The following is a 136826-nucleotide window of genomic DNA, read 5'->3' on the forward strand; positions in this document are numbered from 1 at the left end:
TGTAAAAGGAAATAACTTTGCTTCTGTCTCTTCTTAAGTATATGAACCAAGGCTGCCTAAACAACTACCAGTCTTAAGCAATGCTCTCTTCAAATGGCTTTTTATTTGATCTCTTTATTTGCATCAGTTTCTTTTACTCCGCTAGTGTAGTGGTCCTAATTGGACAAGACAGGCTAAATGCAAATATATTCAGTAACACTATTTGTGCTAAAATGCTGTAGGAGAGGCAACAATTTGAATAGCATTATCTATAAGGATACTGTGTATAAAGGTTGTAATCCACATGTAAAGAATGATTGACGTTGGGGGACATGTGGTATATTTTGAGAATTTTCAAGGCAGAACCATGCAGCCAATGGTGACTGTTATTAAAGCCTGCGGTCATTCATTTGAATTGTGTCCCTGGATCAATTCTACAAAGTTTATCTTGTTATGAAAATTGTGCTGCTCTGTCTTTGGGAGCATAATCATATTGGAGTGAACTGCATCCACCATACATAATCCTACTGGAGTAAATTAAACCTGCCACTTCCAATCCAACTAGAGTTGGTAAAATCTATTGATAGGATACATAAACATTAAAACTAATGTAGAATACATTGAAAATATAGTCAAGCCATTCAAATTACAAGTTTCTTCTACATAACCACAACATTAAGTCATGGAAATATGCCACTCGTGAATGTCACCAAGATGGAATTTGTGGTTAATGCTGAGGAAGATTATGACGAAATACAAGTCATTAACTTGTAGAATGTGTGTATAAATTTTAGTTGAATTTCAATGTAGCTAAGTATTTTGTCTATTTTGTTTGGAATATGGAGGCCACATTTATTGGAAAATAACGTCTAAATAAGGTAGAGATCTAAGGTAGGGATCTAAGGTATGGATGCACAAATTGCTAAAAGTAGCAACTCATTAACAGTTTAAAAATGTAAACAAATGTTAGGTTCAATTCTTCGAAAGATATAATTGATAAAAGCTTTGTTGAACTTAAATCTTTGAGTAAACAACACTCAACAGTTTCAGTTGCCATATTTTAAAAAAAATGAGCCAATGGATTTTGCTTGATACCTTTTTTCTGTGGTAATGAGAGGGCTGAGGAGGGCTGCTCTGAAAGACGTCTTTCATATTATGACACGATTTGAGAGGGTAGACATGAAATGTCACTGGCTAATATAGGAATATTAAAGGGAAACTGGGTGGCACACTGGTGGAAACAGGATTGGGAGCAGGAAGTGGGTCTTTCAGGTAAGAACTCAAAATGAGTGAAGGTAAGGATCTAGAGAAAGATGAGAATTTATGGTTAGTATAAGACAAGGTGAGAGATGCAGCAGAAATAGTTGAATGGATGATCTTTAAAAATAGTGTCTACGTTTATACTTGTTGGAGGTGGAGGGTAGAAGGAATGAGTCGCCATGAAATCACTAGTAATGGGGACAAGGAAACTGGGAATTACCTCTACATTCCAGAATTATCCTAAAATGAGGAGTATGTCTGACAGAATATTGAATCTGAATGTGGTTTTTTTTTAAGAAATGCAGAGGTGCCAGTGTTGAATTGGGGTGGACAAAGTCAGAAGGCACATAACAACACTAGGTTATAGTCCAACAAGTTTACTTGAAATCACCACCTTTTAGAGCGCTGCGCCTTTGTCAGGTGCAGAATACTTCACCTGACAAAGGAGCAATGCTCTAAAAGGTTGTGATTTCAAAAAAACCTGTTGGGCTATCCTGGTATTGTGATGCCGGGTTTTTAGAAAAACAGTACTTCCTTGGTCTAGTCAAACTGGAAATCAATGCCTAAACCAGCCATATGCAATAAATAGCTATGTCTGCACCAGTTAGCATTAAGGGAGCTGAGCACATCTTGAAAGGAAGCTGAATGGCCAGTAATTTGCTGTAAAAGGCTTGAAATCAGGAGGTGGGTATTATGCATGAGCTAAGCTCAGAATGAGCGGAGGTGAGAGAATCTAGAGAACGACGAGTATTTATGGTTAGCACAAAGTGAAAGGGAAGTCTTTATTCAAAGTTTGTGCGAAGATTTGTAGCTCGGGTGCTCGTTGTTGTGGTTCTGTTCGCCGAGCTGGAGGTTTTTGTTGCAAACGTTGCATCCCCTGGCTAGGCGACATCATCAGTGCTTTGGAGCCTCCTGCAAAGCGCTTCTTTGATGTTTCTTCCGGTATTTATAGTGGTCTGTCCTTGCCGCTTCCGGGTGTCAGTTTCAGCTGTCCGCTGTAATGGTTGGTACATTGGGTCCAGGTTGATGTGTTTGTTGATGGAGTTTGTGGATGAATGCCATGCCTCTAGGAATTCCCTGGCTGTTCTCTGTCTGGCTTGCCCTATGATAGTAGTGTTTTCCCAGTCGAATTCATGTTGTTTGTTGTCTGCGTGTGTGGCTACTAGGGATAGCTGATCGTGTCGTTTCGTGGCTAGTTGATGTTCATGTATGCGGGTTGTTAGTTGTCTTCCTTTTTGTCCTATATAGTGTTTTGTGCAGTCCTTGCATGGTATTTTGTATACTACATTCGTTTTGCTCATGTTGGGTAATGTAGTATAGGGACAACACTACTATCATAGGGCAAGCCAGACAGAAAACAGCCAGGGAATTCCTAGAGGCATGGCATTCATCCACAAACTCCATCAACAAACACATCGACCTGGACCCAATATACCAACCACTACAGCGGACAGCTGAAACTGACACCCGGAAGCGGCAAGGACAGACCACTATAACTACCGGAAGAAACATCAAAGAAGCGCGTCGCAGGAGGCTCCAAAGCACTGATGATGTCGCCTAGCCAGGGGACGAAACGTTTGCAACAAAAACCTCCAGCTCGGCGAACAGAACCACAACAGATAGTCTTTATTTTGGTAAAGGAAAGTAACCAGGATAAAAGTAACCATTAGGGCATTATAAGCAGAGACTGGAGTTTGAGCATATTTGGAGCAGTAGGCATAACAAATCTTACCCAGATAGTTGGCTATTGAAATAATTGTAATTTATTTTATGGAGTGATTTCAAGGACATTTATAGAGCAATTTGGATTGGAAGTTAGAAGCGAGTAGAGTTTCAAGTAAATAATTGGAGGAGGCCTTATCTTTGATAGCAATGAGGAAGGTATAGGAAAGGGTCAAGAGGTTAGCAGTGAATATGGTTCAGAAAGTTTATATGGAAAAAAAGATTGAGAGACCAGTGAACTCAGAGGAGAGTACAATATAAATGATTGCAGGAGTGGGCCACTCAGCTTCACAAGGTGAATTGTGATGGTATTAGAAGTCACCTCTGTGCAAGGATAGTTTCAAAATATCTTGATGAAATGTTTGTCATAGAATGTAGGTTGGCAGATGTGTGTGGAGGGTGTGCTGTCAAAAGAGAAAATGGAAGAATACACTAATGGCTTGGGTGGAACATGTGGAGAGGCTTCAGTAAGAACTAAATTTCATCCATGATCATGAGATGATTCCTTCTGAACTATGATATCTAATCATATCTAGCAAAACATTTGTAATTTTTTTTTACATTTTCCTTGTGTCCACAGATGGTACAGTTGCTTATAGTTTCCTCTAGGATCTATACTTGAACTTCTGAGCAGCTGCATTCTGCCCCTTGGTGACATCATCCAAATACACGCCTGTTGCCACATGTGAGTTATAGATACTCAACTTTACCTCACCATGCTCTCTCTGCTGTCGTTAAATTGTCAGCCTGCTTGTCTGACATCCAGTATTAGATGAATGGCAATTTCCTCCACTTTATTATTGCAAAGATTGAATCATTAAATTTGGTCTCTTGCACACACTTCATCCCTCTGCTTAGCAACTAGCTGAAGTTGACCTAGACTGTTAACATCATGTTGTGTCATATATGACATTGAGACAAGCTATTGACCATTCATGGTCATTAAAAATGCTAATATCCACTGCCCTAACATGTATGACTCTACCACTGCCTCAGCTCATTTGCTGCTGAACCTTTATTTATCCCTTCAGAAGGAAGGTGCAGGGAGGGGATCTAAGTGAAACCTACAGAATATTGAATGGCCTGCAAAGGGTAGTTGTTGGGAAAACGTTTCCATTGATTGGAGAGACTAAGACCTGAGGGCATATCCTTTTGAGTAAGGGGAAGACTTTTACAATGGAGATATGAAGAAACTTCAGCCAGAGAGTGGTGAACCTATGGAATTCTTTGCCACAGAAGGCTGTGGAGGCCAGGTCATTGAGTGTATTTAAGATTGCGATAGGTTCTTGAGTATCAAGGGTTACGTGGAGAAAACAGGAGAATGGGGTTGAGAAACTTATCAGAGTCGAGTATGTGTTGCTGGAAAAGCACAGCAGGTCAGGCAGCATCCAAAGAGCAGGAGAAAAGACATTTTGGCCCTTCCTGGACCTCTACATCTCTGTCACCAGTGACCGGCTCAACACAGATATCTACTTCAAACCTGCCAACTCCCACAGCTACCTGGACTACACCTTCTGCCAAGCACCCATTAAAACGCTATTCCTTACTCCCAATCTCTCCGCCACGGCCATATCTGCTCCCAGGAGGAGCAATTCCACTCCAGCACATCCCAAATGGCCTCCTATTTCAAGGACTGCAATTTCCTCTCCCACATGGTCAACAATGCCCTCCAATACGCCGCCTCCACTTCCCACACCTCCACCCTTGAACCGAAGATACAACCCTCCTGTTCCTCACCTTCTACACCACTAATCTCTGGATACAGCGCATTATCCTATGCCAATTCCACAACCAAAAAAGAGACCCCACCAACAGGGATATAATTCCCTCACCACCTCTAACAGCAGTCTACCTCTGCGAATCCCTTGTTAGGTCCACACCCTTCACCAACCCCCCCCCCCCCCCCCCCCCCCCACACTCCTGGAACCTTCCCTTGCCACTGCAAGAGGTGTAAAACCTGTACCCACACCGTCCCTCTCATGTCCATCTAAAGCCCCAAAGAATCCTTCCACCTCCAGCAGAGATTTTCCTGCATCTCCAAGCACCTCATCTACTGTGTCCGTTGCTCTCGATGTGGTCTCCTCTACACTGAGGAGACCGGACACCATCTCTGGAACACATACTTCATACAATCCCACTGCGCTGTGGCCAATCATTTCAACTCCCCCTCCCACTCCACCAAGTACATGCAAGTCCTGGGCCTCCTCCACTGCCAAATCCAAGCCACCCAACACTTGGAGGAAGAATGCCTCATCTTCTGCCTTGGGACCTTCCAACCACATGGCATCAAAGTTGATTTCACCAATTCCTCATCTCCTCTTCCCCCCACCGCATCCCAGATCCAATCTCCCAACTTGACACTGCTCTCCTGAACTGTCCTACCTGTCCAACTTCCTTCCTACCTATCTGCTCCATCCTCCCCTCCAACTTATCACCATCACTCCCCAACTGCACCTACGTATCGACTTCCCAGCTACCTTCCTCCAGCCCCACCCCTCAGATGCTGCCTGACCTGCTGTGGTTTTCCAGTGCCACACTTTTCGACTCTAATCGCCAACATTTGCAGTCCTCACTACCTCCAATACAGTATTCTGTACATTTCAATTAGATCTGCCCTCATCTTTCTAAACTCAATTGAGTATAAACCTAGATTCCTCATATCATATGCTTTTCATTCCTGGGACCATTCTCATGAACCTCCTCTGAACAGTTCCAGGACCAACACATCCTACCTCAGATATGGGACCCAAAACTGCAAACTGTATTCCAAATGTGGTCTGACCAGTGCCTTAGAGAACCTCAAAGTACATCCTTGCTTTTATATTCAAGTTCTCTCAAAATAGGATAAATAGACAAAGTATTTTTCCTGGGGTGGGGAATCCAGAACTAGAGGGCATAGGTTTAGGGTGAGCGGGGAAAGACATAAAAGGGACCTAAGGGGTAATGTTTTTCATACAGAGGGCGGTGTGTGCATGCTGCCAGAGGAAGTGTTGGAGGCTGGTAGAGTTGCAACATTTAAAAGGCATCTGGATGGATATATGAATAAGAAGGGTTTAGAGGGATATGGGTTGAGAGTATATTGCTGGAAAAGCACAGCAAATCAGGCAGCATCTAAGGAGCAGGAAAATTGATGTTTCAGGCCAGAGCCCTTCTTCAGGAATGAGGCTGGGAGCCTCGGGAGTGGAGAGATAAATAGGAGGGGGTGGGGCTGGGGAGAAGTTGCTGAGAGTGCAATAGGTGGATGGAGGTGAGGTAAAGGTGATAGATCAGAGAGGTGAGTGGAGCGGATAGGTGGGAAAGAAGGTTGACAGGTCGGACAGGTCATGAGGACGGTGCTGAGCTGGAACTGGGGTAAGGTGGGGCGGAGGGGAAATGAGGAAACTGGTGAAGTCCACATTGATGCCATGGGGTTGAAGGGTTCCACCTTCTGCAGACCTCATTGTCTCCTTAGATGTATATGGGCCATATGCTGGCATATGGGACTAGATTAGGTAAAGATATCTGATCAGCATGGATAAGTTGGACCAACGGGTCTGTTTCCAAGCTATATAACTCTATGACACTAAATGCCATCATTGTATTTGCCTTCCTAACTACTGACTCAACCTGCAAGCTCACTTTGGGAGAATCCTAGACAAGAACCCCCAAGTCTCTTTGCATTTCAGACTTCTGAATTTTCTCCCCATTTAGAAAATAATTCACTTTAGTTCTTCCTACCAAAGTGCATGACCTCACACTTTCCCACTTTCCGTCTGCCACTTCTTTGCCCACTCTACTCACCTGTCCAAATCCTTCTGCAGCATCCCTACATCCTCAATGCTACCTGTCCCTCTCCCTATCTTTGTATCATCTGCAAACTTAGCCAGAATGCTTTCATCTAGATTGTTAATATATAAAGTGAAAAGTTGTGGTCTCAACACTGAGACTTGCAGAATACCATTTGTTACCGGCTGCCATCCTGAGAAGGATCCTTTTATCCCTACTCTCTGCTTTCTGTCAGGCAGCCAAGCTTCTATCCATGCTAGCACCTTACTTTCGACACCATGGGCCCTTATTTTACTCAGTAACCTCCTGTGTGGCACCTTGTCGAAGGCCTTCTTGAATTCCAGGCAGATAACCTTTTCCAGCACCACTCTAATCTAGATAGCATTCATTGGCTGTCCTTGATCCAACCTGCTCTTTACTTCCTCAAAGAGTTTGAGCAGATTTGTCAGGCATGACCTCCCCTTGATGAAACCATGCTGACCTTGCCCTATTTTACCACACACCTCCATCCTTCACAATGGATTCCAGAATCTTACCCATGACCAAGGTTAGGAAATCGGTTTGTAATTTTCTGTCTTTTGCCTTACTTCCATTTTAAGCAGGGGTGTCATGTGAGTGATTTTCCAGTCCTCTGGGACTTTTCCTGATTGTAGTGATTCCTGAAAGATCACCACTAACGCCTTCACTATGTCTTCAGCTATCTCCTTCTGAACTCTGGGGTGTAGTCCATCTCGTCCAGGTTATTTACCCACCTTCAGGCCATTCAGTTTTTCTAGCACCTTCCCCTCGGTGATGGACACCATACTCAGCTCTGCCCCCTCGCTCTCATGAATTTTTGGGATATCACTAGTGTCTTTCACAGTGAAGACCAACACAAAGTAATTATTCAGTTCCTCAGCCTTGTTCCCCACTACTATCTCTGGGCCGTTGGAAAATGATGCCTCTCTTTTGTCCTTTATATATCGAAAGAATCTCTCACAGTCTTCCTTTATATTACTGGCTAGCTTACCCTTCTATTCAATCTTCACCCTCCTTATTTCTTTTGTTGTTGCCCTCTGTTAGTCTTTGTCAGCTTCCCAATCCTGTTTTCCCACTGCCCTTTGTCACATTATATGCTTTCTCTTTTGCTTTTTATGCTATGGCTGACTTCCCCAGTACCATGCTTCTTTTTCGGGATGAAACTCTGTTGTGTTTCTTGAATTACTCCCAGAAATTCCTGCCATTGCTGTTCCGCTGTCTTTCCCACTCTGCTCCTCTCCCAGACAATTCTACCCAGCTCCTTCCTCGTGTCTCTGTAGTTGACTTTTTTTTTCAGCTGTAATACCTGATTCTATCTTCTCCCTCTTAATGTAAGCGAAGGTTCGAATCTGAATCGCACTATTCGGCAGCTTCAGTTGTAAGTTTCCAAAGGGAGTTGGATAAGCACTTAAGCAGAAAAAGAAACACTCTCGGAAATGAAAAGCAGGAGAATGGATATTTAAAAAAAAGTTGGTGGAGAGCGGACTCTGACTTAAAAACCTGGTAAAATACCTCCCCAACCATATAGTGTAATTTCATGTTTAAATTGAAAGCTGCCATGACATAGAAACATTCTGACAGAAAACAAAATCGAGAAGGCTTAAATAATTACATTCGTCAGTCAGGTTTGTAATTGGAAAAAAGTGTCACCTTTGTTATTTAGCAAACAATTCCCAGAATTGTGACTTTGTCAGGAATGGAATACCATTGACACCAACCTATTATTGACATGCTAATTATATAATACAATATTGAGGAGCATTGCCACGGTAGTGTTGCAAGTTTTGCCGTTATGATTTTTGAAAGATACACATTAAGATAAATTGCTGGCATGCGTGCTCATTTCTGGTTAAACCAGCTAACACCCGTACCTGAAACCTTCGCTATCATGGGAACAGCTTAGGAAAGCCGATTAGAGAGACAGCGTTGTCACTGAAATCGCGTCCAGCAGCAAAAGCAGCTCACTTCAACACCAAATCTCCTGGGAGCTTTCTTCCACTTCCATTAAAATCATGAACACACATTGAGAAGGTGAGCTACAAATATGGATGGGATATTTAACAAGGTTGTCTCAGATCCTCACTGCTAACGAGCAAGGTGCTATCAATGAAGCTTTTGTAGAATTTACACATATCTCGTTACCAGCCTGTGTTGCATTTCTTTCATTGTCTCTTGATTCCTTTAACTTGTAGTGAGGCTGAAAAATGTTTGGTTCTTGGTGGAGAGTGACCCTGTTAGTCGTTTTATCTAATTTACTGGCGCATTCAGGTAAGAGATTTTCAGCTCATTTCAACTGAAAAGAACATATAATGTATCATCATAAAATAGTTTATATCTAAATTTGACATTGTTGATGCAGCCAAGAAATTGTATTGTTTTAACAGACATGCATTGAGATCAGTACAAAGCCCCACTGCAAGAATTGAGCACTTTGCCTGGGAGGGTGGTGGAGGCAGAAACCTTCATAACATTGAAGAAGTATTTAGATGTACACGTGATGCCATGGCGTACAAGGCAACAAGCTGCAAAATGGGATTAGAACAGTCAGAGTGATGTCTTTGCTTGTGCACACAGGATGGGCCAAAGGGCCTTTCTCTGTGCTGTAAATCTCTCTGCTTCTATGACACAAGTCATTGAAAGTTGGCACTCTGGTGCAGTGCTGATGCAGTATTGCACAGTCAGAGCTGCTGCCTTTTGGGCCAGACCTTAAAGTGAGGCTTTGTCTGCTCTTTCAGGTGGAATGGAAAGATTCCATTAATCTATTATCAAGAAGAACGGGAGAATTATTCCGAGTGCTCCAGCCAAAGTTTATTCCTCAATCAACACCACACAGAAAAAAAATGTCTCTGGCTTATGTCAGACTGCTGTTTGTGGGAGCACCTTGACAGTTATGGCTGGGCTTCAAAAGTGCCTCAGTGTTTGTAAAGCACTTTGGGAAATCCTGTGCCTGTGAAAAACACATACAGTAAAAGTCTTCAATTTGAGCATCCAAATTGTGCCGAAGTAAATGCAATTTTATTTTTTAAATGCCTCCTTTTTAGTTCTCGGAACAGATTTTCTTTTGTCCCTCGCCTCTCCTGTATCTGGCACAAACTGACTATGAATCATGTCTGAACCTTGACAGTAAGTGTTCTCAGCATATTACTCTGTGGGTTATACCACAACCAAGCCATGTGTTGTCTCCACCCTGAGTCCATTTACCTGGTTTTCTGGCTGGTGATGATCGTGAATGGAAAACCTGGCCGTTTTCCTACTTTTATAGACAGGAAGATCGAGGCTAGCTAACATCACAGTTACCGCCCTGTCTGAAAGCAGGCAGCTCAGTACAGACCCAGGAGAATGAACATGGGACCTTTATATCCTGTATGTCTCTATTATTCACCAAAAAACCTGCTAAAGAAATTCATTTCAGTCAGTTCAAAATGGAAACAGAAGAAAGTGCACTTTCTATTGTACAGATTTAGAGCAGACTTTATAGCAGTTGACTAATATTTATCAGGTTAGAGCATTTAAAAAAAACTATAGTGAAATAAATTCAGGTTGTTTGGTAATCAGTCGACCCTTCATAGGCTGGAGTTCTGATTAAAAGATTCAAAACAATCTCACAAGTTATGTTCTGGTGTTATCTAAAATGCTGCTCATTTATAAGTTCTGCTTATTTTCATTCTAATGATTTTGATAATCATTATAATTACAAATGTTAACAATTTGATGCCATAAATAAATGAACATTTTAAATTAGGCAATTTTGAGTTATTTTGATTACAGGACCTGAGAATTATCAAAATTCTGTGAGTACACTTTAAAATTTAATTTGTCTTTAAAATGTGCTGGAAAATCCCAGCTGGTCTGGCAGCATTCAGAAGAAGAGTCATCTTGAACTTGCAAGATTAGCTCTGCTTCATTCTGCACAGATGTTACCAGATCTGCAGGGTATTTCCAGCACTATTTTTATTTCTAATTAACAGCATCTGCAATATATTTTCCTGCCTAATATAAATTAGTTTAACTGTATTAGCATTTCGGAGTTGTTGAATAAGTTGAGAAATCCAATATGAATGTTTTGTTGTTAGTGATTTGATGCACTTTTTTTCAAAATGTGGCTAGTACTGTGACAATGAGGTATTCTTGATTAACATACACAATTAGACACAAAATATTGAAGAATAGTGTTCTCCAGTGACACCTCAAGCCATACTGTCCTTTTAATCACATAGGATTTTGCAACTTCTACAAATTCTTTGAAGGAGATTGCATTTTCTTACTCTATCAATTCAAAAATCAAATTCTATCTTTATTTAATGCAGCTGTTAATTCTTAATATTTTTTCTGGTGCGGTTGGGGAGTTCCTCATATTTTCTGATTTCATTTGTTATTTTTTAACTCTGTGAATAGCCTTGGTGGTTAAAAATTCAGGCGCTGTAAACTAAATATTCAGAGTGGAAATGCTGCTGTTTACAGTACAATGCGTTAACAACTAGATCAACAGAATGACCATTTAAATTTGTCTGTTTCAGTTGTGTTAAAGACAATATCAAATGAGAGTAGACAACACAAAGGCTCCAGAAGTCTTTCTCGTGGCAACATTCAATCTTCTGTGACTGTGAGCGATGTGCAAATGAAGTATTTGGTTTACAGACAAAAACGATCCTTTTTATTTCCGAATGGTGTTAAACTATGTCCAGAGGAAACAATTTCACAAGCCATTGGCAACTATCTCAAATATTATAAGCTGAGAGGTAAGAAAATTCCCGTTGCCTTTTTAATTTTTCCAAGTCCTCATCAATGACATCTCACTATTGTGTAATACTTTTGCCCATTTCTGAGTCCCTGTCATATTTTGAAAGTTTTAAAAGTTTATTTATTCACAGAAATTATTTAAGAATGATTTGTGCTTTAGTCTTGCAGTTTTTTAAAAATACGTTTTACAGATTAAAAGAACTCTGCTGACACTAACAGCATATATTAGAGCCAGTTGAGTTAGATTGTGAAATGTTGCAAATAGTCTCTTGCAGACTGATTTGATCAGGGTCAAATGAGACTCCATTAAACCAAGATGTCATTTATTCATTCTGTTAACAGCAAGAGATGCTTTGGATAGCAGTAGGAATAGGCCATGCTACACTTCAAGCCTGCTCAATCATTCAATAACATCATGGCTAATCTAAAATAGAAACAGAAAATGCTGGGGAAGATCAGCAAGTCTGTCAGCCCCTGTGGAGAGAGTAATAAAGTGAATGGTTCGAATTCAATGTGATTCTTCTTTGGATCTGAAGTGGACCGGAAGATGATCATTTTAATGCAATTGGCAAATAGGAGGGAGGACCAACTGAAATAGATAGTGAGAGTATCCGGAGCAAAAGACAAAAAGAGTGATAATGGTATTAGAGGAAAGATATAGATGCAGAATGGGTGTTAATAGTATGCTACTGACCTAAATGACCTCTACTTTCATGCCCAACTCTTATATCTCGTGATCTAACTTCATACCCAAATGATTTATGTATTGAATAAACTCATTGACGTGAGATGCCATAGCTCCTGGAATAGAGGATTCCAAAATTCACCACCCTCTTCATCACAGTCCTGAATATTGAACCACTTACCTTCCATTGCCTAGCCAAAGGAAACAGTCTCTCAGTATCTATCCCGTCAGAAGTCTTCATCAGTATGAAGAGCAAATGCTCGAAACATTGACTCTCCTGCTCCTCGAATGATGCCTGACTCACTGTGCTTTTCCAGCACCACACTTTTTGATTCTGATCTCCAACATCTGCAGTCTCCTATGCATCCTGTCAAGCCTGCCAGAATTTTACATATTGCAAGGAGACAGCATTTTAGTTTTCTAAATTCCAATGATAATGGGTTATTAATTTCTCCTCATAGGACATCCCTCCCAACATTGTTTAAGTTCGCACTTTGAATAAGCCAGCTACTACCTCCTTTTTTAATGTTTCTAATGATGAGTCACTGATTCTGAAGTAGTCAGAAGTTATCCCTCTCACTGAGTTAGGTATATAGAGAGAGATATATAGAGGCACCTAGCCTGTGTACATGGCTGTGCAGCAGCTTAGAAGTCACTGTGGTTGGACAAAATATTTTAATGGAGTTCTACATTGACAAAGCTGGTCATGAACTGTAAACCTCCAGGCACAGATAAATGGCCAATTAACCCACCAGCTGACTGATGATGAAGAATTATACCAAGCTCAATATATTAACTCAGTTTATCTCTGCACAGATGCTGCCAGACCAATTCAGTTCCTTTAACATTCTCTTTTGTTTGTTTGAGACTGATGAGGAAGCTTTGCTCAGTGGAGCATATCTCAAAAACAAAGTCAGACAGAATCAGAAGTCTAACTAGGAAAAAGTTAATAAATCTAATTTGTAGAGATAATGCGATGTACTTTTCAATATCCCTGTTGCTAAGGAGGCTTCTGTGATTAGTAAAGTTAAAGTGAGATTTAATTACCTCTGTTATTCTGCATGATCAGTCGTGTAAACAAATGAAACAAAACCACAAAATTCAGGAAAAGCTCAGCAGGTCTGGCAGCAGCTGTAAAGAGAAATCAGAGTTAGCGTTTTCAGGTCCAGGACTATGGACCCAAAACATTCACTCTGCTTTCTCTGCACAGATGCTGCCAGACCTGCTGAGCTTTTCTAGAAATTTCTGTTTTTGTTTCTGATTTACAGCATCTGCAGTTCTTCTGGTTTTTATATAAAATAAAATGAAATGGCTTAACAGTTTATACCTGGCCTGGCCTACTAATTGCTTATGTCCATCTTCAGAGTAATTGAAGAAGGGCATATATGAAAGCTATACCATCATAGGTTTGGTTCATAGGGAGATTTGATGTCATTTCACTCAGGTTGTTCTGTAGTATCAGGTAAAACTATAGTATAATTATATTATTATCATTACGTTGAGTAGGCACAGTCCTGAATGTAAGCTGCTCAGATTGCTTACAGAGGGGCTTACTATTACTGTATGTGAAAGAACCTTCCATGCAGTTGCAAATTATTATTTTTATTTATTTATTCATAGTATATAGTTAGCCTGTGGCAATGTTTGTAGAGGAATAAGACAGGGCTATTTTCTGGATCTACAGATTGGAAGAAGCAAAAATGGCCCTTAGTAGAGTGATATGCTCTTGTCGGATGTGGGAGTTTGGGGAAGTTTACGTGTCACTGAGGATTATATCTGCAATAAATGCCATTGGTTGTGAATCCTATCAGATTGAATGGAACGGTTGGAGTGACAGTTAGAGGCAATGAGCAATTTACAAGAGCAAGGGGGTGTGATGGATGGAAGTTATAGGAAAGGAGAAATGTCACAGCTACAGTCAACAAAGACTTTGGAGTGCAGGTTCATAGTTCCTTGAACGTGGAGTCGCAGGTAGAGAGGATAGTGAAGAAGGTGTTTGGTATGCTTTTCTTTATTTGTCAGAGTATTGAGTACAGGAGTTGGGAGATCATGTTGTGGCTGCACAGGACATCGGTTCGGCCACTTTTGGAATATTGTGTGCAATTCTGGTCTCCTTCCCATCGGAAAGATGTTGTGAAACTTGAAAGGATTCAGAAAAGATTTACAAGGATGTTGCCAGGGTTGGAGGATTTGAGCTATAGGGAGAGGTTGAATAGGCTAGGGCTGTTTTCCCTGGAGCATTGGAGGCTGAGGGTGTTTTGGAGAAAATGTAGAGAATCACCAGGATTCACAGAGAGTTCTTCAAGAAGTAGGTCTTTTATTTGCAAACAAAAAACCGTGACACTGAGAAAGCAGATTCTCGAATGCCCACAAATCTCAAGATCCGTGGATGTTTATTTTTTTTTAAATCATGTTTCTGTTAGCTTATCAGCATGTCCAACTATATTAATCAAAGTACCTCACTCCAGCTACACAATAAACCAGTGATATTAGTTCCCATTATCTCTAAATTTGTACATTCTAATTAATGTTATTCTAATGTCATGGTTAGATATTTAGTGTCAACGTTTTGCAACAGTGGTCTTTCATTCCAGACCCTATTTAACATTTTCCTAATGTCATGATTAGATATTTATTATCACCTCTGCTACAGTGATCTTCTATTCCAGACTAACCTGTCATGATTAGATGTTTAGCTATTCCATCAATTACAATAGTGTCCTGTCTCAAGCCAACTCTACTAACTATTAATTAGATATTTAATGTCATGTCCCAAATATTTATGGTCCCAATCTTGTCATAATGATACTTAACAGGGAAACTTACTTTACTAATTGTGTTATCTCATCTCACCATAGGGACCCTTTCAGCCTCAACCTTACTCTGCTAATTGGTGTTAGAGCATTCCACTATTCTTATCCCATCCTGCCTTCCACAGACTCCTTGCAACAGATTGCCAGTGGTCTTCATGCTTTAACTCTTCCCATACTTTCATGCTCTTTATTTTCCATAAGGGACGACCTTATAGAGGTTTATAAAATCATGAGGGTCATGAATAGGGTTAATAGAGAAGGTGCTTTCTCTGGGATGAGGGAGTCCAGAACTAGAGGGCATAGGTTTAGAGTGAGGGGAAAGATATAAAAGAGACCTAAAGGGCAAATCTTTCACGCAAAGGGTGGCGTGTGTGTGGGATGGGCTACCAGAGGAAGTTGTGGAGACTGGTACAATTGCAACATTTAAAAGGCACCTGGATGGGTATATGAATAGGAAGGGTTTACAGGGATATGGGCCAGTTGCTGGCAAGTGGGACTACATTGGGTTGGGATAGCTGATCAGCATGGATGAGTCTGTTTCCATGCTGTACATCTCTATGACTATGACTCTATTTGTGGGATGTGGGTGTTGCTGACTGGCCAGCATTTATTGCCCGTCCCTTAGTTGCCCTTGTGAAGATGCTGGTGAGCTGCCTTCTTGAACTGCTGTGGGTTGACCACGAATGCCATGAGGGAAGAATTCCAGGATTTTGACCCAGTGACGGTAAAGGAATGGTGATATATTTCCAAGTCAGGATGTTGAGTGGCTTGAAGGAGAACTTGAAGGTGGTGGTTGCCCTTGTCCCTCCAGACGGAAGTGGTCATGGGTTTGGAAGGTGCAGTTTGAGGATCTTTGGTGAAGCGTTGGTGGTGGAGGGAGTGGATGTTTGTGGATGTGGTGCCATTCAAGTGGCTGCTTTATCCTGGACGGTGTCAAGCTGCTTGAGTGTACTTGGGACTGCGCTCCTCCAGGCAAGTGGGGAGTAATCCATCCCACTCCTGACTTGTACGTTGTAGATAGTGAGCAGGCTTTGGGGAGTCAGGAGGTGTGTTCTTAGTCTCTGACCTGCTCTTGTAGCCACTGTGTTTATATGGTGAGTCCAGTTGAGTTTCTGATCAATGAGAACCCTCATAATGTTGAGGTGGGGGTGGGGGGGTGAAATCATAATGAAACCAAATAACTGTTTGTCTTTACTCATTACATTTGGCGAAGATTTAGACTTTATAACAATATGAATTGAACATGCATTGTTGTAAATTCCAGTGAAATTCATTAATTTTCATATGATAATGGTGTACAGGGGCAAATTCTGTGTGTTCTAATCGAATTTATATTTATTCCCTAAAAGCCTTCTACTTGATTTCCATCTTGTATATAAAATAAAACAACAAAGCCAGTATGAGAGATTATGCAAGATCCTGCTAAATACACAAGATACACAGACATTGTAACAGTATCACAGCCTATGAACTTGTTCAGAACTTGAGTACAGACAGTAGCATGCTGATGCAAAATTACCCTATCCCCATTGATTCTGATGTCGGCAACATGTAAATCTCATGCTGCCTCCTAAAGTAGATCGTTGTAGTTTGCTGTCAGTTATCGGCTTATTCTTGATTGGTTGTGTGTCTGAACAAGAAACACAAAGTCATGGGTTCAAGCTGCGATGGATTAAAGGTAGCTCATTCTGCTCAGTGCCATCTGGCACTTCTTAAAGGAGGTGCATTGCAGCTAAAGGAAGTTCTGGAAGTCTTTTCAAAGGGAAGTCTTTATCACAGTGAATGCTCAAAATTGGCTGGCAATGGGCTCCAAGACCTTCCAACTGGCCTTGGTGCTGAAGCTGGTGAGGAAGAAAGCTGTCATCTATCCACAGGTGGCCTGGAGTTCCTCCAGACTAACGTTGTGAAGTTTGTAGGTCCAGGCAATACCAATAGTCTAGCCCCAAGGACCTGGATGCAGTGCTGCAATAGGCTCAATTACCTTACACCAGTCATGTAGGTCATGTAACTTCAAGCATCACCTGCCACTTCACTTCTAACTTCCCACGACTGTAAAATGCATCACATCACCATCATTCACCTATCAATGACTTCTATCAATCACAATTTATAGCTCACATTCATGGCTCTGCTTACCCTCACATTCTCAACACTGCTGCAAGCCTCACACCTTACAGTTTATACAGACTGCCAGCTATTCAACCATGTCAGCCAGAACATATAAACACATTGCATCTCATTCATTGATGCAATTCCCTCTCTGTTGCATGACAAAGGAATTCATTACCTGAAGCAGTGGCCTGTATTCTGGGAGGGCAATATGACTGCTTGTCCTCACCTCAGTGGAGGAGATAGAAGCTGTTATCATTAGAAAAGCCAAGGCTATGGCCTTGGCAAGTTGTGAGGCTGACAATCTGAAAGCTGACAGTATTGTCATACCTAATACTGCTTTACACATTTCATTTCTCAGTTAATGTAAGCATTCATTTCTTGCTTCTTCCCTCCCCCCAATCCTATCTGTGTGCTGCTGCCTCCTGTTGGATATCCAATTGTAACCTGGTCTGTCAATGGTGAAAAAACAAGAGGTGGGCTGCAAGATGATGCAGAAGAAATACTGTCACATGTTCATAGTCACCAGCCCAGATGCTCTAAATTTGTTAGAGAATGGCTTAAAAGTGGAACCTGCATGTGGGAAGACATTGGGCACAAGTGGTCGACAGCCAGATAACAATGGTCATGTCACCAGAGGCTGTGGGCATACATGATCAGTTTGGCTGCAGAGGGTTCAAATGAAGGCTTGAATGTAGCAGGCAGCAGAACAAGGCTGATGAGTCTGGAAGTTGAGATTATGGTGCTGGAAAAGCACAACAGGTCAGGCAGCATCTGAGGAGCAGGAGAGTCGATATTTTGGGCATAATGCTTTCATCAGGAATGACCTGATGAAAAGCTTATGCCTGAAATGTTGGTTCTCCTGCTCCTTGGATGCTGCCTGACTTGCTGTGCTTTTCCAGCAACACACTCTCGGCTCTGATCTCCAGCATCTGCTGTCCTCACTTTCTACTACCTCATGAATCTGAAAGTCCACAAGGAAGCCCATAATTAATATCTCAGAGTATGGAGGAGTCTAGCTCCAACTTGGCACACAACTTTGTGTTGAGCTTCCTGCTCATCCTCACCAACATTGCAGATAAACTTGAGAATTTAATCAGAGTATAGCATCAGGCTCATAGAATCATAGAATCCTGACAGTGTGTGTTTCCAATGCAGTACAAGCAGAAGTGATAAAATCCATTCAATCTAATTAATTGTTAGTAGGCATAGTGACTCTGTGAACTTTAAAGAACATGTCATTTTGTTAATGAACCTGAACAAGGGCCAAGCAGTTAGTGATAAGGGAGGTGGTATATGGGTCTACAACATTAAATTGACTGGCGCTTTATTAGCTCTTCTGCACAAGTCCTTTAATGATACCGAGATTCAAATCATATTGCTAATGAGGACACCTGGAACTTTTGTTCAAGGGCTGCTGGAGGGCATCGTTAATTGTTGATTTCAAGATCATAGAACAGAGGTCTGTTGTCTAAACTGAGTGGGACTAAAGGAACCTGACATTTTCTATTGAACTGCATTCTCCATATTCAACACCTCTTGTAGGCAGTCCCTCAGGATTGGGGGTGACTTGCTTTCCCTCCAGTTTGATGGGCTCTGAGAAGTTCAGTATGTGCTCTGCAGACTCTGCTGCAGGTCAGGCAGGTGGTGTTGGAGAGGTTTGGTAGGTTTGTTGATTGGTAGTTTGTGTGATCCCTCCAAAGCCTCGTCTACCCCTCTGTACTTTCCTGATGAAGTCCGTCGATAAATTCAGTGCATTGCTGAAAGGATCTCCTCCATTTTGATTGGTCAAAAGCTGGGATTTCCCTTGCGTCGGCGAGTATGTTTGACCTTGTCCTTAGAACATTTCAGCTGACGTCCTGGAAGTCTCCTGCTGCAAGTCAATTCCAAATAGAACAGTTTCTCTGGGCACCTTGTGTTAGTCCTACAAAGGAACATGACCCATCCCCAATCAGCAGAGCTGACTTTGATTGATTAGTGCCTTAATAATCAACACCACCAACTGATTAAGATGCTGCTCAATAGATGCATGTCTATTATGTGGTTAGACTGATGATAGTTACAGACTGAAGCCTTTCAGAGTTTGAATGTTACTTCCATGAAGGAGGACTTGGTATCTGCTCTTCATCTGGTAGGGATTCAAATTTGCCTTTATCAGATGTCTAATGGGTATTTATTAGTGGATTTTTTGGGGGGAGGCTGTGGGGTCTCTTTGTGATCAGGGTTGTTCCCAGATGCTACATTTGCAAACAGAAGGTTGGATCGAAGAAACCGTCCAGAGCAGAAATAATAATCTGAGCTGTACATTGCATCATCCAGGCACTGGGGGACCTTAACTTTGCTTTAGATGGTTACATTCATGTAATACTAAGTGCACATTTAAAGTTTGTTTACCAATTGTTGTTGCCAAGTTGCCCTTCTGAGTTTTGGGAGAGTCTGTATACTTGCTGGTGAGCAAATCTTTTTAAATTCTCCGTGTGTCTGTTTGCAGCCTATTAAGCATGCTGAGAGATTTCTACAACTGTTAGATATCAAGCCAATCTTAAAAAGACAAACACACACACTCCAATCTCCAATGCATGTCACTATTAAAATTGAATTTACATCTCCTATAGCTTCTCAAGTTTGAGCATTTTTTGTTGTGAATTTATGAAAATGTTTGAGAGTCACCAGATGTCCTCCTTGCTGTTTACGTTTCTTAGTGTGCCAGGAGGCAGTATGGGAAGCATTCAAAACGTTCTGGGACAGACTACCTGCACGCCATGAACATGAAGCCTGGATGAATGTGTGTGATCAAGGAATCATAAATATTTTTGACATTGGTGTAAACTTTAGCCAATCAGACGAATACCAAGCCTTGATGAAGGAGGTAATTCTCGTATTGTAATTGACATGTAACATCCTTCTATAATTAATTGGATTATTCTTCTGTCAGATAACTCTTGTTTTCTCTCCCTCACAATTTCTCCTTCGCGTTTTCCACCAGCACATTTCCTGCTTAATTTTTCCTTTACATTTTCTCCATCCCAATTGTATAAAGACAGTGACTCATGCTAACATGTAGGTCCACTGGCAGCAGTCACCCACCAGTTCTTTGTCCAATTGGTTATTCCTCAAGTGTGGACCTGGCGAGTGATTGGGGTGGTGGTGGTGGTGGGGTGTGTCCTGTTATTTGGCTGTGTTCTCCTTTGACATTTACACACACTTGCTTCCAGCAGGGGACACTGGAAGACAATCAGTGGTAGGCAGTTTGCCTGCTTTTGTCTTCTCCAGCTAAAAGTCATAGATGTAAATTATAATACCCTTAGCACCACCCCATCACAGATCATGTCATTCGACATAGACAGGGATCCAGATTAATATTTTCCTGGTCTGCAGAACTCTCAGTTGTATTCACCTTTTAATCTACAGCATGTATTGTAAATGTGGGAGAACACAATTCTACACAACATTGTCTTAAATTGGTATGAAAACTTGCTTATATGCTTCTCAGGAGAGTCTGAATTTTATAGGAACGTTTGACTCATTTTCTGAAAGAGGCCAGCTGGCGTGGTATACCTATAGTCCATTCTCTTAAGATGGCTGCATTTTTATGCATATTCAGAGCACTAGCAAATAAACTACATGTAAAGTGGCACAAATGGGATGTCAGGTTAGGTGGCATTTATCATTGATCCCTATGAACATGGAAATAGACTTGGAATTAAACACGTGTTTACATGATTCTGTTTCTTTCTCTCTCTCTGCACCTGCTCTGATTATGACTAACACTGCCAAAACAAAATTTTTGTTCACTAAATGCAGGAACTGGCCAGATCAGGACAGTTTTGCAATTAGGTTCCTCGTCCAAACCAACTACAGGAGAGTGATAAGAATTTATAAGTGTATAATATAAGCAGCTACGACTGTACAATTGTTACTCTCCCATTAAACATCATCAAAATGACTTATTTCACTGCCAATATTCTTAAATATGCTTCATACAACAGATGTTTTTATAATTCTGCTAAAAAGAAATTACACCATCCTTATGGTATGCTTTGTGGAGTTTTGGATGTCAAGAGCATTCTATTTCTAAACAGGCACACAGTGAGTTTGGAAACATAATGAAGTATTTCCCTTGTATGGAGTCACTGAGATGGTTATTCATAGTAACCTAATGACTCATATAAGTAGAGCTTTCTTTGCCCTGAATTACCCCTGAATTTAATGCTACCACACTAATAGCTATTTTGAAAAGGGTTAGCCATTTGCAAAGACAAGTATTCAGTATTTCATTTCTTTTGTTCTTCGAGTTGTAGACGTCACCAAGCCCTCATTACTTATGCATACTTAATCTCCTTTATCAGAATGGCTTAGTAGGCCATTTCAGAGTCACCAGATTACTACGGGTCTGAGGTCACTTATACGCGCACATATGGCTGGAAGATTTGTTTCCCTCAAAGGCAGTAGTGAACAAGATTTTTCTTTAAAAAAACCAACATCAAAGATAGTTTCATGGACTGGAATCTTATAGGAGCCTGCATGGTGCAGGCTATGGTGAAAGATGTGACAGAATCATGTGAGAAGTCCCATTTCCACATCACAAGGAACTTTAATTTCTGGATGTTGAGGAGAGATTCTCCCTTGGCAGTGGTGGGTTGCCTATTAAGGGGATTATTTCTTGTTCACCTCTTGATTAACTGTGAATCTCATCTCCATAATATGCAGCTTCTTATCTCACCATCTGCTACAAGTAAACTAGATACTTGACTTGGTAGTTGGAACAGGTACCTGGCAAGTTCTGCTTATTGCTGGCTGCAGAGAGCTTCCATGTTGGTTCCCAGCCAACAGCGTGTCAGGGACAATGGGTACCAGCCACATGCACTCCATATCCGTGGACATTGGCTTCCTTTTTGTGGCAGCCTCTTAATAATTCTTGTGACACACCTTCGATCCACCTACAGTATCTTTCTGCACTTTGAGGCACTTCTGCACTTAGGGCGGCACGGTGGCACAGTGGTTAGCACTGCTGCCTCACAGCGCCTGAGACCCGGGTTCAATTCCTGCCTCAGGTGACAGACTGTGTGGAGTTTGCACATTCTCCCTGTGTCTGCGTGGGTTTCCTCCGGGTGCTCCGGTTTCCTCCCACAGTTCAAAGATGTGCGGGTTAGGTGAATTGGCCATGCTAAATTGCCCGTAGTGTTAGGTTAGGGGTATGGGTGGGTTGCGCTTCGGCGGGTCGGTGTGGACTTGTTGGGCCGAAGGGCCTGTTTCCACACTGTAAGTAATCTAATCTTGATGCTGTATCTCTGGGCATCATTGCAAGCTGCAACTCAGGGACATGCACTGGTTCATGGACTGGACCAGGCTGCATCTCTGGGCTATGCAATTGCTCTGTCAATGCTCACTCACTTGGAGCCTACCCGGATGCTCATAGTGTCCCTGCCTTGCTTTTTTGTTTTGCAACTTGTCCCTCAGCCACAGATAGGAGGTTCACAGTATTACTGCATTGGTTGCTGTTTAGACCAAACCAAAAAACCAGGAAGCTTTTCATGGTTGTCAGCAGTCCTCATCAAGTCAAGAATGTTAGCCTTCAGTCAGGGGGGTCTTGGTGGAGTAAGTCAAGGGCAACCTCCATTATCATGCTAGGAGCTTGGACATGGTCAGTCAGTGGCTTGGGGTGGTCAGAATCAGGATCCTCTCTTAAGGAGTTGAGTGTAGGGTAGCCCACTAATTGACTTGGCTTCTTCTGCCCTATTATGAGCTGTTTCAACATGGAATAAGCGAGAGGCAGGTAGTAAGAGAGATGAATGTGACTGGCATAGTTGTTGCTGTTTGTGCAAGTGGTGGGGTGTACCCAAACAAATGAGTAAGTAGGCAGAGTGCATGCAGGGTTAGCAGTGGCAGTGGGTGACAGTGGGTGAGGAAAGTTACTGTCGGCAATATAGCGAGAATTGTAGAGTATGAGTCTTGATAAGAGGTGGGCACTGTAGAGATTGAATGAATGTTCGCTATCAGAGAAAAGATGGTGATATGTGACCCAGTGGAGTGGAGGAGGACATTGCCTTTCTTCCTATAGCACTGAGCATTCCTCCAGTTAAGACTGTATGAGTTGCCTCAGGCCTTGCTGGCAATGTCTGCTGTTGTGGCAGCTCTAGACGGATGGTACTTGTCCGGGTGCACACCCTGCACAGATGGTAGGGGTGCCTGTAAATTCCAGGATATCCTATGGCATGGTAAGAGGGGGCAGAAATCAGACAGGAGAGACACCATGGGGTGGGTAGGCAATTAATGAGGAGTTTGATTAAAAAAGACATCAAAATAAAATCATTGGACCATGTGGTGATGAACCCTTCAAAAACACTTGCCGCAAATCAGATTTAGCCAATGTCCCAAACATCATCATCACAAACCCCAGGGATATCCTGTCCCCCTGGCAGGACAGATATAGCAGAGTGGCAGCACAGTTAGATTCATTGAGGGGGAATTGGTCTAAGAGTCTTTTACATTTGACTCTAGACTCCAGAAGTCTAATAGCACCAGGTCAAATATGGGCAAGGAAACCTGGTGATTTTCACAAACTGACTCCTCCTATCAGCTCAATCACTACTCCTCCATGTTGAAGTATTGAGAGTGTGTTGCTGGAAAAGCACAGCAGGTCAGGCAACATCCGGGGAGCAGGAGAATCAATGTTTCAGGCGTAAGCCCTTCATCAGGAATGAGTCTTCTCATTCCTGATGAAGGGCTTATGCCTGAAACTTTGATTCTCTTGCTCCTTAAATGCTGCCTGACCTGCTGTGCTTTTCCAGCACCAGACTCTTGACTCTGATCTCCAACATCTGCAGTCCTCACTTTTACCTCCATGTTGAACACCGCCTAGAGGAAGACTGAGGATGACAAGTCGCAGACTTGGGGGACTTCAATGTCCATTACAATTTGTGCCTTGGCAGCAGCATTATTGACTAGGATGGCCAGGTCCTAAAGGACATAGCTGCCAGACTGGGTATGCAATAGGTGGTGAGGGAACTAACAAGAGAAATGAAACATAGTTGACCTGTTCCTTAATAAACTGCCTGCCACAAATGCATCTGTCCATGAGTGTATCAGTGAGGATGGCCACTTTGCTGTCCATATGGATAAGTCGTCCCAACTTCATACTGAAAATACCTTACATCATGCTATGTGATGCTATCACTGTGCTAAATGGGATTGACTTCAAACAGATTTAGCAATGCAAGCTTGGGCAGACATGAGCTGCAATTCAACACAATCTACAATCTCATGGAATGTCATATCCCCACTCAACCATTATCATCAAGCTAGGTGATCAAACTGTTTGAAGGCCTATCAAAATTTCAATTGTGTTTTTTTTAACCTTTGCGGTTCTTCAATTCTACCCACACCAATTCTATACCATCTGACTCTATTTCATTTCTTACTATTGATTTAATTTCATTTCTTACTAATAAGGCAACCTCACCGCCTCTGCCCATCTGTGTATCTTTCCAATTGGATGCAAAGAGACTTGGGAGTTCTAGTCCAGGATTCTCTCAAGGTAGACTTGTAGGTTGAGTCAGTAGTTAGGAAGGCAAATGCAATGATGGCATTTATTTTGAGAGGACTTGAGTATAAAAGCGGGGACATACTTCTGAGGCTCTATAATGCTCTAATAAGGCCATGTTTGGTGTATTGTGTGCAGTTTTGGTCCCCATATCTCAGGAAGGATGTACTAGCCCTTGATTGTGTTCAGAGGAGATTCACGAGAATGGTTCCAGAAATGAAAAGCTTAACATATGAGGAACATTTGAGGACACTGGACCTATACTCGATAAATTTAAGAAGGATGCGGGGGAATCTAATTGAAATTTACAGAATACTGAATGGCCTGGACAGAATGGATGTTGGGAAGATGTTTCCATTGGTAGGAGAGGCTAGGACCCGAGGGCACAGCCTTAGAGTAAAGGGAAGACCTTTTAGAATGGAGATACGGAGAAACTTCTTCAGCCAGAGAGTACGAATCTATGGAATTCACTACCACAGGTCAGGTCATTGAGTATTTTTAAGACAGAGGTAGATAGGTTCTTGATTAGTAAAAAGTGAGGTCTGCAGATGCTGGAGATCAGAGCTGAAAATGTGTTGCTGGTTAAAGCACAGCAAGTCAGGCAGCATCCAAGGAACAGGAAATTCAACGTTTCGGGCCAGAGCCCTTCACTATTCCTGATGAAGGGCTCTGGCCCGAAACGTTGAATTTCCTGTTCCTTGGATGCTGCCTGACTTGCTGTGCTTTAACCAGCAACACATTTTCAGCCCAGGTTCTTCATTACAAAGGGAATCAAAGGTTAGGGGGAGAAAATGAGAGAATTGCATTGAGAAACTTAACCACGATTGAATGGCAGAGCAGATGCGATGGGCTAATTTCTGCTCCTATGTCTTATAGTCTTATTGTTCAGTAGAAAGTGCAGGAGGGCATGCCGGGAGTAGCACCAGGCATATCTAAAAATGAGATGTCAACCTGGTAAGCCACTAAACAGAACCACTTACATGCCAATAAGCATAAGCAACAAGTGACAGACAGAACTAAGTGTTTCCACAACAAACTGATAGATCTAAGCCCTGCGGTTCTGTTCACACTGAAACGTGAATGGCAGTAGACACTTAAACAACTCACTGGAGGAGGAGGTTCCACAAATTATCCCCATTCCCAGCATTGGAAGAGCCCAACGCTCATTGCCAAAGATTAAGCTGGTGTTTACAACAATCTTCAGACTGAAGTACCAAGTGGATGATTCACCTCGATTTCCTCAGTGATCCCTAGTATCACAGATGCCAGAATTCAGTCACATGATATAATGAAATGGTTGGAAACACTGGGTACTGCAAAGTCTATGGGTCCTAACATCATTCTGGCAATAGTACTGAAGACTTGTGCTTCAGAACTTGCCACACCCTAGCCTCCAGTACAGTTACAACACTGGCAATTATCCAACAATGTGGAAAATAATAAAGTATGTTCTAGACATAAAAAGCTGGACAAATTCAACCCAGTCAATTGCTGCTCCATCAGTTTACTCTTGATCGTCTGTAAAATAATGGAAGATGTCATCAACAGTGCTATCAAGCAGCACCTGCTCAACAATAACTGCTCAGTGACACCCAGTTTGGGTTTCACCAGGGCTACTCAGCTCTTGACCTCATTTTATTGGGTTGGTTCAAATTTGGACAAACGAGCTGAATTCCAGAGGCGAGATAAGAGCAATTGCACTTGATATCAAGGTTGCATTTTACAAAACTGGAATCAATGTGGATCGGGGAAAACTCTCCACTGGTTGAACTAATCCTGACACAAAGGAAGATGTAGTTATTGGAGGTCAGTCTTCATTTCCAGGACATCCGTGCAGGAGTTCCTCAGGAAAGTGTCCTAGGCTCAAAATATTCAGTTGCTTCATCAATGGCCTTCCCTGCAACCAAAGATCAGACATAGGGCATTTCACCAGTGATTGCACATTATTCAGCACAACTCAAAACTCCTCAGATACTGAAACAGTTCATGTGGAAATGTGACAAGATCTGGACAATATTCAGGCTTGTGCTGTGCTGACAAGTGGCAAAAAAATTATTCATGTTATAAGAGTACTAGGCAATGACTATTTCCAGGTGCAGAGAATCTAACCATCAGCCCCTGACATTCAAAGGCATTACCATCATTGCTTCCTCACACTATCAATGTTCTAGGGCTTACCATTGATGAGAAATTGAACTAGATGAGCCATATAAATACAATGGCGACAAGAGCAGGCCAGAGGCTAGGAATATTGTCATGTGTAATTCACCTCCTGACATCCAATACCTGTTCACCATCTACAATGCATAAGTCAAAGGCATGTTGGAATATTTCCCACTTGCCAGGATAAGTGTAGTTCCAACAACACTCAAAAAAACTTGATACCATCCAGGACAAAACAGCCTATTTGGCACCACATCCACAAAAATACATTCCCTTCACCATTGGTGCTCAATTGCACAGTATGCACCATTGTCAAGATGCACTCCAGAAATTCAATTTAGCTCCTTTGACCCTTGACATCTATCATTTACATATACAAGGGAAGCTGAAGCATTGGAACACCACCATCTGCAAGTTTCCCTCCAAGCCACATACGTTCTGACTTGGAAATTTAACACCGTTCCTAATGCTGTTGGTTCAAAATCCTGCAACTCCCAACCTACTCACATTGTGGGTGTACCTACAACAAATGGACCGCAGTGATTCAAGAATACATCTCTGCACCACCACCTCATGTGCTTAAGTGGAAAATTAGATGTTGTTTCTTCAGCTTATGTTGGGCTTCAATAGAGCACTGCAGTAAGCTGAGGACAGAAATGTTAGTGTCACAGTTGTCCACTGCTTTCTCAAAGGATATTTTATTACTCTAATACCAGCTAGTGTTGTTATAACTAAGATCACCAATGATCCTACTCCATTAGACAATTACTTCCATAAAAGTGTGGAAGTATTTTTGCCAAAGTGACCATGGATTTGACCTGTTTCATGCTTGTCATTGTTTGACCATATGCTCTTACTTTAACTTTGTGATTTAACATAGACTTCTTTGCTTTTGAATAGTTTTAAAAGATATTCTATTTTTATTCTGTTAGTAATTTCCCTGTTTGGTCAAGTTTCTCTATTTGTCCAGTTCAATTTCTCTGCCGTCATTAGCTATCTTGTCATTGTGGAATCTGGAACCACAGTTAAATTTTCAGCAAACCTGACTAAATGTAATCTAATAGGATTGTGATTATGGTCACTCAGATGTTCCCAACGTGAGGGTCTGATACTGCAATAGTGTCACCACCAAAAGCAAAACTAATTGCAAAATTACCTTTACCTTCTTTATAAGAGGAATTGCAGGGAGGAGGTATGCAGAAAGAAAATGGCAGTGAATTCAACCCAAATATCTGAATTCAAAATGAAATTAGTGAAGCAAAAGCTTGTTCACTGTTTGGATGTTTTACATAAAACTCACAAGGTGAATTACTGGCTAGTTAACCTCAATTAGGACAACATAATATAACTATTGTAAAAAGTGAGGTCTGCAGATGCTGGAGATCAGAGCTGAAAATGTGTTGCTGGTTAAAGCAGCATCCAAGGAACAGGAAATTCGACGTTTCGGGCCAGAGCCCTTCATCAGGATATGTATATTTTTACGCCATTCTAATGAGAAGTTTATTTTCTCCCCAGAAATTATCTCTACAGACAGAAATAGTGAGCAGGTCAGTAGATTACTATAAAACACATTTTCCATCGTTATATTGCAACATTGAAATTAGAGATTAATTAACTTAGAAAAATTAACAATATTTAATTTTTCTTGCAAGTTCAAGTAATGAAGACTTGTGCATGTAAGTTTATATTTCACTTTTGAGTTCAGAATATACAGAAACGATGCATAGAATTTAAATATTTTTCTTAAAAATGTATATATTGAAACTTAAAACTTGCATTTCGTTATAGTGTTAAAATTGCACTGTGCGATATCTGATAAAAAATGTGCTTGGCTTAAATATTTCACCCAAATGTTTTAACACATACAGTAATTCATGCAAAACAAAATGGGCTATTACCTTTGCCAAAAAATATTGCCCATGATTTTCCGCGTGTCTGCAAATTGTTAAACAAGGTACAATCTTTCTCCTAGTGTAGAGACCACCCCAATCATGAATGCAACTTCAACTGAAAGCTCCACACGAGAAGGTTTGTGCACTTATTTTTAAATAGCTTTTTATTTTATTAAGTATTGAGACCTATAACAGTCAAAATAAATTTCAGTGGGGTTGAGTTTCATAGGAGGAGGCACATATTAGTATAAGCACTAAGACCCACTAACCCATGCACTTTGCTATTTACCTTGTGGACAATTTTAGAGACAGGAAGAGGTTGCTTGATTTACCTGAGAATGATAGACTCTTGACCTATAACTGGGCACCTTAATTGGCAAGGGAAGTTGAAATTTATTGTCAACCTCTTCCTAGCAGAACCTGTCAATTTCTGAGATGAAGGCTCAGTCTACTACCCCCGAAAGAACTTAAGGTGCCACAATTGTAAGCATAAGAACATAAGAAATAGGAATAGGAGTAGGTCATCTTGCCCATTGAGCCTGCTCCACCATTCAATTAGATCATGGCTGATCTTTTCGTAGACTCAGTTCCAGTTACATGTTGGCTCGCTGCATCCCTTAATTCCTTCACTTTTCAAAATTCTATTTTTGCCTTAAAAACATTCAACAAGGTAGTCTCAAATGTTTCACTGGACAGAGAATTCCACAGCTTCACAACCATTTGGATGAAGAAGTTCCTCCTCAGCTCAGTCCTAAATCTGGTCCCTTTTGTTTTGAGACTATACCCTTAGTTTTAGTTTCACCCACCAGTGGAAACAAACTCCCTGCTTCCATCTTATCTATTCCCTTCATATTTTATATATTTCTACCAGAATCCCCCCTTATTCTTCTAAATTTCAATGTACAGTCCCAGTCTACTCAGTGTCTCCTCATAAGGAAACAATCTCACTTCCAGAATCAACCGAGTGAACCTCCTCTGCACCCTCTCCTGTACATCCTTTCTCATGTAAGGACTCCAAAACTATACACAGTACTCCAGGTGTGGCCTCATCAGAACCCTGCACAGCTGTAGTATAACCTCCATCCATCTAGCAATGAAGGACAATATTCTATTTGCCTTCTTAATTACCTGCTGCACCTGCAACCTTTTATGAGTCACGCACAAGGACACCCAGTCCCTCTTCACAGCAGCATGCTGCAATCTTTCACTATTTACATAATAGTCCATTTTGCTGTTATTCCTACCAAGATGGATGACTTCACATTTACTAACACCGTACTCCATCTTCTAGACCCTTGCTCACTCAGACAGCCTATCTACATTCCTCTGCAGACTTTGTGTTCTCTGCACACTTCGCTCTACAGCCACATTTATCAGCTCCATTAACGATTCACATAAAGAGACCAATAATGCATTCAAGATTTTTGATGATAGAAAGCTAGTAAGGATATAAGCTGTGAGGAGGACAAACAAGATTGCAAAGAGTTCATTTGGAGCATTATGTGGGGAAGTGCGATGTTATTTACTTTGGTAGAAAGAATAGAGAAGCAGAACATCTTTTTAAAGATGTTAAACCTCTACGTGCTGATATATAGAATGACTAGGTGTATTCTAACACAAAGTTAACATGCAGATACAGCAAGTAATTAGGATTAATGACATACATTGCATAGGGGTTGGAATAGCATGATAATGAAACTTTCTTACAATTGTGAAGGGCTGGGGTGAGACCATGCTCGGAGTACAACATGTAGTTTAAGGTTCCCTATTGCAAGAGAGATATGCTTGCCTTGGAGGGGTGATACAATTAGGGTTCACTCGATTGGTTTCTAGGATGAGAAGGGTGCCCTATGTTGGGAGTTGAGCCCTGGGCCTATAATTTGTGGAATAGAGAAGAATAAGAGATGATCTCATTTAAACAAACAAGATTCTGAAAGTTAGTTGCTGAAAGATTTCTTCTTTGGCTGAGGGATTGAATGCACTGAGGCAGAGTTTCAGGATAAAGCTAGATGATTTAAGACTGAGATAAGGTTAAATTCCTTCACTCAGAGGGTTGTGAATCTTTGTATTGTTTATTGCAGTGTTATGGGTGTTCTAGCATTGAATATATTTATGGCATATAGTCTTAGACCAAGAATCAAGATTGCTGACTATACTTATGACATGGTTTGGGCAGTATTGCTATAATCGTCTACCATTTTGGATCTCCTCTGTGTCAGAGTTTTTTCCAAATAAAAAAATGAAAGAACTGAAGATGATGTAAATCAAAACCAGAACAGAAATTGCTGGCAGCATCTGTGGAGAGAAATCAGAATTAACATTTCGGGTTGAGTGGCCCTTTCTCAGAACTGATGGTAGCTAGGAAACAGTTGTTTCTTATGCAGAGGATAGAGTTAGAGGGAGGGGTCTAAGGAGCAAATAACAAGTTGATGCAGAGCCCAAAGAGAAAGAAAAAACTGTTGGACAAACAAAGGAGTGGATAACAGTCAGCCGAGGAGAATGAATTACTGCTAATAGGGACTGTTAATGGCTAACAATAGGTGGTGTGAAATAGCAGACCATAGGTGGCACGATGGCTCAGTGGTTAGCACTGCTGCCTCACAGCGCCAGGGACCCAGGTTAGATTCCGGCATTGGGCGACTGTGTCTGTGTGGAGTTTGTACATTCTCCCCGTGCTTGCATGGGTTTCCTAGGTGCTCCGGTTTCCTCCCAAAATCCAAAGATATGTAAATTAATTGCCCATAGTGTCCAGGGCTGTGTTGGCTAGGTGCATTAGTCAGGGTAAATATAGGGGAATGTGTCTGGGTGGGTTACTCTTCAGAGAGTCGGTGTGGACTTGTTGGGCCAAAGGGCCTGTTTCCACACTGTAGGGATTCTAGTTCTGATGTCATAACAAGGCCTGGGTTGAGGAAAGTGTGGGGAGGGTGGTCAAGCCCTAAAATTGTTGAACTCGATATTGTGTGCAGAATCAGAAGTTGCTGGAAAAGTTCAGTAGGTCTGGCAGTGGCTGCAAAGAGGAATCAGATTTAACATTTCGGGGACACTGATACTTCCTCAGAACTGTTTATTTGCAGGAGATAGGGAGGGTGGAGGGGTAAAACATAAATGATAAGTGGGGTTAGAGCCCAAAGAGAGGAGAACAATTGGACAGATGAAAGAGTGGCTAACAGTCTGGCTAGGAGAGTGAGTAGCTGTTAGTGGAAACTGTTAAGGCTAACAAAAGGTAGTGTGATGGCAGACTATGTGACAACAAGGCCTGGTGACTGGGGTTGCGGACGAGAACATGGGAGAGTTCAGACCCTAAAATTATTGAATTCGATATTGAGCCCAGAGGGCTGCAGAACCCCTAAGCAGAAAATGAGATGTTGTAGGTCCAGTTGTGCTGAGCTTTGCTGGAGCACTTCAGTGAGCCTGAGTCAGCGATGTTGCCAGGGAACACAGTGATGTGTTGAAGTGTGTTTATGGACAGAACATTGGTGTTCTGTGAAGCAGTCACCCAATCTACGTTTCGTTCCCCAGTGTAGAGCTGACCACATCGTGAGCAATGAATGCAGTAGACTAGATTGAGTGAAGTGTTGGGAATGAAGGAGGAGTGGAGCAAGGTGTCTCAGTGGAATGGTCCTTGTGGAAGGCTGATAAGGAAGGGGAGGGGAGGGTAAAATGTGGTGGCATACTGCTGGAGGTGGCGGAAATGGTGGCTAATGATTCTCTGGATGTGGATGCTGGTGGGGTGGTAGGTAAGGACAAGGGGGACCTTATTGCTGTTATGGGAGGGAAGGGAGGAGGTGAGAGCTAAAGTGTGGGAGATGAGTCAGACCCAGTTGAGAGTCCTGTCAAGTATAGTGCTGGGGAAATCTCAGATGAGGAAAAAGATGGACATTTTGGAGGTGCCAGTTGTAAGTTTGCTCACTGAGCTGGTAGATTTGTTCTCAGACGTTTCATCACCATGTTAGGTAACATCATCAGTGAGCCTCTGTTGAAAGCTCCAAATCTGCACATCTTTGGACTGTGGGAGGAAAATGGAGCACCCAGAGGAAACCTACACAGACACAGACAGAATGTGCAAACCCCACACAGACAGTCGCCTGAGGCTAGAATCGAACCCAGGTCCTGATGCTGTGAGGCAGCAGTACTAACTGCTGCACTACTGTGCCATCTAGGAACAAACCTACGAGCGAGCAAACTTGCAACTGGAACCACAACCTGAGCTACAAATCTTCTTAAAAATTGCAAATCTTGGAGGAGCTTGTTGAAGTTCCCATCATCAGAACAGATGTGATGGAGATGGAAGAACTGGGAGAGAATGGAATTGAGTCTTTATAGGAGCAAGCTATGAGAATATATCATCAGCGTAACTATGGGAGTGAGACCTATAACAGTCAAAATAAATTTCAGTGGGGTTGAGTTTTATAGCACAAAATCAAACCAAAGATAATCTCTCAAAACTGAGAAAATAAAATAACCAGGAAAAGCCACAGCATAAAATAAAATGAAACAGTACAGCTCAAGAGACAGATCAAAATCTCTAGGTAAAAACAAGGACTGCAGATGCTGGAAAACAGTCTAGATTAGAGTGGTGCTGGAAAAGCACAGCAGGTCAGGCAGCATCCGAGGAGCAGGAAAATTGATGTTTCGGGCTCCCTACATTCCTGGCACCTTTACCTACCACCACAGGAATTGCAAAACCTGCGCCCACACCTCCTCCCTCACCTCCATCCAAGGCCCCAAAGGAGCCTTCCACATCCACCAAAGTTTTACCTGCACATCCACCAATGTCACTTATTGTATCTGTTGCTCCCGATGTGGTTTCCTTTACACTGGGGAGACTGGACACCACCTAGCAGAGCGCTTTAGGGAAAATCTCTGGGACACCCATACCAATCAACATCACCTCCCTGTGGCCCAACATTTCAACTCCCCCTCTCACAATGCCAAGGACATGCAGGTCCTGGGCCTCCTCCACTGCTGTTCCCTTATCACCTGACACCTGGAGGAAGAATGCCTCCTCTTCCGTCTTGGAACACTTCATCCCCATGGCATCAATGTAGATTTCACCAGTTTCCTCATTTCCCCATCACCCCAGCTCCAATCTTCCAGCTCAGCACTGTCCCCATGACCTGTCCTACCTGCCTTTCCACCTATCCACTCCACCCTCCTCTCTGACCTATCACCTCCATCCCCACCCCCATTCACCTATTGTACTCTATGCTACTTTCTCCCCACCCCCACCCCCCTCTCATTTATCTCTCCACTCAGCAGGCACCCTGCCTTTATTCCTGATGAAAGGCTTTTGCCCAAAACGTTGATTTTCCTGCTCCTCGGATGCTGCCTGACCAGCTGTGCTTTTCTAGCACCACTCTAATCCAGATCAAAATCTCTGTATACCTTAAATGCAGTGTGGAACCTTCGTTTAAGGGACAGAAAATCAGAGAAATGGATCAGTCGAGAACTCATATTGATCTTGCTTGACCCAAGAAGTGAGATGAAATATGATTATCGCAGAACATGGGACAGACTTATCTATACTGCATTACAGTGCACAGCGTCATGCAACAATCCAAGACACTGTACCCCAGTACTGAATTCAAAGAAAAATAGATTAGGATATCCAGTCAGAATTCCAAATTGTCTCAATCTGTGAGATTTGGACTTTGAGTAGGTTGGGGGGTGGGAGGGTGGGAGGGGGCATCGAGATAATGGTAATAAGGGGCTATTAATATTGACATTCGAGAGTACAAAAGCTATATTTTACGTGAAATAAACTTGGTTAATGTAGACCAAGTACAGAGAAGCTTGGTGGTAGATGTGGTATAATGAGATTGATGTAAATCATGATGGTTTAACTGATCACATTAGCTAACAGACAGTAATAAGAAAGTAGACACCAGTCTAAAATAAGAATGTGAGGACAGAGATCTGAGATGCTACATTAGAGAATTGTATTGAATAACCTATGCTATACATATGTAAACAAAGAAGTTATATTTCATAGGGAACTGAAGAGATAGAGATAATGAGCAAGCAGCCTCCGGGACTGTACATGTGCATACAGGTACTCACAACCTGAGATATTCCAGAGCAGTATCTCAACAGTAACAGTGCTGGCTTATAGCACAAGATAGAGCAGGTAACCAGAGGACGTGGATGTATCCAGTGTTTTGTGGTGCTCTGGATTGCACTGTCTGAAGAAGTGATAGAAGCAGGTTCCATAGTAATTTTCCATAGTGAAATAGTCAGTTGCTTGAATTAGAAAAGACATCTACAAATTGCAGGAAAAGAATGGGGACCAATTAAATAACAGATGTATGTTTTGTTCTCCGATTCTATGATCTATCATATGGTCAATGTTAAGCCTTCATGTTGCATTACAATTCTTCTTAGAAAAACATTGGTATTTTTGTCTTTGCCCTTGTATTTATCTCTTGACCAATTATAGCATTGTCTGGTAGTATGAAGATGTATATTTTGTTTTAATGTATTCTTGGGATGCAAACAGCCACAGCCAACATTTATTATCCATCTCTATGTGCCCTTTGAACATTTGGAAACCAACTACTAAAAGGAGCTGAGACATGGAGCTGGGTATGTTTAAATAAAAACAATCTAATGTTCAAATAGCTAATAACATACCTTGTATTTCAGGGCCAGATGCTGGTGAAGGTTCTGTTGATAGCACAATAATCAGAGCTGAAGAAAGTGGGATCACTGTAAGTCCTTTTCTGTAGATGTTTGTTTTTATTTCCATTACAAATCAAAATGTTGCCTTTGGTTACTGTTAGAATTCAATTTAAGGAAGAACAATCAAATCATTGACAAATGAGAGTCAAGGTGATTAACTTGTGTGTTTTGCTGGTGTATCTTTTCTCGTTCTTCAAATAATAGAATGTATTTGATAATGGCTTGCAGATTTAAAATTCTGCATGAATTAAAAAATATGAAGATAAGTGTCAGCACAGTTCTTCAGACTGCTCATACTCCTATTAAAATGAATTTCTCAAGGATCTGTATCACTGACACTCTACAGTTGACCTAGAGAATTCACAAATATCAAGGAATAAATTACTTGTGCATTTTCCTTTTATCATTTAATGGAACTTTCTGCTGGTGTTTTAAGAGGATTGACTTAAATTGTTTAGACCACCCAATCAACAGACACAAGTCGAGCAGGATGACTGGTTCTGTGTTGTATGTAAATATGTTCTGAGATTTGGACAGTAATGAAACCATTGACTTATTGCTTGATTTAAGAGCCAAATGTAAAATTATTTGAATCTTCAAGGCATTCTTTCAGCAAAGAATCATTATTGAATTAGCACTTGAGGCCTTACAGTAAATTAGAATGAATAATGATACAGCAGTTTATAATTTTGGAAGGAGGACCTCAATAATTCTGTTGACTCACCTTTTGTGAATTAGCACTCAGCAACCACAGAAGGAACATCAGTTATTGTGCATTATGAAGGGACAGGGGATAAGTTAGAGCCTTGTGGATAATAACTCTGCACTTGTCTTCCTTTAAAATTGAAGAGTTATATTAGCATTGAGAAACAGAAATAAAGTGCCAAGTCCCCTGATGGGTGTAACTGCCTTTATGTCATTCCTCCTTCATATTTTCCATTGGTGAGCATCTCAAATGTGTTCCATAGGCAAATGCTCATGCTTTACAAGCCTTACCCTCCACCTGTGTACTATCTAGGAGTTGATCAGAAACCTGATCTCTATACTTTTTGGGTAGCATACCCTACAGAGCTTGCAGTAGACCATAGTTTGGACTTTGGCTGATGAGTGACAAGTAACATTTGTAGAATACAAGTACCAGGCAATAACAAGAGGAAACCTACGCAGATTCCTCTCCTCACGTATCACTTTGACATTATTTCACCATATTACTATAGCTGAATCCCCAATCATCAACATCTAAGGTTTAACATTAACCAAAAGCTCAATGGACCAGCCACATGAGTAGTCTCATTCTGAGAATAGTTTAGAGACTGGGAATTGTGTAGCAAGTGACTCACCTAATTTTTAATTCATTTGTGGGACATGTACGTCACTGGATGGGTCAGCATTTATTGCCCATCCCTAGTTATCTTTGAGAAGATGGTGCTGAGTTGCCTTCTTGAACCTCTGCGGTCCACGTACTGTAGGTAGATCCACAATACCCATAGTCTCACACAATTGAAATGCGTGTCTCAGAAGCACAAACACATCAAAACTAAAGGTGAGGAATGCAGTATAATTTTGATTAAACCTTTTTGAAAACTTGAACTGACCAGGAATCCTGACTGCAGAATTGTAAGCAAGATCATAAATCAGGAAAAAAAATTAACATTTAATTGTTAAAATTTGGAGATGGAATAAAGCGCAACAATATCTGAAATTTGAGTATTGATGAAAAAAGATACATAGGCTGCTATGTATCATTGCCTACTAGTAACAATGTGATGTCCATGTGTTCATTTGAACATTGCTAGCCAATCACCAATCTGCCAATTAAGGAAGTCAGAAGCATTTGCAGTGCATCACTATTTCATGGTGACTGAGACTGTATTCAGTGAACCTCTGAGCTCAGCAACTTGGAGTTAAATCCAGTTTTAACGACACCTGGAAGCCCAAAAGCATGGTGGTACAATGGGATCGTTGACAGACTCATAATTTGCAAATTCCTTTGTCGGATTTCAGGAAAAATATATCTTCAGTTAAATGATACCTCATCACACCTACCTTTGTATATTTCTGACATGCTTGTGATATGTTTCCTATGTTTGAAGATGCAACCGCATGTAAAAATTTCCTTGCGGGCTTCAGTGGGCTCCATTCTGCTCTCAAATTCACCTTTGAAATTAAGCAGTGAAATAAACTCCATTTCCTTGATGTCCAAGTTGAGAAATTGGCCAGGGGCTACATATTAGGATTTCTACTTGTTCCACACAAGAAAGGTCACTTGCAGCTGGAATTTGGACTTCAGTATTTAAAAGGAGTACCAAAACACCCAAACTACTATTTAATGCTTTTTCTTTATATTTATGATCGGTACAATGTCTGAATATATTTTCAAACTATAGGCAGCATTCGTTTATCTAACTCAGATTTTTGAATATTATTTATTACTGGATATTCATGACAAAGGTTGATAATATATTTGAGACTTGACAGTTGAGGCACTTCAATTGACATGGTAATTTTACTGAACAATAATGGTAAATGAAATTGGAACTATAAGTCAGCACTGCCTACCTGGCTGGCATTCCAAATCTTTAGATTCTCTTTTGTTTCAAATTGGTTTTGCATCTATACACTATTGTATAGCAATAAGCATAATTTATTTTGGTTGAGAGATAAAAGACATAAGCAACTGTAAACAATAAAGATGGGAAGTTGCTGCATGATAGGAATGGGAGTTGGAAATTTCAATAATGGGGCTCTTGCCATCAGTTGAGTATCAATGGAATGCATGTTGTGGGCTTGTTTTAAAAACTATATAGTGGTTATTTTGTATTGGCTGAATAGGGAAATTTTTCAAAAATAATTGTCTGAGTTAAAATTTCAAATTAAATGAGTTGAGCAACTCAGTGAGAACAATAATTAAATATTCCATTTGAGTCATTATTGGTTATATTAGTAGTTGCTTGGCATACAGAACTTGAGTATTGCTGAAAAAAATCGTTTTGTCAAAGGTTTTGTCTTGCACTCATCAGAGCATTTGCAAGAAATATCAGTGTATAGGGGAACAGCCCTTTCTAAAATGAATAATAAAAACGGTGGCACAGTGGTTAGCACTGCTGCCTCACAGTCCCAGAGACCCAGGTTCAATTCCCACCTCAGGCGACTGACTGTGTGGAGTTTGCATATTCTTCCCGTGTCTGCATGGGTTTCCTCTGGGTGCTCCGGTTTCCTCCCACAGTCCAAAAATGTGCAGGTTAGGTAAATTGGCCATGCTAAATTGCCCGTAGTGTTAGGTGAAGGGGTAAATGTAGGAGAATGGGTCTGGGTGTGTTGCACTTCGGCGAGTCGGTGTGGACTTGTTGGGCCGAAGGGCCTGTTTCCACACTGTAAGTAATCCAATCACTAGCAAATGGACTCTGGTAGAGCATTTGCCATCTAGAATGCACCAGTTAGTTGTGGACTGACTGTTAGTTGCTACGCTTGTTTAAATTGACACAGGCATGTTGACTCTGATCAAGGCAATGATCTGAGCAATGAAGCAGAGAATGCCTGTCACCCGTTTTGCTAAGTTGAGAGCAATGACGTGTGTATCTCTTCTTTATGCCTTCACAGAATAGAGCCCTGTGTATCCATAAATGTAGTTACAGTAAATGCAAGTGTGTACACTGCGCACCTGATTGATAACTTTAAATTGGTTGTTAACACCTCTGGGTTATTTAACAAGTGTATTAATTTTTAATGTCACACAGTATGTTTTGAATTGTGTAAACATATGCTGGTTAGGTATGAACAGTAGCTTACCTGTCATGCACAGCTGAAGGGGCATACTATTGATACAATCTATAAGCCTTTGGGATATACAGCCTACATCGTCTCATGCTGTTCTGAAATTCTCACACCACATTACCCATTTGTGATAGACAATAAGTGTTTCTGAGTAAATGGTTCAGGTGCTCAAGATGCGTTTGCCAATAAGGCCAAATTTATATTGCTGACAGCCAATTTAAGATCACCAGTCAGGCTTGCAATGTGATGCACCTTCATGTGCTGCAAACTACAATTATCAATAGGAAAAGCTCTGTTCTTGGCAGACAGGAAAAACATTTCAACTAAACTAACCAGGCAACAGTTATTCTCTGGTTCATTCATCAGGACAATGCTTTGACCAAATAGTGTCAAACCACTTGGATTAAATTTGAGTAGGATAGGCAGTTACCTGTCAGTCATTATTTAACTAGTGCACTCTTCATTACAATGCTTCTACTAATCACAGTCCATTCCTGTCCAGACAGCATACTCTTCTCATTCAATATAAACATTGTTCCCCTTTACTTTGGTATTCTAAATCTTCCAATGAATGCAAGTAACAAAGGTTAAAGACATCTTTTTTTCAGCAATACGTTAACTATATTGTCATATGTTGACAAGAACAAGAAGTATTTACTAGTAATTCAGATGTTGACACTTCTTAGTATTAATAAAAATATTAAAAGGCAAATTTGTGCTTTGCGGTCAGTAATCAGTGGGAATTGGCTTAAGTTTGCTTTAAAGATATTTCATATCCATATCCTAAGAGCTTTCAGAGAGAGACTTTCATTCCTTAATCTTGTCTTGGACTAACTCCAATTTCCAAAGACCAAAATACAGTGCACTAACTGTCTCCATTATCCAGTTCCCTCTAGAGTATAATGTCATTCTGCTTGCCCTACTGTAGAAATGTTTGGATCCCATTTTCCTCCATTACAATACTCCTTTTGTGATGTTATTACTATTGGCAATTAATTGACAAATGGAATGAGTTGAGCTAAATTGGGCCAGGTCAAAATGAATTGCCTTTGACCATTTTAGTAATTTATTCCTGATTCCTCACAGGCCCCCAGTGATATTGAACAAGTTACAAAGAAGCTACCAAATCAAGTATTGGAATTTATCGTTCAGCTTGTCGGAGAGAATTACACTAAAGCACTCTCTGACCCAGCTACAATGGATTATCAGAAATTAGCTGATGATGTCAAAACCAAGGTAAGATTGTGGCCTCATTGAAGTTTTGTTTTAAAAGGAAGAAAGGCACTTTGTGATCAGATTTTAAGAAAGCTTTGAATACATGAGTCATGTACAAGCAAATACAATTATAGGTACTAGAATGAATGAGCTGAAGTTTGATATGATCAATAAGAGAAATCATTGGTAATTAATAAATATCCACTTGAGAGAAAATAAATGCAATAGCTGTATAGAAACAGTGATTATAATTTGCATATCTCTGTGGCATTGCTGATGGTAGATAGGCCAAAGTGTTTTAAAGTAATAGCATGTTAAACCTTTACATACCAAACATTCTGTGTAACTTGGTGTTTGGCGTAGTTGCTGTGTTACTCTGGCTTAATTAAAGTGATAGTTCTTGGGCAAATTATTGTGATATTTAGAGATCAGCATTATTGTCTTTATTTGCCTTTCATAAACTTGCTGCTAAACCAATTTCAAGGTTGTCTTCCATTGGTGAGAAAATTCCCCGTTGATTTAAAAATGATTGCTTTCTTATGTTTAATATGTACTTTGTATTGTATCAGTAGTGGAATTACTTGGGAATAAATGAACAGTTCATATTTGAGTAGTGTGCTTTTAAACTGTAAGTCTTTGAGTCCACACTAAAATAAGACTGCCTAGGGATTTTTCCGGCATATATTTTGTTCCATTTGTTGACCGCAACTGAGCCCCTTTGGCTCAGAAATAACATAAACAGGAATTCAGGAAGAAGTTTACAAAAAAGACATGAAAGTTGCAGTGGATATTTCTGAGATGTTTCTTCCAGTTTGGATATATAAGTTTCACAATCACTACTGTGCCTACCTTGCTCATACTTCCAGTAGAAGCATCAGCACAGGTATTCTTTCCCAGGGATTAATTAATTAATAGTGTGCATGACCAGCACCAAGTAAAAAATGAGGTCTGCAGATGCTGGAGATCACAGCTGAAAATGTGTTACTGGTCAAAGCACAGCAGGTTAGGCAGCATCCCAGGAACAGAGAATTCGACGTTTCGAGCATAAGCCCTTCATCAGGAATAGGTGACCCACCTCCATCGCCCCTCCCCCAGTCCCTCCTCCCTACCTTTTATCTTAGCCTGCTTGGTTACTCTCTCTCATTCCTGATGAAGGGCTTATGCTCGAAACGTCGAATTCTCTGTTCCTGGGATGCTGCCTAACCTGCTGTGCTTTGACCAGCAACACATGACCAGCACCAAGAAATACACAGATAATGTTCCAGAAACCTAGTGACTGCAAAAGCAGCCAGGAATGTGAAACTCTTGGGCATTGCATTTTAAAGAATATACTTTCTTAAGTAGAAGCTTTTGGATTCACAATAGAAAGAAGATGCTGAGGACTTAATGCTTCACCCCATGTGATTAGTTCAATGGATTCACAGCACTACAAAGATTATCAAACAACTTTATCGACATCTGCAGTGAACCTTTCACTGACGGGGTACTATAATGCTGATCATGATGCTTAGGTAACCTTGGGCTTCAATATGGAACTTTCTCTTTTGGTTTTCATATACTTGAAGATCACACTTAAAGAGTAGTAAGTCCAGTCCATACAAATTACACTGGTGCCACTGAGTTGCTGTTACATAGATCAAAAGGCAAAATGTTTGTCTTGGGTGGAAAAGTTTGGTTCCTCCCATTATTAGTGATCCTGACAGCCACTGGTAGCTCTGTGTATGGAGTAGAGTTTGTTTGGAGGTCAGCTATAACATACAGCACAAAATTTGGAACAGTCTATCTGTGAACTGCAGGCTTTGGTGACACATTTCCCTGCCAATTCCAGGTAAGTGTGTTTCTGCCAATAAATATGAGTTTGAAAGTAAATTTAGGTTTCGTTATTTTGCTAGTGTGATAAGCAATGGGCTAGTGGTATTATTGTTGGATTGTTAATCCAGAGACAAGATTAGAGTGGTGCTGGAAAAACACAGCAGGTCAGGCAATATCCAAGGAGCAGGAAAATCGACGCTTCGGGCAGGAGCCCTTCATCAGGGGTAATATTTTGGGACTGAGGTTTGAATCCTTTTACAACAGATAGTGAAATTTGAATTCAATAAAAATATTTGGAAGTGAGTTTAGTGATGACCATGAAAACTGTTGCCAAATGGAAAAACCCTTCAGGTTCACTAATGTCTAGCTTACATAAGACTTCAGATCCATAGTTGATTCTTAACTGCACTCTGCGCAATAATTGTTGGCCTAGCCAGCAATGCCCACATTCTGTGAATAGTTTTTTTTCAAAAGCTGACATTCTTTGTTTTTCCTTTTTTATCAGTTTAACATGCATATAAAATGACTGTCCGTTTCAAAATTACTGAAAAATGCCACCACTGAAACACTTGATATAAAAAAGCACAAGCTACTGTTTCAGAAAGCAGCTCCTGCAACACATTTCATACAGTTCCTATAGTGCAGAGAGAGGCCATTTGGCCCATCGAGTCTGCATTGGTTCTCTGGCTAACCCACTTAGCCTGCACATTGCAGGGAAATTTAACATGGCCAATCCACCTTACTGCACATCTTTGGACAATAGGATGAAACCACACTGATGGAAATCCATGCAAACATCTGGAGAATGTGCAAATGTCATACAGATAGTTGCCTAAGGGTGGAATAAAACCCTGGTCCTGATGCTGTGAGGTAGCAGTGCTAGCCACTGGGTCACTGTGCAAAGGATTTGTCTATAATGTTATCTTTATGATTTTAAATCTTCACTGCCAGTCGGAAAGTATCTAATTTTGACCATCCATTTTGAATGTGGTGAAAATACATCATGGTTTTGAGTGGGAAACACTTGACATTTTTTGTGCCTTAATTTTAAATCATTTAAAAGAATTGTATTGTTTAAATAAAGCCCTTGACAATTCTTTGATGCAGATTACAAGTGGAGATTGAGCTCTATTGCAACAATCTTGGGCATTTTATTGCATAGTAGTAATTTATATCAAGTATTGTAGTAGTAAATACTAAAGTGTATTTAATAATTGATGAAGCACAAAGAGAAAGCTAAAGGGTGAAACTATTTTAATTGGTATTAATTTTGCTTTATTTTCCCTGTTATCCTGGCCATGAACTCATGTCTTTCTCCAGCATTACTCTGATCAAGCTCATCTGGCCCATGAGACTTGCCTCCTGCTCCTTTGATTCTTCTTAGCTTCCCTTTCTGGCCCCATGGTTGTTGATGTTGTTCACAATTCCCTAACTTCTGATGCAGTGCCCCAGCCTCATCCCACTTCAAATTTGCTTTAATCCCTTTTTCAAACAATTTGCACTCGACTCCTCCCCTGCTTCTACCTTCTTTTCCTATCTAAACACGTTTGATTGTTTTGTTGTCTCCCTAATCTGTGCCCAAATTGCCCACAATTTCACTTTTGAATTCCCTTCTGACTTTGCCACAGTATTGAATGGCTGTCAACAAAGTCACAAATATTATGTTTTGTGGCTATCACTATGTTAAAATGTCTCCCCTCATCCTTGCTATAAATGAAGCTTTTAACACAATTGCTGCTTATCTTTGGATTAGTCAAAATCTCATTCACACCTCACCCTTTTGATTCCTGTTCTACACTGACTTCTGATTCAACATGTCTTTTAAAATCTTGATCCATTTGTCTTCCATCCCTAAGTCTGTACCCTCCTCCAACCAACAACCCTTTGAGGTCTCTACACTCCAACAATTCTGGTCTCTTGAAACTCTTAAAGTTTAAGTGTTTCAAAGTTTGTGGCTGTACTTTCAGCTGACTTAGCCAAAGCTCAGGAATTACCTCCTTAAACATTCCCACTTCCGATTTCTTTATTGTGTTCTAAAACATTTCTTGAAACCTTCCTCTCTGACCAAACATTTATCCTGGGGCAGATTTCATGTTTTGCATTGGGACACCAGCAACTCTGGTGTCAACCTTTATTTTCAGAAACACTAACCTAATATGCTTTTTTGCAGAGGTGAAAGAGTGGCCAAAAGGCCTCTCTCAGTCCAGTTAAGGATGGTGGGCAAGGTATGAAAGGCTGAAGGCTAATAGGATACCCCTCAGCACTGAGTGAGGAGGTGAGAAAGTGATAATGTCACTGGGCCAGTAATCATAAGACACCAGTGGTGTGGGCACCAACATTACGCTGAATGAGAGAGACTTCAAATAGATTTAGTAACTCAAACCTGGGTGTCAATGAGATGCTATGTGCTATTATCCACAGCAGAGTTTTATTCAATCACAATTTCTAACTCCATAAGATCACAAGACCATGAAAAAAATTGGCTGTTCAGCCCCTCAAGCCTGCTCTGTCATTCCATAGGATCATGGCTGAATCGACATTCCTCACATACACATTCCTGCATTTTACTATAACCCTTGGTACCCCTACTGATCAAAAATCTATCCATTTCAGCCGTAAACGTTCACAAGGATATTGGCCCCACAGCTTTCTGTGGCAAGGCGTTCCAAAGAGACGCCACTCGCTGAGAGCAGAAATTCTTCCTCAGCTTAATCTTAAATTGGCACCACTTTATTCTAATAACACCCCCTCTGGTCCAAGACTCTCATGAGGGGGAACACCCACTCAGCATTTACCCTGTGAAGCTCTTTAAGAATCCTATATGTTTCAATGAGATCACCCCTCATTCTTCCAAACTCCACTGAGTCAAGTCCCAACCTGTTTAGCCTTTGCTCATAAGACAATGCCTCCAGACTAGACCATCCTTGAAACCTTCTCTGAACTGCCTTCAATGAAATAATATATTTTCCAAAACATTGTGTCAACAATTGCTGACAGTATTCCAGATGTGGTCTCACCAGCACTTGAACAGCTGCAGTAAAACTTCTGTACTCTTATACTCCAATCCCCTTGAACTAAGGACCAACATTCTATTAACTTTCCTGCTTACCTACTGCGCCTGTGTGCTAGCTTTCTGTGTTTCGTGCACGAGTACCTCCAAGTCCTTTTGTGTTGCAGCTTTCTGCAGTTTTTCTCCACTTTAACAATGTTCTGTTGTTCTGCTGTCCCTTCCAAACTAGAGAGGCCAAGTAGCCATTTACAAAATTTTGAGACGTACAGATTTAGCCAACCTTCCTTTGATCATTTTGTTTACTCCTAACTCTTTTTGTCACCCTGGTTTCTATTTTATATGAATCAGTTAAGGACACAGTGGAAAGATCAATTGTTTATGTAAGTGTTTCAAAACTATAAGGAGCTTTATTAGCAAGATGACTTTGTTTACCCTCAGTAGGCTTCCCAGAATGTGGAGCATTAGCACAATCTTGCCCAGTGTTGACTCCCATGACTGTTTTCATCTCCTTTCTTTCCATTTCAACTGTCAGCCAACATAAATACGTTAGTGGCTTGAGTGCTTTGTCAGGAAAGATGATTTTGATTAGCTTTATTTTGTTTCTCCACATTGTAAAATAATTAGCTTGACCTCTGGCACAGATAAACATGTGAAACAATGCAGAATTGTTAAAAATAGATAATCATGTTATGGGCATGTTTGCAGAGCTGGGAAGTTGATTTGCAGATGTTTTATTCCCTGTCTAGGTGACATCTTCAGTGCTTTGGAGCCTCCTGTGAAGCGCTGTACTGTGTATTCTGGAATTTCTTTGGTTCCATTCCTGCGACTTCCGGTTGCTGGTTCCTGTTGCTCGATGTAGTGACCAGTATATTGGGTCCAGGTCTATGAGTTTATTGATGGAGTTCGTGGATGAATGCCATGCCTCTAGAAATTTTCTGGCTGTCCTCAGTTTGGCTTGTCCTATGATCCTTATGTTGCCCCTGTCAAGTGTGTATGGCTACGAGGGACAGTTGGTTGTGGCATTTAGTGGCTACTTGGTGTTCATGGATGCAGATTGCTAATTGTCTGCCATTTGTCCTGTAGAGTGTTGTGTGCAGTCTTTGCATGGAATCTTGGAATCTGGCTGTCAGAGGACAACCAGAGAATTTCTAGAAGCATGGCACTCATCCAAGAACACCATCAACAAACACATAGACCTAGACTCAATATACTGTTCACTACTGGAATAGGCAACTGGAACCAGCAGGAACGGAGCCAATAAATTCCAGAAGACACAATGCAGCAGCACTTCACAGGAGGATCCAAGGCACTGAAGTTGTCGCCTAGACAGGGAATGAAACGTCTGCAAATCAATTTCCCAGCTTGGCGAACATACCCACAACTACAACAACTGGCATCCAAGCTACAAATCTTTATGCAAACCTTGAATCATGCTATCTATATAGAATCAGTGAAAAATGGCTTGGATGATGATACAATCACAAGGTAGGCAGGAATCCTGTCATTGCTGCCAAAAGCAGCAATGTAACATTTCAAATCTGCTTTGGGAGATGTGGTTGCAATTGGCTGGTTGGAGCTAATTAAGTGACTGCCATGCTTATTTAGGACAGCAGCTCGTTGATAAGTCCAATCAGAAAGTAATGGCACATGCTGGAGCTCCACTTAAATGATGAGAGTACATTTATACCTAAATTCCCTCAAAATCAATAAAGTGAGGTCAAAAATTGCTGTATCCAGTCTTGGAATGTGTCTTTATTAAATGTACTCCTGGGTAGGATCTCTCAGTTTTAATCTGTTACTACATTGTTCTGCTAGCCCCAGCACTGAGTTAAGATTTTCATCATATTGGAGCCAGGGATTCAGTGCAGACAGCTAGGATTTGAAAGCACCAAAGGAGGAAAGAGATGGACTTGCATCATTTTTATTTGGCAGTGTTGTGTGAAACTCTTTCTTCATTTGTCTTCTACTAAACTTCTTCAAAGATCTGAACCAATGTGTTATTGTTAGTTAATGATCCTCCTCATTAGGTTGTAGGTTTGTTGTCAGTGCATCTGCGTACATGTGTTTTTCTGTGCCCATGTGTGTTTACCATTTTTCCTCCATCTGTGCTATAGAACAGCAGCTGTCTATTCCCAGTATAAGATTGCTGACAACAGGCTGCTATATATAGAGTCCTGGACAATTTGTAAATTGCACAAATTTGTACATTTTCTGCTTCGGTAATATCACCTCGTGCTGGATTAGTCATTAAATCTGTACAGATAGTAATATAAATAAACATAGAAATGTGCATTCAGTTTTCATCATCAGCTGCAGAAGAAAAACCATTTTTACATTGCTTGAAATGGAACCTTTCTTTCAAAAGCTTGCTTTATTAACAAAGCTTGTAACATTAGGAAGAGTCATATTTGAATTGTATTGTGGAGCAGTACATATGTATTTGTTTAAATACAGCACAAGGCATAACATACAATGAAGATTGCATCTGCATTGACATTTTCTGTGATGACCAACCTGAAAAGTTTTACACTGGTTCAGCCCCTCTGAGTAAAATGGTCCAAGGCTGTTCTTTAAACCTCATTACATCCCAGTATGTAGCCCTGAATGTTCCAATACTTAGCAGCTCTTCTGCACTGGATGAATGTCAGATTTCAGGTCGACTGTCTTTCATCAAAGTGGATGCTCTTCCAGCAGCAGCTGAGGTTTCTTTCAAAACCTGTCTTGGAAAAAGTCAGGAGAGACGTTTCTTACAACTGGGTTGTCCAGGACCAATCCCAGACAAAAATCAGATGTTCCTGGCAATGTGCACGTTCCAGAAGGAGGTTGGGGCTTGTTCAAAACTTCTGATGATGAGAAAATCTGCTAAATGGCTTTGACAGTCTGTTCAGGGAAATATCCGACTGGATTCACCATCTCCCTTCTCCATAGGTTTCCAGGACCATGCAGACAGATCTCAACCTCAATTTTTTGGTCCAAGATATTTTTGATTAGATTCCCTGCAGTGTGGAAACAGGCCTTTTTGGCCCAACTAGTCCACACCGACCCTTCAAAGAGTAACCCACCCAGACCCATTCTCATAATGCACCTAACTCCATGGGCACTTTTAGCATGACCAATTCACCTAATCTGCACATCTTTGGACTGTGGGAGGAAACCAGAGCACCCAGAGGAAACTCATACAGTCACAGGGTGAATGTGCAAACTCCACAGAGACAGTCACCCGAGGCTGGAATTGAACCCACGTCCCGAACGCTGAGGCAGCAGTGCTAACTACTGTGCCACTGTGCTGCCCAATGTTTCTGCTCCAATGTTTCTGCATAGCATTTTTGATCAACACAATCTAGGATAGCTTTTGAACACACCTAGCTATTTAAGATGGGGCATCCATGAAGCACTGAGGGCCATTAGCAGCAACAATGTCATACACCAACACAAACAGCATCTGCATGGCCTGGTATACTCTCGCCCTGTCATTGCCATCAAACCATGGTTTAATGAAGAGTGCAGGACAGCATGCCATGATCAGCATCAGGTATACTTTGAGCTGCCAGAGGAACTGATGGAGGCTGGTACAATTACAGCATTTAAAAGGCATCAATCTGGAGGGGTATATGAATAGGAAGGGTTTAGGGGGATATGGGCCATGTGCTGGCAAATAGAACTAGATTAGGTTAAGTTATCTGTTGGCAGGGAAAGTTGGACTGAAGGGTCTGTTTCCGTGCTGTACATCTCTATGATTCTATGACTCTAAGTAGGTGGGAGGAGTGCAAATAGGTTTATGGGGAGAGCTATTAGGAAATGATTGAGATTGGGAAGAGCCACCAGGAAGGTGATGGGGATGTTCGGAGCCTTACCAACACACAAGCATGGTGCTTGGAAATTACTGTCTGAGGAGACTTCACTGTCACCTTCCTTTGAACTGGAAATTGAAACTGTCCAATGGGAAAGAAAATGGCCTCAACTACATTCAGAGTGCATGGAGTAAGTGCCTTGAGCTGCAAAACCTTAGGCACTTCAAGGGGCAGCAACATTATGTGCTGACCCATTCATTGAAAAGGACACTTTGCAGCAGGCTCCCAATCCCTGGTAACCCTTTTCCATAGCGTCTTATACTATGTTACACATCTCCCAAGGCCAAACATTACTGACTATTTCATGCAAGACCAACACCTTTGGTCACTAAGGCCAGTGTTGCCAAACCAATATCTGGATACGTGGCAAATGATGCCCAGTTCTAATTGGTAGGTTTGTGTTTCCAAAGCGTGCAGAAGCTCCTTAATTCAAGCATTGCTCCATAGAACAGCAAGCATATGAACTGATATCTGACCTCACGGTGCAATAGTTACATCAGGGACCATATTGAGACATTAGTAAACAGATTTGGTGACACTCTGAGCATGTTTCAACAGATGTTAGACTTTATTTGCAGTATTATTTCAACCATGCCAACAATATTTTTCAAAAGGTGTTCTTTGCCCTTTGCCACTCACTATGTCTCAGTGCAGTCACAGCCTCTGCAGCTTGAGTGGAGGGAGCCTGCTCTATAGTTCTCATCCTTTATACCCATGTCACTCCCCTTCAACCCCCAAATTCCCAAGGCCTCATCCATGCCACCTAATGCCTTCTGTCCATCCCCATGGCACTTCCTATCCCCATGCCAACTTAATGCCTACTTCTACCTGCCAACCTCCCCACCTTCACTTACCAATATCAACCTTTTTTTGCATCACAAGGAGCTATGTTCACAGGGAAAAAAAATCGTTTGATTTCTATATTAAAGATTGCATTGTATTGAGAAAAGTGCCCTTATTCATAAGAAAATACTTTGATCATGTTAACATTTCATGATAATTTAAACAGTTCCAATGATGTATGCACCTTTTTACACATCTTCTTCACTGTTAACAATTCTAAAGAGCACTTAAAGGACTCTTCATCTGTACACCTAAGGTCTCCTGGAACCATGTCCATAGGTATCCCTCAGCTCTTCAAAGGATACCCTTGCTATCCCAAAGAAAGGCACTGAGAAGAGGATCTTAACTTAGACCAATCGCTACCGTCTGGTTTCCACATTCCAGGGATTCCAACTATTACACAGCTCTGTTCTGTCCGGATCTGTCCAGCGAGGATGCTCGCAGAGTTCTGTGGGAGGACCAGTCGCAGCTCAGCCCGGAGGACACCAGAAGGCTCGATGCTCCCGTCACCTTAGAGGAGCTCAGCCCACAGTTCGTTGCCTGGATCCGACTTTTGTTCGCCGCCGCAGAGTGTCTGGTTAAAGTTAACGGGTCCCTGACGGCACCCTCGACCGGCTCTCGAAGGGCAGGTCCCCGGACGGGCTGACTGTGGAGTTCTTCAGGGCGTTCTGGGATGCCCTGGGGAGCGACTACGCACAGGTCCTGGGGGAGTGTCTGAATGCCGGAGAGCTGCCGCTTTCTTGGCGGAGGGCGGTCATCATCCTGCTGCCAAAGAAGGGGGATCTTTGTTTTTTGAAGAGCTGGCGTCCGGTCTCCCTCCTCAGCACGGACTACAAAATCTTTGCCAGGGTGTTGTCTTCTCGCCTGGCTTCCGTGCTGGCCCACGTGATTCACCCGGACCAGTCCTACACGGTCCCGGGCCGGAGGATACACGACAACGTCCACCTGGTCCGGGACCTGATCCATTTCTGTCGACAGGCTGGTCTGCCGAGCGCCTTCCTGTCTCTCGACCAGGAGAAGGCGTTCGACAGGGTTGATCATGAGTACCTGCTCGGGACTCTGCGGGCATTTGAGTTCGGGACGCAGTTCGTTGCCCGGATCCGACTTTTGTCCGCCGCCGCAGTGTGTCTGGTTAAAGTTAAAGGGTCCCTGACGGCACCCCTTCACTTCGGGAGAGGAGTGCATCAAGGCTGCCCCCTGTCCAGCCAGCTGTATTCCCTGTGCATGGAACCTTTCCTGTGCCTCTTGCGGAGGAGGTTGTCAGGGCTGGTTCTGCACGGGGCGGGAATGGGGATGGTCCTCTTGGCCTACGCCGATGACGTGCTCCTCACTTTCACCGACCCAGCTGACCTGGGGAGGATGCTCGAGTGCCAGGCCGTGTAGTCAGCAGCGTCTTCCGCCAGGATCAACTGGGCCAAATGTTCCAGACTACTGGTTGGTCTGTAACGGGTCCCTGCCGGAGGAGTTACAGGGGTTCAGCTGGAGTACCACCCATCTCCTCTACCTGGGGGTCTACCTCAGCCCGGCTGAGGGATCCTGGCCGGCCAACTGGCAGGAGCTGGAGGCCAAAGTCTCAGCTAGCCTAGGCCACTGGATAGGACTGCTCCGAGTGCTATCTTACAGGAACCGAGTGCTGGTCATAAACCAGCTGGTGGCCGCCATGTTGTGGTACCGGCTGGTCACTTTGGTCCCTCCTCCTAGCTTTATCGCTGACATCCAGAGAACATTGGTTGATTTCTTCTGGGACAAAAAGATCCAGGGATTCCACAATCCAATTTCAGTGGAGGTTGTGGATCATTTAAATTGCCAGCTGCTGACAGAAACTGCTCAAGTGTGATATACAGCTCCTTTCTAATCCCTCACTCTGTGTTAATGAAAAATGCCCAATTTAGGGGCAGAACTTAGAATTTACAACATCTGCTGCTACTTTTGCCACAATGGGGAGTCTCAGCATGGAAGTAAGAACCTGGGCTGGCTCTGTACCTCAGAAACACTTATACTTTAACCAAAATTCCAAACAGAATCTTCCTTTTTAATTTTAATTTCTTTTTCTGTTTTTGTTTCTTGATTGTCCATTCACTTCTCTGAAATCAAAACAATGTGGGAGGAATTTTCCTTTCCTGGTGTGGTTAGAGTAATGCTGAGTAATGTGACAAAATAGGGTGAGAATGGAACAAAAATTTCCAAGATTTAGAAGAAGCTATAGACAGTATTTCACTATTAAAATTACAACTTCAGAGTCTAACCCTTGATTGGGTGACCACATGTTTGCATATCACCAAGACCCCAACTGATCCTATTAACAACCAACTTCCTGTTCTCCTGACCTCCAGTCAGAATCTAAACAGCTTTAAAAACCTGACAGACTCTGTAAAACTGAATGGTTTCCTGGCACTGCAGTTTCCTGCCTATTCTGGTCGTCATCCAATTACTTCTTCTAAATAGCATCCCTGCATGGTCCTTGGCCAGCATTCCTATTGACTCCACATCCACACAACTCGGCATTGGCTCTAAGAGCAACTTTCACATCACTTTTGGCTTTTAGTACTCTCCTTTGAAGCACAAAGCCACCTACAACTTGCATGCTTCTGCCAGGTCGCTTGTCTGCAGTGACAGCCATGCAATTCATGCATCTGCATGTCCCGAACTCGTTTTCTTAGCACTCACTGATGCTAGTGCTCAGGCATTTGACCTCTGATGGTGACATTGCTTTCTTAGGGCATAGTTTCCTTAGATATCGCTTGCTTTTGAGTGCAGGTAAAGAGACAGGCAGCTTGTGATCGTGCATTGATTGAACAGACAATTTACCAGTCAGACAGTGGGTGATGTGCCACTGTGTGTATTGTGTCAATATCAAAGCTGCACAATGTGCTGACAGCTTACGTAGCAAACGCCTTCATGTGCTGCAGGTAAATAGTGATGTATGAAAGTCAAAAGAAAAGAGTGCTTTGTGAGGTGAATGTGGACTACAATCACTCAGGGGCACCACCACAGTCAGCTCAGGAGCTTTTTTAACTGCTGGCCAGGGGCTTGGCGATGGTCAATCCTGCAGATCAAATGTAAACAGTCCAAGGATTGTAGGTTAGTCAGTGGGATGCTGTTGAGTCATCAGTTCTGGAGTTGGGCCAGTTTCTCCTGCAATGAGACAAATGGAAGGACTAAGTATAATGTAAGTAGATGCATGAGCATTTACTAGTTATACATTAGCAGGGTAAAGGTGAGGTGTCCCCAAAGCATAAACAGAAAGTACAGAGGACAGAAAGGGTTATTTGTTTGGGAAGATGAGGCGGCTGAGAGCCATTCAGTAGAGAGGGTTATTGTCCATCAGCCTTGGTGAGAGATTGATTCACTGGCAGAGTTAGTGTCTATTTGAAGTTTGCACATTCTCCCTGCGTCTACGGTTTCCTCCCACAATCCAAAGATGTGCAGATCAGATGAATTGGCCATGCTAAATTGCCCATAGTTTTAGGTGCATTAGTCAGAGAAAAATGGGTCTGGGTGGGTTACCCTTTGGAGGGTTGGTGTGGACTGGTTGGGCCGAAGGGCCTGTTTCAACACTGTAGGGAATCTAATCTAATCTAATCAATACTGGCCCTGTGGGTGTTAAGTATCAGGAAGAAGTTGGTGGCATTTACGTTTGCGGATTGTTGAGGTTCATTGACGTTCTTGTGACACTGTGGGGTGATCCATGCTGGTATCTGAACCCAGATTGGCTGTGTCCACTGGCCCATCTGGCACCACCTCCAGATCTGTTTGTGACGTGGGAGTGAGCTTCCCCTTTCTGCTGGGTCATTTCTTTGCTGGTTAGGGTTGAGCAGCACAGTGTGGGTTAACTTGACTGGCTTTCATTGCAAGTGTTGTGCATTGCTTGCATTGAGGTTCCCAGGTAACATGCCCAACATCTTAGTTGCATAATTAATGAGGCGCAATGCAGAAGACCATGTGCGAAAAATCATGGTGGTGTGCATTCCAAAAAACCCGCTCGCCACCACATTTTAATTTCAAATGTGAAAGTCCAGCCCTGTGTATCTTAACTCCGAGAGACTCACTGTGATTCTACTAATTCCTCAGTGTAGCAATTACTTTTAGATTGCTCTCTGTGGAAGTTTCATTAATGATCTATTCCACTTAAACACTGCCAGATCTGTCAAGGAAATTAATTCTTAATTCTGAACATGACCCCATTCACAATTCCTGCAGTCAGTCCATAACACCCCCGGCTCCTGAGGGATTCTCTGCCCCTAGCCCTGATCACCATTTGAATGTCTCTCTGCCTTCTCACAGATGACTGTTGGACCCAGACTTCTCAATACAGCCGAGATTTTGCTAAACAGAATAACTTTAGGCTCTCAAATCAACATCTTGGGGCATAGTGACACACATACACGATCTTCAGATTAAAAATGCAAATTAATTATCTTTAATTTTAAAGTGTTCATTTGACCTGAAAAGCGTTTGGATGTTTTAAAACTATCCTTCCCACTAGCCTTCCAAATCCTTTATGATCTGGAGGAGTTATATAAATAATTTAAACTCTTCTGTTATGTGTCTTAACTTCATGTCCTTTTCTGATATGCTTTAAGGGCAGAATGTCTCAATCAAGTGAAATTTAGAGACAATGTGATTAGCCAAGATCATATCTCTTAACACCATTCCAGCAACATCACACAGAACTTCCTTCCTTAAATCCAGAATTCTAGGCCACTCTGATAAGTTAGGTCAAAGTTTTGTTCATTTATCCCATAATTTCTGGATTAAACATAATCTTGTAATATATGCATTTGTAACACATGGTTGTTTGGTGATTTTTTTCAACTTGTAAGTTGTCTTTTTCTTAACTCAGCGATTTATAAATGTGCTAAAACTATTATCGCATCTCTTTTTTTTAATGTGATTTCAGATGGAGAATGTTTTTGGAAAATTTCCAGGATATCAGACAATTAACATCTTGGAGTTCAGGTTTGGAGTTCTGTCATTTGGATTTTATGTGTTGTATCTTAAATGCTGTACAAAACTAAGTGCAAAAATCTTACAAATAAGCATGCTATAGGAGTATTGTGATACACTTTGTAAGTGATGGGGCCTGAATTTTGTTGGGGTGGGATGACTGTTGAATGGGGTGGGAGCGAAGTTGTGATAATGGTGGTGAGCTGCGTTCTTAAACTACTGCTGTCTTTGTGCTGTGGGTTGACCCACAATGTTGTTCGGGAGGGCAACTCCAGGATTTTGAACCAGCAGTAGCGAAGGAACAGCAATATATTTCCAAGTCAGGGTGGTGAATGGCTTGGAGGAGAATTTGTGTCTGCTGCCGTTATGTTTCAAGTTGGTAGCAGCCATGAGCTTGGAAGGTGTTGTCTCAGGACCTTTGCAATGCATCTTTGTAATAGTCCACACTGCTGCTACTGAATGTTGGCAGTGGAGGGAGTGAATGGCATTGCATCCACTAACAATCAAGCGTTTTGCTTTATCCTGGATAGTGCCAAACTTTTTGAGTGTTGCTGGACCTGTACTCATTCAAGCAGGTGGGGAGTACTCCCCCAGATGCAATCTGTTATCCTGTGCTTTGACACAGTTTGCAGTGTGGACATTACCGACTCCACCCTTAGAGCTGACAACCATTCAAAATATTTGATGTGATGAGAATTTTCCGCTTCTGTTCACTGTTTGTAAAAAACATAAGTTAAGCCTTGTTCAATCCAATGTAATTATGCTTGTAACTATGATCTGGGTAATAATTATTGCTGAATAACAGATCTGGTTGTGAAAACATATTTGCATTTTTGTGCAGAATTTTTAAATGTTTTAGGAAGGAAATCTGCCATCTCATCTGGTCTATATGTAACTCCAGATCTACAGAAATGTGGTTGACACTTGTGCCAGAAATGTGCCCTCTGAAATGTGCCAGCAACCACAAGTAACATTTAGGGATGAACAATAAAATCTCGCCTTGCCCGTATCCCATGAAAGAATAGAAAAAAGTCTACTACATATTATGAGGGGTGAGGTTTTTGCCACAAAGATCATAAAATCTCTCAAAGCCAGCTGTGAACGCCTATATTTTGTGGCTAACAACAAACTCTGCACCATTGTAATAGAATGTTGTAATGGGTAAATTTCACGTTTGTTCAAGTCTTTTGTCTATGTTTCTTATCCAAGAATCACACAAGTAAAAATGTACTGCCTTCACACTCATCCATGCAAGAATGAAAATGTTATCAACTTTAAAATAATCTTTACAAATTAAATGAGCCCTTTGCTTTTATACATATTGAAGTTTAATATAAATTTCCTTGCCTTCTATTTTAGGAAACATCCTAATTCAGACAGGTAATATGATTTTAACTACAACATTTTAAAGACTTTAGCAAAACATATATTAAATATATATATGCTTTAATTAAAATTAGTTCAAATCCAGTGAAAAGATCCTGGCTTAAACAATAGTTCCTTTTGCTGTGTTTCCTATGTCTCTATGAAACATGTTAGTTTTTATTCCTGTCATCTCTTACCACTGTAATTGTTATTAGTTCAATTCCCAACTCTGGGTTTTTCTCCCTAGTGTAATTGGCAGTTTCATGTTTGTTGGGGCTAGAGTTTGGTATGTGCTACCATTTGAACTAAAATTGGAGGTAGAATTACTTCCAAGATGAGTTTTACAGTGCAAGATTACATTTATGCTAATACATTTATAAGAAGTAACTAGAGTTGCCCAAATGTTTCAAACATCTCTGTGGCCTTCTGAAATCAGAAACACTGAGTGTCCTTCAGGTTTTTTTTTCTCTTTCAGCTCAACTTATAATTCTTTAGTGCAGGCAAGGCAAATGTGTGGAGAATGCTTACCTTCATGATTTTAAGACAGCTAGCAAGTTGCTGTGTCTGTCGGGCAGATGTATTGTGCCAATTTCACACCTTCTTTCAGCTTTATTAAACCTCTGAAAATTGTTTGTGGATTGAATGTAAGCAACCACAAAGTTGTGTAAAACACGGAAAAATCAACTACTTTGCTTCTGGGCTGCCTCAATTAACGTAATTCTCAAAACTACATTTAAAACCTCATAAACTCCAGCTTTCTGATCTGTGTTAACTCAAGACAACTTCTTCATGTAGTAGAAAATGTTTTTCTCCATCTGAATCCAAATCCATTTAACCACTGCTTGTAGTGATTTTATGTTCTGTTAACATGTTATTTCCTGTGCAGCAGTAATAATGTAGTGGTTCACTACACTGTAACATTTGATGGAAATACACCAGCTTTGCAGAACGAAACACTTACTTTAGTCGATGTGAACCTCAAAAATATAGAAGATGATCTTTCCTTTGAAGTGGAACATCAGCTGACAGCTGCCTACACATTAACGGATTTCAAGAATCTTGTAGTTGAGGCCTTGCATAAGGAAAATCTAATTGGGAATGCATCACTGACTTTTAATCCAGAGACTCTTCAGCTCATGAATGGTAAACAATATCAATTGTAATGAATACACTTCAGAATTGAGAAATGTGTTGGAGATTAAAATCTGAACTGACAAGAATCAAGTAATTTGATTGTGTTTTCCTTTACAGAGCGATCAACCAGTCTTACACTTGGAGGCATCAAGTTTGACCCAGAAAATCAAGGAACTGGTAACTGCTTTTCTCTCTGTCTTTTCAGGTTTCTTTCTGTCTTTTCCTCTCAGCAAAATGGAGAATTACAAAATCAAGGTTATTCCACATTTGCCAAACACTCACGAATGGGTATGATTGTCCACCTTTGACAACATTGACTGGTTGGAATAGGCCGAATTTTGATTTCTGTCTATATTAATCTGGCACAGTGCCCCATTTCAAAAGAAGTCCCTACACAGTGACTTATTCTCATAATCCGACATTTCGTTCAATATGAAAGAAGGGGCTTTTTTTAACAAGCAGCATATCTGGCATAGTAGGGCAGTAACATTTGTTTGAACACAACATGATCTGCAACATATGGATTCAATTAATGTCAACCAAGACCTCTTGCCACAACCACTTATGATATCAATTTGAAATAATTTCTAATTTGGATGCAAAACATTTAAAAAAAACTCAACTTTATGAAGAATGGATTTTACCTAGTTGTGGAGATATTAATAGCATTGACCTGGTCACTGATACTTCATGTCTCCAGTGAATTTACAAGTGAAGTAATGTGTGCTTTTAACTTTTAGAATTTGCAGACAAGGAGGATGGATCAGAAGATTCCATGTTGAGTACTGAAGAGCTATTACAGTCACGTTCAACAGTTAGTGATTTGCAGTCTGACCAAACAACTGGCAAAGGAATGTCAGAAGCTGAAAACACTCCTGTTATATTAACTGACTATATAAATCCCGTGGAACAGCAAAATGTTTCTAATGAGAAGATGCCAACGAGCACAATGAATGTAATATTTGCACCATCTGTTTCAGATCTAAGCCCACTGATTGATATTGAAATGAAAGGAACCTCTGATTTGTCCACAATACAAATCACTACATCAGATGCCTCTGGTAGTGGTACATTTTCCAATTATGAATCCAGGACAGGATCTGTGGAAGACGTTTTACAGTCCTGGGCGACTGTAGCCCTTCAGCCAATTTTCCACAATAAGCTAGATAATGAATCACTGGTCAGCAATTCCGTTCAATTCACAAATATGCCAATCTTTGACATCACTGTAGATTATCTGACAAATGTACCAAGTGTAACTATTGGGAATTTGACTGATGATCCTCCTGAGATTCTTGTCGATACAATTATCTCTAATGAAATAGATGTTCCTTTGTTAAATGAAACAGCTTCATACAGTGATATTGGTGTTGAAATCAAACCTCACATTGCAGAGACAGTAAGTAAAAAAGCCCCTGTTGACCAGTTGCCAGATAATGAATTAGAATTAACAATACAAACATCTGAACCCACAGATGTCTTTAATTACCATTCCAATGACTCAACCTTAAGGGCTCAACCCTTCACAGAACATGCAACAACATTGGAATCAATTGAAGAGTCGTTTGTTGCGGAGTTCCCAGTGACTCAACTATCCACCAAAAGTCAAACAACAATGGATGCCTTTGTCACAGACCATCTAGGAACAAAGTCATCTACCAGAGGAAGTCCAGAAACTTCTTTCATTAAGGATCAGTTCACTACGAGATTGTTTGCCAAGGGGCACATAATAACCGAATTGGACACTGCACAGCAAGAAATGTTAGAATTGGTCACCATGTCACACACAGTAACAAAATCTCTTCCCACAGAAGATATGGTAATAGAACAACCCACAGTGGGTCAGTTGATCCAAGACTCAACCACAATAAGGCAGTTTATCACAGCATCTTCCAATATGCAGCAACTGATGACAGACTCACTGACGGTGGCAGATATCTCTACCTTGCTGCAAGCAACCACAAAATCAGTCTTGGTGATGCAGCCCTTTGGAGATACATTCTCCATAAGCCAATCAAGCTTAGATTCTTCAAATGGGGTCCAATCAAACACAGAATTGTCTAATGATTTACAATCTTTTCCTACAATATTAACTCCACTAGACACTGAAATCGCTAATGTTATTGCTACTGAATGGAATAACCCTATACTACCTAATACTGCTGCTTCCACAGTGATGGGATCTACTCCTCAATCAAAAGTAGTAGTGCAAGGCATTGGTGTATCTATTTCAGGGCACAATGTCAATAAATCATCAGCCACTGTTCAAGCATACAGTAAATCTAGTAACAGCATTCATTCTGATGATGAATCCATTCAGAGAATACACATGACAGTGTTTTCTGAAGTAAAACCTGCCAATAAGACATCCATAGCAATGGATATGACGACAGAGTACTTCCCAATAGACCACCATGATTCAATTATTGAGGAGCACAATGAAATACAATCTCCTCAAGATATAGCCAAGGATAAAATAGAAATGTCTGAAGTTCAAGATATCTCAAATAAGTTGGATCCCTCATACATACTCCAGCATCGTGAAGAATCAGATAATGAAGAAATGGCTAGCATCTACACAGAATTGCCAGTTACTGTTCCAACAAGCACCACAGCTAGAGAAAGTCACAGATCTCGACAGGCACTAGTAGTCTTCTTCAGCCTACGTGTGACGAATATGATTTTCTCAGATGACTTGTTCAACAAAAGTTCACATGAATATAAAGCACTAGAACAACAATTCTTGGAATTAGTAAGTTCACTCTTTCAAATATACATTTAAATCACTGAATTATAGTTTGTTTGTGATAATTAATGCAGTGATTACATTCAAAATGTGTTCTGTTGTACGGCAAAGTGCTTTGACATGTTTTAAGGACAAATAGCGCGATGTAAATTCTTGCTTCCCTTAACAATGGTGAAGCTAAGTCAAAGCTGATGAGGCATGTTTGACTCTCAAGAATAATTGTGGAGATCCTTTCAATAACTATTTTCTTTTTGGAACAGAATTATGATCTTTTTGTCACCTAGTGCCAGATCGGGCAATTCTGTTTCACTTAACTTTTGATGAGCTTCCAATATCAAATAAACCAATTCTTTATCATTTTGTTTACGTTAATTTTGATCTTGTACTCATGGTAGCTACTATTTGCTACTACAAGATGAGGAGAAATTTCTTTACCCAGACAGTGGTGAGCCTATGGATTTCTCTGACATAGAAAATGGTTGAGGACAAAACATTGAATGTTTTCAAGGTGTTAGATATAACTCTTAGGGCTAATGACATCAAAGGGTGTGGGACGAAAGTAGAAACAGGGTTTGATGATCAGCCATGATCATATTGACTAGCAGAACAGACTCACAAGGCTGAATGGCCTATTCCTGTTCCCATTTCCTATGTCTCTATTTCCTCCTAATAACTGATTTAAATTTACATTTGTTTGTACATGATAGATAATCAAATCCCTTTAGCCAATTTTGGTGTTTTATGATATGATCTTGAATTGTAAAAGTATTTAGGCCATATATGCCTATGTAGCCTATTTTGATGGTTAGGTTTTATTAACCAATAACAGGCAAGCTGCCCAAGCGTAATTAAGCAAGTCACCAAGAGGGGATGAAATTTCAAATTGTCTATGTCTCCGTGGAAAGACAAGGTATGTCTTTCAAATGTGAGAAGGGTTGGGGTGATTTGCACATTTGGAAGTGAAGCTGTAGATGTGCTCTGGCATTGGCAAGATCACCAGGATTTGTAAAAGCTGCTGTGGAGATTTTATTGGAGCAACTAAGGATGGCGATGATAAGTGCAGGGACATCATGGTCGCATCTAAAGGGTTGAGTTCCTGACATAAACAACACAGCAGAATCTGAGTTGGCAGATGTGATACTATAATTAACTAATCATTTTGATCGAGGTAAGAATTAATTTCTAGGATGTCTCTACTTAATTTTCTGTTCTTAAGAAGGTAGGTAATAACATGCTAGTGGGTATAAGCCAATAAAATTTAGTCAGTTTTTGTTTTGAAGGCTAGATTATGCATTGAAATACAAAAACCTTATTTAAAATTATCCTAAAGAAATTGAAATCAAACCATGTGAAGTTAGGATTCACTTTTGAGTGTGAAAATCCTCAAGAATTGGACTAGCAGCAGATCTTCTGGATGAAACAGTTACATTTATTGCTTGGTTGGTCTTCCAAATTAGGTACTCCATGTGGACAAGAACATTTCCCATTCATGTAATTAATCTAGGCTCCTCCAGAACTGAAACTTGGCAACAAATGCTGTGTACTGATTTCAAGAAACTTCTTTCATTTACTAGCTATTTCACGTCCAGTAAGTGAAGTAATTGATAATTCAGCAAGTTCTGTACTGTGTGACACAATATGGCAAGGTTTAGAAGTGCTAAATGATTTATAGACCTTTCCTGGATACAATGCCTATTAACGGTCTAGAGATCAATGTCATGAAACAAGAAAGCATGTTTAGAAGGTTGTTTTCCACAGAATACAGTGATTGATATGCAGCCAACAAACATGGTTCACCATATACTAACTGCCACAATTGCAGATTAGTCAGGCAACAGTCTCAGAGATCCAATTGTTTTTAAAATACAGGTCAATTTACACTAATCAACTTAAATTACATAAATCCCAATTGTGCCAGTACCAACAGAAAAGAACTGTAAAAAATTGTTTGTTCTCCATTGCACAAAATCTACTCCTTGGGGCTTACCAATGACCAGAAACAGAATGAACTAACCATATAAACACAGTGGCCACAACAGTGGGTCAGAGATTAGAACTCACCCAGAGTTCATAACTCACCTCTGGACTCCCAAAAGCCTGTTCCCCCATCCACAAGACACAAGTAAGATGTGTGATGGAATATTTCCTACTTGCCTGGATAAGTGCAGCTCCAACAATACTCAAGTCTTGACATTATCGAGGATGAAGAAGCCCGTTTAAGAGGCATCACACCCACAAACATTCATGCTTTTTCCTTTTGCAGTGTGTACCATTCATAATATTCATTATAAAAATTCACAAAGAGTTCTTAGTCAATACCTTCCAAACCTTTAGCCAATCGACTAAAAGGATGAAGGCAGCAGATACATGGGAATACCACAGCTTGCAAGTTCCCCTCCAAGACAGTCACTATCCTGACTTGGAAATATATTACTGTTGTTCCTTCAGTATCGCTTAGTCAAAACCCTGGAATTCCAAAAACACATCTACATTAAACCCATACATAAACAATTTAATTTCCATTACATTCCAACAAACACAGAAATTTTGCCTATAAGTTTAATTTCTGTTATCTTTCCTAAGTAATTTTTCATTCTGTTTTCTCGTACTCTTGTTTAACCACTTCATAGGTTCTAATAATCCCAATGCCAAAGACTTTCTTTAAGGCCGTGAAATCAGTATCCCTCTTTCCACATCCACTGTGAATTCCTTCTCAAAGAATTTGATAAGTTTTATCGAACGTATTCTTCCTTTTTTGGAAAATTGAGAAACTTTGGAAAAATAAAATGACAGCAAACACAAAATGTGATAAATCTTGTGTAGGAAGCAATGCAATGCTTATCAAGAGTTTTATTTGCTTCTTTTCTAGTTGGTTCCCTACCTTCAGTCCAACCTGACTGATTTCAAGCACCTTGAAATCTTAAACTTCAGAAATGGTAGCATTATCGTTAACAGCCGGATGAAGTTTGCAAAGCCTGTTCCACAGAATGTTACCAATGCAGTTTACCTAATTCTGGATGGTTTCTGCAACACAGCATACCAGACGATGAACCTTGCGATTGATAGATTTTCTCTGGATGTTGAATCAGGTAGGTAGTTTCTCTTGTTTTGTTTGTTTTTCCATAAGATGTTCATATTTTCCTGCTTTTGTTGTATCCATGATCCACTCTGAAGCATGACCGGTAGGCACAAGCTATGTGAATGGGTGATAATATCAATGTTTTCATCTACATTGCTCCAGTTAAGTGCTTTGTGAAGTTGGTTGGCTTGATTTTATAAAAGGAAAAAGTGAGGACTGCAGATGCTGGAGATCAGAGCTGAAAATGTGTTGCTGGAAAAACGCAGCATGTCAGGCAGCATCCAAAGTGCAGGAGAATCGACGTTTTGGGCATGAGCCCTTCTTCAGGAATGAGGAAAGTGTGTCCAGCAGGCTAAGATAAAAGGTAGGGAGGAGGGACTTGGGGGAGGGGCGTTCGAAATGCGATAGGTGGAAGGAGGTCAAGGTGAGGATGATAGGCCGGAGTGGGGGTGGGGGCGGAGAGGTCAGGAAGAAGATTGCAGGTTAGGAAGGTAGTGCTGAGTTCGAGGGTTGGGACTGAGACAAGGTGGGGGAAGGGAAATGAGGAAACTGGAGAAATCTGAGTTCATCCCTTGTGGTTGGAGGGTTCCTAGGCAGAAGATGAGGCGCTCTTCCTCCAGCCGTCGTGTTGCTATGGTCTGGCGATGGAGGAGTCCAAGGACCTGCATGTCCTTGGTGGAGTGGGAAGGGGAGTTGAAGTGTTGAGCCACGGGGTGGTTGGGTTGGTTGGTCCGGGTGTCCCAGAGGTGTTCTCTGAAACATTCCGCAAGTAAGCGGCCTGTCTTCCCAATATAGAGGAGGCCACATCGGGTGCAGCGGATGCAGTAAATGATGTGTGTGGAGGTGCAGGCGAATTTGTGGCTGATATGGAAGAATCCCTTGGGGCCTTGGAGGGAAGTAAGGGGGGAGGTGTGGGTGCAAGTTTTGCATTTCTTGCGGTTGCAGGGGAAGGTGCCGGGAGTGGAGGTTGGGTTGGTGAGGGGTGTGGACCTGACGAGGGAGTCACGGAGGGAGTGGTATTTTCGGAACGCTGATAGGGGAGGGGAGGGAAATATATCCCTGGTGGTGGGGTCCGTTTGGAGGTGGCGGAAATGACGACGGATGATACGATGTATATGGAGGTTGGTGGGGTGATAGGTGAGGACCAGTGGGATTCTGTCCTGGTGGCGATTGGAAGGACGGGGCTCAAGGGTGGAGGAGCGGGAAGTGGAGGAGATGCGGTGGAGGGCATCGTAGATCACGTCTGGGGGGAAATTGCGGTCTTTGAAGAAGGAGACCATCTGGGTTGTATGGTATTGGAACTGGCCCTCTTGGGAGCAGATGTGGCAGAGACTAAGGAATTGGGAGTATGGGATGGAGTTTTTACAGGAGGCAGGGTGGGAGGAGGTGTAGTCTAGGTAGCTGTGGGAGTCGGTCGGTTTATAGTAAATGTCCGTGTTGATTCGGTCGCCCGAGATAGAAATGGAAAGGTCTAGGAAGGAGAGGGAGGAATCTGAGACAGTCCAGGTAAATTTGAGGTCGGGTGGAAGGTGTTAGTAAAGTGGATGAACTGTTCAACCTTCTCGTGGGAGCACGAGGCAGCGCCGATACAGTCATCAATGTAGTGGAGGAAAAGGTGGGGGGTGGTGCCAGTGTAGCTGCGGAAGATGGACTGTTCCACATATCCTACGAAGAGGCAGGCATAGCTGGGGCCCATGCGGGTGCCCATGGCTACTCCTTTGGTTTGGAGGAAGTGGGAGGATTGGAAAGAGAAGTTGTTCAGAGTGAGGACTAGTTCGGTCAGTCGAAGGATTTTATAAAACTCATCCTGTCAAGTAACATGTGTCAGGGCAAATATTTTAACATGAATTATTATGCATTGTTCAATGAAGAAGAAAGTACAGCTTTCATTTTTGCTGGTTGCCATTATTTTAATTTGTTGTTGTTAACAACTGGATGAGGAATATATAAAATATTTATGAAATGGTGTGAAAATATACTGTGGTGTGATGATATGGAATGCCAGCCTGATATCATGACTTCAGCCTTAAATATTACACACGACAAACGTGCAGATTGGAAACCCTGCCAGCATTTTAAATCACAAATTAACAAGCTGTTTTAACATGTTAAAAAAGACAATTACATGGAAGATTTTGTCATCCATTTTCTATCTTGGAAGTCAGATGAGAATGCATCGGGGTTACTATATTGTATGCATAATGAGTTGCACATCCTGACATGGAAATATATCGCTATTCCTTCACTGTCGCTAGGTCAAATCCTGGAATTCCATAATTATGAGCTATGGGTCAATCTACAGCATCTACACTGTAGCAGTTTAAGAAGGCAGGTCACCACTGCCTTCTCATGGGCAACTAGGGATCAGCAATAAATGCTGGGCAGCCAGCGATGTCCACAGCCCATGAGTGAATTTTTAAAGGGATGACACAAGGGCCAAACAACAAAAGCTCCTGCTGGGACCATGGCTAAATGTAACAGCAATTTCTTTGGGTGAAGGTGACAGCATCAGTATGATTTTTGACATTTGAATCTTTTGACATTTTAAAGCCTCATTTAAAAGCAAATACAGACTCAATAAGCGGGAGTCTGTTAAATTAGTAACCCCGACTAACGTTCTGTTGGGCATAACCCTTCAGCTGCACGATATCCCATCCTAGATCCCCCAGTGGGCAGAGCATCAGGTTGCACCTCCAAATAGGGGGCCTCTTGCTGGATGGTCCCTGGTTGGTCATGTGACATTTAATTCTCCAAACTGAGATGGTGGAAAGGAGGTTAGTGGACCACTCACCTTCCACTGCATCTCCCTCTGAAAAGTGTAAACTCCAACCCAATGTGTAGATTAGAGATAAATAAATTTTAAAAACTGTAATAGGAATGAAATTTCACCCAAATTGAACATTCAGCTGCCCTGTAATGGACTTCCCTTTGAATTATTCTAAAATTTATATTTTCTCCTGTATTTTAGGTGAGAACCAAGGGTGACGTTGCTTATTCCACAGTCACATGAAGGTCACCAGTAAACCAATTTTCAATTCTATTTGATAATTCAACGATAATTGTGAGATATTGAAATGTTTTTTATTGGTACAAAAGCAGAGTCCCTTCCTGTATTGATGGACAGTGTCATAATTTGATGAGCAGAATCCTGTTCATAATAAATACTAAAGGAGCTGAAATGCAAGGTCCAACTACCTTATATAAAAATTAACTTTAACACAGGTTATTTGGATAGCTGTTAGTTTGTACGTGCGTTTCTGGCCATCCTACTATATCATTAATAGGATTGTAGTAATCTAAATTCTTCTCATGTTCATACCTGGCTTCAGTGCTTGTAATAGTTATAGACTTTAAGAAGATTACCCAAGGTTCAAAGAGTTCACAGAGATCTGTGGAGATAAAATTGAAGCCAGGTTTTGTTTACAACTCTCTTGTGACCCATTCTTCAGGATTAATTGAATAATTGCCAAAAGAAGTTTAGCATGGTGGCTCAGTGGTTAGCACTGCTGCCTCACACCGCCAGGGACCGGGGTTCAATTCCCACCTCAGGCGACTGTGTGGAGTTTGCACATTCTCCCAGTGTCTGTGTGGGTTTCCTCCGGGTGCTTCCACAGCCCAAAGATGTGCAGGTTAGGTGAATTGGCCATGCTAAATTGCATGTAGTGTTAGGTGGATTAGTCAGGGGTAACTGTAGGGGAATGTATCTGGGTGGGTTGCTCTTCGGAGGGTTGGTATATCCTTGTTGGGCCAAAGGGCCTGTTTCCACACTGTAGGGAATCTAATCATAATCATAAATTTGCAGCATTTAGGGACTGTATATAGGGGATGTATTTTAAGTAATGATTTGGAGATGCCAGTGTTGGACTGGGGTGGACAAAGTTAAAAATCACACAACAGTGCTTCCCAAGTAAACCTGTTGGACTATAACATGGTGTTGTGTGATTTTTTTACTTTAAGTAAGAGTGGCAACATTTTCAAAGAATTGCCAGGAGAGGTTTCTTATTTTTTGCTCCCGGGGAATGCTCAGCTGTTAAATACAGTGAAGATGATATTGACTGGACACTGTTTGTATGCGGTGTTTTTCCTGAAGAATGCAATTAGTTCTGCACCTGGAGTACACACAGCTCCAGCCTAGGTATTCAAATGATGTTGTAGAAGAAGATGATACTTCCTGGCATCCTCCTCAATTTTCTCATCAGTTTTGGGCACCAAATAGAAGGGAACAGGAAGACAACTTTTGATGGGTTTTCTGCCATGATTGTTATTGTTATGTAAGGTAATGGTTGTGAGGGAGATTATGATGAACTTGCATTCATCTTCACCCAATCTAAAGATGTCTCACAGTCTTTGTTTTCAAAATCAGGCAGTCATATATGATGTCCAGTGGAGACAGACCTGCCATTTCTAGCCCCCTCATCATTGTAATTATGCTTCACCAGTCATAGGCTGAGGGCCCATTTCTGTGCAGTACAGTTCTATGTTATATGTAGTCAATATTATTTGTATCTATTGCTATCATGCAACAACCTACATCTTGTTGTGTAAGACAAGTGCCTTTTTTTGTTAAAGTCCAGCAATATTCTCAACCACTGTCTTTTAGACAGGCCTTTGGAGTCAGCACAGAAAAAAAGGGGTACTAGCAGTGAACTACCCCAAATACAAGCTGCCAATGGTCAGTACCCAGAGCCCAGCACATCGCTAATCAAGTAGTAGTTAGAGAGCCCTAAAGCTCATGCATGCATTAGGTTCTGCACTTCATTTCCCTGATTCCAGTTAAAAATCCTGTCAGTAAGAGCTGGCCTATGTCTATGTCAGGAGTACATTTAGGCTGTCCAAATGTCATGGGATAAAAAACTTTAAGCCTCCCACTGCCTTCTTTGTCACATTTAAGAAACATGAATCAAATTAAAAGAAAATGGAGTTGAGGATTATCAAACCAGCATAATCTCATTGAATGATAGAGCAGATTCAATGGCCTACTTTACTGTTTATGGCCTTAATTCAGATTATGAGAACTGTCCTGACCCAGACAAAGTCAACGATGTATGACACATGCCTACTACCCAACACAAATGAGGTTTGCAGAGATATCTCAGATTCCTAGCACTTTCATAGAATCTCTATAGTGTGGGAGCACATCATTTAGCCCACCAAATCCAAACTGACACTCTGAAGAACATTACACACAGACCAATCCTATTTTTGTAACCCTGCACTCCCCATGGTTAATCCTCCTGTCCAGCATATCCCTGGACACTATGGGCAATTTAGCATAGCCAATTTACCTAACCTGTACATCTTTGGACTGTGAGAGGAAACCCATGCAGACACAGGGAGAACGTGCAAACTCCACAGAGTCACCTGAAGCTGGAATTGAACTCAGGTCTCTAATAATGTGAGGCAGCAGTGCTAACCACTGAGCCACCATGTCACCCCAAATTTTCTACCAAACTTTTGCAAGAAGGCACCTTTGTTAATAAATCTCTAAATGAAAGCATCCTATATGTATGGCAGGAGGGCCATCAGTCTGTGTTTGAATCATTCAAACATGCAAAATTGGAAACTTGTATCTTACAGTACTAAAGTGCAATGAAACATGCAAGATAGTAAACAAAATTTATTTTGATCTGAAAACCTATCGCAAGCAGAATCCAGTTATTCCAATGTAGAGTGCAAAACACTAGCTTTGAATTTTGATATCACAAGATTCCACAAGGATCTGTTTGATAAACGATTATTTGAGGAAACTGACCACAAACCTTTGTAAATAATTGCAAACCACTAAGAAATGCACCACATAGACTACAATGAAATTCAAATAAGAATGCAGAAAGTCCATTCGACTTACAAATAGACAATATGGACATTGAGGTAAAAGATTATATTTAAAGTCCGTTTATTTAATTTTGGCCAGCATTAATCCAAACACCTTCAGGAAATAAGAACTCATGATTCACAAAAGAACACATGTTAGAAAGTTATCATCAAAGCATGATCTGACACAATAAAAATGATGCCAGACATACTCAAGTGCTTTTGGCTGTTCACAAATGAATTAGCTATCTCAGGAGGCATAAGTTTTGAAGTGGAAGAAGAGGTTATGCATAAAGTTCTTCACCAGAAGATATTGACAGAGTTACACCAGGGACATATGGGCCTGAGCCAAAAAGACGCCTGGCGCTGGATTTTGTGTATTGGCAGGGAATCAACAATGAGAAGGAGAAGCCAATGAGGAAGTGAAAAACGTGCCAGAGTCCCCAACCACAGCAACACAAAAAAATCTCTACAACCTCATGAGATTCCATTGGCTCCTTCCTCCAAAATTGTAACAGATTTATTTACCGTACATGATGATAATTTTCTACTAGTCACAAATCTCTTTTCCAAATTTTCTGAATTGTGGGATGGCATCATGGACAAGTAATCTAGGACTCCAGGCTAAATATTCTGGGACATGAATTCAAATCCACTACAGCAAATGGTGAAATTTGAATTCAGTAAAATCTGTATTTAAAATGGTAGCATAATGTTGACTATGAAACCATTGTGGTTTAAAAAAAAATCTGCTTCGCTAATGGCCTTCAGGGAAGAGTGTCTTTTTTTATAACCTGGACTAGCCTACATGTAATTACAGATCCACAGTAGTTGACTTTTACATGCCCTCTAAAATGGCCTAATTCTAAATGGCACCCAAGTTTAAGAGTAACTCAGGCATAGGCAACAAATGCTGGAGTCCCTGATCCATGCAAGAATAAAAGAAAAGGAGTTGGCTAAAGGGCATTTCAAGTGCATTTCTGGCCGACTAAAGGCCAGAAATTCCAATGGCCAGGTACTTATTGAAACAGTGTAGATCAAAGTTACACTTTGGAGTGATGCAAAAGCCCAGGTGCAGCTGTTTCCATGGGAAATTGTCCAGGAGATGAAATTTTTGATTGGGCAATTCCCTTGTATCTGAATCTCTTCAAAAGGGATCCATTAAAGTTGAAGAATTTGAAGGCTTCCGATTTATCTAAATTATTCAAGAATGTTTGGAGAATTAAAATCCTAATCTAATTCCTGTATGACTATTAAACAGACCCCCTGATTCTAACTGACTACCACACTAAACACACCTCCCCAATTTTCCTAGTACTCAATGAAGCAACACCGTATGGCCCTGACCTTCCAGGCCACCAGTTCCAGTTGGAAAAAGCAGCCCATCCCCTGACATAGTTCTGCAGGAGCTGGTAACCCACTCTGTCTCAACTTGAGTGCAGATGACAAACCCCCCCAACTCCACTTCTACGTAGTTCTGCTGGAGCTGACATCATTCCACTACCCTGAACCAGTGCTACTGGAACTGATACTGCTCCCCCTCACCCTATGATTCAACCATTGCTGCTGCTATTTGTTCAACAATCCAGGTTTGTTCAATATATCACTGAATGACACTGTAATCTTTTGCTATAAATTCTGTGTCTTACGATCTTATACTCCACAATCACAAGATGAAGGAGCAGTGCTCCAAAAGCTAGTGCTTCCAAATAAAGGTCTTGGATTATAATCTGGTGTTGCGTGATTTCTAACTTTGTCCACCCCAGTCCAACACCGGCTCCCCACATCATAAATAGATATCTGATATTGTGGAGCACAGGGACTATTGGAAGATCATTAGTAAGTCACTTAATACCCATTATGAGCTGAGTGTATTTTATGATTAATAGCAATTATTGAGTTTCTACTCAATATTCATGTGGAATAAGACCAAACATGAAAAACTTATGAATATAATTTACTATTGGAAATTAATTTGAAATCATAAAAGTCTTACCACACAATTTTAAATGCTATCATTCCAGTTAATATTGATTGGAATCAATTAACTGGGAGGAAAGGACACAGTCTTTAGAATGAAAAAGGTGCTAACATTTCAGACATGACTTGCAAAAGAACTGACAGCTAAAAGGTAAGGTTATCTCTAATGAGGAGTCAAAATAAAGAAATGGTAATAAATAGCAGATACCCCAGTTGTTCATAGGGATAACAGATTGAATGACCTTGAGGTTATTTTATGCAAAAGTAGGAGTTTGTTCAATGATATAAAATATTATACTAGTGAGACAATATAAAGATATTGAAAGAGCAAAGGTATTAGCAAATAGTTAAAACGGTGAGATGGGCATTAAAGAATGGAAGCATCTGGAGAATGAAGGGTGATAAACACTCTAAAAAATAGTACTGATCAGAAGGACAAGAAATATCCAATTTAATCTTTTAATTAAATAAGCAGAATGAAAAGCAGCATAAAATAAATACGTTTCCAGATGGATGTTATCTATGAAAACAGTTAGAAAAGGCAGGCTACAACAGGGAAGATAGAGAAAAATGTACACACTCAAAACGGGCTTGCAATTCTGTCAGTGATTCAGGAATTATGTTTACCAGCAACCTGCATTGCTATTCCTTCCAAAGTTTACAGGCCCAGTGGTGGTCCTTTCATCAACTTTGGTTTAGCTAGGGCACTTGCATGTTACTAGCAGTGTGGGAATCGCTGGCAAGGCCAACATTTATTACCCATTCCTATTTGCTCTTGAAAAGGTGGAATGAATGCATCCTTAAACTACTGCAACCCATCTATAATAGACAAAATGTGCTGTTAGGAAGGGAGCTCCAAGATTTTGATCCAAGAAAATGAAGGAACAATGATCTAGCTCTAAGTCAGGATGGTATGTAGCTTGGAAAGGGATTTGGGTGGTGTTCCTGTGTGCCTGCTGCATTGCCCTTTTGGATGGTAGAGGTCATGGGTTTGGAAGGAGTAGTTCAAGAACTCTTGGTGAATTGCTGCTTTGCATCTTGTATATGATACAAACAGCTAACACTATGCACCAGTGGTGGAGAGAGTGAATGCCTAAATTGGCGGGTGGTGTGCCAATCAAGCAAGTTTCTTTGGATGTTGTGATGTTTCTTCATTTGTTGGAGCTGCATTCATCAGAGAAGTGGGAATTATTCCATCAGATTCCTAACTTGTGCCTTGTAGATGGTGGACAAGCTTTGAGGAGCCAGGAACTGAGTTGTTTGCTGCAAAATTCCCAATTTTGATCTGCTTTTGTTGCTATAGTATTTAAATAACTGCTCCAGTTCAGTTTATGGTGAATAGTGCACCCAAAATGCTGGTAGTGGGGGCTTCAGTGGTGGCAGTGCCATTAAACTTCAAGGGGCAATAGTTAGATTCTCTTGTTGAAGTTGGCCATTGCATGGAACTTGTGTGGCACAAATATCATTTGCCACTTGTCACGGTGGCACAGTGGGCGGCACGGTGGCACAGTGGTTAGCACTGCTGCCTCACAGCGCCTGTAGACCCAGGTTCAATTCCCGACTCAGGCGACTGACTGTGTGGAGTTTGCACGTTCTCCCCGTGTCTGCGTGGGTTTCCTCCGGGTGTTCCGGTTTCCTCCCACAGTCACAAAGATGTGCGGGTCAGGTGAATTGGCCAAGCTAAATTGCCCGTAGTGTTAGGTAAGGGGTAAATGTAGGGGTATGGGTGGTTTGCGCTTCGGCAGGTCGGTGTGGACTTGTTGGGCCGAAGGGCCTGTTTCCACACTGTAAGTCTAATCTAATCTAATCTCAAGCCTGGATGTCATCTAGATCTTGTAGTATTTGGATGTGGACTGCTTAAGTATCTGAGGAGTCGTGAATGATACTGAACATTGTATAATTATCAGTAAAGCTTCACTTTTGATTATAACACTACCCTGAGGAACTCCTGCTGAAATGTTCTGGGGCTGAGATGATCGGCCTCCGTCAAGTACAACAATAATCCTTTGCTCTACATTGTACTTTAGCCACTGGAGAGTTTTCCCCACCCCCCGAAACCCATTGATTCCAGTTTTGCTCGAGCTCCTGGATAACACACTCAGTCAATTGCTACATCAACTCCAGAATTTAGCCTCTTTGTCCATGTTTAGTCCAAGGTTGGAGAGAAGTCACAAGTCTAGTGATTCGAGTAGAACCAAAACTAAGAATTTACAGTTTATTGTTGAGTAAGTGCCTCTTGATAGCACTATTGATAATACCTAGCATTACTTTGCTGATGACTGGGAGGTAGTTGATCGGGTGATAATTACCTGGATTAAATTTGTCCTTTTGTTGTCTAAGTCATATCTGGGCAGTTTTCCACATTGTTGAGAAGATGTCAGTGTTGCAATGGTAAAGGATCAGGTTTGTAGGGGTGCAGATGGTTCTGGAACACTAGTCTTCCGTACTGTTGGCAAATGTTATCAGGGCATGTGGCCTTGGAGTTTCCAGTCTTCAATCATTTTTGATATCACCCAGGGAAGATCAAATTGGTTATAGACACACTTTTGTAATGCTGGGGACCACAGGAAGAGGCTGAGGTGGTTTGTATACTTGGTACTTTTGGCTGAAAGTGATTGACAGTCACTTTGGCTACATGTGTTACTGAGTAAGTAATGGTGGAAATATTTGAATATTCAGCCACCATCTTCCAATTGTTCTTCAACCTGCTATAGAAGCATGTTGTTAAACTTGACAGGGTTCAGAAAAGATTTACAAGGACATTGCCAGGGTTGAAAGGTTTGAGCTATAGGGAGGGGCTTTTCTCCCTGGAGTTTTGGAGGCTGAGGAGGGTTACCTTTATAGAGGTTTATAAAATCATGAGGGGGCGTGGATAGGGTGAATAGCCAAGGTCTTTTTCCCAGGGTAGGGGGGTCCAAAGCTAGAGGGCATAGGTTTAAGATGAGAGGATAAAGATTTAAAAGGGATCTGAGGGGCAACGTTTTCACACAGAGGATGGTGCGAGTATGGAATGAGTTGCAGAGGAAGTAGTGGAGCTGGTACAATTACAGCATTTAAAGGGTATCTGGATGGATACATGAATAGATGAGTTTAGAGGGATATGGGCCAAATGCTGGCAATTGAGTCTAGATCAGTTTAGGATATAAGTTCAGTGCGGATGAGTTGGATTGAAGGGTCTGTTTCCATGCTGTCTAACTCCAGTACTCTATATGGTGATGGCACCAAGGATTCAAGGGGTTCAAAAGTTTAGAAAAAGGTGAAAGGAATAAACCTGTCAATAATGGTCAGTCATCTGGTACTAACACATTGGTATTAATTATATAGGCACAATGAATGATGAGGTAATGCAAAGGGAGTTCAGGAAGTTAGATAATATGTTGAAAAGCAGGACCTCTGTGGTTGTAATCCTGGGATTACTCCCTGTGCTATGTACCAGTGAGGTTAGGCATAGAAAGAGAGTACAGTTAAGTACATGATTAAAGAGCTGATGAAGGAGAAAAGGCTTCAGGTATATGGATCATTGGGATGTCTTCCAGGGCGGGTTTTTCAAGAAGGACAGGTTGCACCTAAAATGGAAGTCCTCCACCAATGTCCTTGCAGGTTTGCTTATGTTACTCGTGAAGGTTTAAACTAGCAGGGCAGACAGATAGGAACCAGAGCAGTGGGTCTGCAAGTGAAATGACCAAGAAGGAGTTAGAGACCAAGACCTGTAAGACGAAGAGGAAGAACATACATTGGGAGAGGTTCCTGAACATGATTGGCGATCTGAGGTGAATTTGTTTAACTGTGAGGAGTATACTAGGTCAGGCAGATTAATTTAGAGCTTATATTACGCTGTAGCAATGATGTTATAGCTATAACCGTGACTTGCTTGGGAGAGGGACAAGGCTGGCAGCTTAAAATTCTGGGATTTAGATATTTCAGGTGTGATATAGAGGAATATAAAAGAAGTGGGCAAGTTGCATTACTGTTAAGGGAGAATATCCCAGCTATACTCAGGGAGGGCATTTGAGAGGGCTCATCCAGCAATGCCTTGTGGGTAGTGTTCAACATTAGGAAGATGCAATCACTTTGTTGGGATTGTACTGCAGGCCTCCTAACAGTCAGCTGATGATAGAGGAACAGACATTTAGTCAGATTATGGAAAAATGTAAAACATTACGGTTGTCAAAATAAATGTATTTATTTTCTCTTATATTGACTAAAACTCAGAGTGCCAAGGGCTTGGAAGGAGTAGGGAATTCGTTAGGTGTATCCAGGATGGCTTCTTGAAGCAATATGTAAGTAGTCCAACTAGGGAAGGGGCCATACTGGATTTAGTATTGGGGAATGAGCCTGGTTAGGTGATTGAAGTTTCAGTGGTGGAGCATTTCGGGAACAGTGACCATAATTCTGTAAGTTTTAAGTTACTTATGGATAAGGAAAAGAGTAGTCCTCAGATTAAAATACTAAATCAGGGCAAGGCTAACTATGACAACATTAGGCAGGAACTGCGGAATGCAGATTAGTGGGGCGGTTCTTTGAGGATGAATCTACATCTGTCATATGGGATTCTTTTAAAGGCCATGTGATTAGAGTTCAGGACCAGCATATTCCTGTGAAAATGAAGGTTAAGAATGGTAATATTCGCGAACCTTGGATGACAGGAGAAATTGTGAGGTGAAAGTGAGGACTAGAGATTAGAGTTGAGAGTGTGGGGAGGGAGGAGGGGCTGGAATAACACAACAGGTCAGGCAGCATCCAAAGAGCAGGAGAATTGACATTTCGGGCAAAGCCCTTCGTCAGGAATAAGAAGAAATGTGAGCTTAGTCAAAAAGAAAAAGGAGGCATACATAAGGTTTAGGAAACTGAAGACAGACAGAGCCCTCAACGAATGCAAAGATAGCAGGAAAGAATTTAAACAAGGAGTTAGGAGTCCTAAAAGGGCCAGGAAATGTCCTGGGCAACCAGAATTAGAGTAAGTCCCAAGGTGTTTATGTTGATTTTGTTGGTCGGAGAACTTTTAAAGATGATAATTCAAGACAACATTAGTAAGAATAACACCAGCAAATGTTTATGCTGCTTTTAAACATGCTGAATATCCTAAGGCTTTTAAAAAATTTGCTCATGGGATGGTGGGCGTTGCTGGCTGGGCCACTATTTATTGCTTGTCCCTAGTCACCCTTGAGAAGGTGGTGGTGAGCTACTTTCTTGAACTGCTACTGTCCATTTGGTGTAGGTGGACCTACAAATCCATTCACAAGGGAGTTTCAATGACCCTGAAGGAATGGTGATATATTTCCAAGTTGGATGGATTGTGACTTGGAATGGGACTTGCATGTGATGATTAGATTAGGTTAGATTACTTAGTGTGGAAACAGGCTCTTTGTCCCAACAAGTCCTCACCGACCCACCGAAGTGCGACCCACCGAAACGCAACCCACCCCAGACCCATTCCCCTACATTTACCCCCTTCACCTAACACTACGGGCATTTAGTATGGCCAATTCACCTAACCTGCACATTTTTGGACTGTGGGAGGAAACCGAATGTTGGAGATAATTCCTGGATGGTGTGCACATTGTATTTTCCATTGTGTATTTAATGAACCCCATTTTGTACCATGTACTGTCTATTTGTAACAGGAATTGTAACTAATACACAGCTGTGCCTTGTGATTTCAGGTAATGGGGCTGACCCATGCAAGTTTCAAGCCTGCAATGAACATTCTGAATGCTTGGTGAATCACTGGACAGGAGAATCAGAATGTATCTGTAATGCTGGGTATATGAGTGTGGATGACTTACCCTGTCAAAGTATTTGTGATATAGACACAGACTTCTGTCTTAATGATGGCAAATGTGATATAATTCCAGGCCAAGGAGCAATCTGCAGGTATGTTCCAGTTGACTTAGTTAAACAAAATAACAATTCTTATATCATATTCAGATAACCTGAACAAGCATCGTATTTAAGTTATTGCATAATTTGTTTTGTAGTACAGAATCTGCAAGTCAGATCAGCTGTTCTCTCTTTTCACATCTTCCAACAAATTTATTGCGGGTTGTTCCTTGTTCAGATATTCAGATTTTCAATTGTGTAAATAAATTGCTAAGTATGATTTTCATCATAACTGTATCTACTAAGAAAAGATTGTTTTTCATATTATCAATGATAATATATGCACCTGTATATTTTTTCAAATCTCCATTTAAGGTAATCTGAGTTCAGAAAAATAATGTTATTTTTGGTAACCTGGTTAAAAACATTGAAGATTTTGAACTCAAAGTTTAACTCTCTATTAGACATGGGAGTAAGACATACCCATCTCCCATATCATGAAGCTTTACTGAAATTTTAATTCAAACATCCAATTTGTGAACATTTGATCCTGGTGACTGAATGAGAAAATAAGAGTCAGCAATGTTGTGCTTTCATTAATGATAATTGTCTGAAATCCCTTTACACCCAACATGGCATTTAATGACTATAATTATTCAAAATATCAATGATCAAGTTTGATAGTTCAATGCTTGTAAAAAATGTCTGATCACGAACGTAGAAAACATATTAACAACAAGATTCTGCAAAGTGCTGACAAGCTCAACATTAGTCAAATATATTTTTGATAGGAGAGAACATCAAAATTCAACATCGATATATTCATGGGAGATACACAGTGATGTTGCTAAGGAATTGCCCGATGAGGCATTGAGGAAGTTAATGCTGTTAAGGAAGCAGTGCTTTGCTTGAACTGTAAGAGAATGCAGCACTTAGTGCAGCACAATTAGGCACTGTCTTGTTGCACATTATATTGTATGGTAGCTTGTGTAAAAAGAATGTAACAGCTGTGTATGTCTCCAAGTTCCATAAGAGTTGTGTTGTGGAACATCAAATGAATTTTCAAGCCATATAGCCCCCAGGCAGACAGGGAGGTATTTTGCTTCAAAAAATCATTGCAGGCAATGGAAGGATTCTGAATTTCCATAAAAGTCCAGTGTTCTACATTAATAGAGATGGCAGTGATCTCCATGTAACAGCTTTTTGGTGGCACTATTCACAATATAGCCCTATACATGAGGCAATGCAAGTTATTCTGAATGCACTGAGTTCCCAGTTACTACAGCAACAGGGTCCATCAGTTAATTGTAGATGGATGTCTTTTGCATCTATGCTATTTGACAGTTGATAATGCAGCCATTCACCAAGATTATTTCCAAACTAAGGAGATCCATTTCAAAATACGATACAGCATTCATACCATTAACACGGGAAAGTTCAGAACACTAAGAAGGACAGAGATGACAACATAAAGCATACAACAGTACACAATTTAAGAAATGTGTTTTATTTTTTCACAGATGTGAAAAATGTATTTTGGTGGAAGAAACACAGAAAGGCAATACAAGTACAATGGTACAACTTTGAGGGGATCACCGGAGTACACAATGTCTACATTATTATAAAAGAAGAATAGAATATAAAAGCAAGGGATTAATGCTACCCCTCTAAACCATTGATCAGAATACATTTGGGGTATTGTGATCATTTGTGTGCACCGTATTTAAGGTGAATGCAATGGAGATTTATTAGAAGGATGCCAATAATGAGGGATTTCGAATATGAGGAAAGATTAGAGAAATTGGGCTTATTCTCCTTGAAATAGAGAAGGTTAAGAGGTGATCTTATTGAAGTGTTCAAAATTATGAAGAACTTTGACAAGATAAAGAAGAACACTCTGTTTCTATTAGTTAGGATGTCAGTAAGTAGGGCTTACAATTTCAAGATTGTCAGCAAGACAGCTGGGAGAGAGATGAGGAGAAATCTCTTTGTACAGGCAGTTGTTAGGATTTGGATTGTGCTGCCGGAGGGAGTAGTGGAGAAGAATTCCATAGGCGCTTTCAAAAGAGAACTGGATATCTATCTGAATGTGATGAATTTAAGGCTGGAGAATGGAACTAGCTGTGTAGTGCTGTCAGAAGTCAAATGGCCTCTTTGTGTACTGTAAAAGTCTATGATTCCATAATTCTAACATTGTCTTGTAGTTTGTTTTTAGTACTTTCTTTGCAAATTGCACAGATAACATACCCATTGTGCAAAAGTCAAACACAGGGTTGCAAGCTGAGATGCAAAATGTTCATATTACAGAGGAGGAAGTGCTAGATGTCACAAAGCGCGTAAAGATGGATAAATCCCCAGGACCTGATCAGGTGTACTCTAGAACTCGGTGGGAAGCTAGAAAAGTGATTGCTGGGTCTCTTTCTGAGATATTTGTATCATCGATAGTCATAGGTAAGATGCCTGAAGACTGGAGATTTGCAAATGTGATGCCACTGTTTAAGAAGGGTGGTAAGAACAAGCCAGGGAACTATAGACCAGTGAACCTGACGTGGGTGGTGGGCAAGTTGTTGGAGGGAATCCTGATGTACATGTATATGGAAAGTCAAGGACTGATTAGGGATAGTCAACATGGCTTTGTGTGTTGGAAATCATGTCTCACAAACTTTATTGAGTTTTTTGAAGAAGTAACAAAGGATTGATGAGGGAAGAGTGGTAGATGTGATCTATATGGATTTCAGTAAGGCATTCGACAAGGTTCCCCATTGGAGACTGATTAGCAAGGTTAGACCTCATGGAATACAGGGAGAACTAGCCATTTGGATACAGAACTGGCTCAAAGATAGATGGTGGTAGTGACCAGTGGAGTGCCACAAGGATCAGTGCTAGGTCTACTACTTTTTGTCATTAATATGTATTATTTGGATGCAAGCACAAGAGGTATAGTTAGTAAGTTTGCAGATGATGCCAAAATTGGAGGTGTAGCGGACAGCACAGAAGGTTACCTCAGATTACAACAGGATCTTGATCAGATGGACCAATGGGCAGAGAAGTGGCAGATGGAATTTAATTCAGATAAATGTGAGGTGTTGCATTTTGGGAAAGCAAATCTAGCAGGGCTTATATACTTAATGGTAAGGTCCTAGGGAATGCTGCTGAACAAAGAGACCTTGGAGAGCAGGTGCATAGCTCCTTGAAAGTGGAGTTGCAGGTAGAAAGGATAGTGAAGAAGGCGTTTGGTATGCTTTCCTTTATTGGTCAGAATATTGAGTACAGGAGTCGGGAGGTCATGCTGCGGCTGTACAGGACATTGGTTAGGCCACTGTTGGAATATTACGTGCAGTTCTGGTCTCCTTTCTATCGGAAAGGTGTTGTGAAACTTGAAAGGGTTCAGAAAAGATTTACAAGGATGTTGCCAGGGTTGGAGGATCTGAGCTACAGGGAGAGGCTGAACAGGCTGGGGCTGTTTTCTCTGGAGTGTCGGAGGCTGAGGGGTGACCTTACAGAGGTTTACAAAATTATGAGGGGCATGGACAGGATAAATAGGCAAAGTCTTTTCTCTGGGGTTGGGGAGTCCAGAACTAGAGGGCATAGGTTTCAGGTGAGAGGGGAAAGATATAAAAGTTGCCCTGAGGGGCAACTTTTTCACGCAGAGGGTGGTACCCATATAGAATGAGCTGCCAGAGGAAGTGGTGGAGGCTGGTACAATTGCAACATTTAAGAGGCATTTGGATGGGTATATGAATAGGAAGGGTTTGGAAGGGTACGGGCCTAGATGGGACTAGATTGGGTTGGGATATCTTGTCAGCATGGACGTGTTGGACCGAAGGGTCTGTTTCCATGCTGTACATCTCTATGACTCTATGTCCTTCCATGATCTAAAAGCACTCTGATATAAACGTCAGGGGTATTGAAAACAATCACTGACATTTTGGACAACTGGAGCCCTATGTTGTCAGTCACAGCAGACAGCCTGAATCTCCTCACTACTGCAGCTATATATTGAATTTTCTGTTGCTGTGCTCACCAAATTCAGGTCAATCATTTTTTAAACTTTGACTCCACAGTTGTGGAGTTCTGCATGAATTCCACATTACAATTTTGTAATATCATCGGGCTTGTTTTTTCACTGGTTTGCTCTACTTTTGGTGAAAATGCATACTCACTTGTTGAATGGTGACGTGTTTAGTGCTAGTTTTCACCAAGTATGTAGTCATTCTTGACTAATGTCTATTTCTAGATTCTGAACAAGAAAATTATGAATTCCCAACCTGGATTCTTGTTCAAGCTTTCGTGAATGTCATGAAGTGGAATAGTTGAGTTTCTTGGTGTGATTATAACAATAGAGTATTTATTATGAGCTTAGACTGTGGAAGGCCAGGAATGCGTGTGTATCTTTGGTCCTTACATCAAACTTCACGCCCTCTCTTTAGTAACAGTCTGCACGTTTTATTGAAGTAAAAAGAGAAAGTGCTTGTGTACTCAGCAAGCATCAGTGGAGAGGGAAACAGAGTTAAAACTTCAGGTCAAGACCATTTCAGGAGAATTGTGAGAAATTGGTGATATGTACAGGTAATATGTTTTCAGCAAGGGCTGGGTGGAGCAAGACAGAAGAGATTGAATGGCAGAAGATAGTCTTACACAGCCAAGGGAAATGGTGGTGGGGCAAGAAAAGTCAGTTGTGCCTCGAGCAGGAATGCTCCTGTTTGAAATCAAAAATATGAGAAATAAAAGGATTAAAAAAAGGCAAATAAAATTAAACAAATTGGGGTTGTGGACTGAAATGTTGAACACAGTAAAGTGCCTAGTCAAAAGATTAGGAATTGAAAAATTTGCTTAAGGATCAGAACCAAGAATCTTGACTCTTTTTTGCTTGACTGTCATGAAATGAATTATTGTGCAATGCTCTGAGCGTTGTAGCTTCACAGGAAAGGATTGATTGTTACAACTCCCATAGCACATATATCTCACACATAAAGAATTTGACAACAGGGATTACATCTGATAACCTTGTTGAAGATTCAAGACTGAGAGCCACTAAGCAAAGAAATATTCTTATAAGTCTTTCTTGCATGTTCTTCTCGCTTTGTGGATAAATTTAGTAAGATTTTATTCAGAATGATGTAATTTTTAATGTAACAAGCTATGACTGCTATCTTTAATGAATGAGGGAACAGAATGGTTTTGTGGCTGTTGGTAGCTTAACCTACCCGAGTAACTGAAACTGATTTTTGTCGGATTGTCATTTAATTAATCATATTTTTGCATATTGCTAATTTTATAGCCAGCAGCTATAAAATTCTGGGAGGCACGGTGGTTAGCACTGCTGCCTCACTGTGCCTGAGACCTGGGTTCAATTTCCGACTCAGGCGACTGACTGTGTGGAGTTTGCACGTTCTCCCCGTGTCTGAGTGGGTTTCCTCCGGGTGCTCCGGTTTCTTCCCACAGTCCAAACATGTGCGGGTCAGGTGAATTGGCCATGCTAAATTGCCCGTAGTGTTAGGTAAGGGGTAAATGTAGGGGTATGGGTGGGTTGCGCTTCGGCGGGTCGGTGTGGACTTGTTGGGCCGAAGGGCCTGTTTCCACACTTTAAGTAATCTAATCTAATCAGCTACTTGAATTAATCATCATTTTTGCTCTGGATTTGAATGTTATTGAAGTATGACATTATGCATATGTGCAAGATTTTTAACTACTCAGTCTTATTCAAACAATGAGTGTGTAGTGACAGCAATAGAACACTGTGATGCAAATATGTGTTAACATATAACCTTTAGTTTAGAGGTTGAGGTACTTAATATATGTTAAATGGCAAAACCTGATTTAGAAACTGGCAATAACCCTGCAGTGAATGCAATTCAAACAGTCTTGGAGTTTGTTAGACTGAAACATTGGTGCCATGTTGACAAAGTTAATAATTAGAAAGATAAGATCAGAAACAGCAGGAATGCTTACTTAGCTAAAGAATAGGAGACATGACATTGCAGTTATTCTAAATAAAGAATATAATGTTTAGTGGAAAGAATTAAGGAAAATTTTGGAATTGAATGGCAGTTAGATTCGTAGAGACATATATCATGGAAACAAGCCCTTTTGTCCAAGTCATCCATTCGGGCCAGTTATCCTAAATTACGTTAGTCCAATTTGTTAAGTTACATTTTACCTGTGAGATCGTAGCATGTCACATTGCCGTGGAGATAGGTAGAGTTGAGTTCTTTGTTTTAGAGTAATTTTCTGTGACAGTTGACAGGATGGGTTGAGATAAGCAGTGGAAACACCGTGTCAGCATAGAGTCTTTTTTCAGCTTATAACTCTTAAGAGTCAAGAGCTAAGGCTAGAGCCAAAGTAGAGTGACCCAGCCTTTGAAAGGAGCTGGTATAAGACAAAGTTGGAAAGGGGAAAAACAACTCGAAAACTTGTTTAGCTGGAAGCAAAAGGCATAAATCGACAGTAATCCTCTGTGAAAGGCAGCTAACCTTTTTACAGTAGGAGTTCTGGAAGTAATCAACTTGGTTGCAGTTTGAAAGCAAGGACATTTTCTGATTTTTAACCTCTGTGCAGGAGCCACAAGGGAAGTCTGTACTTGAGCTATTGAATACAGAATCATAAGATCAGCATGAAATCGGAAGGTCAAGACCGAAAGCCTCCTTAAAACTTATACCATGGCAAACAGCTGTAACACTGAAAAAAAATTAATCCAGAGCGTGGTGATGTTCTTTTTGACTTGGTCCCAGGAAATTTGAATGAACTATAAAGATTTCATGACATATCTTGTTTTGGTTAACAAAATGTGAAATCCTATAGCATGGTTCATTCAGTAAATTTCTAAGTGGGTTTGGATTTCTTCTTTAAGTGCAAATGGTTCCTCACAGGATTGTAAGAATGAGCTCTGCAGTTCCTCCCTGAACATTTTTGATGCTTTACCTCTCTCCTGCCCCTTTAATTTGCTCCTTAAACCCTACCTCCTTTGATTAAACTTTTAGTCACCTATCCCAATATCTCCTTATGTAGCATAATGCCAAATTTCTTCCAATAGTATTTCTGTGAAACACATTGGAATAGTTTATTACATTTAAAATTACTACACAAATGAAATTGCAGTTATTACTGAGTCTGATAATTTGAGAAAAGTGAATTAAAATCAATTTAAAAAATTAATTCAGTGATGCAGGTAATTCTGTTTTGACTGTTTGTTAAGTCAGCTCTCTTAAAGCTTTTGTGGTGCAGTGGTAGTGTCCCTGCCTCTGAGCCAGGAAGCCTGAGTTCAAGTCCCAGCTATACCAAAGGTGTGTAATACCATCTCTGAACAGGTTGATTAAAATATCTAAGTCATCTCTTATGCTTTCAGGGAGGTGACTTCAGAAGCCTCAGTGATATCATTGTTTCTGATAAAGGGTCTACACAAAGATATTAACTGATTTTTCATCCTTCCAGCTGTTGAGTAGCCTGTTGTGTAATTCAATTATTTCTGTTCTTATTTAAAACTGCTGGCTTGGAACTTAACATCCTTTTATCTTAAAACAGAAGTGGTCTGACATTCAGCTAAACTAATGATAAATCTTTTGACTAATAATAATAAAAAAAAAGTGTAGATGACGGAAATATGAAATTGAGAGAGAAGGCGGTGGAATAGCTCAACAGGTCTGGCAGCTTCTGCAGAGAGAAAAGCAGAATTAATGTTTTGAGATCAGAATATCTGTCAAATTACTGTATTGTCTGATAATGCTGAAATATTATCCATACATAGAAAATATCACAAAATAGTTTATTGCTGCATTCCTGTATTTTTACTTTTATTTGTATTTTTATTCCTGTATGTTTATTGCTGTTAATACTAAGCAATCTTAACTCACTAGGTAAGTTGGCCGGCAGTTAAGATTGTTTTATAGGATATACCAGCTGTTTTAACTCTGATTTTAACCTATTCTTCTGAGTAAGCAAGAAGGAAATTGGCCAAAGCCACATGCCAAAAAGCAGAACACCCTCCATCAATGTCATTAGGTCCAAACTTTTGTTTTAATCAAAAGTCTTTGTAGGAAACATGGTGAATTTTCAGTCAGCTGAACCTAGGGGGAAGAGGAGTCAAGACCAGAAGATGTCCAATAAAGCATTTTCATTTGACTTTCATGTTGGGGTCAGAGGAGCAGGAAGGTTTTTGTGAAGGAACCTACTGGTCTCTCATTCACACCACCCCATCTTCTGCTAAAGTAGCAAATGTTGCATCAATTGAGTGTGTATCTGTGCATGTTATAGTTGTGATTAAGATACTATCTAGGGAAAAGGTTAGAGAATATATTTTTAAAAAAGTAAAATTCCAGCAGTCCTGAAGATATGTCATAACACATCCAAAGAGCTGACTGAAAATAATTCATAACAACTGGTTTCTACCCGGGAGGAGTTTGATCTGTGAAAGGGTAAATTAGTCTGCACTTGTGCTGTATCAAATACTGTCATCCAAAATGGAACACTGGTCAACACCATCTTTCCCAGATGCATGTTTATCAGATGAACACCGACTCCCCAAAATCTGTCCTCTCCTCCCAAATTCCTATTTCTCTGGAAACACCATTTACTCAATATATTTAAATGTTGGCAATCATTTCTTGGCACTGGTCTTGTATCAATGGGTTTCCTCACAGTGACCTGCTCGATGTGGTCAGAAACCTAACTGAGGCTGTGGAAATCTGGCCACCAATGTTCTGCTTTCATGCTATTAAAGGATGTAATCCCACCTGCCTCAAGTACTGCCTTTTGGTTTGCTCTTATGGTAGGAGATAAACATTGTCTATTGTGCCCAAACAATAAATTGTTAGTATTCAAATCTAGATGTAACAATTTTTTTTCCCTCTTGGTAGGTGTCGTGTGGGTGAAAATTGGTGGTACAGAGGAGAGCATTGTGAGGAGTATGTCTCTGAAACTCTTGTGGTGGCCATTGCTTTTGCTTCAGTGGCTGGGTTCCTTTTGGTAGCTTCTGCTGTGATCTTCTGCATAGCCAGAACTCTTCGTGCTCAATATGCCAAAGGTGTCCCGCAACAATCTACAGAGTGAGTAACAGCATAAACAGATGTATTAAAAACTAATGGAAGGAATGCCTGTCCTGACTCTTCAAAGGTGGACATAACAGAGACCTGACTCAAAGAAAGGAAGGTCCTGGAGTTAAATATTCCTGGATCCAAGGTCATAGAGTCATAGAGTCATAGAGATGTACAGCATGGAGGCAGACCCTTCGGTCCAACCTATCCATGCTGACCAGATATCCCAACCCAATCTAGTCCCACTTGCCAGCACCCAGCCCATATCCCTCCAAACCCTTCCTATTCATATACCCATCCAAATGCCTCTTAAATGTTGCAATTGTACCAGCCTCCATCACTTCCTCTGGCAGATCATTCCACACGCGTACTGTCCTCTGTGTGAAAAGGTTGCCCCTTATGTCTCTTTTATATCTTTCCCCTCTCACCTTAAATCTATGCCCTCTAGTTCTGGACTCCCCAACCCCAGGGAAAAGACTTTGCCTATTTACCCTAACCATGCCCCTCATAATTTTGTAAACTTCTATGAGGTCACCCCTCAGCCTCTGATGCTCCAGCGAAAACAGCCCCAGCCTGTTCAGCTTCACTATAGCTCAAATCCTCTAACCCTGGCAACATCCTTGTAAATCATTTCAGAACCCTTTCAGGTTTCACAACATCTCTCCGATAGAGAGGAGACCAGAATCGCACGTAATATTCCAACAGTGGCTTACCCAAAGTCCTGTACAGCTGCAACATGACCTCCCAACTCCTATACTCAATACTCTGGCCAATAAAGGAAGCATACCAAACACCTTCATCACTATCCTATCTACCTGCAACTCCACTTTTAAGGAGCTATGCACCTGCACTCCAAGGTCTCTTTGTTCAGCAACACTCCCTAGGACCTTACCATTAATTGTATAAGTCCTGCTAAGATTTGCTTTCCCAAAATGCAGCACCTCGCATTTATCTGAATTAAACCCCATCTGCCACTTCTCAGCCCATTGGCCCATTTGGTCCAAATCCTGTTGTAATCTGAGGTAACCTTCTTTGCTGTCCACTACACCTCCGAGTTTGGTGTCATCTGCAAACTTACTAACTTACCTTTTATGCTTGCAACTAAATTATTTATGTAAATGACCAAAAGTAGAGGAGCCAGCACCGATCCTTAACCCTCCACCACCACCCTCTGTCTTCTACCTTTGAGCCAGTTCAGTATCCAAATGACTAGTTCTCCCTGTATTCCATGAGATCTAACCTTGCTAATCAGTCTCCCTTGGGGAACCCTGTCGGACGCCTTACTGAAGTCCACATTGATCACATGTACCACCCTGCCCTCATCAATCCTCTTTGTTACTTCTTCAAAAAAACTCAAGTTTGTGAGACATGATTTCCCACGCATAAAACCATGTTGACTATCCCTAATCAGTCCCTGCCTTTCCAAATAATGTACTTCCTGTCCCTCAGGATTCCCTACAACAACCTGCCCACTGCCAAGGTCAGGCTCACTGGTCTATAGTTCCCTGGCTTGTCCTTACCACCCTTCTTAAACAGTGGCACCACGTTAGCCAACCTCCAGTTTTCAGGCACCTCACCTGTAACTATCGATGATACAAATATCTCAGCAAGAGGCCCAGCAATCACTTCTCTAGCTTCCCACAGAGTTCTCGGGTACACCTGATCAGGGCCGGGGGATGTATCCATCTTTACCCGTTACAAGATATCTAGCACTTCCTCCTCTGTAATCTGGACATTTTGCAAGATGTCACCATCTATTTCTCTACAGTCTATATCTTCCATATCCTTTTCCACAGTAAATACTGATGCAAAATACCCTTATAGTATCTCCCCCCCATTTTGTGCGGTTCCATACAAAGGCTGCCTTGCATAGCGTAATGAGGGAGAGAATAGGGCCCCTCAAAGATCAGCAAGGCCTCCATCTGTGTTATAACAATTCTGTGGTTCTGTGAATGTCCTATAGCTGGCTGCTTACCCTGACCTAACCCTTTGGGACTGGCTTGTTAATTGCTTCTTGTGGCATCAAGTTCCACATTGTAATTATTGTTTGGGTAAAGGTCTTTTTCCTGAATTCCCTATTTATCTGTGATTATTCTATATTTACAGCTAGTAGTTTTGCCTCCTTCCTCCACCAAACAGAGTTGTAGAGTCATAGAGCTGTACAGCAGGGGAACAGACCCTTCAGTCCAACTTGTCTGTGCCAACCAGATATTCTGAACTGATCGAGTTTCATTTGCCCATATCCCTCCCCTCCTATTCATGTAACCATCCAGATGTATTTGTAACTGTTGGAAATTGTAACTACCTTCACCATCTCCTCTGGCAGCTCATTCCATACTGCAACATCTTCTGCGTGAAAAAGTTGCCTTCAGGCCCCTTTTAAGTCTTTCATTTCTCACCTTAAACCTCTAGTTTTGAACTCCCCTATCCTGGGAAAAAGACTTTGACTATTCACCTTATCCACACCCCTCATGATTTAAAAACCTCTATAAAGTCATCCCTCAGTCTCTGACGCTCCAGGGAAAACAGTTCCAGCCTATTCAGCTTCTCCCTATAGCTCAAATCCCCCAATTCTGGCAACATCTTTGTAAATATTTTCTGAATACTTTCAAGTACCAACAACGTTCCTATAGCTGGAAAGATGACAATATTTTTTCTACCTTTACCCTATGAAACTCTTTCATCATCTTAAATGCCTGTATCAGGCTACCCTTTAGATTTGTCTTTTCTCAAGAAAAGAGTCCATCTTATTCATTTTTTTTCTGACAGAATTTTACAGTTTTAGTTGCTTCATAGTTTATTTTTTACATGCTAACATGAATATTTTGTTGAATGTTCTCCAATGCGGCCTAAGTGTATGTCTTGATTATCTTTTGTTTTTTGACAAAAGTGTTTAACATGCACATGTGTGTTTGTATTCTTAAGTATGACTTAAGTTGTCAATGATTCCTGTGCCTTATGCTAGAATATTGATAAAAGCATGCTCTAATCCTTCCCTAGACAAAGTAATAGCCTGGAATCAGTGGAAAATGGAACAAAATATAATCCTATGTATGAAAGCGATGCCACAACTAGTTACAGTCACTACAATAAACGTTATCCACAACTGGCCTCATACAGCTCAGGAAGTGCAGAGGCATCTGCCAACTTCAGCAGTGATGAAATCCGACACATCTATGAGCACAGTGAACTTAGCAAAGAGGTAGGTTTACTGTAGAATGTTGCGAACTGGGAACCATCTCTTGTGTAACGACTAAATGTTTCACATTTCAGTCACTACAGACTTTAGTCCTGAAACTTCATTTTATGTCAGCTGCTGCATTAGCTCTCTTCTAAGCAACACCTTGGAATAACTTTTGAGGGTGAGCGCGCTGCTCACCCCTTGGAAAGTGTTGATGGTCAGCTGACAGACCTGGAGGAAGCCTGCCCCTCAGCCACCTCTCAAAGTGGGTGGACTAAATTGGTGCAGAGTGGGTGGTCGTGAAGTTCCTGATCTTAGGAGCTGCTGCCCATTCATCTTCTAGCCAATCTGAATGATGTCCTGTACTGATGGGGTCTGCTAGGATTGCAAGCATTCCCAGGAAGAAGGATCTGAGGTGCATGTAACTGGATTCATTCAGCAGGGAGAGTTCAAGCAACTTAGGAAGCTAGGCAAGGTTAGTAGAGAGGTGTTTTAAAGTCCATGCAGAAAGAATTGAGTGGGGGGAGGATTCCATCTTCTGGGATAGCTCTCTGCTGTTCAGTAGTCATCCTTCCCCTTTAAAAACAGACCCCTCCCACCTGCCTGCCCACCCCTGCCAACCCCTTTATAGCATGGGCAGAATATTATTGGGTTCAAATGAGCTGCGAGCAAGATGAATCAATCCTTTACAATTTATTTTACTATGGCATGCAGGCTGTCAATCTTAGTGCCAAACAAACCCCACCCCATCTACCCCTCTATTTACTACTATTGTGGGGGTACGCTCAGAGCTGGATGGGGAGGTGGAGGGCTGAGCACCCATCCTTTTTTATGTGAACCACACCAATAATATGTTTTGGTTCCCATGAAAAACTTTCCCTTTGCCTGAGACGTGGTGGCCCTGAGGTAAAACCATCACTACTTATCTCTCTCTAATGAAAGAGCAGTCCTGGTAGGACTTTGGCAACTTTTCCTTTACAATAAAAGCTTCAAAACTCAAATCTTGTTGAGTCATTCGTTCATGTTTGATTTTCTATCTAAAACTTTATCAGTCTTTACAGAGATCATAGAGATGCAATAATCAAGTTTCAAAAGATTGGATGAAAATATTTTTATTCACAGATGTTATAAATCCCCAATTTAGGTAATGCAATTCTAATTGCTATTAATTTGGTAACATTTTCCATAGTCCATAATAATGTTAAAGAAACATTTGAGGATTATTTTTTCGTGGTTTCAGTAATTTAACTGTAATCCTTAATCTATTTCACAAAACATTACACAGCTGCCTTAGGAGCTGTTATTTTACAAATATAAGGCCTGTGCAAATTATTGATTTTGGATATCATTTTCTATAAATAAATTCAACAAAATGTTTTATTTTTCTGTATCAGCTTTGACTTTACTCCAAATATTCTTTAGTCAATTAGTTACAGTTGATTATCAAGTGGGCATTATATAATTTTAAGGCTTATTCTTTTTGCAATCGACTGATCTTTCAGAATTGACTTTCACCATGAAAACTAAAATGCAGTCAAAACGTATGATAAGTATAGCAATCAGAAAGCTCCTCTAATATTTATGCCATTTGTAGCATGCATTAGGAGATGAAAACAATTGATTATGTAACTCTGTATTTTTGATGGTATTTCAGGAAATCCAGGACAGACTACGGATAATAGATCTATATGCTAAAGATCGGCAGTTTGCAGAATTTGTGAGACAACATCAGATGTAAGTTATGTAGGTGATGACTACACCCCAATGTTCTAAAGAAGCTAGCTGAGGAGATTGTAGGTGTATTAGTGTTGATCTTTCAGAAATCACTGGAGTCAGGGAAGGTCCCAGAGAACTGGAAAATGTTTAACGTAGTGCTCCTGTTTAAGAAGGGAGGACGCAGAAGAGTAGAAATTGTAGATCGATTAGCCTGACCTTGGTCATTGGTAAGATTTTAGGGTTCATTAGTTTGGATGAGATTGTGCATGGTGAAATAAGGCTGAGTGAACATGGCTTCATTAAGATAGGTCATGCCCATGTTAGATTCTTTTTAAGGAGTAAATGAGCAAGTTAGATAATAGAGAGCCAGTGTACGTGATCTATTTGTATATCCAGAAGGCCTTTGATACGGTATAGCACAGGTTGCTGCTAAGTAAAACATGAATCCATTATGTGAGCAGCAAGGTACTAGCATGAATAGAGGATTGGCTGACTGACAGAGTGGAGATAAAGGGGTCTTTTTCAGGATGGCAGCCAGTGACTAGTAAAATTCTACAAGGTTCAGTGTTGGGACTACTCCTATTCACGTTTATACATGAATGTGAGGACATTGTTGCTAAGTTCACAGATAACACAAAAATATGTGGAGAGGCAGGTAATGTTGAGGAAGCATGCAGGACTTGGAGAGTGGGTAAAGAAGTGGCAGATAGAGTACAATATGGAAAAAAAATGAAATTTAATTTCAAGAGAAACAGTAGAGTTGTTCAAAGTAAAACTTTTATATATTCATTTTTGAATGGTGGCAGATTACTGTTGTGCTTTGCTAAAAAGCTCTGATTGTGGAGTTTTTGCGTGAATAGTCAGCATGGCTAAACAACTGTACCATGCAACTCTTGTTTCATTGACATTTTTGCTTAATCCTTTCTTCACTAGAGGTGTAGATCATACCAAAACAAATCCTACAAATTAATCTTCTGAAGAAGTAGAAGACAATCCTAAAATGGTAAGAATTCCAGTTTTATTTATGTAAATATTTTATTAACATACTTGAGCTGATATTTCCCATGGAAAATAATGCCCAGAATTTTGTCCAGGAACCACATGTGTAGAGTTGGAAGAAATCCTGGCTTGACAAAGCAAAACATGGTGGCCCAAAGATCAGATTTCAGGTCAGATGGCAGAGGGTGGGGTGGGGGGGGGGGGGGGTGTGTGGAGATTATACTGGAGCTTGGACTCAATAGCTCTCAAATCAAGATGGAGATGTACTGAGAGGGAGGGCTGCTTAGTGCATCAGTGCTTTGATTCAGAAAATATAAAACATCCCTTATCCTTCGCATACCCTCATTCACGCCATCTCACTTCCCATTCCTCATTCATGCAAATCCATGCTACACCATGCCCTGTACTCCCTCCATGATAATCTAAATTCCTGTAACTACCATCATGGCCCTTTGGACCCTCAATGCCAACCTATGCACCTCTTCTAACACTCATTCCCCATGCTAACTTAATTTGTTTTACCTAACCCTGTGCTTTTTATAATCCTTTGTAGACTTATGCCAACTTAGCGCCAACTCATGCCAAAACATGCATCCTCACTCACTACCCATTAAGCTAACATGCTAATGCACCTGGTATCCTGGTGACCCTATGTCTATTGGAAGCAGAGTCAAAGTCATATCCACCTTTAAGTCTCCACCCCAGCATCACAAAGCCAGCTTCCATTTAGCCTCTTTACTTGCGGGGCTCTGTCAATACCAATGCTGGTTAGACTTTGTCTGAACTTTCAGTCAGGAAATAGGTGGTTTGTACAGTATTCCATAAAATCCAATTCTGTGATTAAATCTCACAAATAGTTAATTAGCTGTATAATATTTTGGAACATGTTGAAATTGAAAAAAATAGCACACAAATGTAAAACTTTCCTTTGGACTTCAACGCACCGACTTGCTCACAACCGTGGCCTTGTCAGAAGCACTCTTTTTCTCAGCCAATATTAGCACAGAATTAAAGTTCACTTCGTATTCTATTCCACAAAAGATATATTGTGAAGAGGACTTGTGTATCCCACAAAGGGATAGGTGGATTAAATAGCTGAGCAAAGATTTGTCAAACAGTGTGCAAAGTGAAAAGAATAAAAAGGAAGCACATTATGTAAATGATAAGAGGTTGCAAAGCTCTGAGATGCGGAGAGATCTGGGTGTCATCTATTATGCCAGACTCCACAAAACACTTTTAAACAGGTAGCCCAGACCATAACTTTGCTATTTGTCTAGCTAGGTGTATAGTGGATATTCCTGGAGTACATTGGCTGGGTCAACTGCTAATTTTTAAATAAACAAATTTTATTCACAAAATTATGGAATGAACCACAAAGAACAGAAAACAGAATACTGGATAATTTATCCAATACAAACCTGACTTAATGAAGCTGTTCTGAAAATATCTGCAACAGTCCCAATACACACATCACTTAGCACAAACAGCAAACAATGGCACGAGGCAACTTATAATTCAAAATCATAAGGGCAGAAGGATAGAGAGAAGGCTTCTTTCTCCTGTGACTCTTACTCAACTCACTCCTGAAGTGAACTGAACTGCACAGCTAGACAGCTGGCCTGGCCCCCATGACTATACTAGTTTTTCAAAAGACTTTTCCAGCTTTTGGCCTGAAGCATTATCTGTTAGGCTAAACAACAAGGGGGTGCTGTGATGGGAACATTACTAGGGGTATGCAGAATTGTAGAGTTTAGGTTAAAATCAGATCAGCCATGATTTTATTGAATGGTGGAGCAGGCTCAAAGGGCCGGGTAGTCTACTCTTGTCCCTTGTTTGAATGTTTTGCACTCATCCAGCACATAAGTATCTAAATCCAATCTGTAACATTTTAGGTTTCAGTCTCTGTTTTTATCTAAAGTATTCAAAGAAGAACCTGTTTCTGTAACTTGATTAAGTTGCATTGCATTGTTGGAAAAGTGGCCGCTTTTTCCTTTTTTTTCAGATTTTTCAATTCTTCTATCAATTGTACCATCAACAAGAGAGAGACAAACATGGGTGTTTGGACACTCACATGCCCATCGTTACTATGAAACTTTCAGTAAAATTGTTATTCAGTTCTGTAAACTCCCCCAATTAATCAAGTGGTGCTGCAAGAATGCATTATACTTTCATCGGTTGCATGGAAAATGGAGGCTGAATGTAAGGAAATAATCATTTTACTGATACTTTAGAGGCAACATGATTCAATGCATTGCTTAGCTATTCAATTGGGATGAACTTCTAGAGTACAGTTTTAAGTTAGGAAGGCTTAAAGGAAGATTCTGAATGGTTAAGCTGAACTGAATGAACAGTAATTGTAGTTTTTCCAACAGTAGTTGGATAGTGATCAGAAATGGGAAACCTGCTTGATGTTCCCCTCCAGACCCTAGTGCTATGGCGGCTAACCCCACTCTAAGACTAGCTAACTCGATTTGACATGTGATAACTCTAGGATATTTTGGTCTTGATGCCTGTCAAAGTCTTAGGTTTTGGGGGATAATTAAATTTGAAATCCTTCCATAAACAAAGAGCATGCTAGTTTGGATTTTTCTTTTTTATCACATTGTGTTCAATAGCAAGAAAAGTACTATTAAATTTGAGAAAATATGAGAAGTTTCAGAAAATTGCTGTACGCAATGCAACTTTTTTTTCAATACTGAAGTTTAAGTACTGGTCTAAGGTTGATAGCCAGTAACTGTGTAGGCTGCTTTATATATTTTGATAATGTAACTTAATATCTGTGGTTATTGTGTATAATTATGAAGTACTTGGATTGTGTCAAATTTATAATTCATTTTGCATTCTAGATTAGAGTGCTGCTGGAAAAGCACAGCAGTTCAGGCAGCAAACAAGGAGCAGGAAAATCGATGTTTCGGGCAAAAGCCCGAATAGATTCCTGATGAAGGGCTTTTGCCCGAAACATCGATTTTCCTGCTCCTCAGATGCTGCCTGAACTGCTGTGCTTTTCCAGCACCACTCTAATCTATACTCTGGTTTCCAGCATCTGCAGTCCTTGTTTTTCCTAATTCATTTTGCACACGCATCTTGAAAATGCAATATCCTTACAGTGTTTACTTTTCACAAAAGTTAACCATGGGAAAAGTAGGAGAAATAATTGTAATGAATTAATGCAATTTATCACCTTGCTTTTTAAAATCAATATGAGAAGCAGTATGGACAACGTGATCATGGGCTGAGTCTCTTGAGCTAGACTACAACTTTTACATTAAAGGTTTTCTCCCCTCCAAGAGAACTGACAATGCTTGAAAGTGTCTAGAAAACTGATACAAATTAATTCAGTACTTGAAGTATATGTTCAGAGTATTAATTCACAAGGTACTTCAAAGGATCATAGTCAAAGAAAATTTGACACCAACCCACATAAAAATGTTTAGGACTGATGACCAAAAGCCTAGTCATAGAGGTAAGCTGTAAAGAGCATTTTGATGGAAGATGGAAGAGCTTAGAGCCTTGGAAATAGATGACACAGCCATCAATAGTGAAACAACTAAAATCAGAAATATAGTTTACTTACAATAGTCAAGTGGATCCCATTTTCTAATTACGGATTGACAAGGATCTTAAAAGATTGTAAGAATCTTAACTTTTACATCAGAATTTACTATCTTACTAGAAAGGAAATAAAGATTTTCAGGATGTTTAAAGTTCTTTTGGAAACAGTAAAATGACTTATTTTACAAACATATTTTATCTGGATTGTACAACAACACTGTAACAGTATAATCTGCAGATTTCATAGGATCTTGTTGTCCATGGCAAGACCAGCTATTACTGCCCATCATTAATTTCTCTTCAGAAGGAGACGGTGAGCCACTCTTGACAACTGACTCACTTAGCAAGGGGATGTTACAGAGGGATGTTAAAGTCAATCACAGTGGAGTCAGATGTAGATTAGACTGTCAACAATGACAGATTTCCTTTCTTAAAAGGCCTTAGTGAGCCAGTTGAATTTTTATGACAGCCCAGAAATTACTGGGTCACCATTCCTGATGCTAGCTTTCTATTCCAGATCTATTTAATTTACTGAACTTAAATTCCCCAGTTGCCAGGGTGGATTTGAAATCATTTCTCCAATCATGAATTCAGGCATCTTATGTTCAAGAACATATCCACTGGTCCAACATTCTCATTCCAAACTGTGTTCCAAGGACATTTAAATGAAGTAATAGAATATATTAGGACTGAAATTAGACAGAAAATAGATGGGTCAGGCCTGACTAATGTTGAATGAATCATTTTTGTAGTTGTACTATATCCAATTCTAATGAAAAATATTGTTGTCCTTAACTGTATGTTTCACATTGCTTTTGTACTTTTGGTGCACAACATCTAATTTTGTTAAAATAAAACTTTAATGCCTGCTTCTTGTCTCATTAACATAAACCTTTGGTATTTACAGTTGTGGTACCTAAATCTGCAGTATTCTGTTTTCTCTCTGCACCAGTGTTCATGGTTCAGGAGCCCTATACATGATGGACTTACACTTGCATTTTAAATGAACATGCAAAAGATTGGCTGGAATATGGAACATGAAGATGGGGGAGAAATATGAAAATTGTTAAAACAACTTAATTTACGTGTTATTAAAACATTGCCCAAAGACCTCCCAAAATAATGTTGGACACCAGCGTTTCTTTCACAGCATTTTTATAGTGTAATGGCAAACATTAATTAGGTTGTGTATTTCCCTTACTAAATTGTGAGCAAGGAACATTCTAATTAAGGAAGAGTTCTGAAACATCTTGGCATTATTTGCCAATCTTGAGCCAGGTTTTACACATACATACCAGATTTATCAGCATTGGTAAAGGGAAAAGAAAACTTAATGTTTTGGGATGGTTCTAAACAACTGAATTAGTAACACCCAACAATTTTATAGAACAAAGAACATTATAGCGCAGAACAGGCCCTTCGGCCCTCAATGTTGCGCCGACCTGCGGAACCATAATTTATCATTTAACTGTAAGGCGATTGTTCAAGGATTACTCCTGCTCTTCTGTGTGGTTGAGAATATCTTTATCAATTAAGTTATTCTGTCTATCTGTCTGGAGGATATAACTTTAAATTTTATCTGTATTGTTCGTCCAGAGGTTGATAATGTGGTGAGTGAATACATGGTACTTTCATTTCTAATACTTGAGTAGTCTAACCTAATTTGTCCAATAAGAAACTCATGGGATTCAAATGTTTGATGTTTGACTTTTTATGGACTCCAGAGAAAGGTAAAATTGAGGAGGGTGTGGAATGGCTGGCTAATCTGACCCTATTAATTTCCCATAGGTCGTGTAGGTTCAGTATCTTCTTTGGAGTTGATTCTAGACTTGAATGATTAAACCAAAGGTCCCATTTTTTCTGTGCTATAAGTGTCTTGCATGAGTTGAATTGGGGGTTTAATATGATATATAGTGGATGAGATTGACTTTAATGGAATATTGGAGATGTGCTAGGGATTTACTGTATTCACAAACCACACACTATAGCAGGGAAAATTCTTTAAAGGCTGAGCTAAATCACTGACTGAAGTCAAGTAAGTTGCAGGTGTGAACTAATTGAACTCTTTCCAGCTCCAGAGCGATGAGCCTAACTAAACTTCATGCCAACCAGTTCGGATCATTGCATGACCTGCACACATCATTTGATTTATTTGCTGCAGATAAAGACAGGATTTTCTGATTAGTGTTGTTATAATACTGGTGGTAATCCTGCAGTTTCAAAAGCATGATTGAAAAGTCTAGACTGAACTGTCTGGTGAAAGCCAGCAACTTAAATGGGATCAGTTAATTTTCCTTTCAGTATGGAACAGACTGTTCTAACATGCATAATTGTTTTTTGTGGTCAAGATTGAGTTTTTCACTGGTAATTACAGTCCACCAAGATCTGGATATCAGAATCTAGACATTTTTACCATTGTAAAGTGTTATGGCACTGTAAAATTAAGATTGGTGAGGAATGCTGTAAATTCTGTATTCACTCACTTTACCCTTACTGGCTACCTGTTAGAAAATCTTTGCTTTCTCTAACTTGTTTTTAACCAGGCAGTTCAAACAGCATACTGTCATGTAAATTGGGAAATTTTAGGAAATCCTCAAAACCATTGTCTTCAAGCGTTGTATGAAAATATGTGAGAGTAAATACATAGTTAATTTCAAAAGGGTTGTTTTGGTTTTCAATATTAAGTGCTAAAATATTAATCAGGTTTACAGACAGGCAGCTTTGAAGGTTGCTTTCAGTGCTCTGTTGTCACATGTTTTAGCAAAGACAGGGAAGGGTTATATGAGATGGCAGGTGACATATACTTTCCACCTTTTCCTAGATGCTATTCAACATTTCCAGTAGCTGAAGGAACTCTAGTGTTAAATGCTATATCGTTAGACTCAGGGAATTTGAAAACAAGTACAAATACAGTTGCAATATTTGGGTTTCTTCAAGTGATGTTACAGTATTTATCAGCTGCCTATAGCCCAATGGCTTTCATATGCATATCATTCATTATATTATACTGCCTCAGGGTTTTCAAGTCTGCTGCATACATGAGAAATTTTCTGGATAAAAAGACTCTAACATGGAAGAGCAAGTCAATTTAGAATTAAGCCTCGAACAGCACATCAGCTCGGTATGTATTACTGCACAAACGACAGTGTGGCTAGGAATAAGATGTTTCTCCAAAATCTATTCAGCTCGATGGTTAATGTTTCACTTTGAAGAGTTCTGCTGTCCAAGGATTCAAGAAAATGGCTCAACATACCTTTCGCAAATCTTTCTCCTGTGTCACCATTAAAGGCAGTTATTTACAGTGTTGCTATCTTAATCAGGCACAAAGAGCCGTATTTCTGTAGCAGTGCCATTTACAGGGCCAATTCAGAGAACTCATTGATACTATCTGGAATTTTCATCACATGTGATTTCTTTTGAGGATGTACAGATCTTGGCTAATGGATGGAGGCAGATCTTTGGCTGAAGTTAAGTAGTGAGGAGTGGGGATTGGAGGGAGCTAGTGATAATCCATTCATTTCTTCCCATTCCAACCCCTGCAATTGCCAAAGAGCTACAACAGAGCTATAGGCCATCCCTGTAGGCAACAATTACATTTGAATATTATGAAGTTTACAGAGGGTGCCTCCATCTTGAAAAGCTATCTTGTTCTGCTTTCTTCACTGGCTGTGCCCACCTCTGACAATGGGGCTTCCAATCTTCCAATGATGCATGGGATTAAATTTAGATTAGAAGCCTGCCCACCATCCTTATTTGACGGAGCTCATAGAGATAGCTATGTAATTGGTTAGTTCTTCCAAAATTATGCTCCATTGGCATTTGTAGGTTGCTGTCAGTATTTCATCCTAACAGCATGCTAATTATCCTGCATAAATTTTCCCTTGACTAATTTCAAGGATCTTATAAATGATTAATTTAATTATGCAATCTATATTTCTTACCATTGAGTTTTAGCAACATGTTTTCCTTTGTTTTCAATTAGTGATGAATTATTTTCAACTCATTAAACTGGATGGCACAGTGGTTAGCATTGTTGCCTCACAGTGCTTGGGACCCGGATTTGATTCTAGCCTCGGGCGAATGTGTGGAGCTTACAATCCTACCTGTGTTTTTCCTTTGGGTGCTTTGGTTTCCTTCCACAGTCCAAAGATGTGAGGGTTAGATGGTTGGCCATGCTAAATTGCCCTGAAGTGTGCAGGTTAGGTGGATTAACCATGAGAAAGGCAAGGTTATAGGGATGCGATAGGTCTAAGTGGGAGAGGTGGTATTGACTCGATGGGATGAATGCCCTGCTTCCACACTGTTTGAATCCCCTAAGTGATTTCTGACACTGTGCAAGGCATTGGGGGATCTGGCCAGGCTTAAGGTGATCCTTTATCTAGTTAAGGATATTTTCCTGTCACTGATTCAGTAATATTCCCTGATGCTGTGACACTGGTTGTTCCTTAATACATTCTGATGCTGGCATTGCTATTTGCACTGGAATTCTGAATAGATGTTACATTTCACAAAACCTTCTGTGCCTGCAGCCACAATCCTGCCAGACCCTCATCAAAATGTCTCCTTAACTATGCAGGAACAGAAATGATCCCTGTGCATTCCTACCTCAATCGTATTCCTAGCATTCTGGAACTGGACAAGCAAGGCTTTATTTTAATTGGAGCTCAAGGCCACTAGAACAACAGTATGAGCGTTCATAAGCAATATGCCAGCAGGACCAGGATATATACCACTAGGCACTGTGTTTCAGCTTCCCCTGAATTCTAAATGTGTTCCACAGGAGACTAAGTGGAGCAGACAATTATTCATCATCTAATGTATGGTTATCATGAACAAACATTTCTGAATCAGACTTTGCAAGATATTTCTTAAGAGCACAAGTCATTCCTGTAGATTAATTCCTTTCAAAGGCAACAATCTCCTTTTATTCTAGAAGTTCAGAATCTAGACATTGCAGCAAAGCAACAGCCCTTCAGGCATCAAATCTGCTCCTCATCTGCTATTAACACTTCCTGACTGTGCACTGTCACTCACCCAATGTTCCTTCCCAAGCTCATTATCTATGTCCTTCGGGGCATATGCAGCTGCACCGGTCTTTGCCAGTGTTTTTGGGAGAGCTACAGCACAATGTGAATTTCTGGATAGCTTAGGGACATGGACAGTGCTCTGTTCTTCTGAAGCCACAAAAGACTTTGAACCTTAGAAATGTCTTTAAAGATTTTATGCCACCTTTCATTGAGTGTGAGTGAGCAGAAAGAAGTGAAACAATATTAGGATGTTGGTGGTTTTAATCTTGAGGGAGGATTCGTTCTCCTTTGCATTTCTGTTAATTACATGTTTTCAGGTTCTGCCAAAGGCTTCTTATTTCTTATTTCTTTATGTTTGTCCTCAAGCTGACAGGAAATATTTAGATGTTATGTATTTAAGGAGTATATAATTATTTGTATCTGCCTATTCTACAGTGCTTATGGCATTGCAGATTGAACATACAATTGGTTGTCAATACTTTTTAAACTGCCTGAGAATGCTCTAATCTTTGCCGTAAGGTTTTGTTTGTCTTTTTGTGCTGTGCTGTGTTATGACAATTTATAATTTTTGAAAGGATATTTCCTTGTGGGACGTGGATGTCGCTGGCTGGGCCAACATTTATTGTCCATCCCTAATGGCTCAATGAGAAGGTGATGCTGAGCTGCCTTCTTGAAATCTGGATCAGTGGTGCTGGAAGAGCACAGCAGTTCAGGCAGCATCCAACGAGCAGCGAAATCGACGTTTCGGGCAAAAGCCCTTCATCAGGAATAAAGGCAGTGAGCTGGAAGCATGGAGAGATAAGGTAGAGGAGGGTGGGGTGGGGAGACAGTAGCATAGAGTCCAATGGGTGAGTGGGGGAGGAGCTGAAGGTGATAGGTCAGGAAGGAGAGGGTGGAATGGATAGTTGGAAAAGAAGATAGGCAGGTCGGACAAGTCAGGACAAGTCATGGGGACAGTGCTGAACTGGAAGTTTGAAACTAGGATGAGGTGGGGGAAGGGGAAATGAGGAAGCTGTTGAAGTCCACATTGATGCCCTGGGGTTGAAGTGTCCCAAGGCATTTTTGCCGCCTTGAATTGCTGTAGGCTATGTGCTGTGGGTGGACCCATAAAGCTGCTGAGGAGGGATTTCCTTGATTTTGTTCCAAGCATGCTGAAGAAAGAGAAATATATTTTCAAATCAAGGTGAGTGATTTGGAAGGAAATTTACAAGTCATGGTTCTACATGTACCTGCTGCACTTGTCCTTTTAAATGAAAGTAGCCATGAGTTTGGATGGTGCTGTGATGATGCAAGGTATTATCAATGTGAAGGCAGGACTCCACAAGGATTGCGTGGTGGTCACCCTACTGATAATGTCAAAGACAGATACACCTGTATCAGGCAGATTGGTAAGGATGAGGTCAAGTGTATTTTTCCCTCACCACCTGCCACAGACCCAGCAATGTCCTTTAGGACTCAACCAACACAATCAGTAGTGCTGCTGCTGAGCCACTCTTGGTGATGGGACATTGAAATCCCCCATCCAGGGTACTCTCTGCACCTTTGCCATTCTCAGTGCTTCCTTCAAGTGTTGTTCAATATGGAAGAGCACCAATTTATCAGCCAAAGAGAAGATAGCTGCTTGACAGGTCTAAGAGACAACTTTCCTAATTCCAAATTTGAATGGCTTGCTAGGTAATTTCAGAACAGTCAGCCACAGTGGAAGCACATGTAGGCTAGCCCAGTTAATGATGGCAGGGCTAAAGGACATCAATGAACCAAATGGCTTTTGCCTACAGATGACACAATAATCATTGTACTCTTAATCCTTTTAGTCCTGGTAGTAGTTGACTTTAGCTGTCTTCTTATCTACTCTGTACCCAGGTGCATTGGGTCTTAAAGTCAACATTGTCCTTGTCAGCAACCTGCTACCAATAGCTTCTGCACCAACCACTTTTGAGATGAATGCCCTCTTTTAATTAGCTGAGTCACAGTCTTAGATTCATACAGCATGCAAATAGGCCCTTTGGCCCAACTAGTCTGTAACAATCATAATCCAAATGTAAACTAGTTCCACCTGCCTCCACTTGGCCTGTAATGCTCCAAGTCTTTCCTATTCATGTCCTTTTCTAGGAGTTTTTTAAATGTTGTAACTGTACCTACATCCACCACATCCTCTGGAAGTGCATTCCACACACAAATCATTCTCTGTGCAAAACAAATTGACTCTTACATAGAATCATAGAGATGTACAGCATGGAAATAGACCCATTAGTTCAACCTGTCCATGCCAACCAGATATCCCAACCCAATCTAGTCCCACCTGCCAGCACCCGGCCCATATCCCCCCTATTCATGTACCCATCCAAATGCCTTTTAAATGTTGCAATTGTACCAGCCTCCACCACTTCCTCTGGCAGCTCATTCCATACACGTACCACCCTCTGTGTGAAAAGGTTGTCCCTTAGGTCTCTTTTATATCTTTCCCCTCTCACCCAAAATCTATGCCCTCTAGTTCTGGACTCCCCAACCCCAGGGAAAAGACATTGCCTATTTATCCTATCCATGCCCCTCATAATTTTGTAAATCTCTATGAGGTCACCTCTCAACCTCCGATGCTCCAGGAAAAACAGCCCCAGCCTGTTCAGCCACTCCCTATAGCTCAAATCCTCCAACCCTGGCAACACCCTTGTAGATCTTTTCTGAACCCTTTCAAGTTTCACAACATCTTTTCGATAGAAAGGAGAACAGAATTGCATGCAATATTCCAACAGTGGCCTAACCAATGTCCTGTACAGCCACAACGTGACCTCCCAACTCCTGTACTCAATACTCTGACCAATAAAGGAAAGCATACCAAACACCTTCTTCACTATCCTATCTACCTGTGACTCCACTTTCAAGGAGCTATGAACCTGCACTCCAAGGTCTCTTTGTTCAACAACACTCCCTAGGACCTTACCATTAAGTGTATAAGTCCTGCTAAGGTTTGCTTTCCCAAAATGCAGCACCTCACATTTATCTGAATTAAACTCCATCTGCCACTTCTCAGCCCATTGGCCCATTTGTCCAGATCCTGTTGTATTCTGAGGTAACCCTCTGCGCTGTCCACTCCACCTCCAATTTTGGTGATATCTGCAAACTTACTAACTGTACCTCTTATGCTTGCATCCAAATCATTTATGTAAATGACCAAAAGTAGAGGACCCAGCACCGATCCTTGTGGCACTCCATTGGTCACAGGTCTCCGGTCTGAAAAACAACCCTTCACCACCACCCTCTGTCTCCTACCTTTGAGCCAGTTCTGTATCCAAATGGCTAGTTCTCCCTGTATTCCATGAGATCTAACCTTGCTAATCAATCTCCCATGGGGAACCTTGTCGAATGCCTTACTGAAGTCCATATAGATCACATCTACTGTTCTGCCCTCATCAATCTTCTTTGTTACTTCTTCAAAAAACTTGACTTATCTTAAAAGCATGCCCCAGTCTGGAAATCCACCTAGGTCAAAAACACTTGCCACTCACTTTGCATCCTTGATTATTTTGTAAACCTTTATAAGGTCACCTTTCAACATCCTATGCTCCAGTGAAAAAAGTTTTAGTCCATCCGGCCTCTCCTTATAGTTCAAACCTTCCATTCACAGCAAAAACTGGTAAATATCTTCTGAATCTTCTCCAGTTTAATAACATCCTTCGTCTAACAGGGAGACCAGAACTGAACACAATACTGTAGACAGACCTCACCAATGGCCTGTACTACCTCAACATAATGCCCTAACTCCTAAGGTCTGAACAATGAAGGCAAATGTGCCAAATGTCTTCTTAAACACTCTATTTAAATATGTAACAAACTCCAAAGAATTATGTATCTGAACCCCATGGTCTCTCTGTTCTGCAAAACTGCGCAAGGCCACACTTTTAATTATATAAGTACTGCCTTTGTTTGTTGTACCAAAATGGACCACCTTGCATTTATCCACATTTATCCATTTGCCACTTCTCACCCCATTAAACCAATCGATCAAGATCTCTTTGTAATCTTAGATAGCCTTCTTCACTGTCCACTAAAGCACCAATCTTGGTGTCATCTATAAACTTACTACAAACTTACTTCTGTGTCAGCTGCTTAAGTGCCACGTTGTCAATGCAAACGTTTCAGTTGTCTTCATTTTCCAAGAATTTTGATTGCTGCTGCTGCTTGTGACCTCCTTGTTTAAGTCCAGTGATTTTAATTGGCTGGCTGGACCATTGAAAAGTCACTGTATTGCTAATGTCCATCCCATAATTTACTCATGATGGAAAAAAAATGTTTGAAATAGTTAACAAGTGGGTGATCCCAAAAGGAGGGCAAAGTTTAAATACAACAAATCCTAGGCTGAGACTCACCTCCTATCCCTTCGTGAGAAGAATTTCAGAATTATATTGAACAGGAGAGAACTTTTTGGAGCTGGCTTTTTTGTGAAGCAGCCAACCCTTAGGCTATTAAGTCTTGTTTACATGATCAGATTATATTTAGTTCAGGATTTTGACCAGAAAGATTGGCACTAAATGTGCTTTTGCTGTGTGTTTATATAAGACTTCACTTCAATTTAGTTAATGTGCTTGGAGATATTAAACTATCGACCTTTGACACACTTACTTATCTCTTTTTTGCAGTGGGAAAAGACAGGAGATTTGTATTAAGCTATTTATACTCGGCTGATGCAAGTCTGCTTGATTCGGAACGAACTTAAATCCTGTAGTTTAAGGTGATAGCAGTGCTGTGGATAGGAAGAAAGAATATGCTGAGTGAAAGCTGTGATTGCATTTTGAACCCAGCATAATCATTTCAATTGTTTCATCCACAGAGGAATATCTTACCCCTCTAGATAATTGAAAGGTGGATTGCAATGGGGACAGTTGGCACTGAGTAAAGTGAGGAGACACCAAGGCAATGATTCAGCCCAGAGACCTAACGCTAACAGCTTTCAAACCAGTCCATGAGGATGGTACTGTTTAAATCGGGAATGATTGAAGTAGAAATGTTTTTGCAGGTCTTAGATAATAAGTCTGTATATTAGTAGATATGGTGGAGGTTACATTCAAATATGAATTGTTTCCATTGTTTTTCATTAGACTAGAACCCAAGTTGTGATTCCCTTTGAAATTTCAACAGTTTATTCTGAATCATTAGACTGAATGTGTGAGACTGCTGGGAGGTGATTAGGCAAAGCAGATTAACAGTGGGATTTTGCATTGCCCTTCAAGGGAGAGTTGCATTAACTGGAGGTTAACCCATGCTCCCTTTGATGACCCTATAATATATAAGTGGTCTGTAATCCTGTATTAAGCAACCAGCTATGTTGAGTTTCCTGCTGAAATATTAATATTGAATTAAACAAATGACTCTGTTATTAGTATTAACTAAATAAACATTTAAATTTCAAATGCATTGACCTTGAAACTATTATCTCCTCTCCATGTAGTTTTGGCAGAGATGCTGACCAATTCAGAATAAACACTTCCATCAAAATAACAGAGAACAGCTATTAAGTGTATAAGTCCTGCTAAGATTTGCTTTCCCAAAATGCAGCTCCTCGCATTTATCTGAATTAAACTCCATCTGCCACTTCTCAGCCCTTTGGCCCATCTGGTCAAGATCCCGTTGTAATCTGAGGGAACCCTCTTCGCTGTCCATTACACCTCCAATTTTAGTGTCTTCTGCAAACTTACTAACTGTACCTCTTATGCTTGCATCCAAATCATTTATGTAAATGACAAAAAGTAGAAGGCCCAGCCCCGATCCTTGTGACACTCCGCTGGTCACAGGCCTCCAGTCTGAAAAACAACCCTCCACCACCACCCTCTGTCTTCACCCTTTGAGCCAGTTCTGTATCCAAATGGCTAGTTCTCCCTGTATTCCATGAGATCTAACCTTGCTAATCAGCCTCCCATGGGGAACCTTGTCGAATGCCTTACTGAAGTCCATATAGATCACTTCTACTGCTTTCTCTTTGCACACTAAGCTCATTGCTGCCACACAAACAATGATCACTTGCTCAGGATCCAATCAGAACAGTCTCGTCAACAAGTATTCCCTTGGTTCAGAACCCATTGTGTTTGATTTGCTCTCACTGTTTCGGGGGAAAGCAACATTATATACAACACAGGCTGCCCCTGTAAACATGAGTTTAAAAACAGCGGCCATCTCGTTACAGAATCCTCTTGGTTTAAAGCAGTATCTTCCTCCTTTTCTCAGTTCACGGTCCAAAATGAAACAAAATAAAAATATATTGTCCTTACAAGCCTCCATCTTTTGAAAAGATGAAATGCCATTTCAAAACAGCATTGCACCATATGACATGTGACACACTGACAACAAAAATGAGACTTATATCCACGAATTCTTACTTCTCCTTTAAATAGTCTATACAACCTTTCCTCGTCTCTTTAATTCTTAAGTTATTTTATCATTTTCTTTTCTGAACAAGACATCGGTGATCACGTTTTCTTTAACACCAATGTGAATAATTCTATTAGCTCTGTGCACACAGTCTCTTACACCAAATGAAAATAAAATTGATCTAGAATAATCACATTCAATATCTGCATTGAAATCTTCACTGAAAACAGAAGAAAAACCAGCCTCATTTGGTTCCATGTTAATGTCTTAAAATTATATTGAGTTAACCTGGCTTCTATGTCAATGCTCTTTGTTAGAAATATTGAATTCTTCCCATAATTCTAATAATACATTGATCTTTAACAGAAAGTTTATTTAGAACAGGTGAAAAGAACCCAGCAATTGAATTGACCAGCCTTTCCCTTTTGGGGAGTGTCTGGGATAAGGGAAGACAGCAGTTGTCATGTCTATCACTTTCTTGCTACCCCACACTGTTTTATCAGAGGTACCTGCTTCCTTGAGCTTTCTTGATCACCTGATGGCAATGTCATCACTAGCCCTTAGCAACTGTCTTCTCACTCATCAGAGCCTGCCTGATTGGGCTGGGTGCCCCCTGGACCTGACTTAAAGGGCACATGCCCATCGACATGCCATCTTCCTGCAGGTCCAGCCCAAACAGTGCCATCACTGCATTTGCTGAACTGTACTTGAGCTGGAGCCATTGAATGTGACCATTAAGTATGGATCCAAGTTGCAAGGCCTTGCTGTCAAAATTCACCCCAGTTTTATTTTGTTGGATAGACACCTGCCACCTTCATACTACTGCTATGTTCAGCCTTGACAGGGTTTCTCTAAGACCGAGCTAGCAGATCACTAGCAGATTTTCGAGTGATAAATGTATATAATCCAGATGATGTCACAAAAGCAGTATGGGAAGGGATAATAACTCAATGTGAGATAGCACCGACTCCCGTAAGTGAAAATCTTCAATCGTATTGCAATCAGTAAAAGATGCATTAGAACATTATGCACATAATAGGCAAATAAAACCAATTGTTTCTTCCCCATGGATTTTCAGTTCTACTTTTTGTTTGACATTCTGCTTACATCAGGATTCCCTCTCCAACATGGTAATCATGGGGTGAGACCTATGACCTCTCCACATTGCAATTAATGCCACTCTTTAACAAACTGGAAAAAGATTCAATCCAAGTGGGATAAGAAAATTCTCACTCTATTTAGTGAAAATACAGCAAAAATCACTATATTAACCATGAAAAGACCTGTTCTAACTTGTGTTTCTTTTGTGTCTTACCTTTCACTGATTTTTGTGGAATAATTATGCGTAATTTCCACTCGTAATTTCTGTTCCCAGCTATTGGCGCCATCCTTGCCTGCTAACCATTCTCTGCAACTTGCCTGTAAAGAAGCTTTCTACCTCTACCTTTAACAATATCTTAAAGACTCCGTTTCCACTAAATTTCGACGACACAGTTCCAAAGACTCACCACCTTCTGTGAGAAAAATAAATCTCTTCCTTGTCATCTTAAATGGGTGGCACCTTATTATAAAGTTCTACTCTAGTTCTACTTCTTTCAGTGGCCACCCCGTTGCTCCCCCAGATTTGAGTAAATAGAGAACCATTCCAACCCAGCAGGCAGGTCACCCTGACAACCCTGTTCAGGAAACAAGTCAGTTTTTTAGACTGCCTAAAAAAGGTAAGTAATTGGGCCAGTGGGGAAGTTGAGGCCATTTATTGACTTCAATAAAGGAGAAGAAGACAAACATCACTCCAGGGCTAGCTTGCCCAATTATTTGTCACTCTGACTACTTTCCTTGCCACTTTCATCTGGCATCCAAGTCCTGTTGCAAACAATCCAGGCCTTTTTCAATACGGGTGGCACAGTGGCTCAGTGGTTAGCACTGCTGCCTCACAACGCCAGGGACCCGGGTTCAATCCCTGCCTCGGGCAACTGTCTGTGTGGAGTTTGCACATTCTCCCCGTGTCTGCGTGGGTGTCCTTTGGGTGCTCCGGTTTCCTCCCACAATCCAAAGATGTGCAGGTTAGGTGAATTGGCCGTGCTAAATTGTCCATAGTGTGAGGTGTAGGGGAATTGGTCTGGGTGGGTTGCTCTTCAGAGGGTCGGTGTGGACTTGTTGGCCCAAAGGGCCTGTTTCCACACTGTAGGGAATCTAATCTAAAAAAATCTAAATATAATTTTAGTCACATCATACTGTAAACATTTGCTATAAATTCTGTGTCCTATGATCTTATACTCCACAACCACCCCACGAAGGAGCAGTACTCCGAAAGATAGTGCTTCTCTGTTGGACTATAACCTGGTGTTGTGTGATTTTTAATTGTTGCAGCAGGAAAGGCTGAAATATGACACCACCAAATTAGCTTTAATTTGTGCCTCTGTTTAGCTTTCATCACTAGAGTTTAACTTCTCAGAATTGTCCTAGTTTCACTATGGACTTAAAGGCAAATATCACCAACACAGGCTTTTTTTGCCAAGGAAAGAGTTCATCATCTGTACTTTTAGCAGTCAATGTTTAGCTTATAACATTCAAGATTCTCCTCAAGAGCATCATCAATGTTTGTCAACAAACCACATAAAGGCATATTAAGACAATGACTAAAGGTTCAATCAAAGAAAGAAAGACTGCCTGGAAGAAGCAATAGAGAGAGAGTTAAGGAGGAAATTCCAGCACTTAGGGGCATGGCACCTAGAGAGATGGACACTATTAGTGGAGAGATTAAAATTAGGGCCCAAAGAGGTCAGAAATAGAGTGGCCCAGGTATCCTAGATTAAAGGGGATGGGAGGGGCCAAGTCATGGAAACATTTGAAAACAAAGATGAGAATTTTAAATCAAGGTGATGCTTAATTTGAAGCCAATGCAGTTTGGCAAGTGCAGGGCAATGGGCAAAAGGAGCTTGCTGCAAGGTAGGATTTAGGCAAAAGAATTTTGAATGATCGTGCAATTGTACAGGGTGTAACTAGAGCAGTCAGTCAGAAGTGCAGTCAGGTCCAGAAGGAAGAAATATGCAAATGATGTAAAAAGAATAAGAGGTGAGCTGTAGGGGCACTGTGGAGTGACTATGGAGGTGATTACAGCAGTATACTGTACTCTGTTACCCATAAGCATGCGCAATGGCAATGTAATTTGTTTTATTTACTCATGGGAGGTGGGGATCATTGGATGGCCAGCATCACTGGTTGTCCTTGAGAAGGATGGGGGTGGGGTGGTGAATGGCCTTCTTGAAACATTCCTTAGGGAGGGAATTCCAGGATTTTGATCCTGCAACAGTGAAGAAATAGTGATATATTTCAAAGTCAGAATGGTGAGTGGCTTGGAGGGGAACTTGTAGATGGTGGTGTTACCATACATCTGTTCCCTTTCCTGTCAAAATGAAAGTGCTTATGGGTTTGGAATGTGCTGTCTCAGGATCTTCTGTGAATGGGGAGACAGTGCACACAATACTGATACTGAGCATCTGTAATGGAGGGAATGGATGTTTGTGGATGTAGTGCCAATCAAGTGGGATGTTTTTTCCCCAGTGGTATCAAACCCCTTGAATATTGTTGGACCTGGACCCTTCTAGGCCAGTGGGAATATTCTATCACACTCTGATTTGTGCCTTTCCAGATGGTGGACAAGCTTTGGGGAGTCAGGAGGTGGGTTACTCATGCAGTATTCCTAGTGTCTGACATGCCTTTGTAGCCACTGTACTTATGTGGCAAGTCCAGTTACATTTCTGGTCAGTACTAACCCCAAGGATAATGTGGGATTCAGCTATGAGAAACTTTGGAATGTCAAGGGCCGATAGTTAGATAGTGTCTTATTGGAGATGGCTATGGCCTTCCATTTGTGTGACACTAATGTTACTTTTCACTAATCAGTCCAAGTCTGGATATTGTCCAGATCTTGTTGCATTTGAACATGGACTGCTTCAGTATTTGAAGATTCATGAATGGTACTGAAATTGTGCAAACATCAGCGAGCATCCCCATTTCTGACTTCATGATGGAGGGAAATTCACTAATGAAGTAGCTGAAGATGTTTTGGCCTAGGACACTACCCTCAGGAACTCCTGTAGAGATGTCCTGAAACTGGCATGACTAACCTGCGACAACCACAACCATCTTCTATGTGCCAGATATGACTCCAACTAATGGAGAGTTTGCCCCCTGATACCTATTGATCCCAATATAGCTAGGGGCCCTTGATGCTATACTTGGTCAAACGCAACTTGATGTTGAGGGCTTTCACTCTCACCTCACCTCTGGAATTCAACTCTTTTGTCCATTTTTGAACCAACACTTTAATGAGGTCTGGAGCTGAATGGCCCTGGCAGAACCCAAACTGGGCATCAGTGAGCAGGTTATTGCTGAGCAGGTGCTGCTTGATAGCACTGCTAATGACACCGTCTAACATTTTACTGATGGTTGAGAATAAATTCATGGGGCAATAATGGACTGGATTGGATTTGTCCTGTATTTTGTGTACAGACATACCTGGATAATTTTCACATTGTCAGGTAGGTGCCAGTGTTGTAACTGTACTGGCATGCCCTTGGCTAGGGGAGCAGCAAGCTGAGGAGCACAAGTCTTCAGTACAATTGTTGGAATGTTGTCAGAGCCCAGATCCTTTGCAGTATCCCGTACCTCCAACTGTTTCTTGATTTCACATGGAATGAATCGAATTGGCTAAAGACTGGTATCTGTGATGCTGGGAACCACTAGATGAGGCTGAGATGGACATCCACCTGGCTCTTCTGGCTCAAATTTTTGTGAATACTTCAGCCTTATCTTTTGCAATGATGAATTGGACTCTTCCATAATTGAAGATGAGGATATTTTCGGACCCTCCTCCAGTGTGTTGTTTTATTGTCCACTGCCATTCATGACTAGATATGGCTGCACTGCAGAGCTTGGATCTGATCCATTGGTTTGGGGAATTGCTTAATTCTGTCTATCACTTGCTGCTTAAGTAGATGCTGTTTGGTAGCTTCACCAGGTTGACACCTCATTTTTAGGTAAGCACCTCCGCACTCTCTATTGAACTAGGGTTGATCCCCAGGCCTTATAATAATGATTGAGTGAAGGATATGCTGTTATGAAAATGTAAAATTAGCATGCAGGCCAATCACAATCTGTCTCAGTTAAAGTGGTGTTATGTACATTGTAGCATGAAAATAAATTAAGGTTACTCCACATTGAAATAAACAGACTGTACACAACAAACAACATTTCGAGGGATTTTAATAGACCACCTTAGTGATAGTGTGAAGTTATAATAAAAAACTAATCTTGGGATTAAATATCTCTCCAAGGTTGCAAGCAGTTTTGTTAACCTCAGACAAATGCCAGGGAAAGAGAAAAATAGGTGGCACGGGAATAAGATTTTTGGCAGGGTCCAAAGGCAATATATCAGTCTTCTCATTATTTAGGTAGAGGCAATTTCAGCCTATCCTTACTGGATATCAGACAAACCAAAGGGAATTTACAATCAAGCAAGATGGTGGAAGGTAGAGTTGTGTGTTGTTAACATATATGAGGAATCTGACATGTATTTGGATGACATTGCTGAGGGCAGATGATAAATGAGAAATAGGAGGGAGCCAAGGATAGATCTTTGGAGATGCCAGAGATAACTGTGTGAGGATGAGGGAGAGAAGAAGAGCCACAGCCGGTGACTCACTGGTTACAATATTGTCCTAGCCAGCTGAATTTGACAAAGAGATGTCAGAAGAAAGTATGTGACCAAATGCATCAAAGGATACAAATTGGTTGAGAAGAATGAGTTCATCTTGGTTGCATTCTAAGAATAATATGACTTTGCTAAGAGTCACTTCAGTACGGTGGCAGGAGAAACTAATTGAAATAGAGGAATTGAATAGAAATAATCTTAGGTATTGGAAATAGTGAAAATTAGCAGACTGGCAGCTAATACGTTCGCATACATGCCTCTATGTGTTTTTAAAGCAGCAATACTACCAGTGGGCAGAATAATGCCATAAACCATTACATGTTCACCTATGAGTATTGCCAAGAGCATGCGAAGGCTAAACTTTGAATTAAATTAAATTAAATCAAATTGTTTGAAGTGGGCACAGCAGAAGTTAAATATTCTGGATGGAACACTTTGTCACATGATAGGTGGCAAATGTTTCTTCCTGTTCTCCACCCAAGGAGTTGCATAACGATTCTCTGCCAAGTTCCATGAGATGGGATGACCAGGAGCTGATATGAGCCTCACCCAGTTCAATAGATAGGGTAACAACAGACTGTGGGACCCAGTCCAGTATCACTCCTCATTTACTACCTTTTAGAAAAGGCTTAGGCATAAAAAGAGCACACAGTTTGAATGTTACTAACTGTGATGGACAATACATTGCTGGTGAAATACCAAATAGGAAAACAAATTTCAATGTTGTTCCACTTATTTAGAAAACACATTCTAAGTAAAACAAACTCTGATAATCCATTTAATTTTATGAATGAATGCACTGACATTCCCAGCAAAGGGATATATGGAAATCTGGAGCACTTATGAAACATTTATGAAAGTGTTCCTTTGGCCGAAATTGGATGCATGTCAATATTGCAAGCTTAGTGTCTGCTCACTTGTCCTGTTGCTGATCCCATTTTCTGGCATCAGTACATTTCAAAATACCCCTCTGCACCAGGAAACCAGCCTCTGGGCAAAGGAAGAGAAATTGATGCTGCAAAGTTGGCATGCCTGCCACAGTGAAGTGTTCTTCAGGAGCAAGTGAAAAAAAAACATTTTAAACAATTTTAGTATATTTTTCAATCAGCAGTATTTAATAAATTGTAAATGCAAATAGTTCATTCAGAAAATATTCAGCAGTTCAGACTTGATGAACTTTGCAGATGATACAAAAATTGTTTATGTTGTTGATCATGTTGTAGGCTGCAAGAAGGTAGCAATTGACTATTGAGTCAGGCAAATAGTGAAGGTAATGGGTGAAGGAATAAAGCAAGAGAATATACAAAAAATAAATAGGATACTGAGGGTGCATTCGTACATAGGGACCTGGCAGTACGTATCTGCAGAACCCAGTTAGCAAGACAGATGGTTGAATTCATTAAGAAGGCATTGGGGATACTATATTGTTAAAGCGTAGAGTTTAACAGCAAGGAAAGTATGTTGTTGAGGAAGGTTTGTCCACTGAGTCAGTATGGGTGGAAGTTAGGAACAGCAAGGGAACAGGCCACTGCAATCAACGTTTTCTACAGACCACCTAATAGCAGGAGAGAGATTGAAGATTTCATAGGCGAGCAGATTCTGGAAAAATGCAAAAGTAGCAGGGTTGTTGTTATGGGTGATTTCAACTTTCCCAATATCAACTGGAATGTCCTAAGTGCAGATGGTTTGGATGGACCAGTTTTTGTTAGGTGTGTTCAGGAGGGTTTCCTTCCTCAGTATGTAGACAGACCAATGAGGGGAGAGGCCATTTTGGATTTGGTGCTCTGCAACGAGCCAGGACAGGTGCCAGATCTCGTAGTGGGAGAGCACTTTGGTGAAAGTGATCACAACTGCCTCACATTTACCATAGCCTTGGAGTGTGAAAGGAGTAGTTACCGAGGGGAGATATTTAATTGGGGAAAAGGAAATTATGATGCTATCAGACAGGATTTGAGAAGTACAGACTGGGAGCAATTGTTCCACAGAAAGGGCACAACAGACATGTGGAGACTATTTAAGGAGCAATTGTTGCGAGTGATGCACAAATTTGTTCCTCTGAGACAGGTAAAAAAGGGGTAAGATTAAGGAACCTTGGATGACGAGAACAGAGGAACTTCTCGTCAAAAGGAAGAAGGCAGCTCACATAAAGTGGAGGAAGCAAGGATCCAGCACAGCTTTAGAGGATTACTAGAAAGGAGCTCAGAAATGGCTTGGCAAATAGGATTAGGGAGAACCCAAAGGCATTTTACTCCTACATGAGGAAAAAGAGAATGATCAGGGAGAAGGTAGGGCCGATCAGGGATAACGTAGAGAACTTGTGCGTGGAGTCTGGGCAGATAGGGGAAGCCCTAAATGAGTTTTTTGCTTTGGTTTTAACCAAGGAAAGGGAACTTGTTGTAAATAAAAACTTAGAGGAGCTGGGATACAGTCTTGACCAGATCAAGATTGATGAAGTTGATGTGCTAGAAATTTTGGAAATCATTAAGATTGATAAGTCTCCAGGGCCAGACCGGTTTTATCCTAGGCCGCTCTGGGAAGTGAGAAAGGAGGTTGCTAAGCCACTGGCAAGGATATTTGCCTCCTCACTCTCCACGGGAGTTGTTCTGGAGGATTGGAAGGAGGCAAATGTTGTTTCTCTTTACGAGAAGGGTAATAGGGAAATCCCTGGCAATTATAGACCAGTCTGTCTTACGTCTGTGGTCAGCAAAGTTTTGGAAAGAATTCTGAGGGATAGGATTTATGATAATTTGGCAAAGCATAGCGTGATTAAAAGCAGTGTCAGCATGGCTTTGTGAGGGGCAGGTCATGCCTCACAAATCTTATTGAGTTCTTTGAGGAGTTGCCAAGATAGGTCGACAGTAGATGTGGTGTATATGGACTTCAGAAGGCATTTGATAGGGTTCCCCATAGTAGGCTCATTCATACAGTCAGGAAGCATGGGATACAGGGAGATTTGGCTACCTGGATTCAGAATTGGTTGGCTGACAGAAGGCAGAGAGTGGTTGTAGATGGAAAGTATTCTACCCGGAGGTCAGTGTTGAGTGGGGTCCCGCAGGGCTCTGTTCTTGGGCCTCTGCTTTTTGTAGTTTTTATAAATGACTTGGATGAGGAGGTTGAGGGATGGGTTAGTAAATTTGCAGATGACACAAAGATTGGAGGTGTCATCGATAGTATAGAGGGCTACTGCAGGCTGCAGCGTGACATAGACAGGATGCAGAGCTGGGCTGAGAAATGGCAGATGGAGTTCAACCTGAATAAATGCGAAGTGATGTATTTTGAAAGGTCGATCTCGAATGCTGAATGTAGGATTAAAGATAGGATTCTTGGCAGTGTGGAGGAACAGAGGGATCTGGGTGTGCAAGTACATAGATCTCTCAAAGTTGCCACCCAAGTGGATAGGATTGTTAAGAAAGCATATGGTGTTTAGGTTTTCATTAACAGGGGGATTGAGTTTAAGAGCCGCAAGGTTTTGCTGCAGCTCTACAAGTCCCTGGTGAGACCACACTTGGAACGTTGTGTCCAGTTCTGGTCGCCCTACTATAGGAAAGATACAGAGGCTTTGGAGAGGGTGCAAAGAAGGTTTAACAGGATGCTGCCTGGACTGGAGGACTTGCCTTATGAAGAAAGGTTGAATGAGCTCGGACTTTTCTCTCTGGAGAGAAGGAGGAAGAGAGGAGCCATGATTGAGGTGTACAAAATAATGAGACAAATAGATAGAGTCAATAGCAAGAGACTTTCCCCCAGGACAGGATTGACTGGTACGAGAAGTCATAGTTTGGAGATATTAGGAGGAAGGTATAAAGGAGACGTCAGAGGTAGGTTCTTTACGCAGAGAGTTGTGAATGTATGGAATTCGTTGCTAGTTGAGGTGGTGGAAGCAGAGTCATTGGGGACATTTAAGTGACTGCTGGACATGTACATGGATAGCAGTGAGTTGAGGGGTGTGTAAGTTAAGTTACTATATTTTACATTAGGATTAAATCTTGGCCCAATATCGTGGGCCAAAGGGCCTGTTCTGTGCTGTACTTTTCTATGTTCTGTGTCAGAATTGGACAAAATACTAGTTAGGCCACAGCTACAGTTTAGTCTTCTGTTCTGGTCACCACATTACTACAAAAAGGTTGTCACTCCATTCGAGACAGTTCAGTGGAGGTTGGAGAGGACGTTGTCACAAATAATATTTTTTCCCTCTGAAGAAAACGCAAAATAAAAAGCCAGTAAAAATTGTGAATGACACAGTGTGGTCTGGCTCATCTTGTATATCTCAAAAAAGTACAGGGAGAATATTCATTCTGAAGTAAGACTTTTCAGTTACTGTTTTGTTCCATCTGGGAAATTGAATATGCTGTGTGTTTTTTGCCCCTTGGAAAAAAGGAAACTGAGACGATATTTAATTGAGATGTACAAAATGATGAGGGACCCAAACAGAAATGACAATAACCAGAGGATATAGATTTACTTTAACTTTAAGGCTGAAGGATTAGAGGGGAGTTGAGGAGACTTATTTTCATACTGAGGGTGTTGGAGCTCAGGAACAAATGTCTGAAAGGGTACAAAGGCAAATAACCCACAGCATGTTCAAAAGGTGTCAGATATTTGAAATGCTATAACCTACGGGGCTATAGATCAACCACTGATAAGTGTAAGGAAGTAGAATAGCTGTTGAATAGCTCTGAATTACCTCCTGCTGTGTCTTATACTTTCAAAATTTGTTTTAATGTTTACCAAAACCAATTAAAGTGGTCATTGATGTAATTTTCTGATGAAAACTGAGCATGTAGCAAATAGTGGCCACCTTTACCCAAATACTTTAAAACATCTTTGTTCTGTGTGAAAGTATGACGTAGTGGGGGCTCTGCTATTTTCGCTATTATTAATGGGAAAAGTTATGAGGGGCTACATGTGGCGTTGGGTGCAACTTGATGAATCAGGGTTTCTGGAGCATTCGTCAGGAGAATACATAATCTCTTCGCCACTTCGCCACAATATACTGCACTTCCAAAAATCAGCAGACTCAGATTCATGAGACATTTGTTTGTGTGAATACTGTGTATATAGTTGAAAGTCAACTCATACAGTGAGAATAGATACATTATCTGCTGTATCTGGTGGATTCTAGAAGCATGCTAAGGTGACATTGAAATCAAACTATAAGTTTTTATTTGCTTGTGTGAACAGCAACTAAATTAAGTTGGAGTTTAGCAGCACACTATTCCAGCTGCAACTGTAAATTTCCATTAAAGTCACTGCCAAGTGCACATTAAGCAGTTTGCCAGTGTCATCTTTCAGACAGATGGCAACATAAACAAACAAAATAATCTTCAGTCTGTGATCTAATAAACCATCATTTGTAAAAGCAATTTGTAAGAAAGATGATGCTTGTTTATTAGCGTTTTTACCTGTAGTAAAATCACACATAAAATAATAGTGCCTGACTCTTTCCCAAAGTATTTCCATTAACATATATGGTTCAGATTTTCCATTAAATCTCTTGTGGGTGACTTAAAGGGCCATCATAAAATCAGAGCTGTTTTCATGTGAGGTAAGTTGCTAAACAGCTTGCAATGAATTATTCACAGACTGTATCTGGGTTTAGTGGGGTTGGAAATTGATGAAGATGTGTTCATCTAAAGCAGAAGAGAGACAAAAAAAAATAAAAGGTCTCTTGTTCTGAATTACTGAAGAATAAAAGTCAATTTATTATCAGCATCTTTTAGATATCATGCAATATGAGAATAATTTCACATTTCTAAATGATCTAAAATAAGGAATTGTAAATTGAATGTATTTTCATTTTAGTTATTTTTATATTAGTTTTTGTGAATTATTATACTAAGGAAAACTAGGTGAGAAAAATAAATAAGTTCATAAGATATAGGAGGAGAATTAGGCCATTTGGTCCATCACGTTTGCTCCGTCATTCAATCTTAGCTCCCATTTTTCTCAATTCCATTCTCTTTTCTCCCTGTGACCTTTACTAATCAAGAACCTGCCTATATCTGTCTTAAATACATTCACTGACTTGTGTCTATAGCTTTCTGTGGCAATGAGTTCCAACTGGTTCACCATTGCTCCTTGAAGAAATCCCTCCTCATCTTAATTCTAAAGGATCGTCCCTTCACATTGACATTGTGTCCTCAGGTCTTAGTCTCTCCTATTAGAAGAAGCATCTTCTTCACATCCACTCTATCCTAGTCTCTTAGTGTCTAAAAGTTTTAGTGATATTCCCTTCACTCTTCTAAACCCATCAAGTACAGACACAGAGTCCTCAACTGTTCCCCAGGATCATTCTTGTAAACCTCCTCTGGATCCTCTCCAAGGCAACACATCCTTCCTGAAATAAGGGACTCAGGACTGCTCACAATATTTCAAATATGGTCTGACTAAAACCTTAAGCATCCTCAGCAATACATCTCTACTCCTGTATTCTAGCCCTCTCAAAATTAATGCTAAAATAGTGTAACTTTGAAATTGTTTTGGACAGAGTGCATAATATTTTCACAACATAATAATATTTGTTACAAGAGATTTTGAATTCAAAACATATCTGCTTATATCTGACTTCATATAATATCTTTAAGAACTAGAAAGCTCATGCCATTACCTAATACCAATCAGGAAACCAGTGTAATGAAGCAAAGAGAATTTTAACTTGCTTTGTAATGCATATGCCAAAGTGTGATAATGACTGGAACTAAACCTTACTTTACCCAAGATATCTGTAGCTATAAGTGCATAATTTCATACTGTTGTCAAGCTACTGTGGAATTTAATGTCACAACTAAAAACTTAATGACTCAGTAAAGTTGAGACATTGGAAGTCTTAAAGTGCAGTGGGTTGTGTCCATCCCTCTGATTCAGATGTCTGGGTTCAAGTCCTGTTCTAAAAAAAACTTAATAGCCATTAATTTAATTTAGATAAATGTGAGGCGTTGCACTTTGGGAAAGCAAATCTTAGCAGGACTTATACACTTAATGGTAAGGTCCTAGGGAGTGCTGCTGCACAGAGACCTTGGAGTGCAGGTTCATAGCTCCTTGAAAGTGGAGTCGTAGGTAGATAGGATAGTGAAGAAGGCATTTGGTATGCTTTCCTTTATTGGTCAGAATATTGAGGACAGGAGTTGGGAGGTCATGTTGTGTCTGTACAAGACATTGGTTAGGCCATTGTTGGAATATTGCATGCAATTCTGGTCTCCTTCCTATCGGAAGGATGTTGTGAAACTTGAAAGGGTTCAGAAAAGATTTACAAGGATGTTGCCGGGATTGGAGGATTTGAGCTTTAGGGAGAGGTTGACTAGTTAGGGTTGTTTTCCCTGGAGCGTACAATTGCAACATTCCAAAGGCAGCTGGATGGGTATATAAATTGGAAGGGTTTGGAGGGATATGGGCCGGGTGGTGGAAGGTGGGACTAGATTGGGTTGGGATATCTGGTCGGCATGGATGAGTTGGACTGAAGGGTCTGTTTCTATGCTGTTCATCTTTATGACTGTATGATGATATGAATGACAAGGTAAGGGTAGTTAGTTTGACCTGATGAAGGAGCAGTGATTCGAAAAAGCCAATGCTTCCAAATAAATCTATTGGACTATAACCTGCTGTTGTGGGATTTTTAATTTTTAATCTGAGATCAGACTTACTTATTGTTGACTGATACCCTTAGCAGTGGTGAATCTTGGAGGTATCTTTGAGTGACTTGGTCCCAGTTTGCATTTTCACTGGTTGCTGCCTTCCAAGGTGACGTTAAAAATCACAGACCACCAAGTTATAGTCAACAGGTTTATTTGGAAGTACTAGCTTTTGGAACACTGCTCCTTTGTCAGGTAGCAAGTTGGACAGGATCATAAGATTCAGAATTTACAGCACAAGATCATAGTGTTATGCAACTGATACGATGTATTGAACAAACCTAGATTGCTGTTAATCTTTTAGAATGGGTTGCAGGTTTGATTCATTAATATGTAAATCTCAGAACAAAAAGGTTGGGGGTGAGATTTTGGAGTTGTAAGATCCCAGGCAGTAATGGCAGTCATAGAATGGCTGATGGAACTCTTGCAACAGGTCACATTGAAAGAACCACAACTCCCCACTGAGCTCTGTAGCAAGAGATTGACAGGATACCTGGTGGAGTCAGGAGTTGGAAAGGATAACCAATGAGGAGAAGAGATGAGGTGACCTAAAGGACAGGGAAGCAGGGAGAGAGGCAGCATGCAGTAAAGAAGCATTGGCAGGAAAGAAGGAGAGCAGTAAAAATTGATATCACAGAGATGGCAGATCCCTTTTTGTTGCTGTGGATTAACTCAGGCAAACTCTGAATGGTATCACAACCAGACCTCATAACTCCTCCCCCTTACAACTCCCTGTTCCCCACCCATCCCACCACTGGCTGTCACTTTCTTTATCCCGGTCCTCACAACTTCCACCATGGCTCATCAATTCCCTACCCCGACCAACTCCCATTTTCATGCTAAGGCTTACAGTCATTAAGGGCATAAAAATGGACACAGTAGGAAAAGGTCTGTAAGGCACTGGACTAGGTACGTTCCATGAGGGTGAAGGGTGAGGGAGCCAAACATATTGCTGCTTGGACAATAAGGAATGGATAGCTATTATGAGAGTAGATACTGCATGAAGCCAAATCCTTTAATGAAAACCAGTTCAAATGCAGTAGGTTGACAGGGGAGGTGAGGGGGAAAACAAGACCGGCAAAGATAAAGAATGAGAATAGAATGAAATAGAAAGAGAAAAAGGGAACTCAAAGATTTTCTACCAGTGTGAAAATAGTATGAGTAAGATGAGAGTAAGAACCGATATGAGTCATGTAAGAGGGTCATGTAAGTTCAAAGGTGCAGGGACACTTAATATGTTTCTTTAAAAATCAGTGTTTACTAATGAAGAGGAAGATGACAAACATCAGCCAAAGAAGAGGTAATGGAGACATTAGACAGTATGAAAACTGAAAGAGAGGAGGGAACGGGAAGAGGAGGCCTGTGTTATAGGGCGGAGATAAATCACCTGGTCTAGATGGCTGGGACCCCAGGTTACTAAAAGAAGTTGCATTACGAGTATTGGAGGTAGCAGAAGGCCTTTCCTTAATCTTTCAATTTGCCTTTATAATCCAGGTTGAAAATAAAAAGGTTAAAAAAAACATTCGAAGCTCAGATTGAATGTTGCTCACAAAGCTAGTAGGCACATGAAATATGGTGATAGGAAAGGAAGTAAAAGGCCTGGAAAGAACTATTAATCTGAAGTTGCAGATCTGTAGACATTGTTAAGCCAGAAAATAAAATCAACATGAGTCAAATTAAAAGCTTAAACCTTATCAACTTGGAACAGAAGGTTTTGGGACTCCACTCAGGCTGTGGAAAAGATGAGAGATCTTTCATAAGAGCTTGATAGAGGTGGAAATCATTTATTTAAACCATGAGGAATGTATTTCAGTTAAAATTGTGATTAAAGTGAAAATAGCTTATTAAAGCTACAGGCAGCAAGTTTTAAACAGGAGGAGAGTCCTCTATTTTAGCTATCAATGGCAAAAATACAATATTTTCTCTAAGAAAGTGGAATCCACTGTTTTATCTGAAAAAATGGGAAAGCCCTTCAGTGCAGCAGCAAAGGGCAGCAAAATGTATTAAAAATACATATAAAATAAAAGATTTTTAAGCACACAAAATATATAATAGCATTAAAAAGGCATGATGTCAGTGAAATATTGCCAGGACTTAAATTTCAGAGATAGGCCAAAGTGGGACACAGAATTGGACATTATTAGAACATAGAACAGTACAGCACATGATCAGACCCTTCAGCCCACCACATCTGTATCAATCTATTCTAAATTAATCCCATCTGCTTGCACATGGTTTGTCTCTCTGTATTCCCTAACTGTTCATGTGTCTGTATAAAAGCATCTCAAATATTGCTATCATACCTGTTTCTACCACTTCCCCTGGCAGTGTATATCTGACATCTACCATCCTTTATATAAAAAAATGTGCTGTGTACATCTCCTTTAAATTTGCCCCCTCTTGCCTTAAATACAAGTCCCTAGTATTTGCCATCTCCAACGTGGGAAAAAAGACTCCTGCTATCTGCCCCATCCATGACTCACATAATTTTATATACATCTAACAGGTCACCAGACAGTCTCCTATGCTCCAACGAAACAATCCGGATTGTCCAACATCTCCTTATAGTTAATACAGTTCAATTCAGTCAACATCCTGGAAAACCTCTTTTGCACTCTCTCCAAATCCTCCACATCCTTCCTAAAGTGTGGAGACCAGACCTTAACACAATACTCCAAATGTGGCCTAACTAAAGTTTTATACAGCTGCAACATGACTTGCCAACTTTTATTCTCAATTCACTGATGAATGAAGACATCATGCTATATATCTTCTTTACCAAAATCAAAACCTGGAACTCATCTCCTAACAGTATCATGAGTGTATCTTCACCACACGGATTGCAATGGTTCAAGAAGGCAGCTCACCATCATTTTCTTGAGAGCAATTACAGAAAGGCGAAAAATTCTGACCTAGCCAGCAATGTTCACATACTGTGAATAATTAAAAGTAATACAAAGCAATTAATGATTCAAATGCAATTCAAAATGAATGGTTATACTTTTTAAAATCAGGCTAGAATAAGATTAAACAATTAGAATTAATGCACAAGTAGTTTAGAACCATATCTGTATAAACACAATTTTTTAGTAAAACTATTAACTTTTACTAGCCTGCTCTTTCCCCTCAGTACAACCCAAACTTCTGCTTCCTTAAGTTCAAGGTGTACAAATGTGAATATATATAGCACACAACTGATTTAACCATATCAAGTTCAAACCACATCAAACACTACCAGGCCCTGCTTTAATCTGCTAAAACTGTTCACCTATTGTCCGTCATCCTGGATTGCAAAGCTAACTTCTTATTTTCTCTGTTACTACCTCTTAAAACGCTTCTCACCTTTTGTTTGACCTTTGCCACTAGCAATAAGTGTTCATGGACTTAAATCACTGAGATTTATCATTAAGCAAGACCTGAACAATGTTGCAACTTGGGTTAATAAGTACAAGTAACATTTGCATCACACAAAAGCAAAGCCATGAGCATCCCCAAAAAAAGAGAGTCTAATCATTGTCCCTTGACAATAAATGACACCACAATCACTGAATCCCTCACTTTCAAAATGCTAGGAACTATCAAAATGATCAGGAACTGAACTGGACTAGTCATGTACACTGTATTGACAAGTGTAGGAAGGTTACGAATTCAGTGGTGAATAACTCACCTTTGTTTCAGCAATATCTGTCCACCTACAAGGCACAAGCCAAGAGTATGATGGAATATTTCCCACTCGCTTGGATTGGTGTAGTTCCAACAATACTTGAGAAGATTGACACTGTGTAGATTATGGCAGCCTGCTTGATTGGAACCCCATCCACTATCTTCAATATTCACACACTCTTTGCCACTGACACACAGAGCACCATCTCCAACATGCATTGCAGTAACTCATCATGGCTTCTTTGACAGCTCCTTCAAAACCCGTGACCTGCAATCCCTCGAAGAATAGGGGCAGTAGATGTATGGGAATACCATGACCTGCAAGTATCTCTCCAAGAGACATGATTCCCCAACTTGGAACTATATTGGACAAAAATGTCCAAATTCCCTTCCTAAAAGCAAATCTGTGTTCTGACATGCCAGGAATTGCAGCTTACTATTGACTTATCTAGGGCTATTAGGGACAGTTCCCATGTGAGGTCCCCTAATAGGCTATGTTTCCAGATGAAATACCCTAAATCATTAAGTAAGATGAGATGAATTGGCACTCTTTGGTTATTCACATGCACCTCCACCTCCCCCCCTCCAAACCCCACCTCAGTTGATCACAACAGGGTTAACTTAGAAAGAACATAGAATTCCTACAATGCATCCTACAATGCAGAAAGAGACCGTTCAAGCCAATTGAGTGTGCACCAATACTCCAAATAACACTCCACCTGACCCTGTACCCCACCCTATCCTTATAACCCCATATTTCCCATGGTTAATCAAACTTACCTGCACATCTCTAGATATTCTAAGGCAATTTAGCATGGGCATTCTACCTAACCTGCACATCTTTGGACTGTAGGAGGAAACCAGAGCACCTGGTGGCAGCCTGCACAGATACAGGAAGAACACACAAACTCCACACAGCCACCCAAGGCTGGAATTGAACCAAGGTTCCTTATGCTGAGAGACAGCAGTGCTAACCACTGAGTCTTCCCCTGTGTATACTTTGATTTGATTTAATATTGCCACATGCACCGAGATACAGTTAAGTATATTGTTTTGAGTGCTAACCAAACAAATCATACCTTACATAAGTAGATCAGGGTAATAGAGCAGAATGCAGAAGATAGTGTTACAGCTACAGAGAAGATGCAAAGAAAGATCAACTCTAATATATGAGAGGTCTGTCCATAAGTTTGATAACAGTGGGGGGAAAGCTGTTTATGAATCTGTTGGTATGAGTTTTCAAACTTTTGTATTCTCTCCCAATGGAAGATGGTACAATAGAGTATTACAGGTGTTGGAGCAGTGTTTGGATCATGTTGGCTGCTTTTCTGGGACAGCAGGAAGTGTAGATGGAGTCAAAGAAGGAAGATTGGTTTGTGTGACGTTCTGGGCTGCATTCATGAATCTGTAACTTCTTGCATTCTTGGGTAGAACAGCTGCCATATTAAGCTGTGATGCATCAGGATAGGATGCTTTCTATGGTGCATCTATAAAAATTGATAAGTCATCGTGGGCAATCCGAATTTCCTTAGCCTTCTGAGGAAGTAGAGGCGTTGGTGTGCTTGACTATAGTGTTGATGTGGATCGACCAGAATACTCCTGTAGTGGTGATATTTACGCCTTAAACATGAAGCTCTTGACCACCTTTACTTCAGGATCATTGATACAGACAGAAGCATGCTCTCCACTTCCTGAAGTCGATGACCAGCTCCTTTGCTTTGTTGACATTGAAGGAGAGATTGCCATCTTTACACCATGCCACTAAGCTGTTTCTCTCTTTCCTGTACTCTGTCTTGTCATTGTTTGAGATCCAACCCACTATGGTGATGCCATCAGCAAACTTGTTAATGGAGTTAGAGCCGAATTTGGTCATATAGTCGTGAGTGCGTGAGGAGTATAGAAAGTGGTTGAGTATAGAAAGATTCTGAGTATGCAGTGTACTTTCTTCAAAACCATAGGAGCCAATTGGACTCGTCTTTCTTGAGTTAACAACAGATTAAGTTTATGAGATACAAAATACAAGAAAGGGACTGAACTACACATATGCGTAGATTAGGAACATGCAAGTCCAAAAGAAAGAAAAATTTAAGAACAAGATCAGTTTGTCATATGTAAAGAGTAGATTGTAAAATTCATGTCATTTAATTTTATGCACTTTTTATGCCTTATGGACTGAAGTGAGAGTGAACAGTTCTAATCTATGGATTTATAAAGGATGGTTGAACGTTTTGAAAGTAGGGAACTGTTGTGAACTTTATTTGTGTCGCTGTCCAACAATGTGCAGATGAACTGAAACCAAAGAGTCATTTACTAGTGAAGCTGACTGGTGTGGAATAGGGACCAACTATCAATGCGCCTGCCAAGGACAAGGTGATTGGTTGTCAAGTAGCGGAATAGCTTAGGCTGTGAGCAAGACAGGGAGAAGCTAGTCAGATTGGTAAAGAAAGCAGCAGGTCTGCAGTAGCCAAACAAATACTCGCTATCTGCAGTTAGCCATTTTACAATAGAAGAAAGCCAGTTTTTCTTTGCTTAAGCAGATGCTGCAAGTTGTGACCTTGAATTGGGTAAGTCAGAGAACCTTTATAAATGAAGTAGCCATCTTATGCTCATGGCAAATTAATGAAATTATTCAGAGAAAAGAAGGTTGAGGCGAAACTTTTGGATCAGCAAGAACCAAACCAGCAGATCACATGAACAAAGCTTACAGAACGATTTTCCCAGATTTTACTCCAATCATGTGTTTAGCTTCTGTTCATGTTTGTCTGCTTGCCTGTATGTCAGATGGACTATATATAGAGTTTAATGTTTTAATTTGTAGAGTTCATTTAATTTAATGTAACTGTTTACCTGTAGATACAATCTAATGGCCAGTAATAAATAGCAATATGTTGTTCATTATAGATATTTGATCAATGCTCTTTGTCAACCTGCATCTGAACATTTGGGATTTTGCATACTTCTTTTAAAAATTTTTCACTTTTATGATGATTACAGGAATAGCAGGGTTTGTTTTCCAATGCACTTCTTCAGTGAGCTGTGCAAAAGGCACATTCTGAACACTGTGCTGAGAGAGGAAGCAGAGGCAGGACTCACTGTTGCTTACACAAGGCAGAGGACAATGAGGATGGCACATGTCGGGAGGTGGTAACACTGAAGATTAGAAACATACAGCAGAGAAGCATCACCTCACATTTGAACTGAATTGAATTGAATTAGCTTTATTGTCACATGTACTCAAATGTACATGTACACTGAAAAGTTTATAAGTTGCCACTTACAGCACCATCTTAGGGAAAATGGTGCCTAGGTAAAGCACCCTCAGCTACAAGATCTTAGAAAATAGAGAAAAAAAAGTCCAGCATGGCAGAAATAAAAGCTCAGAACAATGGCCTTCCAACCCAAATCACGCTGGCCTCCAGTCTGCACCAGGCCTTGGCTCCAGGCAAAGCCAACTTCAACTTGAGGTTCATGAGGCTGGAGGGATTGCTTTGGAATCACCTCAAGTCCGGAAGTCCTCACTGACACCATGCCAGGCCAAGGGACTGCCATGTACCACCGGAAGACTGCCTTGCCAGGCTGACAGCTTACCATACTGTGCCAGGAAGCCATCAGGGGATGCCATCACGTCACCTATCCAGTCATTTCCCTAACTTGTCAATGTCCTTTCGAAGTCCCATAGCATCCTCCTTACAGTTTACAATTCTTCCAAGTTTTGTGCCATAAACTTTGAAACTGTGATCTGGACACCAAGATCTAGATTATTAATCCATATCAGGAAAAGCAAGAGTTCCAAAACTGACCTGTGGGGATTTCCACTTCAAACCTTCCTTCAACCTGAAAAGTATCTGTTGACCCTTACTCTCTGCTTCATATCACCAAACTAATTTTGTATCCATGTTGCTACTGTCTCTTTTAAAGTTTACCTCATTGCCTAAGCTTCTGGTTCCTTTACCTAATGTCCCCTATTTATTAATTTTTGACTAATTATTCTACTCTCACCCACTTTGACATACTTTGCTTTTAAAGCAACTACATAAAATTACATTGTTATGGGTTCATTTAGTTTTGCTGCAGGTATTTTGAACTATGCTTGGATGCTAAAATTCTGGATGCATTTCCAGGAAAGACAAAGTGGTTCAATTTCTAAGGAAAGATATACATGTATTGGTGTTAGAGGAAACAAAGTGATTTTCTTGCTAGGAGCGATTGAGTAGCTTGTGCACATTAGAGTTTAGATGAATGAAAGCTGTACTTATTGAAATATATAAGATTCTTTGGGAGCTTTTTGTGGTAGATGATTAGATTGTTTCCTGTGGTGGGGGAGTCTAGGACTGGAAGGTATAATCTCAGCAGCAGGGGTTATCCATTTAAGACAGTGAAGGGGGTAAGTTTTTCTCTCACAGGGGAATAAATTCTTTAATACAGAACATAGTAGTAGTTGGATTATTCAATATATTCAAGGATGAGATAGACAGACTTTTGATCAGTAAAGGAATCAAAAGAATTGAAGAGAAGGCAGGAAAGTGGAGTTGTGAATGATCAGACCAACTATGATATTATGGAATTGAGGAGCACACTGAATATGTTGAGTGGCCTTAATCTCCCTAAAATGTGAGAAAGAAGAAATTAAATTGTGAGGTATTATAATTTGTTAGGAGGTATCCAGATTATCTGCTTTTTCTTTGAATTCTTCATTCTTCTCCCGGAAGCTGGGGTGGTCCAACCCATGGAAACTGAATCAACCAGAACCTATAGTTACGCAGTGAGAATTGGCAATTGCCCAGCTTTGTAAATTTTCTTTATTTGAACTGCCCAACAAGATGCCTTGAAATTCATTTGCGGAAGTAGTGAAGCTAGGAGAAAGTGAGGACTGCAGATGCTGGAGATCAGAGCTGAAAAATGTGTTGCTGGAAAAGCATGCAGGTCAGGCAGCATCAAAGGAGCTGGAGAATAGACGTTTTGGGCATAAGCCCTTCTTCAGGAATGAGGAGGGTGTGCCAAGCAGGCTAAGATAAAAGGAGGAATTTCTCCAGCTTCCTCATTTCCCCTCCCCCCACCTTTTTTCAGTCCCAACCCTCGGACTCAGCACTGCCTTCTTGACCTGCAATCTTCTTCCCGACCTCTCCGCCCTCACCCCCTCTCCGGCCTATCATCCTCACCTTAACCTCCTTCAACCTATCGCATTCCCAATGCCCCTCCCCCAAGTCCCTCCTCCCTACCTTTTATTTTAGCCTGATTGGCACACCCTCCCCATTCCTGAAGTCGATTCTCCTGCACCTTGGATGCTGCCTGACCTGCTGCGCTTTTCCAGCAACATATTTTTCAGCTCTGAAGTGGTGAAACCTCAGGGTGCATGACCGAGGGCTTCTCATTATCCCAAGAGGTAAACATTTCATGCACCAACTAGTAACTTCCAAAACATGGTAACCTATGCAGTTTTCTGAGACTGAGTATTTGCCACGTCAGTTTGCTTTGGGTCACATCTGGTAGAAGTTTACATCTTGGCCTCAGGGCTGGATTTCCTCAATAACTGGAAAGAGCATCAAGGGCCAGATGAAGTGATTGAGTGGGCCTGATTTAGTTTGTGTTTCATATGTTGGGCAACATTGTTCTAACACAAAGCCAACTATCAGGATTCAAGTTTTAGTTGTGATTGGCTTGTTGATTTCTGTCATATTACAGCTATTATAAAACATTAAAAACAAAATTAAATGATACCAGAGACCTGGCAGGTGAATGAATTATGTTTTTGACATTTCCAAATTTACAGATTTGAGTCCCAGAACTTTGGATCACTCAAATTAAATCAAGAAGGATATGCTGGTAGAGTTACATGTAATAGTGAATAAAGGAGACTCATGGATCAGTTTGGCCAGAAACTGAACTGGATCAGACATATCCGGCTACAAGAATAGGTCAGTGAGTAATCAACCTCTGAGTTTCTAAAACCTGCCCCCGCACCCCCCCATCTTCAAGACATAAATCAGGAGTATGATAAAAAACTCCCCTCTTGCCAGGATGAGTGCAGTTCCAACAACAATTGAGAAGCTTGACACCATTAGGAGAAGGCAGCCACTTGGTTGGCACCACACCCATCCACTCCCTACACCAACCACACCTTGTGCAGCAGTGTGCACCACCTACAGGATGCACTCCTGAAATTCACCAAGAATCATTACACGCCACTTTCTAAACACACGACCACTTCCATCTAGAAGGACAAGTTCAGCAGATACATGGCAACACTACCTCAAAGCTCCTGTCTAAGTCACTTACCATCTTGATTTAGAATGTACCACCATTCCTTCAGTGTTGCTAGGTCAAAGTTCTGGAAATCCCTCCCAAATGATATTGTGGACCTACCTCTCAAAAATGGATTGCACCATTCAAGAAGGCAACTAATCTTCACCTTATCAAGGGAACTAGAGACAACCAATAAATGTTGGTCGAGTCAGTGATGCCCATGTTCCAAGAATGAATAATTTTAATTAAAGGCAAGTGTTTTCCTGCTACAAACTCCATGTAATATTTAGGTGTATCCATTGATTAAGAAAGACGGTGTGAGGAGATGCTAACTAAGCTAACTAACATTGTGGCTAACTAAGAAGTGTAAAGGGATTGGTGATGTCTGGGATGAAAGGAGAAAAGATTGAGTAGGATAGGCCTATATCCGTTGGAGTATAGAAGAATGAGAAGCGATGTTATTGAAACATCAAGGGTTTTGACAAGAGAGATGCATGGGGGATGTTTCCTTTCATGGGGAAGTCTAAAACTAGGGAGACCACTTTCAGAATAAAGATTTCCCATTTAAGATGGAGTTGAGGAGTAATTTACAAAACTGGAGATTTACAAGAAAATTGCACGATGAAGAAAGTTTGGATAGTCTAGGGTTGTTTTCCTTAAACCAAAAGGAGCCTGAAGGGTGACTCAATCTCAATGAGGGTCTTGGATAAAATGGACAGAGAAGACCTATTTTCCCCATGGAGAGGTAAATTATTAACGGTCACAGATCCAAGGTGATCCATGGAAATGATAAAGGGATCATAATTGTGGTTGGTGTCTGGAATTCGCTGCCTATAGGAGATATCGAATATCTCCTATAGTAACCTCCTGGAGTAACCTGCTCTGCCACTCATTATGATCATAGCTGATAATTGAGCTCAATACCCTAATCCTGCCCTCCTCCCATACCCCTTTAGCCACAAGAGCTGGAGCTACCTCCTTCTTGAAAACGCAATGTTTTGGCCTCAACCATTTTCCACAGAGTCACCACTCTCTGGGTGCAGAAATGTCTCCTCATCTCAGTCGTCAAAGGTTTACCCCTAATCCTTAAACTGTGATCTTTTGTTCTGGACTCCCTACCATCAGGAACATCTTTCCTGCATCTAACATGGTTAAGTGGTTGAGGTGGAGACACGCTACTCATTTAAAAGGAACCTGCATCTGCACTTGAAGGCTGTGATGCTGGAAAGTGGGAATAGAATTAGTGGCTACTTTATTCAGCTGGCATAGGCACAATGGGTTGAATGGCTTCTTTACTATGATTTCTGTCAGAAATATTCCATATAGAATTTCTCCTCTTCTAGGAAATTCCTTCGCCAGAGAACAGTTAAGGCTGCATCATTGAATATATTCAAGGGTGAGCTTCGCAGATCTATAAAGGAATTAAAATTTGGGAGGGAATTGTTATAAAAATTGAGTTGATACCAAAATTTAATCAGCCATGATTTTGATAAATGGTGAAGCCAACTCGGGGGACCGCATGGTTGACTTTAACTTTCTTATTTCTTATGCCCTCATGTTCTATGAGAGGGTTGATTTTGACCACTCTCTAGGCTATGAGGTGAGGGAGGATGGTCATGACATTATTTGGGAGACAGAGGCTGGTGTGATTGTTGTCTTCCTTAGCATGGCATTTTACCAAATATTGGGAAGGTGGAGTATGCCTAATCTCCACCCCCTGCAGTGAGGCCTATTGAGCTACTTAACTGGCTGATCAAGGATTGCCAATGCTAGAATAAAGCCAGTGGGCATCTTAATCAGGCACTCTTGACCCACAATGAAGCTGGCATCCACAAATGGCATTCAGGCAGGTTGTTGGTTCTTCCAGTACACTGACAATTTTTCAACTTAGCATTAGTCCATAGAAGAGAAATTCTCATTTGATTTGAATCATGCCTGTTGTTGACTGGCATTGACTGTGGCATACACCACTCCACAGTCTAGTTCGAATGCTCAATCATAGGATAACAAATGGGGAAAATATCGGAAGAATAAGTACACAAATAGCCAGTGACTTAACTTTCCATCAGTCTGCTAAAGATTTGTTGAAATATCTTGTTGTAAAAATATTTTGCAAGTCGTCTCAAGGATGTGAAATGTTTTAACTGGAAATATTTATATGAATTCTGACCGCAGCACTAACAACCCTTGCAAATTGCTGAAAAAAAGAAATACTGTACACTAGGAATTTTGGAAACCACAGTCTATTTAACACAAACTTGTTTTTTAAATTTTCTGTCAATTACTTACTATCACATAATAGAGAACAGAGTTTGGCAGGATTGTTATTTTATTCGAAGGTGTCAAAGTTGAGTGCCACTGAACCATATTGCTCGTAAAATTGACAGCTGTGGGTACTGTGGTTTTAAAGTTCTGATCTTTATTGCAACTTTCTTCAGTTACAACATGCCATGCATTGTCATCATAAAATGTTGTCTAAACGGTGTAACATATATGTCAGGAAAAAGAGAGGATTGCAGATCAGAGTCAAAGAGTATGGTGCTGGAAAAACATATATGCCAGTCTGACAGACCATGAAATTTATACAATGACCTTGGGAAGCTGGTTCTGGTGAGCAGAATTAGTATCTGAATGTAATAAAGTGGTTCTTGATTATACTAATGTACACTGTATGCATTTCCATAGCTCTGTGACACTGAATAGTTATGCATGTATTGTGACTGGAAATAACTAGGGAACACCACCTAAGCCATTGGTTATAGCTCTACACTGGGAAAGAATTTCCTCTGATGCTCCAAATTATTGTCAGGATGCATTAGTTTTACTATTCATGCTGTTGGTTGGGCCTGTTCCCTGTGTGGAATACTTGTTGGGCAAAAAATTTGGAATATTTGTCAATGTCCAGATCTAGAAAAACCACTAGGAAGACCTTTAAAGATTTTTTTTTAAAAAACGGATTCACAGGATGAAGGTATCACTGGCTAGGCCAGCACTTATTTATTTATTTATTGATCACTAGCTCCCTCAGAGCCAGCTTTCAGAGTGAGCAGAACCTCTGACACTCCTTTTTTTTTCTTATCCCCACACTACCACCTAACAGCAGTATTGCTTATTTTTCCCCCCAGCACCCATGTCATGCGTATGCAGATGTCAGACACAGTGAAAAACAGCAAGTGTATAAATCTTTATTTATACTCCATCACCTGAGTGGCCAGTGACAAAACATGCCCTTCTCAAAGGGCAATGTTGCATGACCAAACAGTGATGGGGAGGGCAGGGTTTAAATCAAAATAGAGTTGGAGGGGGAAATAATACACTCCTCTCCCTGTGATGTCCACCTTTCCCTGAAAGGCTCAAGGGTGTTGGTGGACACCACATGCTCCTTCTCCAAACTCTGACATAACTGCAGGCTAGCATTTATTGCCCATCCCTAATTGCTGAAAAGACCATTAAGAATCAACCATGTTGCTATGGGTCTGGAATCACATGTATGCCAGACCAGGTAAGGACAAGAGATTTCCTTTCCCTAAAGAGTATTAGTGCGTCAGATGGGCTTTCAACCCTTGGCAATCAGGAATAATTTCACGATCATCATTAGATTCATAATTCCAGATTATTATTGAATTCAAACTGCACCATCTACCAATGTCAGGATTTGAACCCAGGTCCCCAGAACATTACCTGGGTCTGTGGATTAACAGTGTAGTGATAATACAACTAGGTCATCACCTCCTCCTGCAGATAGAGTGCTCTCTTTAGGTGATAGTTTTGATTTCATGTTGCACTGCTTCTTGGATAGTTAGATTTTTGATAGTTTGTTCTTAACCTGCATGCTCCCTGGCAATAAGCATATCCATTCAGAAATGCCAAGAGCAAAAAGATAGACTACATTGCAACTGTTTATCAGGTGAAGTATAAAGCAGAAAGGACAATTCATTCTTGTGCTGAGGGGAATTTATTTTCTAAACAAAAGTTGGGTATTGGAGATTAGACGAATGTGATGTGATCTTATTCAAAGATATAAGGTTCTGGTGGTGTGGACAGGTGGATGCTGGAAGGATGTTTCCCCTTATGTAAAAGACTAGACCTAGGGGATATAGCTGAAAATAAGTAAATATTTAAGAGATGAGGAATAAACTTCTCTCAGAGAGTTGAGAGACTGTTCATCAGAGAAGAATGGAAGTGGAATGGATCAATAAATATTCTTAAGGCAGAGAAAGGTTCTTGAGAAACAAGAGCTTCAGTTATATAAAGCATTGATGAGTCCATGTCTGGAGTACTGAGTACATTATTGGTCTCTTTGTTTGAGAAAGTATGTAAATGTGATGGAGACTATTTATAGGAAGTTCACTAGATTGTTACCTGGGACATACAAAGGTTAGAAAATGAGGAATGACTTGATTGAAGTAGATAGATCCTGAGTGGTCTTGACAATGTGGATGGAGACATGATGTTTCCTCTTGCAGGTGGGACCAGAACTAAGGGACACTGTAAAAACTAGGCACATAAGGGAAGCACGATCAGTGATGAGCTGCTGTTCACTCTGACATATTAGAACACTTACTGATTTTTCTTACTTTTATTTTTACTCTTTTATCAATTTTGGTTTGGAGCTGTGAACTGAGAATTGTGAGCTGAAGATGATTTGTGGACTTTGGGAAGCAAGTGGCAAAAGGAAAAGAAAAAACAACATGAGATTTGTTTGTTTGAGTGCCCTGGCCTGGAGATTATTTCCAGTTGATTCTTAATTAAAAGGGTTCCTCGAGAGACATCAACCCCAGGAAGAGGATTGTATTTAAATTGATAGCAGAAATTGGCTATTGACAAGGTCAATATTTAGAAATTAGTTCCAGTAAGTCTGGAAGAGATCTTATTTTCAAGCAGATGGCAGTTGTTGCATGGTAACCGAGTCCTTGGGAAAAGAAAGTCAGTCTGTCAGGGTGGAACCACAGTTGAAGCTGTATCTTGTGAACTATGTTTTCTGAAGAGATGAGCTTGGCTCCTGATGGCACAGCATGATGACTTGTAAACTCCTTACCTAATCTTCCTCACCAGCTTTCAGAAGCCAAAGTGTAGAAAGCTGAGTTAGAACTATAACTATTTTCAACTGACTGATGATCCTGATCATTGTTTCCATAAAAGCAATCAATTAATTATTTATTTTATAATTTAAAAACATTTTCATGTTTATTTCTGTCTATGAAACAATGCATCACAGAAGTAATCTGGCCAGTTTTATTATTTTCTCTTATTTATCACTTAACTGTGTTTACTTGTCCGACTGCCTGTCTTTTGTGTGACAAGGTGCTGAAAACAAATGTTTCAGGTTTAAGGCATAGACATTAATTAGATTACCTTGTTGTATACTTCTGTCTCTGCTAAAGTTAATGCATTTAATAAATTGTTAAGTCTTTTTGTTTGAAGTACAAAACCAGTGTCTGGAATTAATTATTCACAAAGTCTGGGATAGGTTATTCAAAAGTTTGGTTAGAAAGTATTGAAGTAACTATTGAGGGTTTTTAAAGGCTTTAATTTTACTGTGTCGCAAATATAGAGGTAGAGAGGCTGATTTGTTTGGCACTCTGTCTCTGTCATAACAAACGCAAGTCATGAGCTGAAGCAATGGATGATGTCTCAAACCATCTTGTCAGCACAGCGATAAGACATTGCATAAATAACGCTCAAGAGAAGTCCACAGTATTTATTCACAAACTGAATAAAAGTGAATATAACTATACACAAACAATAAAGGAAAACACTTGGAATCATCTTTGGAGTCATAAGTTCCATCAGTTTTGTTGGATAAAAACTTTACGTTAGTTACAGATCATAAATCCCAGTAACCAATCTGTGTCCAAAGTCTGCAATATTGACAATAGTAACATTGGAATACAGCATTGGGTTGTACTTCTCTCACAGCACGACTACAGCATTGAATCAAAAGGGGAATGCTACTGTTGATCCACTTTTTCAGCATAAGGTCTCAGAAGGAGGCTGTGAAGGTGCAGTCTTCGCAATAGGAATAAAGCATCAATACATTGAAGTTGCAGCTGAAACTCAAAAATAATCCATTTTAAAAAGAGTCTGTGAATTAACTTTGAATAGTTGCACAGAACTTGACAGGTGAATGGATGAGAACTGAATCTCTTCCACAATTGATGTAATGAGCTGGCATGTGAACAGGGCTGCAATAAGTAGGATCAGAGAATGGTAGTCTTTGAGACAAGGTTCTGGCAGTATTGCATTCTGGACACACGGAAATAGTTAGCATGTAATCCGTAGACAGAGGATTTATTTATTGGCCTGGTCTAGACAGTGATCTAGAATCATTGGTTACCACTTGTCAAAACTTCAGAAGTAAGCTGCCATGGCTGAGACAAACATTTCAAAGAGCACATATAAACACTTGCAACAAGGAAAGTGCCAATTTTTTTGTGCTTATTGATAATCACTTTAATTGGATCAAAATAAGGCATATAAATCAAAACATCAAAGCTTAGAAGACAATAGATGAATGACAACCTTTTATTCTTGTCATAGTTTACTGGAGAATCATGATTTTGAGATGCTGGTGTTGGACTGGGGTGTACAAAGTTAAAAATCACACAACACCAGGTGATAGTCCAACAGGTTTCATTGTAAGCACTAGCTTTTGGAGCATCAGGTGATGAAGGAGCAGCGCTCCGAAAGCGAGTGCTTCCAATTAAACCTGTTGGACTATAACCTAGTGTTGTGTGATTTTTAACTTTAAGGGAGAGGTTTGTGTCAGATAATTGTCCTTGAATTAATTATGCTCTATTTAGAATTTCAAAATACAAAATGGTATCAAACACACCCTTCCTTATTTGTATTATCTGGCATCAAACAGAGAAGCAGAAAGACCAGTGAGAATAATCAAGGAAACAAGAAACAAGTACTGTGTGGATGTTCAAATTTCAGAATGATAAAGCGATTA

The 136826-nt window shown here is 40.7% G+C and overlaps 1 protein-coding gene and 1 long non-coding RNA gene across 2 annotated transcripts; both read left to right on the forward strand.

The window, feature by feature from the left end:
• The first annotated feature begins 8688 nt into the window (after positions 1-8688).
• On the forward strand, positions 8689-11323 carry LOC132820892 (uncharacterized). The gene is made up of 3 exons (XR_009645254.1): positions 8689-8775; positions 8937-9012; positions 11262-11323. It is a non-coding gene; the product is annotated as an uncharacterized LOC132820892 (long non-coding RNA).
• Positions 11324-11362: 39 nt separating this feature from the next.
• On the forward strand, positions 11363-94493 carry impg2a (interphotoreceptor matrix proteoglycan 2a). The gene is made up of 19 exons (XM_060832817.1): positions 11363-11483; positions 19794-19960; positions 28313-28344; positions 28450-28473; positions 28770-28825; positions 35332-35396; positions 40228-40377; positions 54773-54831; positions 56179-56199; positions 57071-57327; positions 57436-57495; positions 58059-60070; positions 62934-63153; positions 76601-76811; positions 85610-85798; positions 88787-88988; positions 90622-90701; positions 91617-91686; positions 93685-94493. Exons 1-18 carry the CDS (start codon positions 11363-11365, stop codon positions 91651-91653), a joined length of 3963 nt encoding a protein of 1320 aa, XP_060688800.1. The 3' UTR covers positions 91654-91686; positions 93685-94493.
• Positions 94494-136826: the final 42333 nt, after the last annotated feature.

This window comes from Hemiscyllium ocellatum, chromosome 12 (genome assembly GCF_020745735.1).
Source record: "Hemiscyllium ocellatum isolate sHemOce1 chromosome 12, sHemOce1.pat.X.cur, whole genome shotgun sequence".
NCBI lineage: Eukaryota > Metazoa > Chordata > Chondrichthyes > Orectolobiformes > Hemiscylliidae > Hemiscyllium > Hemiscyllium ocellatum.

Bases quoted from the DNA above. Each gene is read 5' to 3' on its own strand.
- impg2a (XM_060832817.1), top strand. From the start codon at position 11,363: ATGAAGTATTTGGTTTACAGACAAAAACGATCCTTTTTATTTCCGAAT. The intron at 35,397-40,227 runs GTAAGTCCTTTT...GATTCCTCACAG, and splicing joins CTGAAGAAAGTGGGATCACT to GCCCCCAGTGATATTGAACA. The intron at 57,328-57,435 runs GTAAACAATATC...TTTCCTTTACAG, and splicing joins GACTCTTCAGCTCATGAATG to AGCGATCAACCAGTCTTACA.